The 140,107-nt window shown below is 44.7% G+C and overlaps 15 protein-coding genes across 23 annotated transcripts; 10 read left to right on the top strand and 5 right to left on the bottom strand.

The window, feature by feature from the left end:
- Positions 1-54,295: 54,295 nt before the first annotated feature.
- On the bottom strand, positions 54,296-57,216 carry LOC131264184 (cilia- and flagella-associated protein 91-like). The gene is made up of 3 exons (XM_058266471.1): positions 56,120-57,216; positions 55,893-56,049; positions 54,296-55,543 (listed from the first exon to the last, which is right to left on the bottom strand). The coding sequence occupies exons 1-3, from the start codon at positions 57,214-57,216 to the stop codon at positions 54,296-54,298; spliced, it is 2,502 nt and encodes an 833-aa protein (XP_058122454.1).
- Positions 57,217-58,527: 1,311 nt separating this feature from the next.
- LOC131264183 (uncharacterized) lies at positions 58,528-62,428 on the top strand. The gene is made up of 3 exons (XM_058266470.1): positions 58,528-58,588; positions 61,715-62,214; positions 62,309-62,428. Exons 2-3 carry the CDS (start codon positions 61,738-61,740, stop codon positions 62,426-62,428), a joined length of 597 nt encoding a protein of 198 aa, XP_058122453.1. The 5' UTR covers positions 58,528-58,588; positions 61,715-61,737.
- Positions 58,624-60,389, top strand: LOC131262907 (ninjurin-B-like). 2 transcript variants are annotated; one of them, XM_058265000.1, is made up of 3 exons: positions 58,624-58,973; positions 59,077-59,537; positions 60,251-60,389. In XM_058265000.1, the coding sequence occupies exons 2-3, from the start codon at positions 59,106-59,108 to the stop codon at positions 60,371-60,373; spliced, it is 555 nt and encodes a 184-aa protein (XP_058120983.1). In that variant the 5' UTR covers positions 58,624-58,973; positions 59,077-59,105; the 3' UTR covers positions 60,374-60,389. The 2 variants fall into 2 exon arrangements, with proteins under 2 accessions (XP_058120983.1, XP_058120984.1); XM_058265001.1 differs by having other exon boundaries at positions 58,624-58,992.
- Positions 60,381-61,394, top strand: LOC131262908 (uncharacterized). 2 transcript variants are annotated; one of them, XM_058265003.1, is made up of 2 exons: positions 60,381-61,080; positions 61,165-61,394. In XM_058265003.1, the coding sequence occupies exons 1-2, from the start codon at positions 60,727-60,729 to the stop codon at positions 61,327-61,329; spliced, it is 519 nt and encodes a 172-aa protein (XP_058120986.1). In that variant the 5' UTR covers positions 60,381-60,726; the 3' UTR covers positions 61,330-61,394. The 2 variants fall into 2 exon arrangements, with proteins under 2 accessions (XP_058120986.1, XP_058120987.1); XM_058265004.1 differs by having other exon boundaries at positions 60,382-61,080; positions 61,168-61,394.
- A 722-nt stretch (positions 62,429-63,150) lies between the features above and the next one.
- Positions 63,151-64,140, top strand: LOC131262906 (uncharacterized). Its single transcript, XM_058264999.1, has 3 exons — positions 63,151-63,190; positions 63,287-63,867; positions 63,934-64,140. Exons 1-3 carry the CDS (start codon positions 63,151-63,153, stop codon positions 64,138-64,140), a joined length of 828 nt encoding a protein of 275 aa, XP_058120982.1.
- Positions 64,141-64,687: 547 nt separating this feature from the next.
- On the top strand, positions 64,688-68,164 carry LOC131267581 (elongation factor Ts, mitochondrial). 2 transcript variants are annotated; one of them, XM_058270489.1, is made up of 3 exons: positions 64,688-64,782; positions 67,070-67,654; positions 67,726-68,164. In XM_058270489.1, exons 2-3 carry the CDS (start codon positions 67,093-67,095, stop codon positions 68,106-68,108), a joined length of 945 nt encoding a protein of 314 aa, XP_058126472.1. In that variant the 5' UTR covers positions 64,688-64,782; positions 67,070-67,092; the 3' UTR covers positions 68,109-68,164. The 2 variants fall into 2 exon arrangements, with proteins under 2 accessions (XP_058126472.1, XP_058126473.1); XM_058270490.1 differs by lacking the exons at positions 67,070-67,654; positions 67,726-68,164 and adding an exon at positions 65,067-66,968 and having other exon boundaries at positions 64,706-64,782.
- Positions 68,165-70,930: 2,766 nt separating this feature from the next.
- On the top strand, positions 70,931-86,431 carry LOC131267810 (villin-like protein quail). The gene is made up of 5 exons (XM_058270774.1): positions 70,931-71,564; positions 83,431-83,640; positions 83,721-83,929; positions 83,999-85,841; positions 85,915-86,431. The coding sequence occupies exons 1-5, from the start codon at positions 71,544-71,546 to the stop codon at positions 86,248-86,250; spliced, it is 2,619 nt and encodes an 872-aa protein (XP_058126757.1). The 5' UTR covers positions 70,931-71,543; the 3' UTR covers positions 86,251-86,431.
- A 117-nt stretch (positions 86,432-86,548) lies between these two features.
- LOC131262081 (engulfment and cell motility protein 1) lies at positions 86,549-89,659 on the bottom strand. The gene has a single exon (XM_058264001.1). The coding sequence runs from the start codon at positions 89,457-89,459 to the stop codon at positions 87,300-87,302; it is 2,160 nt and encodes a 719-aa protein (XP_058119984.1). The 5' UTR covers positions 89,460-89,659; the 3' UTR covers positions 86,549-87,299.
- Positions 89,660-90,425: 766 nt separating this feature from the next.
- On the top strand, positions 90,426-92,912 carry LOC131262209 (carnitine O-acetyltransferase). The gene has a single exon (XM_058264160.1). It carries the CDS (start codon positions 90,814-90,816, stop codon positions 92,731-92,733), a length of 1,920 nt encoding a protein of 639 aa, XP_058120143.1. The 5' UTR covers positions 90,426-90,813; the 3' UTR covers positions 92,734-92,912.
- A 304-nt stretch (positions 92,913-93,216) lies between these two features.
- On the bottom strand, positions 93,217-97,911 carry LOC131263238 (ATP-dependent RNA helicase WM6). Its single transcript, XM_058265403.1, has 7 exons — positions 97,862-97,911; positions 97,215-97,452; positions 96,583-96,987; positions 96,260-96,378; positions 94,426-94,557; positions 93,934-94,336; positions 93,217-93,863 (listed from the first exon to the last, which is right to left on the bottom strand). The coding sequence occupies exons 2-7, from the start codon at positions 97,411-97,413 to the stop codon at positions 93,850-93,852; spliced, it is 1,272 nt and encodes a 423-aa protein (XP_058121386.1). The 5' UTR covers positions 97,414-97,452; positions 97,862-97,911; the 3' UTR covers positions 93,217-93,849.
- A 1,762-nt stretch (positions 97,912-99,673) lies between these two features.
- Positions 99,674-107,281, top strand: LOC131263307 (E3 ubiquitin-protein ligase Su(dx)). The gene is made up of 6 exons (XM_058265484.1): positions 99,674-99,803; positions 102,270-102,462; positions 102,587-103,068; positions 104,116-106,082; positions 106,169-106,367; positions 106,434-107,281. Exons 2-6 carry the CDS (start codon positions 102,426-102,428, stop codon positions 106,701-106,703), a joined length of 2,955 nt encoding a protein of 984 aa, XP_058121467.1. The 5' UTR covers positions 99,674-99,803; positions 102,270-102,425; the 3' UTR covers positions 106,704-107,281.
- A 2,314-nt stretch (positions 107,282-109,595) lies between these two features.
- LOC131267402 (uncharacterized) lies at positions 109,596-113,170 on the bottom strand. Its single transcript, XM_058270271.1, has 5 exons — positions 112,409-113,170; positions 111,941-112,128; positions 111,751-111,868; positions 111,351-111,678; positions 109,596-111,279 (listed from the first exon to the last, which is right to left on the bottom strand). Exons 1-5 carry the CDS (start codon positions 112,468-112,470, stop codon positions 111,010-111,012), a joined length of 966 nt encoding a protein of 321 aa, XP_058126254.1. The 5' UTR covers positions 112,471-113,170; the 3' UTR covers positions 109,596-111,009.
- A 231-nt stretch (positions 113,171-113,401) lies between these two features.
- Positions 113,402-114,223, bottom strand: LOC131263818 (NADH dehydrogenase [ubiquinone] iron-sulfur protein 6, mitochondrial). The gene is made up of 3 exons (XM_058266078.1): positions 114,033-114,223; positions 113,765-113,944; positions 113,402-113,681 (listed from the first exon to the last, which is right to left on the bottom strand). The coding sequence occupies exons 1-3, from the start codon at positions 114,159-114,161 to the stop codon at positions 113,613-113,615; spliced, it is 378 nt and encodes a 125-aa protein (XP_058122061.1). The 5' UTR covers positions 114,162-114,223; the 3' UTR covers positions 113,402-113,612.
- Positions 114,224-114,509: 286 nt separating this feature from the next.
- Positions 114,510-118,123, top strand: LOC131262153 (uncharacterized protein DDB_G0283357-like). 5 transcript variants are annotated; one of them, XM_058264086.1, is made up of 5 exons: positions 114,968-115,025; positions 115,145-115,241; positions 115,979-116,248; positions 116,338-116,979; positions 117,057-118,123. In XM_058264086.1, exons 3-5 carry the CDS (start codon positions 116,011-116,013, stop codon positions 117,710-117,712), a joined length of 1,536 nt encoding a protein of 511 aa, XP_058120069.1. In that variant the 5' UTR covers positions 114,968-115,025; positions 115,145-115,241; positions 115,979-116,010; the 3' UTR covers positions 117,713-118,123. The 5 variants fall into 5 exon arrangements, with proteins under 5 accessions (XP_058120066.1, XP_058120070.1, XP_058120065.1 ...); XM_058264083.1 differs by lacking the exons at positions 114,968-115,025; positions 115,145-115,241 and adding an exon at positions 114,510-114,740; XM_058264087.1 differs by lacking the exons at positions 114,968-115,025; positions 115,145-115,241 and adding an exon at positions 114,510-114,750 and having other exon boundaries at positions 116,338-116,808.
- Positions 118,124-119,661: 1,538 nt separating this feature from the next.
- Positions 119,662-127,043, top strand: LOC131262051 (sodium-coupled monocarboxylate transporter 1). 2 transcript variants are annotated; one of them, XM_058263963.1, is made up of 8 exons: positions 119,662-119,748; positions 123,319-123,870; positions 123,999-124,050; positions 124,120-124,187; positions 124,277-124,431; positions 124,987-125,127; positions 125,192-126,167; positions 126,241-127,043. In XM_058263963.1, exons 2-8 carry the CDS (start codon positions 123,319-123,321, stop codon positions 126,256-126,258), a joined length of 1,962 nt encoding a protein of 653 aa, XP_058119946.1. In that variant the 5' UTR covers positions 119,662-119,748; the 3' UTR covers positions 126,259-127,043. The 2 variants fall into 2 exon arrangements, with proteins under 2 accessions (XP_058119946.1, XP_058119947.1); XM_058263964.1 differs by lacking the exon at positions 119,662-119,748 and adding an exon at positions 120,137-120,478.
- Positions 127,044-140,107: the final 13,064 nt, after the last annotated feature.

Here is a 140,107-nt window from a genome sequence, read left to right as displayed (position 1 = left end):
ACGAACGTTAAACGAGTGCCAAATCGGACTTCTTGCCAAACGAATCAATGGAGTTGGGATTTTATTGAATGGGTAGTGGAATCGTGCCGCCGAACAAACGGGCACATTTGCAAGAGAAAGACCATAAGAACCACTTACGTTTTACGACTGAAACATATTTTGGTTCGATAACCTCGTAAGGATTTGATTCGACTGCGAAAACCTGAATGAAATCTAGATAAAATTTTATGAGCTACAAAAACAAACCAAAAACTACTTTGAACAAAAATGAACGCAGCACAAAACCGCTTTTAACTTCATTGTTGCTGGCTGATGGCTAACAAAGTATAATTTTCTAATAACCTTATTCTTTTGATTCCATTCATCGTTGTCCTAATTTCCGCATGAAAAAGGAAGAGAATTCACACAAAGGAAAACTAGTTTAAAGAACAGTGAAGAAGCTGCCCACTCACTTTCGATATCTTTCGTTCGATGGTGGTGGAATCCTTTTATCGATCGAAATCGTAAGCCACAATTTCACCACGTTGCCAGACGATGGTAGCCAACGTGCTCTCAAATACGCTAGAATAAATAAAGCACGATGCAAGTGGGTGATTCCATTAGGGTGCGCAGCAAATCGAGATAAGAGTTATCGACCAGTTTGCAGACAGCGGTCGATGTTGTTCGCTCGGATGCGCCCCCGGGATGCTGCTGGCTTCGATGCCTCGGCGTGTCCGGGTCGAGATAAAAGTAAACAGGGACGAAATAAATAAATAAATAACGTAACGAAACTCACCCCCGGGGTTTTCCTACCGCTCGGCACATCAGAAGCAAAAACAAAATTGTCAAGGGAAAAGAACGACGTACGAAATGAACACACATGCCGTCGTGAGGATTACGTCCCACCGTTGCTCAAGTGCTTGAATATGTGTGAGTGTGTGCGTAGGAAATGCAGGGCATCGTCTTTTTTCTTCCGACCTGTTTTCTTTTTAACACCCACCAAGGGGCATGTTGACTTATCATTTGTTTGGCAGTTGTTTGCCTCCCGGATAAAACGATGCCACGTGGTAGGCGGGGGCAGGTTTTTGAATCAATCTTTCTCGTGTAAGCCTTCCTTTTTTACAGTTTCCCTTCTATTCCCCCCCAGGGAGGGAGAACTGGGTCGATTGGGTTTTTGCAAAATAGGCACACAATGTGAGGGTTGGTGATGGTTGAGGAGAGATCCCTTGAGGCTGTAGAATTCAAAAAGTTATTGTGAAAACAGTGCCTCCGATGTTTATCGTGAACAGTTTTGATAATAATTCAAATGTTAATTTAATTTAATTTTAGTTTATAGCCATAAGACTATGTTTGGTGATCTATTGGCTGCAGGGCCAAAAATGATGTCCAACTTAATTTTATGCTCCCATTTGGTTTCCTGCTTATTCAGTTTGTGATAAAATGTTTATTATGTTTTTATTTGACATTATCAAGAAAAAAAAATTATTTTTGTAATTTTACTTTGATGAGTTAGCTCCATTCATCTAATGAATGTAGTTATTTGAATGTGAGTCTTCACATCCAATTGCTAAATGTTTACTTTCAATAAACAATCGAAGATCAAAGGTTGTTAGATATACAGGCAAGCCGCGGTATGACAGAAAATATGAACATGTACTAATAAACGACTTGCTGCAGGTTTCCCGCTTAAGACAATTGCAGCACTGGAATCTAAGGAAGTAAATAGGATTATAAAACGATTGATGGCCATCGATTTGATAGCAAAACTCACAAACTTTGTTTTTGTTTGAAAAACATCATCATATCTACCGATGAAAATTCAGATGAAATGAATGTACATAAGTATCGCTAGTTCTGTGTGTGTTAAGTCTTCAGTAGGTATTATAAACGTAAGAAAATGGAAATTCGCGGTGACAGAAACCGGGGCCGTCAGATGCAAGAAAGTTAGTCGAATCTTTCCTAAAGTTTCACAATCAAGTACCATCATTAAATTTGATACCTTTACTGTATTTTCCATCCCTTTAAGACTGTTATCGGTTCATCAAATTTTGTACATCAGTCAATGTTATTGCCGAAAGCTGTGTACGTTTTCGCAGCATCCAAACGCGTGTCCATTCCAAAACAAGGACGTGAGTTGAAAAGATCATTAGACAAACAAGGCCCGTAATAGTATCCGTGCGCCGTAAGGCCTTTGTTTGGTTGTTTAACAAGGCTGTGTCTGAAGCAGACGCTGTTCTCCCACTTTCACTTTCATCGGATCGGGAGTAAATGTGTAATTCGAACTCGCAGCGGTCAGTGAAACCGATCGTTAGGCATAGTTGGCATCTTTGTTTCCTCAAGTGCTACTCATAATGGCACGTGCCAGGGCGTCAAATGTTCCAGAATGCCGGAAGTAAGCAAACGGCTGCAAATATCCTTAAGCCTTTCACGCTTGCCCACATCTGGCCATCCTGAAGGATCCGCTCGTTTTCTTCCCGCTGGACGAGTCAACGAAAATTGTAGCCCTTTTTTCTCGCTCCAGTGCTTTCTTCGCTGGCTCGACGAAGGACACGGCAGTAACTGTATCCTTGTGGATGTGTGCGAGCCGCTTTCCTTCCGCTTTTGTACTTGGGAGCGGAAGATCAACGCGAGATCGCACAGGAACGTCCGATGTATCCTTGTCGAATCTCCATAGTCAAAGGCTGCTTGAGAGGATGCGTGACATTTCGTCCACGGTCGTGTGTATGTGTGTCTATAAGCATGGATCTGACAGGGGTGCAAGGAATCGAATGGCCAACGCGAAGAATAGAGGGGATGGTAAACCAAAACGGACTTCTTCATGTGAGAAAGTGAGAAAGTACTTCTAATAAACAAAAGAGAGAGACTGTTAAATTTAGATCCTTTCGCAAGCTACCGAAGCGAGAGGATATGGTTAGATGAGCAAAACAAAACCCAGGATAGTTATATCGCTAGAGTGAAAGAGCAAGAACGACCGGGCTGGGGTAAAAAGGGAACAGCAAAAGTAGAACGAGACACGCTCCGGGGGGTTGCGAGCAGCGTGCCGGGACGACGGCGAGCCTGAAGACCTACGCCAAACGCAAAACAACCGTCATAAGGTTGTGTACCCCGTCGGACGAAACATCGGTGCCGCCGTCCAGGGTAGTTGTTCCCCCGTCGAGTAGTTGTGTCGTGTGCGTGTTGCGCTAGCACCGGTTTGACAGTTCGGTTGAGGTTAGGGTTCGAGCGAGAGTGTAATTTTTATTTTCTTGCATCAGCAATTAGAAATCGTCCAAGTTATTGAAATTTCGAGGTGAGACCGTGGCATAAAGGCAGAAAGACGAGCGAATTATCTGGTGTGAAGGTGTAGAGACATAAGGTTGTTAAGAATTATCGCCAACAACCTCTTAATTACATCGAAACTTTCACTCTAATTCGAGGTGAACTAAGTAATATTCCCACTCCACGGCATAAGTTAGTCATCCAAGCACTCGCTGGCGAAAAGTGTGATATTCGTGCAATGAACTTGAACCCAAAAACCCTGCCCAACAGTGGAAGTTTAAAGTAGAAATGTTCGTTTACCGTTTTTGCGGCGTTCGAGCGGCCTATTTCGTGTGGTCCGGTGCCAAGTACCGATGACGAATACGCGGCGACGGCAAGAACGGGGATAATCGACCAAGCGAGCACGTGCTGGTGAATTTGTTTGGTTCGTTGTTTTTCCGCCCGCCTCGCAAAGCCACCCTTCTCGTGGCACACACACACACATAGCTGCATGCAAACAGGCAAGCTCCAGTCGCCATCGATTGAAACCTTTGAGCCACCGGTCGGCGTTGGAGGAGCCTTCCTGAGGTTTCGTCGTTAGCGGCGAGTTTGACGATGGTAGCAAAACGAACGTAACGTGGTGGATTATCTGAAGGAAGCGTAAAGCTGAAATCCTCTGCAGCGACAGTAACGCAGGTTAGTTGAGTGCAACGAATACCCTTTAACAATTCTTTGTCATACCAATAAAACCCAGGGTAAATGTTAATTCAATCGGTAAATGGGTTCAATCTATGGAATATGTAGTTGTTTGCCTTGGTTGCTTGGAAAGGTTATAAAATTGAAATGGCCCAAATTGATCTTGCACAGATAATAAAGACACAACTATAGAAACTGTAGCAGGATGGAATTTTGTAAGGACTTTTAATTACTGTTCCTACTAAAGAAAAAAGAATCGATAATCATCATACTTTATAAGTAAATGCTCAGTTCCATAAGAAACAAATCCAATGGTAATTGCTACCAAAACGATTGTTTGAAAAAGTGTACAACCCTTGATTAAATTCCCCGTTAGAACCCCACATCGATCCATGCACAACACATCCAAACATCGTACCGTGTATTCAACACGACAGCAACGACATGCCTTTTAAATTTTTAATTCAATTTTACAACCGTCAAATCCTCCAGATTCCATTTTGATTGATGCCCGTAGCGACGCGCGGATTCGCGGAAACCCTCATCAAACAATTTCAATTTCATCAAATTAAAAGTAAATCCTTCAACGTTTCTCGTCCGTTCGCCCAAAAGTCCCTGCTCCCTCCCGGGGCCAACCGTTGCCAATGCGAATGTGCTCTTCCTTTTCCCTATCCCTCTCCACCCTGACTATCAATCATAACGGATGGGGGATTTAGACTTGTACTAAAAAAAAAGGATCGAACCGAATGTGTCCTATGTACACCGTGGTGTAACCGATGATCCGACTTTCTGGCGCATCCCTGCACGGATTAAACCTCCGGAGACAATACGCGAGGATGAGGATTCTTGTTCGCTTTGATGTGTTCGTCCCCTTGGGAAATAGCTATAAAAAATGTACATCCTATATAAGTTGCACATTTACACACACACGAGCATTCGCGGGAGGGGAATGCAATGCTAAGCCGTAGGGCAGCCGGTTCCGAAAAAGGTGATCCGGAGGGAAAAGGGGATAAAATTGCCCAAGGGTAGGAAGGGTCAGAATCTACGGATGTTAAGCGCCGACGATATGCTACAAAAAGAAATCACACGATAAAAAAAATGTGAACATAATTTGTACCCATTGCATTGCCAATCCGTCTGGGTATGTGAATGTGTGTGTGTGTGTGTGTGTATGTGACAGAACCCTCTTGTCCAAGGTCGGCGCACGAATAAAAGGGACACGGGAAAGGGATGCATGGAAGCGATGGCAGCTGCTACCGAAGCGCTCGGTTGCAACTATAAACGATGCATTATTCTGCAAGAGATTCGATTCAATGGAAAGGGAGAATTAAAGTTCACACACACACACTCACACACGCAAGCAAGCATTGGACCAAGCCGCGCGCCTGGACATCACGGGAAATCCCCGTTCCCGCGGGGATGCTTTCGGGTTTTCTTCCCAAACTTTTTCCCTTCGCATTTCGTCCTATTTAGGTTACACATTGCGATTCGTTCTCACTTTCGATCCGGATTCCCTGTTTACCTTCCCCCGTCTATCGGGGACGCAATTCGATGCCGCACGGATTTCTAGGGAGCAGCAGGGAGAACGGGCTTCAACCGGGGTGGAAAAGGAGGGCCCTTGGCGGTAGAAGTCTCGGCCCGCAGCATATCGTGCATATTTTCTTTGTGCCGCAGGGCAGATGTGCATGCTATGGGCAAGGGTGGAAAAAGGTGGCTGTGATTGTGTGTGAAAACTGCATCCAACTGTGTGTGAAGCGTTCAGCCAAGCGCGCAAGTTTGATTTAATTTCGTTCCATTTTTTTCATTACATCAATTCATGATCCATTCTTTTTCCATTGCTTGACATATAGACTGACGTTCTCACATACACACACACACATACACAATCTTCCTAGCTTATCGGACCAGGCCGGCTGGCTTTTGCAACAAAGATACTTGCTTAGAAATAAAGGCTTTCAACACTGGTCGCGAAAGGAACGATGTGATGAAAAGGAGGGAAAGGCTGAAATTTGGGCTGGTTCTAATGAAGGAAATTACAATGTTTCACTGGAATAAATTATGCCATATAAAAGTGGAACTAAGGGGTTCTTTAAACTAAGAGCGAAGAGAGTTGATGAACGCCCTACACAGAGCTCAACGAAGGTACAACAGAAGGGATTAGTGAATAGAAAGAGCATAGATGTTTTTGAAACAATATTATTTAGAAAGTAAAAACAGATGTATAGAACATTTTTTGTTTTATTTTGGAGAATGATCGTAAATAGATGGAATATAAAAGTTAGTTTTTTAAAAGGAGAGATGTGTTGGGATTGGTTTTTATTGGAGTCTAATCCACTCCTTTCTATTTGTTTCTGTTCTTCGCGATAAAAACAATCCATCATATATGCAGATTGAGACGCCAGAAGAAGGTCCTTAAGCGGGTAAGAAGCAGTACAACATTAACCGTAACTGTCTCGTCAATGCGTACAGAGGCCGTTCCGCTGGATGGTGACGAACTGCTGCTCCCGATCTTGCAACCCGTCCTGGTGAAAAGCCGGGTCAGACTTGGCGCACTGTGGCGCATAAATTTGTTTGTTTAATCGATGCGCCCCCTCTAAGCGTACATATGTGCGAGCCTGGTGGCCACTGAGTGTGCTGTAAGAAAAGTGGCAGAGTGGCAAAACTGAAGGAAGACTGGGAAAATAACAAATAAGGATCAGAGAAGAAACCCAAAACGGGCCGACTGAAATTGAGCGCTCCGGGAATGCTTCCGAATTGCGGAAAGGGCGGTAGGCCGGGCGCCGGTTCCATCGAAAACCTCGTAAAACAGTAATCGGTACACAAAGCACCCGACCTGTGCCGCTGCTCCTGCGTTTCCCCACTCCTCCGAGGCCCATAAAAGGTAGCCGACCATTGCAACCGGCTGGAAGTAAGTCCCCCGCCTCCGCTAAAGACAACTATCGCACTATCCTTTGCGAGCTCTGCGATGTGTCTGCCAGGGAGCAGAGGTTCGCCGAGCACGGGGAAAGTCTAATCTCAACCGCTAGCTGGCACTTGGGGCGTCGCATGCCAAGCGAAGTGGAACGCACTGTCGTACCGAGGAAAGCCTAAGCACGTGGAGGGCGAGAAGTTCTAGCCCTTCGACCTGCGCCGCCACCGACTACTGAAAAGCGAAACATCGGGGATACGGCGACACACAGATACTCTACGGGGTATAACTAACCCCCGGGGAAACCATGGAAAACTGGCCGTACGAGCCTGGATGGAAACGCGAGGGTGGGAAAATAAGTGACTGCAAGTAACCACGCGACTTCCACCTTCACGATGGGGTTTTGGTAGTTTTGTTCGAGGGCTTACTTGTTATAGGGTAGCGATTCTCCAAGCGGTTGTTTTTACTCGCTTCTCATTTGCCATTTTTGTCCCAGTTTTCTTTCGACCGGTTTTTCGACTTTTTCCAGGATTACCTCCCGTCGCGCCCTGGTGTTGTGCCAGGAGCTATTTCTGCGTTCTCTCACGTTCGTTGTTGATTCGATAGATTTATTGGCTTCCTTTTGTGCGCTTTGTGATGGTGATTTTACTTCACTGTCACAGTTTATCGCTCAACAGTGACCATAGCCGATAGAGTGTGTAGCCACGAGATATTGACTGTAAAGATGGTAACTTTGGAAATTTTCCAGATTAGCAACAATTATTTTTGTAATATTTGGAACATTTTAACACCCATATGATAAACCTCTGAACTTCCATGGTACGTATGGATTACCCCACATGGGTTTCTTTTTAGGTCAACACATTTCACAACCATCTCTCGGCCAGCACCAGTTTAGTTTCAACAACTAAAAGCGCACCGTTCCGGTCACATCCATATCGGTCCTTCCCATGCCACCGGAGGTCTGGGTCACGTGGATTCTCCAGCTTACGCCGCCTTACGAAAGCGCCCGCCCAACTATCGAGCACTGTTTTCGAGCAGTGTTCGCACGTTTTTCTCCTGGTGTTCACTGTAGGCCTGTATGTTCTGTTACGGATTTCATAAGGCACGCGGTGAATGCCAAGAGCGGACGAACCACATCAGGGGAAGGGGAAGGAACTAATGGGGTTCAGTGCGGGGTATGATGGGGTCAGATAGATTTTCAAGTGCAATAAAGTGACGAAAAGAGGAACTCACATAAAACTAGTGTACAACAAAACTTACAGATCAGAGGACGGCGTGTAGATCTGCTCCTTCAAACGCATTGATGTTTAAAAGAATTAGAAAAGAACCTTTTGGAAAAGCTTTTTGATTTATAAGACCAACATGATATTGAACAAAGTGATCTCAAAACATAGACAAATATTTCAGTCTTAGTTGTAAATTAAACTTACTGGCAAAAGAATATATTTAAAAATAAAATTATAGTGTTATGTATGATGGAACGTGGACACATTAAATCCGAAACAAACTCAATTTTTCGCTCACGAAAATAATGCAAAAATACTTAACAAGTTATATTTGCCCCAGCTAGAGAATCTGATTGCAATTGGCGTACCATGAAAGAAAGCGAAACCATTTTCCGCTTCCTTAGCCGACTGTTAATCTCGTAATGGCCGCATGCCATCCAATTCCGTCATCCGGTTTTATCGCGCCCATTTCGAGGCGGCCCGGAATGGAAAAGAACAATACGATGAATGTATGCCCATTTCCAATCCAATTTAGAGCACGTCGAGGACACCATTTGCACGGAGATTATCCGATCGTGTTCGCCGGAGTCTGCGCCACAGACTCGGACGCCCGTTTTCTCGCCCGGGAAAATGAGCGTAAGAGTGTGGTCGGATGGAAATGAAATCAGAGTAAGCCGATCCGGACGACCTCACAATAGCAACAACAAAAACAATGGCACTACCCTAGAAGACAGTGACGGTTGCATTCTATTTATTTGTATGTGTGTATTCTTGCTGACGGAAGCGAGCAGGGCTGATAATGGAAAGAAGAGAACAAAGTAGGCAATGGATCTCGGGTAGCATCGAAAGATTGCAATGTAATCTAATGACTCGATTAAGGTGAATGGTGAAAGCATTCCTTCTTTGTCCTCTTCACTTCATTTATTCTATGGTATTATGATGCTAAAGAAGCTGGCTTTGCTTTGTTCCGGGCATTTCCAAATGATGCGCATTCATTGTAGGCAGCATGGGGTCAACAGAATAAATGTCAGCAATGGTGCTGTCTCGTTTGAAATACGAATATAAAGAACCAGGAAGATCGTAAAATTAAATAATGAACTCGATAAAGATGGCGTAAGAATCTATTTGAATCAAATAATGTGGAAGTTGGCATGTTTGTACAAGAAAATTAACTGTCATATAATAGCAATGGTTTTCATAAATAGTCTTTAATTGCGATGAATATTTAGATGGAGCATTATTTTATATGTTTGTGAATATTAAAATGAGTATTAAACTGAATTTTATTCTAACATAATATATCACATGTTAAGAAAAATTAATCAAAGTTATATAAATAAAGGTACAATTTTATCCATTCAATGCAAATCAATTCGAAAAATGATTACGTATTATTATTATCGAGCTAAAAGAACACGGAGATGCTGTGTACCCCAATTTTAACAATCAGAATAAACTCTTCAAATACGTTAAAAAACAACATACAAACTTTTTGATATGAAATAAGATTCTAGTGAACAATATTCATTCATTCCTATAACATCAACATTCATCTATTCCGACTATTCAAATGAGAAACGCTACACGCCGATTGGATTTCAATGCGTTCGCATTCGTCGTTTAAAAGTCGTTAAGTTTTCGCTGAAAATTAGATTTTCATTGCGTTTGTATTTTCGTATGCACCAAGCGATACCAAGCGATATTTGAAATGCCAGCAGGGAAAACTAATTGGCAGAATTGCACTGAAACGAGTGAAGTGGAAAATTAGATTAGAATTTTCCAAAGAACGCAGAGTTCTAACATCAATCAGCAAACCGGACCAATAAGTCATTCACATCGAATGGAAAAAGGCAGCTGTCCCCTCAACGGAGCAAAACTCATCCGAATACAATGAAATGTTTCACCGACAGCGGGAATTCTGTGCCAGCCTCCAGGCCATGACATCTCCGGTCCCGAAAGAGTGGATAAAAAACCTCCGCAAAGTATTCGAGTTCGTGTCCGTGGGGTTGATTTGGGAAAACGGAAAAATGGACATTCGTTTGGTCGGTCCTGTTATTAAACTATTCGATGCTGGGCTAGGAATCGTAAAAAAAAAGTACTTCATTGCCTACCGACAGGATGAAAAATGAACCGATTCCACCGGAACAACTCCGACCGTTAGGCTGGGAACTGGTTTGTGCTGTTCGCACTCTTCTTTCCGTCAATTTTCCTTCGCGCATTTCCGGACCCACGAGCTCGAGTGTGGAAGGCTCGCCTTCCTTTAGGTGGATATTTTTAGAAGTGCTAATAAATCCTACCAATTATTGATATTGCAATCACGTCGCTCGGCACCGGTTTCAGTTCGGCCTGGGGTTGTCCTCCGTGTATAACCATTAGCTTGTCCATTTCTCATACAATTTGGGACGTCACTTTTTTCAGCCTTTTTTCCTTCTGCCTCTCGGATGCTGCTTGTGCTGTGTATATATGCGCAGCCTTTCGGAAAACCCCGGAACAAGGAAAGGCTGCAATGTCTCGGCTCCAGTCGCAATCGAATCGGGCACGCTGTTGAAACGATGCTCATGCCAAGTGTCAACGCCTGTGACAACTGATAATGTTACGCCAGCCTACGGACGATGGTGGAATAATAAATCATCCGACTGTCCTTCGCACACTGGCGCAGAAGCATCCCGGAGCAGTGCGGATATCTTGGTCAGTACTTTTAGTTTTACGTTAGCTGCTATTTTTAAGCTACCGAGTTTGCAACACAGCTCTTCTCAGTGCTTTAACCAATGTTATGCATTTTTAAACTCGCTAAGAACAATTCGTTGTTTTTAAGAAAAATTAAAATAAAAAATGCAGGACATAAATCAGCAGGAACAGAAATATAAATGTAAGCATAGCATATGTAATTATTAGTGTTTAAGTTACACAATAATAAGAAACACAAAATCAGTGAAGCTCATCTTAAGCCCTCATGAAGTCAATATTTCTGAACAAATATGTCAATCAATGCAATATTCATCAAAAGTTGCGGTAAAAGGCGTCCTTTCGACCATGCTGGAAAAACGATTCTTTGCCGTGCTTTCATTTGTCGGATGCTTTCCATCGCCAAATCCGCAATCGACAGAATGAGGAAGAACCTTTTCGATCGTTCCACTTCAGTAAATCTTCTGAAGAGAAAATGGTCGAACATCGAACGCAGCTTCAATTAGATTGAAGTGTGAACGGAAAATATACGATCCAAATAAACACAAACACAATGACTTGCGTTCGAAACCACAACTCAAACACAAAGAACCTGGCGGCCATGAGGCCGGAAAAGCCCAACGGTATGTAACGGCGGAAGCCGGTAATAATCGTTATCCTTGTCTTCATCAGCATAATCGACGACGACGGTGGCAGCAGCAGCAGCAGCAGTCATTATCTTCAGCCGTCTCATTAGAAGGAAGCCGACAGCCACCCACCGCAACGCACAAGAGCACGGCGAGAATAAGAAGCAGGCGAGAAGCGCCCGTTATCGTGCGGGCGTGGCAGAAATCGGTGATACCGGGACCGACGTCGTGAGATGTGGTGTTTGCTGCCGGTGGTTCGGCTTGCGGCCGAGAGATCTCCCCGGATCGGATCAGCGTCATTTTCGGATCGTAACAATTTGTCGCACACGGACACCCTCGGGTTTCCCGGACGTGAAGCGTGGCTTCGTGGCCAGCGAGGCAGTAATTACTTACGATCAAATTACCAATTACCAATTGTAAGCCAGACATGAATAAAGATAAGCCCCGATGCTTGCTCCGGGCGGGCGGCTTCGTTAGCATTAGTGGCGGTGAGCGCCATTTTGATGAAATGAGCAAAAGGTTAGCAGCCGCTCGGATGCCCACCGGCCAGCGGATGAGAAGGTCAAAAGGATAACGAGCCCGCCGAGAACGCACCGATTGGACACTTTGATCCACTGGCCATGAAATTTGTGCAAACCGCTTCAGCGCGGGCGTGCGTCACCATTTTCTTCGCCCTTTCACACGCGGATCTCGAAACGGCGTGGATTTGATGGCACTTGCTGAAATTTCCTCGGGATAGGAATATCATTAAGGATTAAGTAGCTCTCAACAGGCGCGTGTGTAGGATGGTAAACAGATTGATTGAAATTCCTCGTGACAACGTCAAATACACTCTAGACATCCTTTCGGACAAGTACTGTTATAATAAGTAGTTTTTCAAACTTCACCGGTGTCATTGCTTGACAATTTAGAGTAGTTTACACAAGAAAAATTGCATTTAACCAAACAAATGTAAAATGTTCATCTTTCTGTTATGATTACCACGTGGAGAATTTTAATGATGTGTTACCAATTTTCCCTACTTGATGTCAGAGGCTATTTTCAGTGTGCCGATGAGCGGTCATAATACACACTGAGGTAACACCACCACTCGCTAAACCACAATAGAACCCGTCGGAGACTATAAAGATCATCCTATAGTAGTGCTCATCAATGAACAAACCACTATAATTCACAACTTACCGATATAACGCAGAACAGAACTATTTTTCAAAGATGCAAACTCCTTTAGACGTGCGTTCGTAATTTTCCCTTCAAATTTTAGTCCGTTTTTCCTCTTCAAGATGATAAAAATTCCCCGCAGAGATACATTACGTAGGACCCCAAACACATGATGGTTAGCACTATTTATTTTTTTCGTTTACCGAACTACAGGGTCTGCGTTTGATTGAAGTATGATCTTTAAACTACTACTTTCTGATATTATACTTTCTGATTTACACTAGGTGGATTTGTATACGGATTTGTTTAATTTTAGCGATGGCTAAAAATAAACGATAGATAATTTTGTTAATTATCATTTATCGAAATTAGCCTGGATTACTAACGATCGTTTGTTCTGATTTTCAGATCATTTATTTCGACGAAAACAAATGCATCCGATACATTGAAATCGAACGCCAGACGGCAAATAAAATGATCTTTATGCGATTTCACTTACTGTTAGTTTTGATCAGAAACGATAAATATAAGCTTATTTAATTCTATACATAAAATAAAACAATAGCCGGCCGGCAAATTGTGTTGCATCTTACAGAGGATTGAGTATATAAGGCGCTTGCAGCGAATTAGACTCATCAGCCTTCGGTGAGTATCATTAGATTAGATAAAGCAGCTCGTCAAATCTCCTTAGGTAAACTTTAAAAACTTGAGTAGCCAAATAATGTTCTTATTGTTACCTTTTTGTTGGTGGTAGATATGTTAACATCTTTATTTTGTTTTGTACACAACTGCTCGAAAGCAATCGATTGATAGATTGATATTATATAACAAGCTGGTTATAGCGCAAACAGTTAGCAATTAGAGCTTAATGCTCTTGATTTTGTGTAAGATATGTTTTAAAGGAAACTAATGTTATACACTATGACCTACAAACCTTATGTCATGGTTTATACATAACGTGTAACAGTGATAAAAAAAATCAATTTGGTTTTGGTTAAGTCGTTAAACATATTATTTGTGATTGTTTGCGAGCAACTATTCGCCCTGCAAGAAATGTTGTTTTTTTCGGGTAATAGCTCCCAGGTTTTGCATATGCCCATGGAGCGATCAAAGAAATGGCGAGTATGCGAGCATTAAAATTGGAAAAAGTATAAAAACTCAAACACCCGGCCAGTGTTTCCAACGGAACGCAATTTTGTGCCCGCGCGTTGTTTCTGGTCAGATGAGGGCACAGCGGCCTCCGGGAAAATAATATTCGCAACTGAATAATCAACAGAACAGAACGCAACCAGCAAACACAAAAAAACCTCAAAAAAGAATTGGATATTTTTACTGAATTACTCGCCTCGAGCTTCATATGGAAAATGGACCAGCAAGCGATCGCAGTCTCCTGCCTGTCCCGCTCAACACCGAGGTCCGGGCGTGCCCAAAAGCCATACGGCTTGTATTTCTCTTTGAAGTTGAATTTAATTAAATCATAAAAATTATATCAGAAAATAAAAAAAGGCTACCGGCGAGGGTTTGCTTACTGCCAGCACCGCACTCCACTCCACTCCGCGGGCGTGCAAGCGTGTGGAGCGGTCTGCTTTTTGTTTGATAAATTGAAATTAAACCCCCTCCGGGCGTGGTGGAACGTACGCAGCCAGTTGCGAAACCGTGTCAGCCACCAGGCGTCTCCATTTGCACGGAACGGAATCGAATTCTCGGAAAATTCATCACACGCTGTTGACATCGCCGAGTGCACAGGTAAAATATACATTTTGTTGCCTAAAACAATCTCCTTCAATCCATTAGCGGGCACCGGGGCCAAACATCCGAACGAATAAAACGAACGTTCGTAGTCGACAATCCAGCCCTTCGATGGCCTTAGGGAGCTTTCCGAGTGTTTTCCAGTTCGGAATCCTTGATATCGTGCAGCGAACCCTAATGGTTATTGCCTGTTGGATCTGTTTGTATGGGGAATATACGTTTGTATGTATGTGTATATGTGTGTGTATGAGCTGTGAACCCGACGTAGTTTTCCAGCAACATTATTCTACATAATCCAGCACGTCTATCACGTTGAGTAAACCAATTTCTATGATAATTTCAAGGTAATGACGTGCTTTTTGATCTGACGATCCCATCTGGCTCATCTGTGCCGGTATTTTCCTACCCATCCTGAATGTGCCGGGAGCGATGTTGTGTTTCTGCGATATTTCTCTTCCACATCCAGTTCAGTATCCTTTCGTTCGTTCACATTCGATTTAGCATAAAACTCGTGCTTCGCAACAAACACACATTCGAACACTCACAGACCCTCGCTTTTGCCCACGGACAGATAGCACAGTTTCTATAAAAAAAGTTAATGTTTGTTGCTGTTATGAATATTTGTAAATATTTAAACAGTCATATCATGAAATTCCATCGGAACGTACTAGCGGACTATTTTTTCGAAATATTGAAATCAAAAGCCTTTCAGTGCAAATCTTTTGCAAACATGCCAAATAGAGCTTTTTAAGAGCTTAAGAAGGGAATCATTGCATATTGAATAAACATTCTTTCATGTAGAAATCACCGTTTATCTCAATATCCGTTTTTGATTTCTTTTCATCTAGCTGCAAAGCTTGCAATTTTCCGCTTAAAACAAAGAAACCAAATGTTATATTATAAATATCACATTTGTTGCGATTGGCGAACAGGTTTTCATTTTCATTGATTTAGTTAGCCAATAGGAAAGTTAGTTCAACAATTCAACTTCATCCATCTCAAAATCATCCTGTCCCAGCACAAAGATGCTTCGTTTTTTGAGGATCCCTTTCGATGATTCTTTTTTTTGTTTTTAAACATATTTTTCACCCACTGACAAACAATAGACAATCGACTGTTTGCACTCAGTTTGCTGGCAGCGCCCGGGCGGGAAAATATTCGCTCTGAAAATATCCGCTTTCCGCCTTTTCTCGGAAGGACCGAGTGCGTTCTGCAGTGATTGAGTCATGTTCCAGGTGAGCGGAGGGAAAGAAAGAAAAGTGAAAAGCATCTAAAAAGATAGAAACACACCGCTCATTACCTTTTCCCGGTGGAAAAACACCCTCAAAGCGTGAAACAACAGCCGAACACGACACGTACGTTGGTGGAAGGGCGGGAAACGTTTTGTGCGCAAACAAAGAAAGGGCTTGATGAACCAGATTTTCCCAGCGAGCGCAGTGTTTTCCGACTGATTTTTGTTCTTTTCCGGTTTGTAGTTTTTTTTTCTTTTTTGTCTGCAAAATATCCCCCCGTGGAGCTTTTGAAGCAGCTTTCGAGCACGAGTCTTACGCACGTAGATGAATGATGGAAGATGAGAACACGCCGTCGGCAGAGCTACACCTTTTCGGTAACCGTCCCTCACCTCGAGGTAATTTTCTTCACCGAAGGTTCTACTGCAGGACAAGACAGCGTTACGCACCGTTGGCTAAGGGAGGGTATATTTTATTTATCTACTTTCTTACCCGTGTTCCCTCAGCTAAATATAGTGAGGCTTCCGATGAGCTTCCGACGAAGGACGGCTTAAACGGCAAGGTAAAGCACAGACACGGGCACACATACAAAAGACCCGAAGATACATCCCATTCCTCACCCCTCCCACACACGTGACTATGCCAAGTAGCATTAGCAAGAATCTGGCGCTTTGTAAACTTGTCCACAAAAGCGAAAGGTTCGCGCAGCGGCGTGGAAAGCAGTTACACCTGGCTCATTAGGCTCGTGCGGGTCCTGTAATCTCTTTCCTGCAGGCACCACCAAGTGTTTGGGCCAACGTACCGTCGTGGACCAATCCATCGAGGCAGGTTCCGAGATGGGGTACCACGGTGACGCTTGGTTTGGGGCGTGTCGTACGCTGGATACAAGATTAATAGGCTCATTGCGTAACGCCTCGAGACGAGATCGCCGAGGACATCTTTGGCAGAAGGGACAAAGCGTAGGCTTTACGCTTGACGTGTATGAATAACGTCTAAATCCTGCCGGATGTTGGAGGAAAAGGAATTGAACTTAGAGATATATGACAAACAACTGGTGCTGTACAACAAATACACTCGATGGTTCCTAATCAAATTTGGAATAAACATAAAGTGAGAGAGACATATAGGGATACAACGGATACAACGGATCTCATTGTTGGCAACATTATTTCTTTTTGAAGAAAAGACAGACTTGATTCTACAAGGTAAAAAAGGTTATGAACATGAGAAAAAACTCCCTGGGACTGCAAGGGCAATTAACAGGAATTGCAAATCCAGAAAAATGGCTTCAAATAAAGTTGAACCTTCAGCGAATGACGGTTGGAAGATTAAACATACAAAAAGAAGAAAGGTAGCAACACCTCATAAAGGGCAAAACTTAAAAGTTCGTCTAAAGTCCTTTCCCTAAATGTTGTACAGCTAATACGTCCTTGTGACGGAATCAAAAAGAAGAAAAAACAAATATCTAACAACCAAAGCAAAGTTAGCTGAAAACGTAATCCTCTAACAATTACCCATCCTGCCCCATCCACCCATTGTTTGGCCTCCCTCTGGTCCGTTTTCCTATTACAATACTTGCAACAATTCAAAATGAAAATAAAATCTCCCTTTTAAGCCTAATGAATGCCCTGAATCTGGGAGATGTTTTGAAGTTTTTCTCTCTTTGCTCGAGATTCAGCCGGGAAGTGTGAAACTTTCCGATGGAAAGTGTTACAAGAAACACTCAAGCAGTCGTTTCGGTTGCGGAACGGGCAGGGTGGGACAGGGAAAGGAGGAAAACCAGATACAGAGATAAGCGTGGGAACGGAATGGAATTGTGCTGTCCCTCTCGCGTTGGAATGAGGGAATCTAAAAAAAATGGGGTCATTTAAGAATGAAGCTGCTCAAAGCGGCCCGTAGTGGAAAAAAGACAGGCGGCCGAACTTAGGAACGTGGATGCAAATGCTTTGGAGAAGCCATGATGTTGGCCGGGGCGGCAAAAAGTCTTCCGTTGCATAAAAGCGGCTTATAAAAGGGAGAGATGTGGAATCGTTAAGATGTACGAACGAACGAACGGACGTTTACAAGCGCAAAACGAGAGAGCGTCAGCCAGAACGAGTAAAAAGTATCATCCAGATTAAGGCTTAATTTTTGGAAAATTTATGATAATGGCCTCGCGAGATCCATTTGCCTCGCAAAAAAGGAGCAAGTCACCTGTCAATAACGCGTCCCCCGCTGCGCTTTCACGCTAATGATGATGATGGCGAGGCGGCGAAACGGGATGCAGCAGAAAGGGGGAAGATGACGTGCTGATGATGGCTGACGGATGTCGGATCGATCGGTTCGAAACCCGAGCAACAGCAGCAGCGTGGCGTACTGAAATTAGCGTGCCGTACGACGAACGGATGCGCAACGGAGCGTACACGTTTTAACGCCCAACTTGGATCGATTGGCAGGAATGGTGTAGAAAGGGAGGTGAAGAGGCAAAAAAAACGCGGCCCAAACGGCAACACTGAAACTAAAAGATTTATGGCTCAATATAACATTACACGCTTATTAATGGGCACCGAAGCGGGATCATAAATCGACGCTTCACTTTGGGAACGTTTTATAATATTTTTTGGTTATGCCATTCCGTCACAACACCGTCATCAGCGATGGACGTTTTGCATGGTTCATTTTGTTGGATACTTAAATTTAGTTAAACTTATTCCTTTTTCTGGTTTGCTCCTCGAAAACTGAAATGTTGACTTCAATCTAAAATATGTCACGTGTAGTTGAATAAGCTAATTGAAAGAATAAACAGTCGGCTTTACCTTTTATCGATTTATTGATCTAACGAACAAAGCAAAGCTTTACAAAAGACAGCAAAAACCTATAACTAATTGCAATATAAGATTTCAAAGTTTTGCTTTGCTCAATCTATTAAGTATTGAAAGTATTGTAGAATGTTTATTTAGTATTAGTTTGCTATTGGAATTTTGGGTGGGCAAAACTCGTTCGCATCCTTGCCGTGGAATTTTCTTACCTCATCACGCCATCTGGAAATTATTCAGGTGGTTTTTTCTTGTGCTAAAGAGTTCAATCTATTCGATCTGTATGAGGTTTTATCTGGTTATGGACCTAGTATCGTTTTACACTCCTGGTTTTTTTCTACTCAAATGAATGCAGTATGAATACTAATAGAAAGATAAAAACTTTAGCTTCCTTTTATCTGAAGTAACTATTTTGTTTTGTATTAACTATTTTTGTTTATTTTTTTATTTTTTTTATTTTCTTTAATGGATATTTGTGGCATATATTTTTTTAAAGGGTTGATGTTTTGCCACATAAAAATGTATTCGGTTGTGGGTCTCCTTCATAAACCACCAGAAATTGCGAGATATGGTATACAATACCCATTTGTTGATGAAAACGAACGAACAGTCAATTTTAGAAGTCTATTAGGGGGATTTGGAAGCTCTTTAGAGCTGTTGGATAATTTTTAATGAAAAATATCCTTAAAGTTCAAGGAAGTCTTTACAAAATTACATAACATTACAAAGTACACTTGCACTTAATTACTTTAAATGACACTCAGCTCTTCTGAATGTTTAACTTATTTAATTATTACTAATTTAATTATTAAATACTAATTTAATTATTTGCATTAGCCTTGTCGCTTAAGCTTAAAAAAATATCAAAGGTGACCCAAAACTAGACCAGATTCCCAACCGGAGACACTCTCTTATAAATGTTCTGCTACGGAGTCAACAGTTTAAATTATGTTCATTGACCGAAGTTAATTTGTCTTCCGAAAATGGTAACAGGAATCATAAAGAAAAACAGTAACAACAGCCCACGTAATGGCGTAAAGAAATTGACAAATTTGGTACTCTCCTTTTTGGTTCCGGTAATAGATTGACGTACCAGATTGTTAGTCGTACTAAACAACTTGCGAACACGTTGACAAATACAAATCAAACTAACTGTTATTAAGTAACAATCCACGTTTCATTCACTTGCTGCGCATTTAATTGTATCGTCTAACCGTAACTTTGTCGGTTGTAATCCAAATCGCATCCCGTTCAAGACAATACATTCAATCATCGCTCGTAATCACGGCCGCTTGTAAGGTCGCCGGGAACAGACCGACCGCACCGTTCTCCGACTGTTGGTCCACCTTCATCGTTTCCTTGCACCGTCTCATGCTTTAATGGTCGCAATCACTTCATTAGTAATCCCGATGCAGCTTTGCCGGCAGACCTTAAGACGCACACGGTAACCAATCACGGTTTAATGGTGGTCTCCTCTTTGAGTTTGCGCTCCCCTTGCCACTTCCGTTGCGCCCGAGGGCAACTGTTCGAAGTGTAGCGGAGCACGGGGTGGAATTCAAACATTACCCTGCGGTGAACGCATTAGATTACGGATGCAATCGTCAAATGGACGCCGAATGTTGCATCGCTGTGTTGTTGTGTGCGTGTGTGCCTGTGTGTTATCCTTCAGCAGGGATCGCCATCATACTCCGTTTCGGTTACCGGAGGTTGGTGGAGGGTCACCGGGTGGAGAGATCCTAACCACCATACACGCAATTATCGGACCGAACATAAATCGATTTATGACCTCCCAGACCCGACGCTGTCCGACGATGCATCTATCTGCCAACCCAAAATCCCTTCCCCGCTCCCTCGGGGGCAAAGGGTTTGCTCTAGCATACATACGGCCGCATTTAATGAGCAATCTTCTTCTCACACGCAAACCAAAACCCCCCTTCCGTCCGGTCGACCAAAACCGGGGTTTTCAAAAAGGGATGAGCATCGCTTTTCATCATCCCACACGGCGTGTGCGTGTGCGTGTATGCGTGCTCGTATGAAACAAGACAACAAGCATCACGTGCATGCGAGAAGGTCAGGCTCCGGCAATGAATTGATGAATTCATAATAGCGGGTTCGATGGCGGTATTTTCTTTGCCTTCTTGGCGAAGGAGAAGTTTTCCCAACCGTTCCCGTTTATTTGCTCACGTCATCATGCCATGCCGAGGTCGTAGGTATAGATAAGAACTTTTCGTGTGCGATGATCGGGCCGCGATGGAAAATAATCATAAGAATTCCACCGGGGACGAGCGCGTCTCCCGAGGAACCTCGACCGGAAGATCATCAAGCATTATTTATTGACGGATTCGCACGAAAGGTTGCCCCAGTCCGCGTGCTGTGCTACATTCGCCCGTCCAGAATGATTCCTTTTTCATCGGGAAAAACCCTTGCGCCTTGTGTAATGTGTGTGTTCGGAGTAATTCCCGGCGGGTGCTTTTCTTCTGCCCGGAAAAGTACCGGACAGGAAAACATCAGCGCTGCCGCAAGCGGTACTCATTTCCATTGATGAGCAATCTCTGTTATGGGGACGGGGAGTGGCGGTGGATGGACCAATGGACGACATGAAACAGAACAGACGTGGAGGTTCCGTTAGAGTTACAAGGAACGAAAAACAACAACACAGTCCTCTTGCTGTGTGAAGTTGATAAACATCGATCCCGAGTTGTCCCGAAGTACCCGGAATGGAAGGGCGAATGACATCCCGGAATTCATTTACGGGCCGGAGATGGGGCGGAGAAGGAGCAAGTGGTTCCGGTTGCGTCTGATCTGATGGATCGGTTCGATCAATTGAGCCCATCCCAGCGTCGGCTCGGAATGAAGCGGAAGCGGTTGGATTCGTTCGGTTCGATGCCGGCACTACAATGTCGGGATGTGTCGGGGGGGAAACTCGTTCTTTATCGTTATCTTGCTCCCTGCTGCATAACGATGACCCTTTCGCTTCGGTCGCACTATCAGTCAAATTGAATTTTGCATGGATTTTTCCTAACCGGAATACATTAAAATGAATTGTCGAACGGGTTCGATCTAATAAAAATAATTCCAGCACCAGCAATGATTCCTGCTAACGGCGTGGATGAGGCGGGAGGAAAAGGAGACCCCACCGACGTGTGCATGAGCGAGAAAGGAAAACGGCTATCAACGGCCCGGGGGACGGAGAAAGAGATCGAGTCGAATTCCAGGGTTTTCCGCCACAAATTTCAACACAAATTCCAGGGTATTGCGTTTTTTTCTGTTATAACGTTTTGTTGCGACTACGATGATGTTGAAGATGATGGTGTTCACCGGACGAGTTTCAATGATGATGACGCTCGGGTTACCACTGCCTTATGTAAACGCGAGAGCGACATGCGTCACCACTACACAGCACTAAAAGAGCTTGAAAAACCGTACCCAGTGCGAGGGAAACGAACGGGGGAGTGAAAATTCGCCCGAACAATGGGTTGAATTTTACGAATGGCCACACTGTATCCAATTGTGCATTCATCGACGGTCCCCCAGGGGGAGGGAGAGGGGGAATGGCTTCTCTCCCCGTCTCTCTCGCTCAGTTGGTGTGACCGATTTTTCATATGTGTGATGAATTTTCTTACCGAAGCAATTGGAAACCGAGTTTCAGTTGCCCGTACGTGTCGCTTGTTATTTTTCCAGGGGTCCTTATCCGCACGCAAAGGTCGTTTGCGAAGTGTGCGTGAGATCCCGAGCATAACCCCGCACTTGTATTCGTTGTCACGTGTCCCTCGCGTGGACTTTCTCGTGTTTGTGTGTGTGTGTGTCTCAGTACGTGCCGGGATGCTGTACGCCGGAAAAAGATTTCCATTTTCGAGCGCCTGAAACTACTCGAATACGGTGTGGTAAGGTTTGTTAACGGTGTGCGTGAGCATTTTCCTCCGAGAGAAAACACGGGCTCCACGCGATGCTGTGCGGGAAGGGAAATGGGAGCAAAACGCGACGAATGATACATACCCGAAGCAGCAGCAGCAGCAGAAAACCCTGGCAAAATCGATCCATTTTCCAGGCCAACTGTGCGAAGAGTAGACGCTTGCCCCGGATCGGTTCGTTCGTTGCTATGTGTTACGAAGCGTACGCTATTTACTAGCGAACGGAAAGAGACAGCGTCGAGAGGGCCCTTGTGCTGGGATATGCCACCGCCAAGCCGCCGGTCCGGATGCTGGCAAAAAACCCCCGCGTTGGCTAGAGGGTAGCTGGTTGCTTGCTTTACCATCACCGCTCGAACGGAAACTCGCAGTCGCCATGGGGTGTAGTGGTAGTGGTGTTGTCTTATGCGGTCCACCTTCGCGCACGGAAAAGACTGCTGTTACAGTTTCCCAAACTGTGTTCATTATTTTTTGGCCAAGGAACAACTCCTAACGCTTGTACAATACGCTACAGTTAGCGGATTGTAGAGAACCGAAAGCGAGTTAGTTTCTAACTCGGAAGTGAAATACTTCCTCCTTAAGGCCGCTCTGTGTAGCGTAAAACTTTCGTTTAGTTCATACTATAAATTGAAGCCTGAGTCATATGAAAAGCATAAGCAATGAGATTGATTAAGTTAAAGTTTTTATTTACGACTGAAAATTAAAATAAATTAAACTAGCACTGTCTGGTCCAATAATATTTTCCCAAAGTAATCATCATCTAAGTCCAAGCGCTTTACCAAAGGTTATCCAGTGTAAGCGAAAATCTAACTTCTAAAAATAAAACATTTTCTCTCACTCTGCCGGGCAGGGAAATGAGATGAACGAAAGCCGATATTACGGAAGCGGCGACAGCAATCCCGCCGGGAGCAAACAATCCCTTAATCTGGCTAATCTTAAGTCGTCGGTCTGCTGTTTTTCTTCTTTGGACAACTTTTTGCCCCACTGGTCTCTACCAGCCGCACCATCGGGCAGGAAGGTTGCTTTTAGGACCGTAAACGAGTCGGACTAAAAATGACCAAACACAACACCAAGACGGGTGAGCTTCTCCATTCCGTCTCACAACAAAGAGGGGTGGGGGGGGGGGGGGGGGGGGAATGCTTAAAAACTAATGGGACGATTCATTAAACCTGCCATTACGGGAGAAAAGTTTAATGTGTCACCTTGGTAGCGCGATGGCACGTGAAACTTTCATCTCACCCTCGCTGCTCACCAAAGGGGAAATCCTTCTCAAACATTTGTTGGCCGGAGAAAATTACTTCAAGAATTCCTGCCAAAGTATTTAACCGTTTACCAGAAATGTTTACAAAATGTGTGCAGGCATGTGGCAGCGGGCCTTCTGGTTTTGTTCAAAGGCCAACATGAACAACCAAAAACGCCTCCATGCCATTATAAGCACTACCGCATGCCGTAAAGCGCATAATGGACACTCGGGTGGTGGATTTTTAATTTTACACAAACTAACGGCTCGGTTCAGCAGCCGGAACGGGTTGCTTTCAAAAAATTAAATTAAAATGTACTACACGCTACCCGTAAACTGCTGGGGTCGTCCTTCGCACCGGAATGTGAGCTGCTTTTTATAGATATTCTAAATAATGGTAGTTCTCGTTATTTTTAGTTTTTCATATGCGACCAAACATACGCTTGCGCTACCTCGGTTTGTTGAGGATGCTGATGTACTGATGATGATGATGATGATGATGATGGTGATACTGATGCGAGAAAATTCTCCACCAGTGAAGTTGCGCAAGTTGTTACTTAGTATCACACATTCTAAAAGTGATACTCTGAATACCGGCTCCGACGATACGGGCGCTTTTTGCGTTATGAAAAAGGCGCTTTTAAGCTTCGGTTAGTTTTTGCCCCTCTCCACCACTTTTTCGTACTCGCTACATTGTTTTTAATATACTTTAACGCCCGGTTCAATGAATGCGGTAGATGTTGCATCTTGTGCCGTCACTCTGATACAGCTTCGCTGTAGTTATTAACTTTTCTATGGAGAAAAAACTACGGCTGGGTAAGAGAAGGGTGATCGTGTAGCTCGGCCCGAAGTCACTAATTGAGTTACGATGGCGCAGAGCTTCCGAAACAACTATCGTTTTTGGGGGCTGTACACAAAATTAACGTATGAATCCACACGGAATGCTAAGTAAATAAGAAATGAGATGAGTTACGTCAGAACGTAATCATGTTTGCGATGATGCCACGTATTACAGTGTAATATTGAAATGCAGCACACTTGAGCCTACAAGTCAAGTCATGTTGATAATAAAAGTAAGTTAAGCAGTTGCTTACATTCTGGAGTTTAGGAATGCAACGGAAAAAAGGATTAACGAAAAAGGAATTAGGAACTAAGTCAAATGAATTGTTAGATCAGCCAAATGAAATAATATAACATATAAATAAAAACAGTAGCAAACTGAAGCTCGAGGTGTAAGATTTCCTTACTATACAAAAACCATCCGAAAATTTCTACACACATTTTATCAAAAAAATTTAAAATTGACAAAACGTGATTATACAAGACAAAACGATTATATACAGTTTTAGCACGAAACAAAACAAACCCATAATCAGTGCAAGCTATTCATAATAATCCCAGCTATTCTCGGTTCTGAATGGAAACTGTTATTCGCGTTTCATTAATGTCAACGCCTTTTGGCGCGTTATCTCCCGTGTCCCAACACTCAGGCTTTCCTTTCACAATTTTTCCTTTTCATCGCGCTTTTCTTGCGCGCATTCGGGTGCAAAAATTCGCCTCCACCGAACCTCAACCGCCTTCCGCCTCACCAGATCTGTTTCGCTCGGGATGTCCGTCTATGCAATGCCACAAATCGCCTTATCGTTCGCGTAAATCTCTATTATATCCAGCAGCACAAAAGCCCTGGTCCTTCCCTTACCCTCTCCGCTGGACGTCGCGATACGATGGCTTTAACATGGCGAAGAATGCTTTCCATTTCCAGCACTAGATAGCGCGTTTGGGAATGGGTTTTCTTCTTTTTCAATATTAGATAAAAAGATTCGACGTTGTTTGAAGGAGGATTCAAAGGGACTTGATGTACAGCATCCATTTAGCACACTACCTTTGTTAAATAACATTTGCCATCGGAAAATGGATACACCTTGGCCTTTGGATAGGCAGAATCCAACTAGGGGTCAGGCAAAGAAAAATTTCCTTTCATTCTCAAAAAAGAGCAAAACAAAAACTATAAAATCTGTATACCGAGGACAAAGACCAATACCGAGTTGATAGCTTAAAAAAAGTGTACACATCATCAAAGTTGACACCGTCAGGGAGAATTGTTTAAAACCTAAACCCACAGTCATTCGCACATTAAATTGATGTTTGCTAGAAATTTTGTTTTTAATGGAATGATAACAAATGGATGCCGCATTGTTCAATAGTAGGTGAGGAAAAGATCACGAGCCAAATTTATACTAAAAATAGTTCGCGAATCAAATCGGTTCATTTTATTTGTCGGCACTGCGTCGATCTGGTCAAATGGCGGAAAAAACAAAACAATCACACACATACAATGCAAACGTGGAAATGAACGAGTTGTAGCGGTTTGTGGTATTCCAACCCCCAATTCCTTCCTACGAACTTACTCTTCAAATGATTCTAGCCCCATCCCGAGGTTGAGTTTACTTTTCCGTTTAAACAATTTTCCACAAACCACCAAAACCGACCGACGAATCAACCACCCTATCGGCCCTAAATAAACCCCCCTCCTCCACCCACACACACACACATACGGACACACCCAATCAAGGCGAAAAGGTGCGCGTTTGGAGGCCAGCTTGGCCAACAACAAAATGGCCGATTCAGTTTAGTTGCAGAAAAAAAAATGAGATAAAACAGAGAAAATAATTTCACCGATTATTGCCCAAAACGGCACATGTTGGACGATCCAATTATCCCCGCCTCCACTGACGCGAGCTCGATCCGCCATTTTCTATCCATTTTGACACAAACCCCTCGAGGTTGCGGTTCATGAAAAACCGATATGGATTTGCCGATATTTCGGTAAATTTTCTGCTAAAAAATATGGCAACGGGTGCCTTTTAATTCTACGTGGCTCATACGAGGCATTAGTTGAAAAGGGAGTGTTAATATTTCCAACTGTTAACCAAACGAGCGAAACAATGGGCACTATATGTTCCGTGATAGGAAAATTCGGGTGCTATCCGAAAAATTCCGACTCGGGTAAGTTCGCTGCAGAAAAATTATTAACTGTAAGCGTTTTGTGCCAAAATTGATTCGACGGTTGGTGTTTGCACGGAGTGTTTGGTTATGTTTGCCTATGGAAGCTAGCTGGTTGCAAAAAATTATAACAACAATATTTAAGCTAGCACGGGCGTCATGGTGTTTTGTTCGCAGTTCAACTACCCCGTTGTGTTCGGGCTGCATCTGGGAGCGTCTCTTGGACCCATGTCATCCGTCCAGCGCAGCTCCCAATACGGCCAGGGTGCCTGGGCACGATGCGTGCAAATAGACGCGTCCAAAATCAACAATACCCTTCACTGGGAAAACGGTTTCAGTGGCGGTGATTTTCATCTCCCAACCTGCACGCAATCTCCCGCTGTGGCGCTGGCAGCTGAAAAAAAAAACTTCTGGGTACACTAGTAGAGGAGTAGCAAAACAACGCCTTCGTTTGCTACATTTTTCCACCAAAAGCTTTAATGTCCGTGTTTTAGGGTCCATTCGAGATCTGTTTTACCTATTTTTGACGTTCGCTCCAATCAAACGTGTGTCTAAAGGTACGTGGGTTTATTTGCAGATAAACATTTAAGGTAAAATGAATCAGTACGCATCGGTGGGGCGAAAATCACGTCTATAATTTTGACTTAAATTTTGTTATTTAAAAATTTATTAAATCAAAAACCTTATGTACTGAAGTGTTCCGTACATCGAGCGTGTATTGTGTTACCATATATTTTGACGAATTTATAGAAATTATCCATCAAAATTAAGCTGTCGTAAACACTGATTTGCTAAAATTGTTTTAACCACTCGGCAATTGATGAATGGTGAGTTGAATAATTGAAGTATAAATCGTGCATATTGTCACACCTTACCCTATAATTTCAGGTAAAAGTACAATCCATACATTTTGGAAAGGAAAAGTGCCTTAGGCTGCGGCAAATCAACCGCAACCGAACATATTCCGTTGGTACAGGCATAACAGATGCACGCATGTTTGCGTTTCCGTTCGTCATCACGTCGGGTGTGAATGGATAGGTCTTTTTTGCTGGCACAGTATTCTTTTTCTTTCGCTTTTTTTCTTTTATGTTTGGAAGGATTAGAATATCATATTGAAGGTAGCATCGCACCTCATTGGTGATGTTTTAGTTGTTATGGCAAATGTTTTGACACAAACTACGTTTTCAAATTGCTCTGTTCGAGAAATCCAGCTCATTCGTCAAACCGTTTTTAGAATTTGAAACTTTTGGACAACAAAGTAGAAGCATTTACGAGGGAAGGATCATCAACATAAATTTACAAAACATTGACACGACAATTTGAGACACCGAGCGATTTATGAACTGCAATGGGATATGGGAGAATCAAAGGAGTAGAGCATAGAAAGACAAGTTCAGCAGCCATTGAAATCTACGAACAAGCACAGTTCTCCCAATCCAAGTAACCTACCATACCACCGACAGTATCTACTAGAACAATTTTCCCACAATCGGACGAGTTTTCTCACCACCGTTTTACTACACAGATGCGCTCCCCTCTCGCCAAGCCCATAATCGTCCTTCATCCTTTGTGGAGCCTTTTTGTTCGGTCCTTTACCTCCGCCGACTGCTAACGAACAGCGCTGTTACTGACATCAATAACTTCTGCCGCCGGGTTCTGCTGGTTTCGCTGTGTGAAGGCTTATTCATGGTGAAAACGTTCCCATACAACCGTCACGTTGTTTGACGGCCATCAGAACCAGCATCACCCGCGGTCCTGACACCACCCCGCCCGACATTCTTCGTATTTTCCACACTCCTCAAAGGCTTACTGTTCCGTCACGCGGAGGTGAAATGAAAGATACGGAGAAAGAAAAAAAGAGACTCCCATCCGGAATGACGACCCCTGAAGTTCTGAGACCGGGCGGTTCTACCCGTGGTGGTGGGCTAGATACGACGATCTTTCGATGAGCCAAGACCTGGCCGTCAAAAAGAAAACCAGCCATCGGATGAAACCTTCTGCAACCGAAGGCGCACGACGGAGTGCTCGGATAGGCAGCGAAGGAGTGGCAAAAACAGAAAGGCAAAAGAAAAACTTCCCTCCCGTCTCCATCTGGTGGTGCCAGTTTTAATTTTTCTTTGTCCCCCAACCCCACCAGCACCACTACCAGCGTGTGTCGAAGCGAGGACATTATGCTAAAGTACGCCGGCCGGCGCTGGTAGGCGTTACGATGTGCGCTCGGAAGGACTCCCGCGGGACCGGCCCGATGTCGTCCGTCGAGTTCTTCGCGCAACGGAACCGGCATCCGCTCGATGCGGGATGAAAGATTTTTTAAAACACAAAAAAGGAAATTCCCTCCTTCCAGAGCCGGTTTCCTCCGGTACTAAAGATGATGCAAAGTGGAACGTGGGTGGAAAAGTGAGCCTGAACAGGAAGGCGGTGGGGTAAGATGAAGCGGACGAACTGCGGTAGAAAAGACCGGCCGGTCACAGGACACACCGTGGCCGGCTTTCACTATCGATCCCGGACACCCGGAGTGTGTTTGTTTGTCTTTTTTTCCCGCTGCAGTCGAGGGAGTTTCTTCAGCGCCAGCGATTTTATCATACACCGAAGGTCACCTTTGCATCGATCGACAAAGACGCTATTTGCGGTTTTTATACCGAAGCGAAACATCCTTTAATAGAATATTGAAACGTGTTGTTGTTACTTGACAATAATAATTTCCTTACCTAATTTCGATATAGACGTTATGGTTTTTGCGTAAGTCTTTGTAAAAAACTAAATGATATTTATTAGGAAAACCCTTTTTTGTTATTATACAGGATTTTCACCGTTAACTGTCTTTCACAACTTTTTTTAAGGGAAACTATATTTTATAAACCTGATTTAGCGCACAAAACACAGCTTACTGATGTAGTTTTCTTCTATTTCGTGTTTACTCTTCTATGTTTTACTAAGTGAATTAAAATTTGCTTCATTACAAAAGAAATAGATTAGCACAGTCAACATACTGTTACTTTCCAAATCACTGAACAATTTTATCTAATTGAAAGCGATTTACTACGTCGACCGATGGGTAGACAATTATTTGTAAACTAGTTTACTCCTCCCCGTGCGGTCATGCCCGAGCCGGAAGTTTATTAACGAATGTGCCCCCGGTGCACGATCGGTTGTTATTAATGGATAGAGCATGATCAATTATTGAACAGCATTGTTCGCTTCAGTTTATTGCGCGTTGCTACTCGAAACTCGGGATCGGGTTCGGTTTTCCATTTCCCAGCCAGCTGCAGTGCGAATGCGTAACGCAATGGGAACAAATTCGAGGCCGGCAAAATGGAATAAATGCTCGTTTAGAAAGCTTTTCTGCTCCCACCACAGTTCCGCCGGTTATCGGTTCAAGTTGGGTTATTTTCCCGGGCTCGGATCTCCACCGCTCCCCCGCTTTCGGAAGACTTGCAGCGATGTAACGCAGCCAGTACCGGAAAGATCCGGAACCGGAGCCAGTAATCATCGATCGACACACTTCGCCACAGGCCCCGGGTGGTGGGCTTCTCTGTCGGTATGAGTGCGCCGGGGAGTTTTTCAAACTTACATCTGTGTAACAGCTTCCCCGATGGTTGCTCTTGCATGTGATTGTTACAACCAAGCGCTAGGCATCGTCGTGAATTTGAGCTGGCAGGGGTGGAATGGGTTGGGAGGAAAGGGGAGGGTTCGAAAAATCGATATATTTTTCCCTTTTTGTTGCCAAATGCTTCCCCGGGAGCTCGACTGCAAACCGGGATTCGCTCGTTGCTAGCTCGTTACAATTCACCAGTCTCTTTATTTACGATTACTGCCGAAAAGCTTTTCAGTATTCCCAAGTTCCCCGCTCTTCGATCCCGCCCCTCTCGATTCTCATCTCAACAAAGTCCTTTTCAGGGCTTGACCCTTGAGCTTCCGGGAGGTTTTTTTTTCACATTCCGACAAAAAGGATGTTATAAAACTGTCGATTCCTCTAACTACCAAGGTGAGTAGTCGTACGAATTCAAATCAAATCGGCATGAAATGGTAAACGAGCAGATAGGGCAAAAAGGGTCATCCTGTTTGAAAGAGGGCTCTTCCGGACAACTGCTAAGCGAAACACACGCAATCCAGGGGGAGAACGGGAAACTTGTCGTCTCGCTGGTAACGCCGGCGTGGGATGAATGGGAGAAAAATATAATAAAACCCATTCCACGCCAGCAACGGAAATATAAATGCATGCATAAAAAGGATTGAAATATAGGCCGGTTTCCGTTCCGGGGCTTTCCGCAGCCGTCAGCAGCATCAGCGCTGGTGAAGGACACAACACTCGATGGCACCAAGCGCCGGCGAAAGGCTAATCGAAAATATGCAAATTCTTTAATTAAAACTAAAAGTACCGTCTGAAACCGGTCGGAGTCGGCGTTCCGGCGATTCCGGAAAGCGCACGATATTGGGCGGCGGCGTTCGCGGCCTACCGATGGACCTGAAAGGAACACTGTGAAGCAAATGCAAAATGGGCCGGGTAATTTCGTTTGCGAATGACAATTGTATGAGCTCCGGTTAAAATATAACGATAATTAGCTTGCTTCCGCCCGCGCGGCAAAAGGATTCGCGTGGTTGGCGCAGTTTTTCGGAGGCAGCTTCCTTGAATCATCGAATGGAAAGCTCTTTTGTACTCGTACTAATGGATATTTTATCTGGTCAGTCTGTTGAAATAAGACAAACGTTAATTACTGGTTGTTGGGGAAAATTTAACAATATGCAAATGAAACAATGCTGTTGGTTTAAGACTTATTGATTGAATCTGAACATATTTTTCAATTTGATGTTTAATTTGATACTCAACGTTCATTAACACCCTTGTAAGTTCTCATGTGAGAGTTCTTAAATGAATGATTTCTTCGTATAATACGTAATTCAATTCATCAACAAAGATTCATACATGTTTCGGTAAAGGGAGGAATTACACATACATTGTGTTTTTATCATTGTGTTATGGATATTAACAGCATTGCTGCAATTAATTAAAATGAAGTTATCTACAGTGCTACGGAAATTCTTTGATCTGATGTTGATCTTTCAAGTCAATTTGCAGTTATGCACCCCTAATTTTATTCTATTGTAAACTATGTAACTTATTCAAAAGTATCATGTTAAATGTTTAGTACTAGGCAAACAAAAATTAAAGCAAAATATCAACATAATTTACAACCATCTAGAATCTCATTCTTCATTGAAACAGTAAACTTAAAATGAGATGTTATACACGCGGGAATGTGGTGCACATACAATTAAAAATGTTTAATTGAGGAATATCTTTCAATTATAACTTATCGTAATTAAATCTACACTCTTGTAACTTTTCAATCTGGAGGGTATGTTGTAAACCTCACATCAGTAGTTGTATAGCAACATTGAAGGATGATACGGAAGCAGATAGCTGATCGGAACAATCTGATAAAAGTGTTCTGATGAACTGATGCTTGATCATACGACTCATTTCTCTAACTCACCGATCATTCCAATCGAAACGACTCCAAAGTGCCACTTTAACGTTTATCATGAAATTCCGACCAACCCTAGACGTAGGTAAATACATCCCAGGCCAGGTCTTGTATTGTACCGTTCCCCCAACAGAAACTAGGTCTGTTGCATGATTCTGAAAGTGCCTGGACCGAATCCCAGACGTATCTTGTACTACATTCTGGTCGACGAGATTAGAACCGGCCGATCCATTAACCGAAACCTTCACCCGAGGGCCCGGAATCACCGTTTTCCGGCCATATTTCCTTCCCCAAGGAGTGAGTCCAACAGGAGAGATTCCGATGCCGAGGCACTACAAGTACAAGACCTCACATTCCTGCAGCTTCTTCGCCTCCGTGTACGGCACACATAAACACACACACACGCACACAGACGTTGCTTGTGCTTGGGAAAAAGACCAACTTCTCGCCGGCCTAAATACGGAACAGTTCCTCCAGGGGGGCCGGTTTCTCAATGTCGGGTTGGTTTTGGTTTGATTTTAATATTTGATGCGCTCCGGATACTTGAGTTTCCCTGGTCTAGGTTTAGTTCGTTCGAGCGGGGCCGAAAGGAAAAGCTGATGGTCGATAAAAGCTGCCGGCCTGGAGGAACCGGGGGCAAGAAACGGGGCAAGTCCTACAAGTCCGCCGTTCGTTGTACCGGTGGGCTTTGCGGTTCGTCGGGCAATGTAATGCCCCCGGACGAAGTGGTTTTCCATGCAAAACCTAATCCTCCCAGGAATGTTGGACGGATGTGGCTAACCGGTACTTGTGTGTGCGTGTGTGTGGAACGATTCGCTACGGTAGAAGCTCATCATCATCATCGTTCGCAGCCGAACATGAGAAACGTTGTCCAACGGTAACGGATTGTGGACATTAAACTCTCCATGGGCATGGGTTCCTATGTGTGTAGGCCTCCATGGAGCTAATGCCTTTGTTTTGCCAGACGAAATGTGGCAATTGGTAGAAATGCTAGATTAGTACAATCGTGACAAATCTCGGTAACGCAAGGACGACTCGTTCAGGACCCGGACAGGCGGGAGGAGTTGCACATTGTTGGCCGAGAATAATCGTCCTCTCGATCAATCGGGCATTTGATGCAGCCGACGGCAACCGGCATCAAAAAGCCATCAAACCGAAATCGATGAAACACAAGCGCCGATCAAAAGATGAGCGAATACAGCAGGAGTGTGATGGTTGTATTGCATAAAATCTTTATCTGCCGTTAAACGCAACGTTAAACGCCAACAAAACGCCAAACGACTCCACGGTTTGAAAAGCCACGATCCATCAGGGGAGGGAATGATAAAAATGCACAACATTTTTCCGAAAAGTTCTAGAAAACGGCGACATCGAACCGACCGGCTGCGTTTTATTCGGCTCGCCTAGCATTTCCATTGCCGTCCCACTTTGTGAAAGCCCATTGTGGGCAGGCATTCGGGCGGAACCGGGTAATACAATTCGAAATGGATTTCGCTTTCCTTTTGCGTTCCGTCGATCCCAATCCGGCCCTTCCCCAGCCTTCGGTCGACTTTCCCATCGAAGGGCACACACGCGCGCGTGCACGGAACGATCATAAAAAAATTACGTCTGTGTGGACGACGTTTCCCGACACTTTTCCACCACCCCGCCGCGTGGGTGGACGGTGAAGACGATGATGAAGTCGTACCCATAGCCCACTGCCTGCGCTCGTCCGTTGCTCGATGTCGAACGGATGCTGGCACGATGATGGGAAAATGTATTTCGCCCGCTCGAGCGTGAAAAGTAGTTCGCTCAAAAGGAACAAACCAGCGTGCAGTAGCGAGCGATTGTAAAACTACATTTTATTCAGCCCGCCAGGCTCATGGCAAGCATCCACAGCAGGGCGAGCAATAAGCTCTCTTCAAGGATCCACTTTCGTTCGCCATCGTCGAGGCCATCGTCCCTTCGGCGAAACTATTGCGTCGTGACCGCGCTGCGAATATCATCAACATGCGCCGAGGAACGTCTTGCATCATCGCACGGCCCTTGCCACCCACGAAAAACCCGAACCAAAGCCCACCCCTTTTCACCACATTCTTTCCTGGTGGTTCCTCCCATTGCCTTCCCCCCGCTCAGCAAGGCCACTTCAACCCACGGCTCGCCCACTCTCCGTACAGTCTCATCGCAAACGCTGTGTGACTCTAATCCTCTTTGTGCAATCATCCCTTTTACTTCCCTTCGAACTGATTCCCATCCCCTCCATCTCCGCTGGTTGCCCCCTCTGACCGTTCGCGTACCCTCCCCCTCGGGACGTTGCATCCTTCGCGTCACCAAGGCACGTTTCTATCTTTAGGCACCAACACGAACGCAGCGAGCGAACGGCCAAAATTATTCCGCACGAATACTCCCACAGTTTCCGCAGCGCTAGGTTGAATTCCGCCGGCACAATCACACAAAAGTGACTGCCGCGCACGCCTCCCCCTTCCGGGGCCTGTTTGTGGACCACGTTCCATCCACCCTTTGCCTCTCCGTGTACAATCACCCGAAGGATTGATAAGCGATTGTAGAACTTAAGTTGACGACTTTAACAATAAGAAAGTGTGTCATTTCCATGCATTTTGTTACTTTTTACACTATACTCAAGAAGTCTCAAGTTACCAATAGTCGTTTTCAAGATTCATAAAATTCATGACCACACCTGCAAGATTGTTCGATTTATTTCAACTCATAGGGTGGAACAATTGGTTTTCAGATCAAATATACTAATTGTACTTTTTTTAAATGTCCATTCGGGTAATCTGCTTTGGATAATTTTATGTTCCGTCACGCACACCACTACTGGTAACTATAACACGCTGATTCTTAGCTTACTGAAATGATATTTGCGGAACATGTTAAAAGATTGATTCCTGACTTAAAACTTCCAAAACTTTACTCTTGCAAACGGAGTGGTCCAAGGCTTATCCATTGAGTCAGGTCATATGTAAAAACATTTTATGTGGTAGAGGTTTAAAATAGGCCTGCCATATTAGTACATGCGTCCTTAAGATTCTAAAATGTGCAACAGTCACGAACAGATTTTCCAAAACATTGCACATCCTTACATTACCAAGTTAACCATTTAAAAGTTATGTTGTTGTTTGATTGTTTGCATAATTATAATTGGTTTAATCATCAACAGTTGCCAGAAATGTCAAAAGATTTTGTTTTCTTTACCTTCTCTTGTATTTCTTATTTTACTAAATGAAACAAGCAAACCCCAATATAATTTTACATATTCTAAAGTACACTAGTAAATGCACCATTAAACTGGTCTATTTAAAATGCTTGACTAATGAAACATTACTTAGGATATGGTGTTAAAGTATTTTAAGCAACTTCTATAGTCTGCGGTAAATGAAGTACCAACGATATTTAGCTACTTGAAGTGAATTTTCACCTACTCCATAAAACCATGTTTTTTTCTACGTTAAAAAAAGTTGTTAAGTAACTCCCTACAACCTTATCAATTCATTATACACATTGCAATGTATTGGTGTTATCCTTGAGTATGTGTAGCGCCATCTATCGTCGGCCCAGTATCACTTCGCCATACTTTCAACCTTTCAATAGTTGCAAGAGAAAGAGAAAGAAATATATGTTCAGCTGGAAAGAAGGATGCTGTACGTAAAGGAAGGATCCTTTGCGCCTTTCCTTCACCCTCACCCAGTCGTCCGAGGCACATGAAAAGCGCATAAATACATCAGACGTCAGATTATTTTTGCCAGCCCTCTCATTCTATCCCCCGCGCAATCGTATGCCAATTTTCCCACTCCCTCTCGCTCCCGTCGACGTCCATCCACAGCATCCATTTTGGCAAGACTAAATAACTGTTGCCATGGAAATGGGAGCTCGAGCTAGCAGTCGAGAGTATCGTAAGTCGACGCTTCGTTCGTTGGATCTTCGTTTGTTCGCAAACCAGGAGCACGTTCTTCATCTTTCCGCCAGCGCCAATACCACCCTACCGCCATTGTGGGGGGTTTGTGTCGTGCAAGGGCTGCTTAATAAAGGCCCGGTTGACTGGTTGGCAGGGCATCAGGCCAGAAACTGGAGCCGCAACCGATCCAAACTGCTTGGTCCAGGCGAATGACGAGGTCGTCCGTCGTCCCCTTCCCTCTTTACGTTCCATGCTTTTCGACATGCGTTTGGTATGCTGTTAAAATTAGCTTCCCCCGCGACTTAGCGCTCGGGGCTCGGCCCCGGGAATCCACCCGCCCCGGGAAGGGACAGAACCGGTACATGCTTTCGCCAGCCTTGCTTTGGAGCTTGTTTTTGCTCTTGTTCGACTGGCTTATGATTACCTGTCTGCCTTTAATGAGCTTTGCAGGCGGTTTATTTTATTTCGTTTCATTTTCCGTTTTTCTCCGACTTTTTTTTTCTTTTATCCCTTTGCCTGTAATCCTCTTATTCCTGGTGCGATGTTTTTATTTTATTTTTATTTTACTTTGCAACCCCTCAAGACGAATGCGATTCGAAGCCGCTCTAAGAATTTATTAGCTTACTTTTATTCTCACTTTTCGCTGCAACACTGCCTGTAGGATAAAGTTGTTGAAATTTATTACAAATTTTCCTTCCAATACGACATTGCTCGTCATTCCTGAAATGATTAACAAGTATAGAAAACACACGTCGGACGTTGGCGATGCGGATACAACATAACGCCAGCCTTTTTGCTCTAATATCTCTAGGAAAATATTACGAAAAATGTATCTGCTCATGTGTTTGTGAAAGTGTTTACTTCAACAGCCAGAGTTCATTTTGCACATAATAAAATATAACGCTTTAGATTTTACGATTACTTTTACATAACCGTTTATAAAATAAAATAAACAAGAATAACTTTCATTTGTTAACAGGTAATCTATACAAGATCATTGTTAGGATTTTAAAACATTAACCGACATCATGCAATTTGACATGCAATAAGCATAACAATGCTTGTATAGAACTACACTACTTCCTCTGCCTAACGGTTTTAAAATCCTGCGGGGATTTCATTTGAAATAAATGAATGAAATAGTGGAATTTGAAATCAATAATTTATTTAAGTTACGCCAGTAGACTCTAACATGGCTGATGAATATAATCAATTCTTAATCGAACTCCTCCCAAAACCACCTTACTTCAATGCTGGGCGAGCACTGTAATTTGCTGACTTTCTTCAAAGAAATAAACCTCTACCGGCTCGTTGCATATTTCATCGTCGTGTGATGATTGATTTCCTGTACCCCCGAAACCGGGATGCTTCTGCCTTTAATCAATCCTGTGGTCACTCGGATGGCCACTCCGTGCCTTCCGCCAGCAGCAGCTCGACGGTACGCTCATGCAGATCTGCTCCTGTTCGTCCCGTTCCGGTCCGAGACGTGGACACGAAGTGCGCCTGAAAGGGTGTATCCATATTTTAAAGCTATCAAATATTTATTACCCGTATCGTTTCGTGATCGCATTTTCCTATCATCGGGCGAACCGACGGCCATAAGTGATCCATGGGGTAATGTTTTGCATGTCCGCTGGGTTTTTTTTTAATTTTTTCCGTCCGTCCGACGCTCTCGGGAAGGTCCGGGATGATGAATTTCGTGGGGGCGTAATTTCATGGTTGCCCGAGCTGAATGCACGCCCGTTCAAAACCTTCCTTCCCGCGGCACCAGTTGCAGCTAATAACTCATTCAAAAACCCAATCAACCGTAGAGGCCGAACCCGTAGATCCCTTTTTCTAGGAAAAACGTCCCGCCTCATTCTACCCCGCCGCTCTTACCGTGGGGGTTTCGGAATCGATCCGCCAGGAATGAGATCAGCAGACCAGCCTTTGCTGCTGCTTTGCATGTTTGAAGGGCTGATTCTCTTATTTTTGCATCCGTTCGATTCCTGGGGAATGGGTGGTGGCGTGCATATGTGTTGGTGAGACCGGGCCCGGTTGGTTGGCCAACTGAAATTTTCGCCCAGCCCTTGACCGGTCGGCGAAAACACGCAAAAAAGGGAAAAAAGCGCATGCACAGCTTCTCGGTCGAATGGATACGAAAAACTAGCGTTGCATTTTCCAAACTTCAGCTCCACCCAACCCACCGACAACAATTCCGAGCGGTTCTGTCTGCCTTTTTATGCTTGTTTTTGTTGCCACTCCGCGGTTTTTGGTTTCGTACGGTGCATGATTCGACCACGCGAAACCATTCACCAGCCATGCCGCCCGGGGTTTTTCATCACCAGCGTCACACCACGCTACGCCACGTGCAATAATTTTCATTCAGATATTGATCTGTAACTCCCACTCCCACCCAACCGAAGGCGAAGAGTGGAAAAAGGAGTCCCGTCACTCCTCGTCAGCATCCCGTGCAGCATCCCGATGTCCTTAGCTTTTCCACAACCACCATCACTGAGCACACATCACACATCTACAGCGAAACAACGGGCGATGTCATCGCAGGAACACACGAACACATCCATCCGTTCGCACACTTTGACTGTTTGCATGTTTGCACACACTCCTACGCAGGTTTGTTTGTTCGCTCCTTCGCCTCGGATGTGAGCGAATCGAAAGGAATCTGGATTCGCGGGGACGGCGAGGCAAACCAGACCATTTTATTGCTGCCGGGCCTCCGGCCATGTTCCCCTCAACCGAAGCACCCATACTCCCCAAGCCTTCCCCTCCCCGCCAACGGTCCGATCGATCCCACCCCGGGTCCCCGGTGTGCCCTTCAAATGCTCCGTAAATGGTCGGCTTTGGTATTCCGCTTCCATTATGTTGTTTTTCCTTCCACAGCATCCTTCCACCCGCCCCTTTCAGATGGGAAAACTTTTCGGTGTCAGAAAAACCGTGTATGCCAGAGGAGTGAAGCATAGATAGATTTGGGGGGGGAAATCTCGCATTCCACCGGTCTCTCCTTCAAACTCACACAATCGCGATACGGCACACATTAACACACCAGCCCGGTTCAACCATTGGAAGTGCGGGACGCAAGTAGACATCACCCTTCCTTCCCATCCACCTTACTCCACTTCCCACTCCCCGACAATGAAAATCGCCCGCAAGAAGTTTTCGACTTTTCGACGAAAATTGTTACCAGTGCGAGAATGTCGGAATTTATGTGCCGTTTGTTTTCCATCTTTACTTCCGGCGCGTTTTATTTCAGTTTTGTTGTCGTTGTTTCGTTTTTTTTTTCTTTTAAGACCTTCCCGTAAGCTGAAGCTATTTTCTGTCGCTGGCCGGGAGGGGGTGAGTGACCGGAACTTATCCGGTTATGAAAATGGAAAACTTAGTACAAACTTTACTCCGATTGGGCTGCTTACTGCCGGAGGGAAGTTAGTCGGAGGTCTTTTATATTATTCTTTTCAATTGTTTTACTCCCCGCTGCTGTCGGAAGTTTGATTATGTGGCTTGCATTTATTGCACCTGCCATTAAAGTTGTGCTTAAGCGTTGCAACGCTCGGAGAATGGGTTTGCGTCGGACGATTTCTGTCGCTTGAGGGTCTCGCACTATAAGGCCCCTTCAGAGGAGCATAGCTGTACTGATTCCAGTTTCATTTTTCAACACTTATGGGTTGTTTCAACAGGCTGAAACTGGCATGCAAGGTTGGCTAAACTTCACTACGAGGATATTTCTGGCACGAACGCATTTCCCACTTAACTGATCCTAATGAGAGATTTTCCAATGTTTCGAGTATCATCGATCAAATAGCAACGTTAAATAAAATAAAAACCTTTACCTGAAGTACCCACTCACTGGAAGCTGGGCGTGAGTTGCACTAAGTACCAGTGCTGTTACCCTTTTCCCCCCTCCGCTTTCCCGTGCCATACACCAGCTGGTAGTTGCTGGAATGCCATCTAATTCCGTGTCGGCCATCGTCAGTCGATGGATTGGAATAATTTTCACTTAACCATTTCAATGCCGGTAAGTACGAACGGGAAGGGTATTGCTATTTCAGGTTGCCTCGTGTCGCAGAAGGTGCAAAAGAGAAACAGCGAGTTGCAGAGTCGGTAATAAAGAGTACTCTGATACATTCTGGTATTTCCTGAATCCGGACACCGACGCTGCGCTGCAGCCTCAAACCACCGGTAGTGCATTTTCCATCGGCCGGAAAAACTTCCCCACCGTCGAGCCTTGATGACTCTTCAGCCGATAATCGCCAGCTTCGGGCAGCGCGTGGGCTCTGATGATTATTTATGTGGCTGCCACCGTCCACCGTTCCATGCTGGAGTGTATATTTTATTGATTTATAATCATGGTCCCCCCCTCCCTTGGCCCGGGGCGAGGCTAGGGGAAAGCTTGCCCCACGTCCTAGCAGCACTCTGTGCGTATAAATGAGTAATGTGAGCTCATATATAAATACATGCGGCACATGTTGCACGGCTGCAAAGGCACACCCTGAAAAGCAGAGCGTGCGAGAACGAGAAGCTGAACCTGCTTCCGGATCCGGCCTTTGCTACATCGGCACACCGAAACCTTGTCCATGTGGCGTGAGCTTGAAACTGAAACCACGGAAAACCACATCTGAAACGGTCCGTCCGAGTGTCCTGCCCTCGTTACCATCCGTCGGCACGGCATCTCGCTACACTGGTCCTGTCCCGGCTTTCCGGTGAGTTTGCCGTGCTGTGAATGGTTAGCAGAAGCACTCCCCAACGTGTTGGCAAGTTTCCCAAGGTCCGTTTGTCGAACCTGAAATCCATTCAAAATGTGTTCACCAAGAACATTCTTCCACCAGCTTCCCATTCGCACCGGAAATGGAAGCTCGAATGGTGGCGGGAGATATAAAGTTTTTCCTCTCCATCTTGCTCAACCCGCACCGCACCCCTTCCAACGTTTTGATTCCGCCCGAAAGGAGAGCCCCGACTTTGATCGTTCGCTGTTTTTGAGCGTTGTTATCGGAAAAGTCGAAAGGTTAGCCCTGCACGTTATCCATTTTCGTTTTCGTGCACGAAATCACGAAAAGTCTTCCTGTTTGCCAAACCATCGAAAAGTGAAAGAAAACATCACCGAGGGAAGCGGGTTTCATTGAAAGCGCCATATTGAAGCGGGTGTCGTGGTGGGAAGGGAAAGACGATGGCAACGCAAGAGAGCGCGGTTCGATCAAAGGGCGAACAACAAAGGCCAGCTAAATTCGGTCGGTTGGGTTGCTTTAGGAAAGATTTAAATATTTCTCTTTGATAGCGGTACACCTGAATCCCCTTTTTCGGCATTCGTAACCGATTGCGAGCAACTTTTGGCTGTCTGATTGGGAAGGTTTCCTTCTAAGACAGTTTGAGAAATATTCATCAATGTTTTCTCAATGCAACATAAATATTTTAATTCTAGATATGAATAGAAAACTCGATGGTATAATTCCCAATTTTCCTTTTCTCTTGTGGATGTGGTGGACTCTTTCGCAACACCGCCGTGATCACGTGTGTAGAGCACCTCGTCAAATGTCTAATTATTCTTGATCCACTGCACAAAAGTGCATCACGTGACGGTGCAACCAGTAACATGCTTGGTTTGATAAATTATTTAATGAACAACCGCATCATCATGGTCCAATGAATGTACGCGGGCTGGCAGCAAAACCGCGAACGAATGAAAAATAACCTACTTGACCAACTCGACCAACAAACTACGGGAAACTGACCCATCAGGATAAAAACACCATTACCCAACAACCCTTTGTCCCTTTTTTCACCTCTCGGGACCGGTTTGTTCAACGATCCGTCAGAAATCACGTGGTGAAAGCCAGCATCAAACGGGCACCGTTCCAAAATGCAGAAATATTTCACCATAAATCGGTTAGCAAAATTGTTGAAAATAATAAAAAAAAACCACACTGGTGTAACTTGGTATAATGGATAAAAAAGCGAACGGCAAAGGGAAGGGAAGCAATGAAAAAATAACTTTAATTTTCCACCTTGCCCCGAGGGCTTTTGGACTACGCTGAAACCCGGTAGGGGCGTGTGGGCGATCGTAAATATTTTCGTTAGTATCATCATAACTTTGTCCATCGTGTGTAATGAGATAGGCGAGGGTAGATAAAACTGGCCAACACCGCTGGTACAGCAAGTGTGCACGTTGAATCAAAACAGCAGCATCATCATCATCATCATCATGGCCATCGTCATCATCGACATGTTTGCCATCGTCAAATGGGCGCAACTTGTGACGAGCGGAATGAGGGATAAAAACCTCGACCATTTTGTGCCCACCAGCAATCACCTTCGCTCACGTCCCTCCCCTTGCGTTGGTGGGAGTTTTCGGTAGCAATCTGTACTATTTTGCCGATGGAGACGCCTAGTCACCCGAAGCGAACCGAAAAAAAGTTTGCAAATGGAGGCGCCTGGTAGTTCATAACATGCTGACGGCTAGCGGTACCGTCATACACGAAAGTCCACGCAAGTTAGGGGCATTTCAGCAGACCAAACCTCCCGACCGCTTCATGCACCCAACGAATGGAAGTTCGATGGAAAGTTATTCTTGCAGCATCAGCTTGATGAAACTAAATTTATGAATGTTTTTCTTTACCGTTTGCATCGCCGAGAGCAGGTGCCAGTGTTCTATCATTTTTCTTTGGGCCCCAAAAGCAACATACCTACAGTGCCAAACCAGGTCGGGCTGCACCGGCCGGGTCCCAAACCGGCGTTTCGTTCGTCTTTCGCACAGCGACGACCGTTGAACGGGGACGGCTTTGGCGCATTGTCTAAAAACTCGCCGATGAAACTTTCCGAGAATGCTCCATGTGTTTTATGAGTTCGACAAATAATGTCGATGGAAATACCTGAAAGCATTCGGCTCGTATCATACCACCGAGCTGGTAGTTGTTCGTGGGGCCTACGCTTATGAGTAGGCTGCACCTCTGTTCGCCTCGGAACGTCCAACTGATTTAATGGATAGGGAGAGGGGGCATGAAAAGCCAGGTGGAGGTCGTTTTGTGAGAGTATGCCGTGCACGGGAAGGCTGGCAGGAATTTGGGTCACACATTTCCCGCAAGGAAACCGGTGCGCGCAGGTCAATTGCTGAAATTGCGAGCGACGTGACAGTATTCGTGGACTTTGCAGCGCATATCTCACCCCCGGGATGATGGGTATTTCACGGTTTTTTATTGAAACGCATCGCGGTGATATGAATGTGAAGTTATAGATCTATAGAAACTGATCAATGAATTTATTTAAGGATCTTTTAAAATCTCATCTACTCTAGATTTTGCATTTTTTTTATGTGTCATCATTTAATGAACCACAATTTACACAAACTAATAGTGTGTGGGGATGCCCATGGCGCAGCGGTAGCGCGAGGAAACACCACACCACAGGTGTGGGATCGAATCTCGAGTCTGGCATCATCCGGTATTACGAACGGCTGACCACCGATCTATAATATACCGTCTTTCGGTCACACAAACTCTCTTCGGAGAGAGGCCTTGTTCCACTAGGGGATGTCGTGCTAAATAATTAAATTAACCAAGAAATTTAATTTTTATAGAACCTTGTTTCCCTACAAAATCAACTAAATATATTTTTTTAAATTGGAAATGTTTAAGAAACAATGAAAGTTTGCAAAACTGGACGAACGTGATACAATAAGCATATATGTAAACGTCTATTTCCCAACAGTTCCCCCGAAAACCTGTGGTTTATTAAAAATTTATATTAATATAAATTTAGATTACTTTTTTGTTGGTAAATAATATGGTACTGGGAAGATGTTCAAATATAGATTAGCATGTTTAGATTTCAATTTTTTGTTATTTTCGCTTAGGCAAAGGATATTACCCAAACCCTTCCCCTATTTATTATAAATGTTCTATTTCGCATTTAGCACCACGCAACGTGATTGCATGGCACAGCATCAACCTTCACTTAGATCACTCACATCAGTTCCACTTTTGGCAATTCCAAATCATCACCATGCACGAGCAGACACACTCGGTTGAAGATTCGGTTTTTGTGCAACCGAGTCACTTAGGTACCTCTACCCGTTGGTTTTGTTTATTTATATTTATATTGATCTTTCATGGTGCTTTCCATCCTTTTGTCGAACGGAACAGAGACCGAAAGTTCGCGGAAGTTATTTTCCAAAATCTCTGTGACGAAGCGCCCGGAAAGCGATGCTGGATATAGCCGGGCAACAGCACAAGAACGAAACGAGCTGCGCTGGAAAACTGACGCGGACCACGTTTGGTCGTGTTTATATTGCCGTGCGTGGTGGTTGCGATATGCAAAATGCCACTTTTAAGAACCGCTCCAAGGCGAGCGAACATGGCGAAGGAACAGAACGGAAGGATCCGGACGCGGGCTGATGAGGGAAAAAGTTAAAAGATAAAGTACATCCGGATGGATTTGCATTTCATTTTTCGGAGTTCAACGGGAAAAGCTTGCACACTTGGATTATTCATGATTTATTTGGCGGGTACCGGGAAAAACAGTTACCAGGCAGTGTTGCCAGTGTGGGATTTTATGCTCCACGTTCCGGGATGCCAGTGCATGCAGATCGCTCAAACGGGTACGAAAACTGAAACTTTTTTCATCCTATAATATATACACAGGTTTAACCGATCGCAGCACCTTGTTGACGCTGGCAAATGCAAAAAGAATGATTTGGTGTTACCTCCCAACTAAAGCACTCTCTAGCATGCTTCTGCTAACCACAGCAGCAAACCACCATCACGCAAGTTCGCATAGTTTATTCAGTGCTTCAAGTGAAAATCTTTCGATCTCTTGAAAGTGAAAAAAACGCAAGCAACCAAAAAACAAAAGCATTAACCTCGCACATTGACGTGGGTGCAGAAACTGGCGGGTGTTGCATGCTCCTGTCAGTTTCGCACTTTTATTGTTTCGTGGGAAGCGCGAACGTGACTTGGTTTGGCAAAGTTTCCACCGCGTAGCAAAACCAACGTTCAACTACCGTAAACAAATTCAGCATTATCATTGGCGGCTCGTGCTTACGGAAACTTTTTCCTGCTGTATATGTACCTCGAATAAGAAATTCGTACAAAAACAATGCAATTTGTGCATACTTTTCGTCGAACACGGAAAGAAATTGTATGTAGCGAAAAAATTTGAACAATTCTATATTCCAAGTGAATCGTTAGAAAAAAAGTTTTCACATTGGTTTCAGCTGTATTGAATCAACATTTAATTTCAATTATAATACAAAACATATATTATAGAATTGAAGGGTTTGGCCATTCGAGAGGCCCCACTTAGCAGAAGAAATTAATACATTTCCACCACACAACTCACCCCCAAACTATCATGGGACGTTCGGAAATAAATTTCTCAATTCAGCGCCAGCATAAAATATACTGTTTAACATCTGTTTTCTCCCCATCCACGTGAAGAGGAAAATTGCTCGGAAGGATGAGAGAAAAGCAAGACTCCGGGTGGTACGGAACGCTTCAGGTCTGTTGCGAGTGAACCGTAGATTAAAACGCTGGCAGCCGGTTAAGAGCCGTGGAATCAAAAATGAAATACAGATGGAAAAGCACTATAGTGCTGCCGGGTGAATTGGAAAATGGTGCAAAGATATTGAAACAACCACCCACAGCTGCGCTGGGAGAATCGGGACCTTGCCCTGGCAAGACAAAAGCAAACGAAAAGGCTCATATATAATGGGAAAAAATGAAAGGCTTCTTCGAGCTCCGGGAAGTATGACACAGGGCTCCCTTCCCAAACCCTCAAGTGAGATGGATTGGGAAAGTGGTTTTATTTTCTGGCAGCCGTATTTTCCATCGTTCTCTCACGGTAAGGCCAATGGAACCGAAGCGCCAAGTGGTGAAGATGAAGCAGAAGAGTAAAGTTAAATTGCTTTTCTTTGCCCGGCTTTCGTCCCGGTGCTCCACGGCCCGGACGGAACGCCATTTGCCACGTTCCCGGAGGTGCCAGCGTTTTTTTGCCAACAAGGCCATACAGCCTCAGCGGTTGGGAAGCGTGCAGATGAACTTTGTGCCGACTGATACTGCGGGAAGAAAAGCGACAAAAACCCAAGAGCCGAATCCCAAAAACGAAGGCCAAAGCATGGAGAAATAAACGACCTAAAAATTGTTGAAACGAAACAGCAAACGAACAACGATGCAACACCACATTTCTCGCAATTCTCGACGGTTCCGTTTTCTTTCGAATCGAACTCCTACCAAAGCCTTTTTTGTCCCGCTGCCGGATTTTTCCACCCGCTAGAGGTGAGGGGAGGTAGCAAAGGTCACACCCACAACTCGTTTCAGCGTTTGTTTGGTGGGAGTCAGCCATTTTTTGCCTCGGATTTTCCAAGCTTTCCTAAAAAATTCTCCCTCGTAGGAGCTCCCGTAGCTTGAGGCCACTTTAAAGTACCACGCATTTCTACCATCCCTCTACAAGATAAGCGTTGGTTCATCGTTGGTCGTAAGTTTCTGTCGACCAGCAGATAGTTCCTCGTGGGAAAGCACACCACTCCACTTCTCTTCTTGGTGGAAGTGCATCGAATTAACCCTACGCGCCCTTTAAAAGAAAACGGAAACGAAAAAACTAGGGATTGAATTTATATCTCGGTTCACTCCACCATTCGCTTTGGCCACATTTTTCTTCCATTTTGCATTCGTTTTGCTCCTACGAGAAAGGTCGTTGGATTTGGGAAACGGGGGAAGCCAAGGTGGAAGAAGTTAAGAGCACGGGTTTAACAGATGCATAGCAGAGTGTCCTCTTTTTGGTGCAAATAGATTTGGTGGATGAAAGGAAAGATAAATTCCGCAGAAAAACGAGAAGAACACCTTCCAATCTATCTTTGGTGAAAAGAATAGGATTTTCTTTTTTTTAGACGTCATACGCCATAGTGTTGTACCTTTTTTCACTGAATTCTTTCATCGATTTTCTCACATGGGGGAAAAAATTGTTATGGGTTTTCGCAAAACAGATAGGATCCATTCCTAAAAGGTGTCCGATTGTTAAGCCAAACTTATCGCCACGCCAAACTAAGCGAAAGCTTGATGCCACTCGACTCGAAGCCCAGCTTTTCGGCTTCACTCGGAAGCTCTCACTGAGTGCACATTTATTTCCTTCCGTAAGCTCCCATTAGATCCATCCTATCCTGCAATTCATCAAGCGCCGGTCGGGGTGAAACAATAGAAAACAGAATGCAATCCATTAAAGAAGCGAGCTCGAGTTTTCGGGGCGCATCCCAAGACTACCTGCGAAGCAAGTTGAGCGAGAAAAATGGTGGTGCTCGCATACAGAGGAAAATTTATTTCTATTAGTGTCTGCCTCGAAACCGGAGCTGCACGCTCGTTTGGGTGCGTGCCGGTGCATTGTGCATGCGCCGTGTTGTAATCATCTTCAGTTCACTTAACTTTAAAGCCAGAGTTTACCGCCCGGGTGAAGGTAGCACACATTACTGAACTGCAATGGCAAGGTAAATGGGTGTGTCCAAGATAAAGACTGACATTTTAATAGCGTTAGCTATTCCATTATTTTCAGTTTGAACTGTATAACTCATTACGTTTGCTGAACTCGTAAATTATGTTATTCATGGTCTGTAAATAAATGTGGTTAATTACATTTTAAAGCAGTGTCATACAATAATACCTGCCAAACCCAAGCATTACTGATGCTTTCATCAAAAAGTTAAAAATAAATTTAAAAGAATATTATATTGAAAACTGTTTTATTATTTACAAAAATTAACCCTAGTATCGCTCAACAACTAACTTCACAACAAATGTCAAAATAAATTTTCACACTACGTCCCGGCTTACTGAATTCTGAATACATTTAGCACAATCGTTGGTAACCAATTTCAACCTAAAAGGTAAATGTTTACTGCTGAATAACAATAAAGTAGAGAGTAAAAGTTCAAACTGCATGAAAGATAGCGGAAGTGAGGGCTGGAAAAGTTGAAATTAAATTGAAATGTCCATTAGTAAAATGAGATAATAATTGCACCTGGACCAAAACCGAAACTGCCCAACTGTTGGTGAAGAAAATATTAAAGCTGTCACCAGAAGCGATTGGTCCAAAAATGTTGCATGACCGTTCTTTGTCGAAGCATCATACAACCTGGACGGAAAACAACGCAGGCTCATGCAATTATAATTTGCTGTTGAACCGGCACGCAAAAAGAATCCCGACCCAAATAAAAAAAAGAAAACAAATAAATCCCCCCAAGCGTGTTGCAAAACCCCGGTCCGCAAATATGCAGAACTGCATTCATTCACGCATCGCTTCCTTGCACGCGCGCACACATGAATAATGGGGTCCATCATTTATCATTCAAACAAGTCCACCCGAGCGGGCACGAATAGCTGGTGGGACGGGGAGGGATGTGCGTGTCCACCGAAAAATACGATGCGTGTGCGTGAGCATTTTACAAATTCCGAAACCATGTACTCGTCCCCTCCCTCTGCGTGGAAACCTCCGTCGAGGAGTGGTAAAAGAAATAAATTTTCCATCTCCGATGACATGTCCAGTAATTCTGCGTACATTTGCATCCTTGCTTTGACCACTCTCCTGACCACCACCCATTTTCATCGCACAAAGTTTGCCGGCCTGTTCAGGGCTACACCACCTCCAACCCTCTCCCCGTTGCTCCCCCTCCACCATTCGGGCCCTTCCGGGACGTGAATGCGCAATAAAATATGCTCAACAAACAATCCCGCACAAAATCCCGCCTTATTGCCCGGGATGCGATGATTTAAATTGGCAAGCAAAGGAAGTCCTTCGGACGGACCGCCAACATGGGCCCGATGGTCCGTGTTTTCCCGGAAGAAACTTGAAGTGGAAAAGTTGAAGCGAAAACGCTTAGTCCTAAATCTAATTTCGTCCTTTGGGAACGAACCTTCGTCGGGAGGGTTGCCCACACCCGGAACACATCAAGACGATGTCGGAGGACAAACGCAAACATTCGCCCGCCCGTCGCGAATATTTCCCGCCGCTTCGAGTGAACGCAAACACTGGTCAATCTCGCTCTTCCCGTAAACAATTTGTGGGATTTTTGCCTTCGTTGTGGTACGTATTTATGCGATTCCGTTGTGCACGCGCACGAACAAAACGCAAAATCGGCGCGAATGCAAAATTGAAACGAAAAACCAAAATCGTAAAAAAAAATACACTTCCCGAAACGTAGATTTCGGTAGTGTCTGTATTTTTTAAGCGTAAAGCGAACATTCTTCGGGGAACGCGCAGCAACGGACGAACGCCAGCCAAGCAACTGGTGGAGGAACATAAACGAAAACCGACGGACACACGTTCGAGCAGTTCAGCTTTTTAGAACTGTTTTCCCATCACCGGACGGAAAGGGACACACGTTGGAAAAGCAGAAGCATTGTAAACCACCTCGGCACAGATCGTGCAAACTCATCACTTTTCCGAGCAATTCCGAGCGAAAAAATGGGTTTTTCTGCATACTAAGCGGACAAAGAAAATTCAGATTGCCAGCTCGAGTATGATCGTTGGCATAATAGACAGACGACTACTCCCTACTCCCATCGGTTTGCATCACGCAAAAAGCAAAGTGTGTCCATGTTTTGCCACCATTTTATTCCTTCTATCGATGAAAGCATTCCTCTTGTTCGCGCGAACGGGATTCCTCACCTGAACGAAACCATGAAATCGCCACCCTGTCATGCAAGCATTCAGCGCGAGCTTTAAGTGAAGCATGAGCAGCAACGCAGGGACACCCACTCGGACGGTGACCACCTGGGTGGAAAAACAAAGTCGAACATTCGAGATGGCATACCCGACGAGCAGTACCCTTTCCGATGCAATCGTCCTGATGGCCTCCATTGCATTGCTAGAAGAAACCGCAGCACAACTTTGGATGGATGATCATTTGACAGTTTTCTGATGGAGGTTTATTTGCACCATAAGACATCGGTCTATGTGCTTCTGATGAAATCATTTCATAGACTTGCAACGTTTCGTGAAGTTAACATTTTCAAACAATGTTCGATTGTGCTATGCTCATTCTTTCGCTTATAAGACATAACCCAAGAATCTCTTAGCATTAAAGAGCAATAGAAAAAAGGGGAAAAGAAAATAAAATACAGATATTGAAGAACTAAACAAAATCTACTTATTACTTGTATACTGCATTGTTTATAAAAAAATAATAGAATATTTTGGCAAAGTATTTTACATTTACTAAACACTAGTCTATGAATCTGACTACTTAAGTGAATTGTTTTAAACTCCCCGATTTTGCATTTGATTTAAAACTGTTATAGAAATAACTAGAGTTTTCAAACATTTTCTTTGAGAACTAGGTTTAATACCTATGACATAAAAACGTACGCAAGAGAAACTTTTCAATGAACCCTCAATGAATCTGCTGCAAAAAAAAGAGTAGTGGGTTAATAGCTGGTCTATTTTATGTATAAAATCTATACTCTGTTTTGCAGTTCAACTATTTTAAATATTGCGGATCTATGCTAAGTTCAAACTTGGTATGTTCGTAGACTTCCACATACAATCCTGATAGATGCAGGAGCATGAAAAACGATAAGGTTAAGTTTAGAGAACTCACAACCTTTTGCAATCGTCATGTGTGTATAATTTCAAGAAATTTTATTATCTTCTTGTGCATACAATTTTATAAACATAAAGAATCCAGCAGCCTTTCAACATGGTATGTTTCGGGAGCCCATAAGAACCGTAAGGATTGTTTTTAATGCATTTCGGATGCTCGTCTTCAAGCCACAGTGGCGATCTGACGGAGCAGCAGAACGACAGACGACAGCAATTTATGCTCCAGTGCTCGAACACCGCAGATGGACACAACAGCTGAACGAAACCCTTTCTGCTAGGCAAGTCCCTCTGAGGGCTTGCCGGAGTCAACTGGACAGTTGTTACCCTATCGTTCGGTAGCTCTCGGATACTTCCGGTCCGTCGCCATTTTGCATCCGGTTTTGGGAAGGAAGACACCAGCTTCTGGCACCAGTCCTCAGCCGGGCCAATCCCGGTGAGGATTATTCGATTTCTCGTGTAGGACGATGCACCGCGACATTGGTTCCCTTTGTGTCCCCTCCCCCTCCATCCATCCCCGTTCCTTCTTTCGGTTCCTTCGTCGAACGGGAGATGCTGTCATTCAACACACCAAAGAGCGATTTATGATACACCGGCCCAGTTGGAGAAGAGACAAAGGCGCATTCGAAGGAACTGCCGAACGGAAAGGGAAGAAAACAGACAACTGGAAAACTTGCAGAACGCTTTTGCAGCGCCATCGGACATTGCCTTGGAATGGGGCTTGTGCTTGTGCAATCTGCTGCAATTGTACAGCCCGGCGCAATCCTCGGCAGGCCATGGATGTTGCTGTTGGATTTTTCTGCCTCGAAACCCACAATTCTCTTCATTCGCTTAGCCCGGACTTTCTACCATCCATCATCGTCCGGTTGCATATCCCCTGGAGGGTCTGGACTGGTGGGGGGTAAAAATGGGCGGGCGGAAAAAAGGGAAAACTATTTCTGAATCTGATTGTATGTAAATTTTCCTTCGCTGAAACCGACCGAAACTTCTTCGCATCGCACTTCCCCACCAGCGCCTGGTACCTTACGGGACGCAGCCAGGGACTCCCGGGGACTTCCTTTGGCGTCGAGGAGCAAGAGCTTGAGAGAAGTTGAATGATTTTATGTCTGATTGCAGAATGCTCAAGTTTGATATTTCCATTCCGATGAGCCTGTGACTGATTGTGCAAGCTGTCACACGATGATTTTGACAGCAAAGTCAGGGCGTAGAAAAGAAGGGGGTTGCACTAGCGGCGAAAGATATGCATGTACTGTACGAACGATGGCAGACTGGTAGTAAGATCGCGGCAACTCGAACCGGGAGTGCACAGAGACCCGCATCTGCATCGACAGAAGTTTCCTCGAGATGGGGACGAGAAGGTTCGCCCGATTCTTTTATTATACTTTCATTGCAATCAAATGAAGTTTGACGAAGTTTTGATAACTTGCGAAGGAAGCAAAGAGAAAAGGGCAAAGGGCAGTGAATTATTTAATGAAACGATTTGATTTTTCCCTCCCAACTAGCTATATTCCGTGCTGGGAAATGGGCAACGAATGTGTGGGTTAAAAAAAGGATTTGAAGAAAAACGACTCTATCCGTAATGAATCTCAAGAACTTGAACATAAAGTTAAGCGATGTGCCCTCGACTCAGTCGCGTTCTGCCGTTCTTCATTCTTCGCTGTTGCTCACCGTCAACTGCAAACAACTTCATCAGCTGCAACTGCAATTTCCACGACAAACATCCCATCTAATCACCGGCAGATATGATTAAATCCTCGCTTGATTGCACGACTAGAAAACTTGCCCTTTCGGGTGCTGGCACAGTTGGCGTGAAGGCATCACGAGTGTCGCGTTTTTCCCAACCACCAGAAACCCTCTCCCGGCCGGAAGCACCAGCTTTGGTCGATTTTAAAACCAGAAAATCCACCACACACGATCGGAAAACGGATCCCACCCGGAGAGTGGAATGCAACAGTGTGCGCTCGGTGAGCCGGTCCCCGGGCAAACAATTAGATTTCAGCACATGGGCAAACTTTGGGCTACCGGTTGCCAGCATGGCGGCAAATCTGCTGCCTGTTGGCATTACGATCATTTCCGTGCTATGCCATGCCTCACCTTGCGCCTCCGTGATATTTGGTAGTCTTCTGTATCCGCACGTAAAGCCATCGCTTTCCAACCGACATCGTGCCGGTTTTGGGCTTAATTCGATAATCAAACTTCCATTCATTTACGACGGATGGCTGTAAATCTGCGGCGAAATCGTTTCTATCCCTCGGGCTGCCGCCAGTGATTCAGCTTTCAAATTCACCGGTGTTCCATCTTGCCCCTCGCCCCCTACGAACGGGTTCGGGCTGTGCAACACGTCGCTCAAGTAATCCCCGTAAGCCCAGCCGTCTGGAATCTCGGAGAGAAAGAGAGAGAGAGAGAGTGGGATGGCAATGGGCACCGATAATCCTTACGGCGGAGACCCGCTAGCTAACCGCCCAAATCACTGCAGGCGTGCAAGCAACATTGGCCATTGGATGTGCATAATTTGGTAGCAAATGAGATGTAACGGGGCCGGAGCGGGCGGTTGGCCGATGGCGCTGGTTTATGGTAATGGCTGCATAATTGGGCATGGGCGCAGTCAAATGAAAATGAAACATTTCTAATGTGGCATCGTTATGCATTAGAATAGACAGGGACATTAAAAACCATAAAAAATTATATCGAAAAATTATCGAAACCGATGAGCGTACCCCAAACTCATTCTCTGCTCAGCTTTTTTCATTTTCAATGATGGGATGCAAGAATCATTTATGTTTTAAACAAATCAAATCGACATTTGAGGGTATTATGATCCAGTTCCGCGTTATTGCTCGAAAGTTTCCGCATATTTGCTCGAATAGCAACCTGGGTATTTATACAAGTATTTCAAGGTATATAAATATATAGTTTTTTAACAAGTTTCGAGCACTTTGATTTTTAATCAATTTTCAAAACGATCGAGTTATTGGTGTGTTTTATACTATGGCTAAATGGCTAAATAAATCAAAGTGACTTGTCTAAACACAACGTTGATATGAAAAGTGCATCCTGAATTATCATGTTCTTGGTAAATACCAAGATCCATAGAACCCACATATGCTTCGGACACATACGGTCTATAGAGATCCATCGACCAGGAGGTGCTTGAAACTGCTCGACGATAACGACGCGCGTCGTTTCGTATCCGCGCATCGTCTCGACACGCAGGTGGCGTCGTTTTGGATCGTCGAGACGCCCAGCCATTTTTTCGCTTTTTTCAAAGTGTTGTTTACCTTTTGTATGGGCCAGCGTCGAGAAGTTTATCGTTTCCGCGCTCCCAATCATAATACCCTCAATTGTTTGAAAATAGCTCGTTAATTATGCTTTTCGCAAAAAGAAACATCTTTTCCAGGCAAAAAAAATGAAAATGAGCTTTCTATGCAGTATGAATTGAAAATGCTGTCAGTTTAGCGTTCTACGCGTCTATGCTACTTTACAGAGTTTACAGATAAAGGTAAAAAATTTAACAAACATGATTCCAATTTCAACATAAATTACCCCTTTACAACTTAATTCTTTTTATTTACGTTATTTCTCAAACCTTTGTGAATACTCTTCGCCACAACAACTTTAATTCAAAATTGCTGCTGCCATTATGAAATCGACCTGTGAAACACTGTAAAATAGCCGTGGCACAATCGAAGCTCAACTGACAGCATGTACGTACGTTTAAATTGACGGTTGCTTATGAAATTTAATTAAAGCATACAGAGAGTCATTTTTTAGTAGCTTTATTGTTAAAAACATGGATTCGATACGATGGAAATGTTAGTGAGATTTATGTGTCATAGTTTTGATTTTTTTAAAATAGTTCTGAATTACCTACATGACATGAAAATCGCATTTTTGCTGATTTTTCTCATTGCACAGCAGCATTGTCCTCTTCGGAGACATCCAGCACCTGACTTAGAATGTCCTCGATCAGATCGTTCGCCATACGACCGATTTCCTCTTCCTCTTCCTGTTCATCAGCTTCCACCTCCGCACCTTCAAAGTGTAACCCGTAGAAGTCACTACCGCCCATTTCTTCTTCGTCTTCGGGAAGCTCTTCCACTTCATTCTCCGAGTAGGCCGACTCTGCCGTCGCAGCCGGTGGAAGCTGCACCGCTCGGTCGATGATACCATCGAGCAATCCGTCCACAACTCGCCTGTCTTCCGGTTGCTTTTGATCGGTCGTGGCCGCTTTTTGCACATTTGAGCCATCGGTAGACACTCGTGTTTCTTCGTCTTCTTGCCGATTGTAGAGTATCTCGTGAACGTTCGCCAGGTGCGGCTGTTGTTTGAATTTGATTCTTTCCCGAACGGTCCGACGGAATAGATCCGGCAAAATCATTTCATCCGCCAACGAACCAGCAATCGAGACGAGCTCCTCTCGCCCACCAACCGTGCCGAGACCCGGTCCACATGCGCTCAGCAGCGACGTCCCATCACTGCGTCGGTCCGCTTCCTCGTCAAACTTGCGCACCAACTGATGTATCTTTTCACGCATCTCATCCACATTTTCCGCCTGCTCGAGCAGCGCATTTTCCAGATAGATCGCCATCTCATCCTGCATTACTTGCGATTTCCGGTCAACCGGCGGTGCAAAGGCGGAAGAGCTCTCGAACATGGACGACGATTCCCGGCAATAGCGTTCCTGTTCGGCAAGCAGATAGAACGCCTGGGTGTTCCGCTCATGTTGCAGCCGCGTCAGTTCCCGCTCGAGCGTATTCATCAGCGAACTCATCTGCGCGTGCGAGCTACCCTCGATGAACGCGTCCAACAGCTGCTCGTTCTTGAGGATGTGCAGATAACGTTCGCGCACACTTCCGCCGGCCACCGTGGACAACCCTTCGGCCGGGAAGAACTCTTCCACCACCGGAAGCCGATGGGAAGCGATAAGATCCTCCATCAGATCATGCTCGCTGGCGTAGTCGCGATGGATCATCAGCTGGGTGGCGCGACCCCGGATTAACTTTTGCAGCAGAACTGCCTGCTGATAGAGGGAATCGTTTTCCCTTTCCGGTGACATTGCGACGGGCGACACGACGAGACTTTCCGTCGGCGAAGACACCACTATCAAACATTGGGGGGCTGCACGTTCGCTGTCTTTTCGATTGCGGAATTGCTAAAAGTAAAAGTGGAAGTTTGTTCAAGAAATTGAGTGATAGGTTTAAAAAATATATAAATAAAAAACTTGTTTGATTTAATGCTTGTGCAAATTGCACAAAATCCCCAATCGTAAGATTAAATGACCAATACCATAAAAAAACGCATTTTACAAATGAAAAAACATACAGAAAAAAAAGAAACAACGCTGACATTTTTTAAATTTCCCAGTAAAACTGATGCATGCATTGAATTTGACCATCGCAAAGCTAAAATTAGACCTTAGATCAAGTGCTACTTTTACTAAATACTTTTTAAATTTTTAAATTTTTTTACGTAAATTTAAAAACTGTTTACCAAACTATTACCTTCAGTGATTCATACAGCTTGCGCAAGAAATTATCGGACCAGAAACCCTTCTGGAACTCACGACAAACTTCCTTTGGCTTCCATAGCTCTGGACGCTGATCTCGGGGGTTTACAAACTTGTGTGCGACGGCCGTTTTTTTCTCCAATTTCGCCAGTCTGAATGTATGTAATGTGGATAATTTTGATTATTTGGAAAAATTAAGTTAACGATGAATCACAAACTTACCCCACTTCGATGAGATTGGGATCGTAGTCATATGACTGCTTGGTGTACTTCTTTCTTCCTCCGGAGAATGCCTCCAACGCCAACGAGCTACCGGTGCCACCCATTCCCCGCCATTCCTTTGCACCATGGCGTACACTCTGCTCGTGACGCTTCCGTTCGAGTTTGCGCAAATTTCGCTCGAACGTTGCCTCCAGCTTCTGCATGGCCTGGTTCCGGGCCTCGTTGATGCGTCGCTTTGTATTCTCCATCTTACCCTCGGTCGCCTGGTGAGTGTCCCGTTCGCGTTTCTCCATTATCTTGGCCACCAGCTGCAGCCGCAGCATCTGATACCGATCGATCTGGCGCTCCCGGGCGACCCATTCCTCCCACTCGAAGATCTGCAGCACGAGTTTCTGCTGGCGCCACTCGTCCACCGAATCGCAAGCCCCTAGCGCGTACTCCCAGGTGCGTTTGCGGCGCGCTCGCTCCACAATCTCCACCTCGTTCACGCCGGGAAAGCGCGTATGCTGCAGCATCTCCGCCACGTACACGATCTCGGCCGCCGGCATTACGTTCTCCTTCAACACGGCCGTCGGCATCCATGGTTGCGTCTGAGCGGACGACTCCCGAAAGACGGTTTGCGAAGCAACCTCACGGAACCGTGGCTGTCCGGTGTCGCCGGTCGACTCATCGTAGTCACATCCGCAGTACTCCGTCTCCCGTTCATCCCCTCCGTGGTGTTCCGGAGCGTACCGCACGTTACATCCCGTTTCGCCGGCGTTTGGGTGGCAGAAAAACTTGGCCCGCTCGGAACCGAGTACCCGGGAAGAGTCTGGCGTTTGCGCCGGGTAACCGGTACCGTACGTCCTCAGCGAAGTCACCTGCACCTCCGGATGGTACGGCAGCGGATTCCGGTGCATCACGTAGTGATTCCGTGTCAGTCGGGGCAGTTCACTAAACATCGACTGGTACACGGGAAATATGCCGATCGGGGCCGATTTCGCCAACGCCGCGTGATTCGCCCGACACACGTCCTTCTGGTCCGAGGCCACGTACAGCGGATCGTAGATATGGTCAAAGGCCCGCGACGGTCCCACATTATGGCTTCGGTACGTCATTTTTCACCACTTCCTGGAGCAAGTTTAATTAAAAATTCCTTCACTACGCACCACTGATAGCTTCCAGTGAGGTTTTCCTTCGGCGAGAAATTCCGATAGACACAGGTGACCGACCCGGGCGCACGGTGACGACGACTGGTGTTGTTCTAATTTTTCCGGTCGCGACGCGTTCACTCCCCGGCGCGATTTGATCGATAAATAAACAAACGCGTAACATGATGCGTTGCCAAGGTAACGAAGACTTCATGGAACAAATTGCTAGATGGAGGCGTGCTCAGCAACACGTTGCTTCGATGCAACAGGTGTTGGACCCAGTTACACGGTGTATTTTGCCAAAGCAAAAATACTTCAACAGGATACAGGATCACAGGATCGTAGAAAACACGCAGCAAGGTTGTCTCAACGACATGCTGAACGAGGGGAATTCCTTCCTGTCTCAACTAGTCAATTGAACACTTTTTTCTAGCTATGAGTCATATACTAGACGAAGACATTTTCCTTCTTCAGAATCGGTAAGTAATGAGTAACATCGATTGAATTTATTTTACCTCATGTAATTTAGCTTATTAATTTCCTGAATGTTTTAAGAGTAAAAAATAGCATTTGGACATCCCCCCAAAAACCCCACTGCTCGAACATTTATTTTTCAAAGCATCATAAATCAAAACATAACATAAAATATGCGGGTCAAAAAATCCCCTGCATCTCCTCCATTCACTTTCAACTTAGTTCATTAACATCAACATTTACATCACGTCATTGTATCGTGCAACAGTGACGTCAGATGTGGGGGCCCTTTAGCATAACGCTTCTATTCCGGCTACGATAAAAACTCCGCGCAATCATTCATCCCAGACGACCGAAAAATACCCCACCCTCAGCCACATTGTTGTGATCGTCTGGCGAGAAGAGTTTCCCGCGTCTTACTGCACGCCGAAGTTCTGTACGATGCGTTACGAGTTTGAATCATACCATGCAATACGGTTTCTCCACGTCTTAACTGAACCAGTTCGCGTGTGTGAATGTTTTCTTCGCATGTTCATCACTTGCCGGTTGTTCATCTTTCCACGTTCCTGCAAGCCGGTGGAATAGGAATTATTCTCCCGATGACGATCAGTCGTTGCTTGATACTGTGCGCGTTAGGAGTATATAGTCTTATATGTTAGAAGAGATCATTTGCTTGGACGAACAAGCATCATCTCATCATCATCATCATCATCATCACCATCATCATCATCATCATCATCATCATCGTCATCATCGGGACCGCAAACTGATACCATCTACACTTCATCTACACACTGCAGCAACCGCTGAGGAGCAGTACTATTTTTATTTTTCATTAGAAGAAAGCAATGTTCTACGATCGAGAGTATGCGATTAAAAAATATGCTACTCCACCGTAAACACAATGCATCACTGCGTTGCTGATAGCGATAGTGCTGATAATAGAATCGACGAATGGGCAAGAAAACCGTTTGCTAGAAGCAGACAGAAAACATGTAACTTCGTCACTACACGATCCGGTCGTACGATCGCTCCAGTTGTAAATTCCACGCTAGTTGGAACAGTCGGTGGACAGTTTTACTTTCGATCAGTCGCAGAGTCGAGTGCTTCCGAGTCGCATGTGCAAGTAGTGTGTGCTGAAAAGTGAAAAGTGCATTGAGACATTGATAATCGGAGCAAAAAATTCACTGTGCTATTTAAAGGTCGGCCAACCCAAGCACGATCTCTTGGAACACGACAGGGAGTGAGAAGTGCGTAGAATGTTTTAATGTAATTACCACGACCGTGGAAGTGACCGAACCGGTGAATCATCGCTTTGAGTAGTCACTACAACCACAACCGTTACTATTACAGACCGATTTTAAGTAACTTAAGGCTTAAAAATGACACAAAACAATCGCCCAAACTCTTCGTCACCGACAACGGAACAGCCTCCGACGGGCAACAACGTGGACGACACGTTCATCGAGATGCAACCGATCGAGGCTGCGCTCGACGGAGCGCCGGGGTCTGACTTCCTGGAGCGCATAGAGGAAGAACCGCTCAAGATGAGCAACGTAGAGGATCTGTCGAGCAGCATGTCGGAGGTGGATGGGAAAAAACGGTCGCGATCGAACCAGACGCACACCTACGACATTCACAAGGGCATCGCAGAAAGTGCAATGGATATATCGCTCCTAACGGCCAACGCAAACCAACTCCGGCTGCTTGTGACGTACAACGAGAGCTCCAGCACGTACGTGGCGTGCATAGCGCTGGTCATAAGCTCGCTCATACTCCAAGTGTTGGTAGCTAGCGCCGTTATTATAGTAAAGGTAACTTACCGAAATTAATTATGAAATTAACAAATTTGTTTCCTAACATATTGAAAGTCTTCTTCTTCTTGGCGTAACGACCTCTTGGTCATGCCTGGCCGTTAAGGGCTTACAAGACTTGTTTCCCTGTTGTACGTGGATAGTCAGTCCTCTCGTACAGGGCCTCCCCTCCGGTTTCGGTTGGGATTCGAACCCCGCTCATGGGCCGATTTTCTAACCGGCGCTACCGCTCGACTGTCGCAGAACCCCGCGGACTAAACTGAAAGTCTATCACACTTGAATCCTCTGAAAAGTAGAGTTGGTACAAGCTGATCGTTTGACTGAACCAAAGCTTTAATATGTATTTTTTTTAATTATCAATCTAAAAGTGGAACAAAAGAGGCAAGAATCAATTCGTCAGCAAAGCCTAAAACTTAAAAGCCCCAATTGAAGTGTGAATGTGATTGATTTCAAACGAATAGTCGGCAAACCATGATTGCTCACTGAGTTACACGTTTTATAGCTTACCAACGGCAATAAACATTTTAGTTAATTAAATATACATCACACTAGAGTTTAAATTTTTTGTGATGTACTTTAAACATTGAAGAAATATTGACAATAGATCTACAGCTCGCTGATTAGTTTTATTTTGCAAATGCACCTAGAGAATATGTTGCATTCATGAATCTAACGCAAATATAATTAACAAAAGCTTAATTTGTGTTTTTTAGAGTCATCCCAGGTCAAAGCCAAGTCAGCGCATACATCAGTTAAAAGTTGCGTCATCTATACTGGTCTCCATCATCACGGTGATCAACATATTAGTGGCATCGCTCGTCATAACGAATAAGTAGTTGATAGTAGTCTAAGCCACGCTTAGGCTAACATATTGATGGATTTTATCCATAAACACCAAGTAGCTCTAACCATTGTAAGAAGAAGCAACACCACTACCAGTTACTTAACGTGGTAAAACATTAGTCTTAAGGTCACTTCCGATCGATAATTGCAACCGCTCACGAATGGGATACGGAACAGAAGTTAAAAAACAGCAACAACACCCCTACCTTATCCTCGAACCAGTTGTACCACGACGGCTTGCGGATGGTTGTAGCTGCGGTTGGTTCATTCCACTGATAGGTTCCCATCCGCTAGGCAGCAAAACTTGCGGTCACCGCAACATACGACAACAACGACAATTCCCACAATGACGAGTCCCACAGTGTACAGGGTAAAGCAGAGCGATAGTGCAGTTCCCGTAAGTCATCTCGGTGGCATCGTTCCGACTGGCAATGAAATACCACCAAGTGGCTTGGAAGACTCTACCACCTACGATAGTGCCGAATCAGAGTACTATCTGGCACTGAGCAGCAATGGGTTCGATTGCTTCCGCAGCATAGTGGAGATAGCGCTCAGTGTGTCCTTTCTGGCCGCCAACAGCAACCTCTTGCGGCTGCTGGTAAGCTTCAAGGAGACGGAAACATTTATCGCCAGCGAGGCACTGGTGACGGTGTCCATCGTTCTGCAGATCCTGGTAGCCATCTGTATCATCACAATAACGGTAATGGCGTTGGATGACGTTAGCTAGAGAGCAAAATGGGACGGAAATTGATTAAAACAAAACTTCTTTTCTTCCCTCGTTCAGCAGGTGAACGATCCTAGCCGGTACGTGAAGATGAAGGCATGCGCAGTGACCGGAGCGATTCTCATCTCCCTGGTAAACTTGCTGATCCCGTTCATCATCAATGTGGAGCACTCTAGAATCGATTTTCGGGAATTATATCGTACCTACGGGGAACAGGACAATTAAAGAGAATCTAGAATGATAGGTTTTAAAAACGATGTCTCTCAATAAATTAAAGCTTTATTGTGATTTCGCACAATTACTTACGCCAAATGATGTGTTCTTTCGTGTACGTTTGCTCCAATTTATTTCTGATATTGCAAGGCATAAACTACCTCGCGGAATTAGTGTTTGCTTTCGCACGCATGGGTGACCGAGGCTCGGAACATCTCGCTGCTTGAAGCATCCAACCTTCACATCGGTTCAATGTAGCGCTAGCCAACGGGTCTAGCCAGGCGTCCATGCCCTTGACTTGCACACTATAATAGCCCTTTGCTCGAATGGAATAATTTTCAGACATTCCGCAACCATCGTATCAGTAACACGCGTTCGGCGCACCAATTCAATCCAGTGCGATAATAACCACCATTCGGAATGACTCGTCCGGAGCGATCAAGTCGAAGTGCCTCCCGGGAACGGGTATCTCGATTCGACCAACCGCATCATCACGTCGAGCACTTGGGAACCCGTGGGGTGCGCATATTCACCGGCAACGAGAAGCAACCGAAGGTGTTCTGCAATCCGGTTATCTTCAACCAGGACGCCACGCGCAATCAACCGTACCAGGAGAACGATTGGGATAACAACGAGCGTACGCCAAACCGTGCGGCGGATCGTGTCGCCAATCCGGACGAATATCGCACCGGAAATGGTGGCTACGATGTGCGCCGGTCCCTGCTGGAGAACGCACTTACGATCGCGTTCCTGGCGGCCAACTCGAACCAGCTGCGGATGCTGACGAGCAGTAACAGCGATCGCCAGGATACGATCACCTATCGCGCCTGTCTGGCCCTGATCATACTGTCACTGATACTGCAAATTCTAAACGGTGTCGCCATGCTGCTAATGTCGGTTAGTATGTGGATCGCATTCAATGAACGATTGCAATTTTAGATCCATGTTGCGACGACGCCTCACCTCCCTCCGTTTGTATTTTCCTTTGCAGACGCACACCAGCCAGCGTTGGCCCCTGCTACGGACCTTGGCCTGCATCGCTGCCACCACGATCGCCCTGCTTAATCTTGGCGTGGTGACCATGCTGAATGTACTTCTCGAGTCATCCTGAGGGCACTGAAATTCTTACGAAATTTAAAAGAAAATCAACTAGTTTCCCCTTGTCAACACGTTCACTTGATAATTGTCAATGCCCTGCCTTGTCTTTGGTTTGCTGTTTGTAACGTGGCACAAAATATGTTTATAACTTCACATTTAATGATAATTCCCATACTGAAAATAAAATCTATAATTTGAAACTTTAAAGGTTGTGTGTTTAATTTTCGTAAAAATACCTAGTACAATAAGTTTCGGCACATTCAGGCTGTTGAATTTTAAAATTTTCAAGTATAAAAGTTGCGAAAATGTGTATCCATGCTTTAGAAGCAATGGAAGATCGATATCACAAATTCTTCAAAAGGAAATTCACAGCGAGTATTTTTCCACACTTGCAAATTTTGTATACAATAATTTCGGCGATTGATTTAATTATACACATCACAATTGAGGCTCAATGTTACACAAATCAATAAAACGATTCATAAATCTTAAAGAAACATCCAACTCGTTGCTTATCACTAGACCATTTAACCTTCGCTACACCTGAATGAGCATCTTCCGCATTCTAGCATATCCCTACCATAAATGTAACGTCGATACACCATCTATAAGATCGGTCAGAAGGTGATGTTAAGGTGCTGGGAACTTGCACAAAACAGTACAAACTGAAGCAGCACGCAGAACGGACCAATTGTACTTTGATTTGCGGATTACAGTGTACGTTATCTAGCATATATGGAAGTTAAACTCAGCTCCTTCTTTTGGTTAACCAACGGTACCTCAAACTTGGCCAACACAAGTGACCAGCATTGAAAAGAGTATGTCGTTTAAATCTGTCCCCCAAATGTACCGGTCAAATTTTCATCCGCAGGGTACAGTCTCGGTACGATCCCATTTCTGATCGGTGCAATGAGCTATCGTGAAATAGAGCAACCCGTCGATCTTCCGGTTGTGTATCGTCACAATGCCACATCATCCTCTGGAACGAGCGATGGAAACTATCGGAACAACCTGTCGCGCACTAATCCGTCGTTGGGGAAAAGCAAGAGCGACCTCGACCTGACTAGCAGCAAGTTCGAATACAACCCATCCGGAGACCCCGAGACCTACACGACCATGTCGTCCACTTTGGCCACCCGTCCGGAGCGAAGCTCCTCGACTGTAGTCCCACCAACCCCTCCCCCTTTGCCACCAAAACCACCCATAGCCGTTACAGGGATCTATCAGACCGGCAGTGGGCGCCGGGTTTCCACCATAACGCCCTCGTACGACATTTCGAAGAGTATCGCCGAAAGTGCAATGGACATTTCACTGCTAACGGCCAACGCAAACCAACTGAGACTACTCATTACCTACAACCAGGGCTCGAAAACGTACGTCGCCTGTATTACGTTCGTTATCATGTCACTGGTGCTGCAGATGATGGTCGCGATCACGATGATCATCGTTTCGGTGAGTAGCAAAGTTAACTTATATTTGCTAACCCGACTTTAATGTATGCTCATTCCTTCAATTTAGCTCACAAAGCCACAACGAGACGATCCAAAGAGGCATAAAGTTAAGATCGTTACATCGATCGGTGTAGCTATCATAACGATGATCAATATCCTTGTAGCATCGCTGGTTGTTGCGGAACAACCTCCCAATGCTATAGTAGCTTCTTCCGGTGGTGTTATTGGTCTGCTAACCAATATTAATGTGTCTGATGCGATTGGTGGAACATAAAACGAAGCAAACAATGAAATAAAGGTTGTTTAATCAAAACCATCCTGAAAAATTATTCTTAAATAAAGGCAGATATTAAACTTTATTTTATTTCTACACTCTTCTTACCAAACATTTTCAAACTTACATTTGAAATATTGGTGATAATTGGCCCACACTTTTCTCTGCTATATTTTTTCTTTTTTTAACTTTTTCACGTTTCCAATTCGTTAGTTAACGAATTAAGTTAATTTTTTGTTTGATATTGCGTTCAACAAGGTTGTTTCAACATAGATGTGCTTCATGCAAATCAACGTCCGTGCAGAAGATGAGGTACATTTATATTCAGTGTGAAAATTTTTAGCGTTTCAATCGAGTCGCTATACTATTTTGGGAAAGAGTTTGGCAGCAATCACGGTTTAAATTTCATTTTTCTACTACCATCAATCGTTCTAATGTAGATGATTCGAAAAAAATCAAAGTCAGAAACAAAATCATGTTTGACAATCAGTTGTGACAACAAGCTGTCAAACGTGTTTGTCAAGTATGGCGTTAAAATTGACTAGTCCTTGCTTCTGCATAAGTTAGCTGCTGCGATAGAACTTCGAGATTCTAAACACGCTAAAAGTTGCACTTCAAATCGTTCAACAAATTTACAGAAAGGTAAGCAAAATCACGAGCTATAGTTAAGTTAAAGCAGCTGATTGACCTTGAAGTGCAAAACTATCAACTCACAAGAAACATCTAGTGAAGCGCCGAACGAACGAATGTTTTGCATGATGTAACATGCGTATACACACCAACCTTCCGGCAAACGATAGCAGAAAAGGCAGATTTTCGTACAATACCCGTGGCAGTTGTCGGTTTGCGCGATGTGGTGCAAGAAACGCAGCAGCGTAAATAAGCATACGTGCGAAATCACTAATCCCCGGTCCGGTCTGTTTCAGATTGCCTGGACAGATGTGCTTGATTGATTGAGCACGGAACTGAATGTAAACAGGCGCCACAAGGATATTCTGGCGTCAAAAGCATGTACGAACCAGTGGTGTTGATACTATCGCTAGACGAGACCGTCAAGCCGGGAACGATCGTGGAAAAGATTCGTAAGCAGCCGAACGATCAGAATCAAGTTAAACGAGACAGCGTACCGATATCGATCGATTACCCGTATCAGATTCAAGCGAAATGCTGCGATGTGATCAACCTGGTCCCACACGATTCCGCTGAGCTGGACTCGATTCGCGATAGAATTCTGGGATGGCCAGATGGAATAGTGATTTATTTCGACGCTAAAAATCGTTCGATTCTAGAGGTGCTTCCAAACTATCGGCAGTTTGTTGAAATTGACCAGAAATCCACTTTTAATATCCTACTTTGTAACACTCTGATGAAATCCAGCGAAGATGGTGTAACCTTTGACGAAGTGAAAAAGCTCTGTCCCACATTCAACGTGATCGAGCTCGAACCAGACGATGCTTACAATGCATCAAAATCATGGCGGACGCCTATCGAGAAAGAAGAAATGCAGGAACTTATACAGGCGATGCAAAATCACGTCTGGACCAAGCCAACCGTAAACCAGTCTAAGCCCGGTGATAAATCACCAACATCAACAACACAACCACCACCACCACGAATTGCCGCGAATCCAACCAACGATGACAATGGTCAGTTCGCGGAGGAAGATATACGAATGATGGAAACCAAGCTAATGATGCCGGAACACGCGTCGCCAGGATATTCTGACGACAAAAGCATTAGTGAACCAGTAGTGTTGATCATCTCGCTAGATGACACCATCAAGCCGGAATCGATCGTGGAAAAGATTCGCAAACAACCGAACGATCAGAATCAGGTCAGACTAGTCAAGTTAAGCGAAACGGTTGGCTATCCATATCACATTCACACGAAATACTACACCGCCGATGTGGTCCTGGTCGCACACGGGTCATCTGCGCTGGGCTCGATTCCCAACGCGTTACTAAAGCGGATAGAAGGAATTCTTATCTATTTCAACGCAAAAGATCGCTCATTTCTCGAAGTGCTACCCGATTATCGGCGATTTGTGAATAAAGAAGACATCGAATTTGGTGTCCTACTTTGCAACACCCTGGCAGAATCCAGTGCGGACGGTGTTACCTATGGCGAAGTGAAAAAAATTTGCCCCGTCTTGGATGTGATCGAGCTTGAACCAAGCGCAGAGGATGTTGCTAATGCCGCCACGGCGGGAGAAGCAATTGGCGTGGAAGAATTGATACAGGAAATTCACGCGCACGTCTGGTCCAATCCAATTATGCATCGGGGAACCACGCAGGTTGGACCGAGTAAAGAGCCTTCCGCGTCAACGGCACCACCACCACCCATTGCCGTGAATGCAACCAATGATGACGATGGTCCGGTCACGGAGGAAGAAGAAAAAATGATTGAAGCCGAACTGAACGGGTTCGAGCGACTGCTGACGGAAGTGATGGATTTTCAACCCAACACCAGCTCGTGGAGCAGGAACGAGCGGCTCATGTACGCGCAGGAGCTTGCGGAAATGTTCGATGACATGGTCGAAGAGGACGATTGAATCGGACAAATTTCTTTCGGTTATTTTAATGCTTTCTTGAAGCTCTCATTCCGCGAAGGTTAGATCCTAGGACATTAAAAGAAAGAGGAAAAAATGCATCTTAACTTTTCTTCAATTCAGTTTCAAATTGTTTTGGAATCTTCCGTTTCTTGGTTTCTAAGCGCTTTCCAAGTTGGTACTCCCTAACGTCTGTGTTACTGTTGAGAAGATATATTTACGAACTGAATCTGTAACGAAATGAAACGAAACAGAATAATTTATAAAGAGATGTAACCAACATATTAGTATTGATTGATACTTATTCCCGAAGAAACCGTTGGTCTTCGCCTTTCACTAAACCCTATCCCGATGTGCACGATATCGTTTCTCTTCTTTCAGCCCCTCCCTGTGCCGCAGCGAAGATGTTGTTGAGAAACTTTACACGCCTCTTCCACACCACCGGAATCGGGTTTTACGCAGCCGCCGAAAAGAGTGCCCTCGCGACACTACGCAAAAAGACCGGCTACACCTTTGCCAACTGCAAGAAAGCACTCGAATTGCACAACAATGATCTCCCGAAGGCCGAACAGTGGCTGCGCGAACAGGCTCAAACGTTGGGCTGGTCGAAGGCAACGAAGCTCGAGGGTCGCAACACTACACAGGGTCTGATCGGGGTGTTGGTTCAGCGGAATGCGGGCGCTATGGTGGAGGTTAACTGCGAGACAGATTTTGTCGCGCGGAATGCCAGCTTTCAGCGGTTCGTACAGGTCGCATCGGCGGCCTGCGTGCGGCACCTGGAGAAGGTGGAAGCGGACGCAAACCTGACCAAGGTGGGACTGAACAGTGAAGCCCTGAAGCAGATTGTGCTGGAGGATGGAAAATCGTTGGGCGATCATTTGGCGCTGATGATCGGAACGGTGGGCGAAAATGCGTCGCTCAATCGGGCAATCTGCTACAAAGTACCGGACAGCATTCAGCTTACAGGTGAGTTGATTTATATAAGCTTCCCGATACGACTTCCTTCAAATCAACACTGTTTTCTTACATTATTCCAGGGTACGTTCACCCAGCGCCGAGCGAAGAAGTCTCACTGGACGTTCCGATGATTGGAAAGTACGGTAGCTTGGTGGCATTTAAGGCAGATCATTCCACAGCACGCGAGGAGGAAGGCGGGGAGAGTATTGCACAGGTCGCCCGAAAAGTGTGCCAGCATATCGTTGGCATGAAACCGGAGCGCATTGGGGTGGCAGGTAAAGATGAACCGACCGCCGATAAGGACGACGAAACGTGTCTGATTCACCAGGAGTATCTGGTGGATCCGAGCTTTACCGTCGGGGAAGTGTTGGAAGCGAACCGATTACAGATTGTTGACTTCCAACGGTTCGAGTGTGGTGAAAAAAACAAATCGGAGGAGGAAACCGCACGTGCGGCCAACTAGAGGCGTGTAAATAGTACGGCGAAATGAGGACAGGGCACCTAGTCGCGAATAAAATCGAATGCGATTTATGTTAATTCTGGTCTGTTTCTAAACCATTTCACTTCACATCTGTTTCTCATTAGCACTGACCGTTACTGTCTGATATGAAATCAATCTAAGCAAGCTTGGAAATTTTAATTGCTCGAAAATACATCGAACCGAAAAAGAACCATGCATCTATATATTTGAACAACCACTGTGAAGAAAATTTGCGCTACTCTTACTTGTGTTTTGTTGTCTTTCGCTATTATTTTCGTTCTTGTTCTATTCAAAGAACCTTGCCTGTTGCGCATTTGGTCGTGATTTGCATCCTCAGTTAAAATGAATGTCCAAATGGATGCACGCTGGTGCTAAAAGCCTTTGGGGTAATGACCGTCCTTGCAGTTGCAGGCTACTGCTTTGCTGAACCGTTGCTAACCACATGTTATTTTTTCTATCTAAATGGTTAACAAAATCAACAAATGGTTTAGCATGTTCGCAATTGTCTAGTTTTTATGCGTCTATGATGAATGGTAGAAACTTTTTGTGATCCTCAAATTGGATGGGCGAAAAAAATCTCTACCCTCATCAAATGGTCGAACATGAGGGAGTCACGCTTTTTTTCTCACATCGAGCGCGATTAGAAGGCATAAAAAATACACCACCAATCCAACACGGCAATTCTGCGGATCCACTTGTGGTCAGCAAGCATAACCCTAACACGTTCGCAACAACTGAATTTCACAAGTGCAAGGGTGACCACATCATCGCAGCGCACCGGCTATCTGAGGAAAATCTGTCCCTAGTGAAATCCCACCCAATCCGCACCGTGGGGCTTTGAATGAAGCATTAAAAATTACCACTGATGCGATGCAAAACGGGGCTACGGGGACTCGCAGATATGCACCGGCGTACGCAAATAAAACCGGAGCCATGGTCCGTTGGGCACACTGACGACGGCTGACACCCCCGGGCGGGACGGCCTTCCGATGGATGGGTATCGGAAAAATGCCCGCGATTGCTACGCAAGCGGCAGGAATGTGGCAGAAATGTGTGAACCAGTGAAAGAGCCCACCACCTGGCACCGATCGGGCGGCAACGGAATTGTTGTGCATATTGACGAGCATTAGAGCACCTCGGGGGAAAGAGAATGATAGCAAAAACTATGTCTAAAATGTACCGATACACTGTTTTCAGGGCCAATTCGTCGGCATCAAGCTGTTTTTTGTTGGTAGTAGGCAGTCAATTGCACGCGCACGGTTTTTGTTTGGCATCGTTAGGAAACACTTTGGGCTTGTTAAGTTTAACTTTGCCATTATCGGTCGCAACATTGACGCGACAACAACGCGACCTTTTCTCGTCGCGTCAATGTTGCTACCGATAATGGCAAAGTTAAACTTAACAAGCCCAAAGTGTTTCCTAACGATGCCAAACAAAAACCGTGCACGTGCAATTGACTGCCTACTACCAACAAAGAGCAGCTTGATGCCGACGAATTGGCCCTGAAAACAGTGTAAGGGCGTTTAGCCGAGCGTTTAGCCCGAGGAAGTGAAAAAGAACCATCGAGGCGCGTAAATGCTTCGGGTGAAACATAATGGCCATGCACATTGACCACATACTGTGCGAGGGGGCGCAGTGGAGTGGTGTGCTTCTCTGCCTCACAAACACCACCATCGAACAATGGCCCGCGCCGAGGATCGGTATCGTTGCAGGCTCCAATCCTGCTAATCATTTTATCGTGCCTTCAGTAACGAGCAAAGAATCGTCTATACCGTGCGGGTTTTGTCCATTCCCAACGATCGTTGGATGGCAACCATTCGGTTCCAGTTTGGCCAGTTTTAGTTTCATATCTTCTTCGATTCTTCTAGCAAATTTATTTGCATATCGTCAAACCGATGGAGTCAATTGTCACGCGTTGATCGCTAATCGATGATCGATCCGATTCGGCTCGATGGACGGTGAGAATCGTGATGTTCAGTGAATACAAGTTACGTTCAGTATATTTTCCAAGTGAAAAAGTTGAAAAAACCTCATATAAGTGGTGAAAGCGCACTAAGGCCCAGGAATGAGAAAAGTATCCTGAAACACTGTTATAAGTAAAACTGAAATGAAAGTGATAATACGGAAAATCGACATCGTTCTAAAAAAAATAAGCAACGTTCTTTGCAACCATGTTACTTTCCAAAGGTCATAAAGTTGTTTGTGTAAATGTTGTTTGTAAAGTTATTTGTGTAAATGCATTTCATTTCTAATCTGCGGGCTTATTATTTGCCCCAAAATTATTCCAAAATTTCTCTTGAACCGTAAATATATGTACTGATTACAGTAAATCATTACCAGTAATGATCATTTGCAAATAATATGTAGAAAAATAAAATAACTTAGCTTTTGCTTGTACAAAAGTCATTAATTTATTAACAAGCACTTAGTAGCTTCCGAAAAAGCAAAAAAGGTAAACCGTGTCCGTTCCAAAATGTCAAGTAACCGGAAAAATCACGCTTAGTGCAATCCAGCAAAACTAATCACAGTCGATCGGTCGGATGTGCGTTTTTACGAACCTTCCATGGCCCAGCATCCATTGTATGCGGGTAGCCCGTCGTCTACTAACCAGGGTTTACTAACCAACTGGGGCCTTCTATGCTACTCTTGCTACCATGACCGTTGTATCGGCCCGCTCACGCCACCCGGGTCTGCCCAAGAGAGTGCCAAGCCCTGTTGGGTTCGGGTTCGGAAAATAAAGAACCATCTCCTGGCTGCCTGTGACTTCTGGCTCTACGAGTTGTCAACAAACAATGGGAGCCCTAGAGGCCGTAAAAGGGAAAAAGGGGGAACAAATACGAAAAAAAAAGTCAGGGAGCCCGACCCCGGGGGAGACCAATTTGTGTCTGGTGGAGCCCGCCAGCAAACTGTTGAACCGTACGTTTGGATCGACTAGAACTCCTCCGTGCGTTGGACAAACGGTTAGTGCGCTTTGTGACAGACAGTCGATCGGCAGCCAGTTTTCCGACGTGGACGACCGGTCGGCGATCGTGCGTGGATCGTACGTGACAGTTATTTGGTGAGTTTAGTTGAAAGTGAAATACGTTCCCCGACGGTCGACTGTTGGCTGCGACGTTTGCTGGGAGCGCAAAATAAAAACGACCAAACGAACCGAAACTGATCGCTTGTTTTACGATAGTGGCTACTACTATTCACCTTGCAGCGAGCTTATATCCTTTAAAAAAAGATTTTTTGGGTAAACAGTTGAGCGTTTGTGCCACTGTTATAAAGTTAAGTTGTCACCGATAAACATAAGTGTGTGTGAAAATTGTGTTATATGATAACATTACGGACAATTGTTTTTATTAAAACAAATATGAAGGCCTTTGCATAGTGTTATGAGTTTCAAAAGCGTCATCAGTGTACACAAAACTGAAAATGATGAAAACTCAATCACCAGTAAGTATTATATTTTTCTATTTTTAGTTTTTACCACTACCATAATTTGACACAAGTTAATGCGGACTTACAACAAAACAATTCAAATTTCATAATAATCAGCTGGCCTGCATCGTGGAGATACACACCCCTGTCATTAACATTTCAACATACCTCCCCCCGACTAAAGCCACAGCTGAAATTCCGATCCAGCACGTAATATTTTCACAAACTTGTCCGTCGGTACCTCAACCATAAATTTCCATTATTTGCCGGCTATTCATCAGCCCAGCGCCTATCTACTTGAGTGCCCGGTTTCCGGTGACATCGTTCTACTTCCTCCCATGAGGTTGAACGAACAAAAAAAAAACGTTCCATTCCATTGTGCTGCCGTTGTGGGGGCCAGCGCCATGTGGTTTGGGAATGGCTCTCGATCGTTGGGAAACTGAAAATTCTTTACCTACCCGCAGCATGCAACTACAGCATAGCGCCGGGAGTAAGCATCCCCATCGTCGTCATTTGCATTCCCGTCGCCGTTTTTGGATCGAGAAGGAATGAAAGTAGAAGAGAAGAACGACAACCTCTACACACGTAGGAAAGGTTTAATATAACTTTTTAGACTGTTTGCGCTTTAAAAACAAAACAGAAATATTTTAATTATCGTATGTTGTTTGTCTAGCTTCTAACTCTAATACACTTGTTTCGCTCTAAACAACTTTTTTCCTATAAATTGTTCTAATATAAAAAAATGTGCGTTTTTTACGCTAAGGAACTTAACGTCCATGATTGATGATTTATATGTTTATTTTTTATAATTTTCATTAAACACAACTACTAGTTTTTATTATATTTACACAAAGTGCAAGGCAATCTCATTCATCATTGAAGATTCGATCCCTCATCATCTTCGCAATTCTAATGTATCGTTTCGACCTACGCGTTCACGTTGAATGTCAAATGTGATGAAACAATGCCCAACCTAATGGGGAAAAATAGGGAAAAACACGATTTCTCAGTTGTGTTTTCATCATCATCATGCCGTGTGCCATCGCCCGCAAAACTTCTTCATCGACGATCGATGATCTTTTTTGTGCCGAAGAAGGAAAAAAACCACTCACAAGACATGATCATCGATTACCTAGGCTGTGTTTAACGATTTGCCAAATGACGGTCGGTGGAGGGGAGAAAACCTTCCACCGTTGGAATTCTCTCGGCGACGGAAAACTCTCCCTCAATGGAAACAACAACCCGTGAGTTTGATTACAGATCGTGGTTCGGCTGCATTGCATCGTAGCCAGCATGACGCCCCCCTCCCCCCCTTTCTGGTGCCTGTTGAGTTTATCGTACCACAGGCAAAGGCAACAACACACGGCTGCAAAAATACGCAACGCCAACAAAAACTGCAGCCCAAGCCCCCAGGAAATACCGGCGTGAGAATGGAAAACCGCAGGTCGCAAACGTGGTGCCAGGCTGGCTCGCTGGGCTTGGGCCGTGTTGCACAAACAAACCCCGGCGCAGAAAGGTCAAAGCCGCTCCAATGCCGCACGCTTTCCGTCGTGGCAGAGCAGAAAAAAGATCGCTCGCTGCCGCGGAGGAAAATATTTCCTTTGCAAAATCAACCGCCTCGTCGCGTCGAACGTGTAAAAGGTGATGAGCCGTGAAACTCGCACCCGGTCATAAGACACTTCGAAAATCCATCTTCCAACGCCAAACGAGGTGTCGACAGGTGCCTTCAAAACGCATCACAAACGATGTTTATACGTTTGCTTCTTTTGGTAGTTTTCATTCGATTTGGAAAATACAGGTACCGTACTGTGGAACGAAAGACTTCAACGATGGGAACGGCGACAAACCTTTTGAGATTTTAATTTCGAGCCAGTGTGCCCTAGGATTCTTGGGTTTAAATACACCCTCTACACAGGGTGGACAACAAACGGCGGGGCGGCGGTGTGACGATAACAAATTATCCAAAAACCAAAAAAAAAAATAAACCGGTGGATAATTTAAACACGGCCTTTGACGGCAGCCCGATTCACCGCCCACGGTTGGCCGAAGAGTATAGTTTTCTTCACGCTCGCGCTTTCCCAGAAACGGACTCCCGATTCGTCACACAATAATCGGAGATTGTTTTCAAGGCCTAGAAGGTTGGCTTTTCCAGGCCATTGCCACGGCTCGCTTGCCATTTAATGATACGGTTCGAAGGTTTGTTTTTGGGAAGTTTACTGCTGAGAAATTTCGTAAGTTTTCTCTGCGGTACAACCTGAAACGCATGATAATGGTAAGCGCCGTGACTAATGCTAGTAATTGATGCCAGCTGGAGATGTTCAGAACCAAACACCGGAGAATGTTTAATTTCTTTCCCACTTATCTGCATTTACTAAACTCGTCAAGACGTTGGATTACTTTTTTGGTTGATGCAAAATAAAAGAAAGGTGAGGGCTTCTTTAAGCTTTCAAGAAATTCATCACAAAATGTGTCGATTGACGTGAATGATAGGATGCACAAGAAAAAGAGGATGTTGGGGTGTGGAACTTTCCACAATCTTTATATCAAAGGATTAAAATTCAAATAAGAAGTAATTGCGAAACATACAAGTGGTTTCTCATGTAAATCAATTTTAGATTTCTATAACAAAGACTGATGTAATGTAAACGTGTAGGTAACGAATTATAGATTGAGTCGCTGCTTAGATAATTTTATAATACACTCTAGTGTGCGCTTGGTCGGTGAATTCCTATGCTCTTTTCCCTTTTCGCGATTTCCTGCTCGCTTGCCTTTTCTTTGCAATCATCTGTGCAATTATCTTTTGTTCGCCGTTTTCTGTTTTTACTTACCTATCGCAAGACTTTTCTTCCATCGAACCGTGGCTAGCAAATGGCCAATGTAAACATAAAATCGCTTCGCCCAGTCGTGTAAGCATAACAAAATTTGCTCTTCTTTTGTCACATTCGACACACAGCGACAACAGGCAGGCTTGCAAGCCGTGCCCCGATTTAACTGCGATTCCCGTTACGATGATTTCCCTACGGCGACTTTTGAAATGGGACGAATTATTGTACGCCGGAGCTGGTACCTTTACCATTTTGAACGCTTTTTCTTGCGCGCCGTGTACAGGCCAAAGGTGAACGAAAGACACGCACTCGTGCCGCTCAGCCAACCGCGCACGCCTGGCACGATCGGAAAATTGCCGGGAAATTAATGTTCTTCACCAAACGATGTCAACACGCGCGCGTGCGCGCTGCAATGAGCTGAAAAAAGAAGTGCATTCTAGAGGTTTGTTGTTTTGTTTTACTTCCTTTCGAGTTGCTCGTGTCGTTCAATTTACCAGTTCAATGGCCACGAAGAATGATCGACTTGAGGTGCCATTGTTTTCCTGCGATTTCACAATGATCCCCCGTGTGGGGCGCTTCGAAATTGTGTTCTTAAACGTCTATCTTCTGGGCGAATTCGCTTTCCTCCTTTTCTTCTGATTTTATATCGTACGTACAGTTTGTTTATTGTATTTTTTATAGGTGCACATCTTAACATCTCAAGACGTTTGGATTTTACGTGTTCTTTCTTTCATTTAGTGTCTTAAGACACCATGCACCCGGCTTCATTCTTTTTTCGTCCGATTTACGTGCTCGCGATCGTGACTTTTAAATACCGCGCCTCAGCACTGTCTTTCCCTAAGAGTCAGCGAACCAGAGCAATCAAATCGAATTATTCACGGTTCATTACTCAATCAATTTTCACAGAGGTTCGAACGGAATCGAAAAGGATTGATTCAAAAGGGCAAAAGACAATAGAACGACACCTCTAGCAAATGGAAAAAAAGGTGGAGGAAAAGTCGCAAAGAAATCGCTCCTGCTTGAACGAAGCAAACAGAACCGGAACTTAATCGGCTTGTTTTCTGTTCAACATAATTTCTCCTCGGCCCGTCAATCGTGCCGATCGTCAAAGATTCAGTGAAAAAGTTCGTTGCTATGATCTTATTTGTTTTGCTCCATTGCTTTGGTCCGAAAACCAGAGCCCTTCTTTGCGTATCGACAATTCGTGAAGCTGGCATTGTGTGCGGTAATCGGATTGAAATGTTGCCGACCAAAGAGAACTTCCTTTCGCGGGAGTTTTGAAATATGTAGATATTCTGCTAAAAGCCGGTATATTAGAGAAGCAGTTTGGTTCGTTCATTCAATAGTTTTGTAATCTTTGAACAGTTTTTATATGTAAACTTAGACAACAATAACAAATGTGCCAATAAACTATATGTTTGGGACTCTCTAATGGTTCGTTTGGTGTATGTTAATTATCACAATATGATACCAATTATTCGACATCCCCATGATTTCCCTTTCCGATCAATAAATCAATTCAATCATTCGCCACCTCCAGGGGTAAAGAGAAATTCGCAATTGCAGTTTGCATTAATGCGAATAGTAGAGGAAAAATAAAAAAATGCTTAAGGAAAATCTACTGCAATTACCAACCCTTTCGAGGAAGGAAAGAGAAACACTGAGGGCACCCTATCTCCAGCGGGCTAAACATATCCCGCTTCCCCACGGACGGGGAGTAGACACTGCCGAAGGCGGCCAAAAATATTCATTCAAGCGTACGGTGAAGCATCGAAAACCCCTTCATTATCATCACGGGCCGCACATTACTGAATTACCACCCAGTCCCCTTGGGATATCGGTCTCTACCGCCCTCCGATGGTTGTTTCGATCATCGACATCATTATGACATGCTTTTCCGAAACCACGCAGGATCTTCGGTGTATCGATCGCCGTTTCCGAACGGATGCTCGGTTCATAGAGGAGGAAAACCGAGCCACCCGGTTGACCGCGAGCCCGGAAATCTGCGGTCACAATAGTGCAGTTGCATGCACAAGAAGACACAATCCCCACAAGGCGCCAGAAGTCGAACGAACAAAACGAACCCTTCTGGTCTGATGGGCCGTTCCGCGCCCTCCTCCCACATTGGAGAGAAAAGCGCCTCCAAAAGAGCGATGGAGAGGGAAAGCACACGGAACCTTGCCCCGGAACGGAGCCAACAGTTGAGCGATGGTTTTGCGCTCATTCCGGTGTCGTCGCTTGATGCGAAACGTTCGTCGCTTGGCACGGCGCGCAAGTCGTTCGTAAATTTCACTTCGCGTTGCTTCCATTATTAGTCATTTCCGTTGCATTTTGCGTTGCAATTACACCTAATCGGTTTGTGTCGTGTTTAGAGAGCCGTTTTTCTTTGTCCTCGTCCACCTTTCCAAGCAGTTTGGAGCAAAAGTAGTGCATCATGAAAACTGTTCTCCCACGGAAAGGCGGTCGTCTTTTACCTTCGAACTAAGTGAAATCAATACAATAGGGGAAGAAATACCTCCCGTGAGCGGTGTGACTGTGACCGGAAAGATTAGAAGTAATTGTTCTTGGGTGTCTCCTAGTGTTTGCTCTCGGGAGACTTTCCATTTTCTTCGGAAAATCAGAGAAGGACCCACTTGTGAACGTCTTTGCGGTGGAAACTCGTCAACTTGTTTCGTGATAATTTTAGAGTTTAAAAAAAGCAACCATTGCGTTGTGTTGCTCGGTGTCAAGGGCAGTTTAGGATAAGTGTGTTGTGATTGTTTGTTTTAAGGAGAAGGAAAGCTTCCGGCAAAATGCAGATATTGGACATCAATCAGAAGGACTACGTATGTATATTTAGTGGGTTAGTTTAAAAATTAATGTAAAGTTTCATTTCGACTCAGATTATTGTGTTCTACATTACTTTTCAGTTTCCAATGGTTCCAAACCAATACCTACTACGATTGATACCATGTTACGTAAAATGATGGAAGGAAAGTGGAATGTGACGTAAAAGTACCAAAAAGACTATGAAAAACATAACAAAAGCCATTAAATTTAATTAAAATGAAATCACGTTTGAAAATCGTTTCCCATGAAAATCGCTACAACACAGATGTTGGTTAATGAAAAGTGGCCAAACAAATACCTTGCACGTTTTCCGTATACACATTAATGTTTTTTAACATTCGAACTGTTTCTAGTTCGTACGTAAAATGCCGACATCAACACTATGCTCACCGTCTAATGGTGGACGCTTTTGAGCAAGTGCATCATCCGTGGCACGTCGGTGTGGTTTTTGTTTTGCCTCCGGTTCACCACCTGCAAGCATCCACTCCCCACCTCCTCCGGAGTTACTAAAGCAAGGGAAAACGTTAATGCTCCTGGCCACGCTTTCATGTGGTTCTGGACTTTTATGATTATTTTTGCCTCCCTTCTCCGTCCATTTTATGGTGGGCCGTTACTGTTTGCGCCGTATTCCGAGCCGCTGCCGCCACCGCCGCCATTAGATATCGTGTAATGAGCCGTTTGCCCTTACCTTTTCACTTCCTTCGGTCATTTCGTTGGACGGAAGCGAGTGGTACCGCTTGGTGGAGGGCCTTCTTCCTTCTTTCTAATTTTACCACCCCCAACCTTTCTCCCGCCAGATCGGAACCATACATCCCCGCCAAGCACCACTTAGTATTTGGAAGGAAATCATAAAAGTTGATTTTAAAGATCTCCTAATGCCAACGAACTGAGGTTTTTACTCCTTCAGTGTGCGGTTCGATCGTACCCGAACAAGCTTTATCACCCAAAAACTGTTGCTAACGTTTATGATAATCTATTGTGTTTGGGAGAATTTTATGCGGCATTCATTTTCGGTTTAAATTCAAACAATTCCACTAAGAAAATGAATTGTTTCCATTGTTTTTGTTTAATTGATAGGTCATCAGTTTGCTTAGATTTTTAATTGTTTGGAGAAAAATAAAGTGTAAATGGACGTGTGAAAGAAACATTTTATGAGGACGTTGTAGACACTTGAATTCTTATGATATGTAATTTCATTGCACCGGAAGCTTGTTAGTGCAAAACTATGTCAAGATCACATAAACATTCTGAGGGTGAAAGTCATCACGAAAAACAGAAACTTGCTGATCGATTGGTTTTACAAGATAATATGTGTGTCCCTGTTTTATCACTCTCTGAAACTCGCGAGACGACAAACAAAGTTATGCAAAATTATGGCGGCATTGGGATCAAAAAGAAACCCCCGTTATTTACCCCCTTCCCAATCAAGTTGTTGTACTTCGGCTAACTGGACTAAAATATGCAAACCTTTCAATTACCTTTCCGCGCCAAGACGTGCTGGACGGTTTGCATATTTATTTTCTACTTATTTTTATTCGCACAACCAAACCAACGGTTCCTTTCATCAACGGGCGGCATCATCGCCATTGGGCTTTTCCTTTATCCCGCGGGCGCGGACGTCTTTGGCTGTGGATAATTTAATCTGGCAAAAAAATGGCACAGAAAATGAAACATCAAGCAGATTGACGATCGAGATCGGGAAGCTGCGTCTTTTTGCTGCTGGCTGAATGTTATGCTAAGACTAGCACGTGCACGTCCCCTTTTTCCCTCCACCCCAGGAAAGTAAAGGAAACGGAAGATGTTGTTTCACTTTTTAACGATCTTTCTCCCTCGCTTTCCTCTGGTTGCTGGCAAATTTATCCGGCCTTCGACTACGAATGCTCGAGATGATCTCGTAAATCTCTACCTTATTTGAATGTTCGCTAGGGAAACAGTTTCTTTCTCTCTGTCTTGTCCACCGCCTTGGGATGGGTGATTTGGTTGTGATTTACTGTGCGTAGCATAGCTTTTCTCCAGTTTTCATCCGGTACATTTCCACCCGAAGGAAAAAAAAAGCCGTATCCCAAAGGGAAAATGCTTGGAAAGTATCCCACCCTGCGGGGTTCGACTAAATGGTTTCCAGCACCAAATAAATCAAATTAAATCTCAAAAACTAACCGAAGCTGCACCGGCACGGCGAAATTCCGGCCGCCCGATCCGATTCCCAATCGCGCGCTCGGTTTTAATTAATGGCATCTTTTCCTCCTTTCCCCAGGGGATAGGGGAGTCTCTCTTGCGTCGTCGATTACGACTTCCGAAAAATTAAACATTGATTTCGGAACTGCAGCCAAACCCAAACGAGAAGGAAAACCAAAGTTGTTTGCACAGGCAGCGATTAGCGAGCAAAGCTGCTGCCGGAAACGTAATGGAACGTTTGTTGGTGGGACGTGTTTGGCCACTGCGGTCCCATTGCCGTTTTTTTCTCCCTTCATTTTCCATCGAATTGCCTAATCACCTACAAATCAGCCACCTAACCGGCCGGCTGATCCATGATGATGATCTTCGTGCCAAGCCATCAAATCGGACCGGCGCTGACGTGATACGCCCGTTACACCCGTTTCCCTTTCGGCGCGAATCAGTTTTTCCTCCGGTAGTAGTTTCGCGCTGAATTTTCACGGATTCGCAACGATCGTGCGGTGGAACAAAACTGCAAAACCCGTTTCACGATCGATCATAATTTAAGCACTACATTAACGCAGGTTTCCAGGCTCGTTAGTGGATTCGCGTGCACTCGGGGGCACGCGTGATTTCCGCCACCTCGGGACTGCCGCTGAAGGGAACGATGTTCCGTCGCACGGAACAAGCTCGTAAAATTGGCTTCAGTAAAGCTCGCCTCGCGATGACAAGACGCATCGTTTCGCAGGTGCAACTCGGAACGTCCCGAGTGTGGCCTTGGCTTCGGATAAGAAAATCAGATAAGACGGACACCTGTTCGAATCGTTCGCACCTCGTCGATTTGATTATCGCGTGTTCGTTGAAGAAATTACCAACGACTAACGCTAGCTGTGCATCAGTGTTTTGCGTTTCCAATTAGAAAAACTAGTTTCACAGACTGTAAACTATTTCAAATCCGTTTTTTTTATGTCACTTCTTTTTTCTACTCCACCTATTTATGTTAATTTTCATAATTGATTAAACGATCCAGTTCAATTGAAAATATATTTTCCGTGTCGAAGAAATGTTGAGTGTTTAATAAATGTGACCTTGTGTTTATGCCGTTCGAAACCTGTTTTAATTAATTCCTCAAATTGAGGTGATCTCAGCACTTTCCGCTTGGGTTATTGAACTTTCTACAAATAAACGATCACTGGTACCGACCCTGTCGGGCATAAAATTGCACTAAAACGGTATGTTTATGCACCTGACGGGCTCAATAAAAGTTGCAAGCTGCATTAGTCACAGTCGTAACCGAGTTTGGATTTCATGTGATGAGAAATCAGCCATTTTCTCTCCGTCTCGTATCCGGAAGAGGATGCTTGGAAAAACCTCTCGCCCTAAGTCTCCAGCAGGCTCGAGCGAACCGTGCATTGTCTTGGCGAACTAACGCTGCGGTGCATCAATATTCAAATATGGCCATGCGTGGTGTTTGATCATGGCCGCTCGAGGGAATCAGATCTCGCACGAGCAACAACGAACCCGGTCGATGGTTGCCGAACCATTTATGATACCGTTTTACATTGTGCTACATGCAATGTCTAGGGGAATATGCATACACATGTACCAGGTCCTGTTTTCGATTGACGACTCTATAACGGTTAGCCCGGGGTCGGGAAAATAGCGACTGCAAACAAAAGCACAAACCGCACCGTGGGACGTACATCATCATCGTCGAAGCAATAAATGTATACCCGGTTTGCGGTGTGCTACCGTGATTCCCGATGCGCACAAACGTGCAGATTCCAGAGGCCAAAGTGACAATCTTCCCCACCGTTTTCGCACTCGGCAAAGATTTCCCACCCAGAGACGAAACGAACAAACCGAAAGACAACGGTAACGGCATCGAGATGCACCGGAAAGCGTGTGTTGTCTTGTCTGTTTGCATACGCATGGAATGGCCCGCTTTTTTCAAATTCCATCCCGCCTTTCTACACGGTGTTCCGTTGGGAAAGGAAAATTGCTGATGTGCACAGGTGTAAATGATGCATAATTACCAACTGTGTGAAGGTCATTAAATCGCAAACGGGGTACGTTCAGTACACTTAGCTTTTGCGCGTGGCCAAACACCGAACGGAGGGGTTATCTACTAAAAGCTTAATGGGTGGGTTTGTTTTAATGAAACTCGGAGTAAAGTAAAGCCATGTTTTGTTAGTTATTAATCACCCTACAATTTACGCGCGTTTAATTGATTGGCAATTTCTAACCAACCGCTCCGCTTGCGGTTTGAGCAAGTTTTAACCGAAACGTAATCAAATTATAAAAGACTCCCTAGTGAAGCGAAAGGAAAGTGCACGATTTACATAAAATTAGTGCGCTCAGCTCTTTCAACTCTCGCCGGCCCAAGCGATCTATTAACAAAACAGCCCCATAAAATGGTGGGTATTAATTATAGGCAATAGGCTTTAAGGAGATCTCCAAATCATGGTTGGGAAGTTTAAACGATGCAGTTCGTTGTCGTGTAGACAAGACGATGTGCCTAAATTCAGGGTTCGTTTGAGTGAATTATAGTAAAGGAGAGTTAATTGATTGGATTGGGCTAATTTACGCTACATAATAAGCGCTCTTTGGATGGAGTGAAGTTGATTTAGGTGCACTAATGATGAGATATTAGGAAGTTGGGGATTCATTGGGCAGCGATTTCCCAATTGAGAATGCGTTCACTGCAAAGATGCACTTTCTAATGATTACTTAATTGATCAATTTTAATGGTTATTCTCATTCAATTTATAATATTTTTATGTTAAGAGTAATCTCTAGAGTAATAAATTTTTATTGTTTAGTTCCATACAAAAACTATAAAATAGCCATTGTTTCAGTTTGTAATCAAACCAAAATGCATCCAACGGAGTTCCTTATGTTCCCACTTATTCAAAACCAATGGTTCACTAAATTCCCTATCGACCTACTTTACATACGGAACGCAATGACGAACCCCTCAGACACTCCCAGGATTCCATCTACTAATACCAAATTCAAAAGCAACCGATCAAACTAGAACAATAGGATGGTTAGGTTGGGAACGCACGATATTAAATAAACAATCCCCGATCCCACACACGTCACATTAAAGTTGGGACCAGTTTTACCACAACCTTCGATTGGGAGGCTATAGAAAAATTGGGTCCGGTCGCCTTTTCTAGAATCCCAAAGCGTCAGCGGATACCACGCCTTGGACGCAGCACACGCAACTCCATTATGTACGTGCGCATCGAATGCAATCCGACACGTGTGGCCAGGTGTTGGATGCCAGCAGATGAACTGCTCTAGTTATGGTATTTGGTAGCTTGCCTCTGTAGTTGATCCGGTAGTTATGTAGCAATTTCCGACGCTATGGGAACAATTCCACCGAAGGCCAATTCAACCCTTTAACCGAAGTTGGTAGAAGAAAATGTGTTATAGTTCCAAAAATTAAACAGAATAACATATATTTCATATGACAAGCTCTCCATTCGTAAGTCTTTCTTCCCTGGATTCCCGCTCTGACGATTTGATTGATGGATTGATTGTCTATGTGGCTTTTGGAGGGTAATGGCATAAGGCAACAAATCATCTACGGTGCCACGGAATGTTAGAACCTAGTGGTGGCCAGATATTTGGTGGACTTCTGCCTGTTGCCCGTTGCAAGGTCTCTTTCCATCGATTTTCCTCTCCACCGAAGCGTAACACCATCGCTGATGATGATGATGATGTTGCTGATGAGACACAACCTTGCCATACACGACGCAGTATGTGAACAATCGCAGGAAAAGAACTACATTTAACGAAGTAGGCAGACATGCGGTGTTGGTAACGGTGGTAACGGGAGCGTTTATCTTACACAACGGCCGGCACGAATGGGAATTACCGCCATTCGTGCCATTTCGAACGGCCGGAACAGAAAGGTGTGACGTGTAATTTGTCTCTTTTTCCTAGCGATTATATCACGGCATTTGTTTCCTTGCTTTATGCGCGTTGCGATTGCCTAAACTCTTATTTTCCACTTTTCGCATCGTCGTGCTAACGCCAAGTATTTGTATTTTTTCCACTTCCAGGATCAGAAACGTCCCGTGTATGAGGACATCAAGATCGACACGGCGTTCCGTAAGATCAGTCCCCGATCGATCGGATTTCACATCTGGCGTATTCAGAACGATCACGTGGAAACGCTACCGAAGGACCAGTACGGTACGTTCTACGATGAGTGCACGTACGTCATCTATGCGGCCTCGCTGGCAGGGACCAACTGTGACAAGAGCACGATCGTAAGTAACGCATGTACTAAACATGCAGCCGTGGAATATGCCGTGACAAGAAGACTTTCTTTCATTTCGTTCTTTCCCAGAGTCGGGAAATAAAAACGCCCGGTGCCGTTATCGAGCGGAACATCCATTTCTGGCTCGGGTCAAACATAACGCCGGAACGTTCCAAGTCCGCCGCGTACAAGATCATCGAGCTGGACCTACATCTGGACCACAAGACGACACAGTTTCGCGAATCGCAGGGCCATGAGGGCATCCGCTTTCTCTCTTACTTCAAGGAGGAAGGAATTCTGTAAGTAGAGACACTGACCAGCGTGCAGGATTCTGGATTGTTTGTAATGTTATTCCACCCTCTCCGTAGTGTACATACCGGGTGTGATGCCTCGTCGACTCCGGTGGAACCACGGCTTTACCAAATCACCGGTACTGCCCCGCAACGGTGCGTCCAGCAGAAAACCATCAGCTGGCAATGCTTCAACAGTGGTCAGGTGATGATCCTGCAGACGGGCACCATTCTGTACGTCTGGATCGGTCGCTCGACTGGCTCGACCGAGCGCATCTTCGGTCTGAAGGTCGGCAAACGACTGAAAGAGCTGCACGCTATCGCCGAGCTGGCCATCGTCGATGATGGCTACGAGCAGTCGATGACGGCCGCCCGGAAGGAGGTCTGGAATGGGTACCTGAACCTTTCGAAACGATTCGTCAAACCGATGCCACTAACACCGACCGTCAGCGATCAGCTGCTAAAGCTCTACCAGTGCGACACGGTCGATGGGGTGTTTCGGGTGGAGCTGGTCAAGACGGGCCCGCTGGAGCAGGCGGACCTGTACGGGCGCGATAGTATCTACATCGTCGACTACTTCCCGAGCGCCATTTGGATCTGGATTGGGCGCAGTTCGCATAAGCAAAACCGTGCCGAAGCGATGCGCCACGTGCGTGGGTACGTGATCAAGAAGGGCTACCCGGCCAGTACGCCGGTGGCTCGCGTTATCGATGGGCTCGAGCCGGCCGAGTTCGTGAGCCTCTTCCCCGCGTGGACCAGCCCCGACATCAACGGGAACACGGTGAAAGGAATATCGGAGAAGTTTGATGCACTTACGCTGATCCAGCGACCCCGCCTTGCAGCTCGCATTCAACTGATGGACGATGGATCGGGCGATGCGACGGTATACCAGATCGGTGTGGATGAGGTGAAGGAGATTCCCACGAAGTACGCGAAGACGTTCTACTCTGGGAACTGCTACGCCGTGCACTATCAGGTCGCTTGCAGCACGGAACACGCGAACGGGTCGCTTCCGAACTCGATCCGCAACATTGTCTATCTGTGGTGTGGGCTAAACGCACCGCATGAACATCGTACCCTCGGGGAAGCGTTCCTCGCTGAGTTGTGTGACCATCTGAAGAAGAATGTGGTTCAGATTCGCATCAGCGAGGGTATGGAGCCGCCTCATTTCCTGCAGATATTCAAGGGTGCACTGATCGTGCTGAACGCGCAGGATCCTAGCCTCGAGCAGGCGGGTGTGGTGGTCAACATACGTAACTACCCGACCAGCTTCGTCCTAAAAGTCGTCGGAAACACCACGTACAGCTGCAAGGCGGTGCAGGTGTCGAGCAAGACACTCTACTATCCCGAGGATTGCTACATCCTGAAAGCGCCGGACAACGAGGTGTGGATCTGGTGCGGCCAATACTCGACGGGGGACTCGCGGGAAATGGCCAAATCGATCGCGGGCCACCTGGGCGAGTACAGTCTCGTGATGGAGGGCAACGAGACGGATGAGTTCTTTAGCTCGGTCGGAGAAAAGTTCCTGAAGCAGCTGAAGAAAACGACCACGGCGGGTAACGTGATCGCTCCGGTGCCGATGAACGTGGCACAAACGTGGGACCATGCGGCGATAGCGCTCTACCGGTGCCAGCTCCCGGAAGAAGGCAAGCCGACGTTACGTCAGATATTTGGCTTCTCCCAGCAGGACCTCCGACCGGACGGTGTGTTTCTGCTGGACGCCGGGAACATCGTGTACGTATGGATCGGAGATCATACGCTGCCGGAAGAGCACGGTCAGTGTTGGGAGTTGGCCAAGCAACTTATCGCGAGCCACCCGGTACAGCGCGACACTTCGATGCCGATAGCGACTGTACGTCAGGGTGAGGAACCGATCACGTTCGTTGGATTCTTTGACACGTGGGACAAAAAGTACTACGAGGTAGGTTGGTGAACTTGTATTTGAGAGAAAAATTCCCCCACAATCTTCTTATGACCTTCCTCTTTTGTTCCAGACATGTGTTCTCTATGAAAACCTTCGGGCGGAAATCGACTACCCCAACGGGGTCGGTGCTGGTGGACGACTCCCCGGGGCGCCCATTCCCATTCCACGCTCCTCGGTGCGGAGTGACGATGGCAGCAGCGATGACTTTGACCGGTACCAAAAGTACCCGCTCGATATGCTGCGCGGTGACCCGGCCAATCTGCCGGCCAGTATTAATCCGACGCGGAAGGAGGTACACCTGACGCACGACGATTTTGTCACCGTGTTTAACATGACCTACCACGAGTTCGAGGAGCTGCCCAAGTGGAAGCAGGTGGAGTTGAAAAAGCTCCGGAAATTGTTTTGATTCGAGGGAGGGGAATACCTAACTAGAAAAGTACTAACGATACGGTCCTACCCCGGACCACGTTTTTAACCCATTTTGTTATGTTTCTATTTTACTGAAGAACTTTTATGCAGAAACTAATAAATATCAACGCTACTTTGGAACTAAAAACGGATGGCAGTAAAACGGCCATTAAGATATTGATATGAACATCCGAATAATTCTTACAAGTAAACTAGCGTAAAACATGTATATTTCGGAGTAACCGAAACCGAGTTTTTTTACCGAATAAAATACTCTTCCGCTATTATCATACGATATAAAAAAATGGTTTGCGCATATAGGTTTTATTTTTATATATCCGTACAGTTTTTCCATCTTCTTACTTATGCTCATATTTATGCTAAAGAAAGCACGTATCCTCAATATTACGATACAATTCCACAAAAAAACTACGCTACTTAATTGGCTTGCAATTTTGCAAATGTTGGCCAGCTCGCCTCGAGAATGTAAGGAAGAGGAAAAACATTAGGAATTGGGATACTACATACTGAGGCTGTAGATAATACGGCAGCACAATTTATCGGAAAGCGGTTAACGAGATACTGGGCACATTGAACACTGTAAAAATAAAATGCTGAAGTATTACATTGCAAACACACAGTGCGTGGAATATTTGGTTTCCTATCAACTTATGCATACCAACTTAAATTGCTTTTTTCGCTTTTGTGCATGCAACGCTTCGGTACGTTTTTTTTCGGTTTGTTGTCTACATCAACTTATGTTCCAAAACAATTGCTCCCTTTATCATATTGTTTATGAATTTTAAAAAAATCTATTAAATTCCCTAAGTATTGCTCGTGAGAATGACGATTTAAAGATACAAAAATAAACATTACTTCCCTCATTAACTTTTGGAGACTCGAAATGTAAAAGGATAAACTTTTTTTGACTAAGGCTTAAAATGCCCGATTCTTTTACGCTTCCTCTCGATGATAACTTTGGTTTAAATGTCGTAAATAAAATGTCGTGAGTTATTGTTCATCGTTTTGGCCATTCCCTCGTGCCGTTTAGCTGTCGAAACAAAAGTCGTAATTTTCCGGTTCCGGTGGTATCGCCGGGGGGTCCTTCGAAATGTCCACTCCCTCGGTGTCGAGCAGTCGCAGCTTAATCTCCATCGAAAGTAGCGTCTCGAAGTCCTCCTCCTGCTGCTTGCTCGCCATCGGCTGACCGAGCAGTGCGTTGATCCCGTCCGTCCAGTAGTTAAACGTTGCCTCATCCGGTGCGATAAAGTCGAGCGTCGTTTGCTCGCTGCTCTCGGGCACCAGAGAAAACCCGAGCGGCGTGGAGGCCTTCTTCGAGCGCATTTCCTTCATGTGCGGACACTCCTTGCCGACCAGCATCTGGCGGATGTCGATCACGGCCAACTTGTTCGACAGTTCCTCCAACGTCGGGACCGTCTTTTCGTCACAGTCCCCATAGTGGATCACTTTGTGGTTCGGCGATAGGCGCACGTACCAATACTTATCCCGCTCGCGCTTCCCACCCGAGTACTTGCAGAAGCGCGTACCGACGATCAAATACCCAAGCCGTTGCTCCTTGATGAGCGCTCGGATTTCCGGCGTTATCTTCTCCTTCAGGCTCACGATGGCCGACGCTGTCGATTCGCATTCTTCGCGCGACGTCCGTTCCTGTTGTCGTAGCGACGTGATCGTGTTGTACGTGAAGGTATGAATTTTCGACTTAAAATCCTCCAGGCTTGCCGGCCTACCAACGATACTGCGTACGATCTGTTCCCGCACGACCGAGAAGACCTTCACAAAGTCCTCGGTGGTAGCACGCATATCCTTCCACGTTTTGTTCAGCACCACGATGCAGATGCAGAAGAACTCCTCGAATGGATGATCGTGGGTGAAGAACATGGGGTAAAACTCCTGCCCCTGCTCCGACGGTGACTCGCCGATGCGGAAGATGTCACACAGAACCTTCACCAGCTCGATGCTGGTGCGCCCGAACGGGCACTCGTGTTCGTCCGCCCGGCAGCTGTTCTCGTGCACCACCTTTGTGTAGTTTTGGGTATAATTTCGCGCGAAGTAGATCATACAGTCGAGCGCTAGAGTTCCCGGCGGAGTTTCGAAAAAATCTTGTGCCGGATTGATGTCACACTTGAAGCCCAACTTCTTGTAGTGGCTCGAGTAGGACGAACCATGTTGACGGCGAGCCGTCACGTCCGGATCGATACCGTCCGCTTCGAAAGCAATCCGTCGCAATTCCTTGATCTTGTCCTGCGCATCCTGATCCTGCACGTCCATCGGGGTCTTCATACGTTGCTCGAGCAAGCCCAGCGTGAGCGTTTGCAGCACATACAGCTGGTGCGCCATTTCAGCGCCCATCGTGGGCGTGATGACACTGTTGATGACACTACGGTATTGCTTCGAACCGAGCGTCGTTGCTAGAACACGACGCTTCACATCGTCTGCTTTGATGAACAGCGCATTCAGCAGTGCAATTGCGTTCTGCTGCACCTGCGTCCGGGCAGCGTCGCGCAAGAGCTTCAGAAGCGTTTCCAAGGTGATTTCCTTCTCAACCAGTGCGTACTTGTTGCTGCTTTGCACAATGTTTTCCAATATAGATAGTGCAGATTGGATGATTTCCGGCTTCGACGACCCGGTGATGAACGCCACGTTGTGCATGATGAACGAATGCTCCAAAATATCCCACGAAATTGTTCCGTGCTCCATCAGCTGTACGAAAGAGCACAGGGCGTACTCCAGGAGGCGATCCTCACTCTTCGACTCCTCAATCAGATCGATGATCAAACTCAAACCCTGCTCCTTGATGAACTCGAGCGCAAAGGTATTGTCCGCACTTAGCACTTGCAGCTCCTTCAGTACCGCCACCTTCTCGTCGTGTGTGCCGCGTTTCAGCTTGTCCAAAATATCGTTGGTCGTTTTCGAGGGCGAAAAGCGTAACTTCAGCACCGTCCCGTTCTTCACCTCGTGCCGGTTCTTCTCCGTGACGTAGGTAATGCCATCGAACTGCAGGGCGTAGTTCTCCGCGTCCAGGATGCCCCAGGTACTGCACAGGTTCTGAATGATTGCGCTCAGTGGTTGCCGCTGGTCGAACTCGATCAGCTGCGGATACATCTGCGTATCGTTCACGAACTCGACCGCAATCTTCACGATATGGCTATCCTTTATCGCTGGCATTTTGCTGTGTTTCGGCAACATCTATGCTGCTGCACTGTGCTGAGTTATCTTCAAGCTACACCCCGTTTCCGGGCTCTCCTTCAATGGATTCTAAGAATTTTACGCGTTCCCACAACGACTCGGCTTATCTCTGACTCATCACCGAGGCGTTGTCCTCAGAAGTGCACAAAAAACGACCACAAAACCGCACAGAACGAACGTAAAAGTTGTTTGCGAAGGAAGAATGCTACCGTACTAAAGTGAAAATAGATTCTGACGATTAATCGCCTGTGCTGTCACTTTTCAAACTAAAGCGCCTTGTCCACTGTGCGACAACTGAACCGAATCACTTTGGCAACTAAAACCATAATAAATAAATACGGTGCTTTGAGATTAACACAGGTTCTAAAAAGTTTAACGTTCATCCAAAACCAAAATGGCTATGAAATAATAATTTCAAAAATTTTCCTGCTTCAGTGGATAGACTGCTTAAGAATAATCAAAACAGTCGAAAACAATAGGAAGGGGAGGTCAATGCACCAGCACAATCGGTTTGACATCCGACACGAACAGAAATTTGATTACTTTCGAACGACGCGAACAAGCGTTAGGTTTTGTATTTACAAAATAAAATTCGATTTTTTTACTTTTCCTTCTGATTAAATTATTTTGTATTATTTAGAAGTAATATGAACTGATGTAGATTCTGATTTTTAATATTTGTGTGAAAAACTGGTTTTAGAAAAACTCTGCTTCGTAGCAAATTCAATGTAACACATTTAATCCACATTGTTTTGAGCTCCCTTCTCCTTACATCACTTTTATAAAAATAGTTTAGAGCCTTTTCTTCTACCGAATCAATAAATAATAAGATTGTGTCGGTTTTTGGGAGAAAGGTTTCACGATTTCAACCAAAACAAGCTTCTTATTGAGGTTGCCCTCTTATCAGCTGTTGCATTCTAGGTGCTCCAATTACGCCTGTTGTGCCATTGCTCGTTCGAGATATCTCGACTCCCGCATCTACACTACTCCTGAGCGGCTCCTGGAAGTTTACTTTCACTTTCGTGTGTTCCTTCGACTTTTAACTGAATCGGCGGACTGGTTTTAGAGGCTCGCTCTGTCTGGTTTGGAACACGGAAACAGACGGATCGATTGTGTTGCGTGCATTATTATTCGCCCGCTGCTTACGTGGTGCAGACGGGGCAGTGTTTTTTCCGTGCCTCCGGTGAAGAGTGTTCGATAGAATTTGCCTCGTAATTATTTGCCTACGCTGTTGAACCTTGCACGGGTTTTTATCGGTTGATTTTGTACAATCTTCACTGCCATCCCGTGTCATTGGTTTGTCCCGAAAAGTTCAAGTCCAAAGTTCAACTACCTGCTCGCATCTCGCATCCAAATGAACATGACTCGAATAATTCAACAACGAACCACAGCATCACCACTCGGGAGAGTGTTAGCGTCGTCCGCCGGTGTGTCCGTAAGTAAAATGTTAACCGCACAACTGGCAACTGCGGCTTCGGGCCCACCAGCCCTGCAACGCCAGCCCGTACCGAAGCTGTCCGACACGATGCAGAAGCTGGTCCGATCCATTGAACCGCATGTGGACGCGGACACCCTCGCCGGAACGAAACGAGCCACCGAGCAGTTTGCCCAACCCGGAGCGATCGGTCAGAAGCTGCAGGAGTTACTCGAACAGCGGGCTGCGAAGAAGGATAACTGGCTAGCCGATTGGTGGCTTCGTAGTGCGTACATGGAGTATCGCGATCCGGTTATCGTCTACTCTAGCCCGGGACTCGTATTTCCCCGGGCTGCCTACCGTTCGCTGGACGAACAGTTGGCGTACGCGGCAAAGATCGTTTCCGCTGCCCTGGCGTACAAAATGCTCATCGATGGGGGCAAAATCAAACCGGAAGCGATGGGCAAGATACCGCTCGATATGTCGCAGTATGAGAAGATTTTCGGCACATGTCGTATCCCGGGCCGGGAGCGGGATTCGGTACAGTTTAATCCACGCTCGAAGCACATCGTCGTGGCGTGCAATAATCGATACTATCAGCTAAACGTGTTTGGCCCGTCCGGTGGCCTTGCGAGTGAAGCCCAAATCCTTGCCGAACTGAAGAAGATTGCCGGTAAAGAAAATGCCAGGCAGCGCCTGGAACCGATCGGAATTCTCACCGCAAACCATCGAGACAGTTGGGCCAAAGCGTACGAAGTGCTTGTGGCTGATCCGACCAACCGTAGCTCGGTGGAGACGATCCAAAAGGCACTGTTTGTCCTCTCGATCGATCGCGAGATCCCGCAGAAGGCGGGCAATGATGATATCGTCACGGCCAGCGATCTTCTGATCCACGGAGGCGGATCCGCGGTTAACGGAGGTAACCGATGGTACGATAAAACGATTCAGCTGGTCGTAGCCCCGAACGGTATCAATGGCCTTACGTACGAACACTCTCCGGCCGAGGGGCAACCGATCGCGGTAATGACGGACTTTCTGATCGAGTACGTTAACGGAGGTAAACATCTGAATGCCGTCGATCAACCGGAGTTGAAGGCAGCTTCGGTGGAGCTTCCGTTCAACGTGACCCCGGAAGTACGCAGCGCCGTTGATGAAGCATCCGGTTTCGTGGATAAACTTGCCGCCGACATCCAGATGGACTACCTACATTTCACCGACTACGGAAAGGGATTCATCAAGACGCAACGCATGAGCCCGGACAGCTACATCCAGATGGCGATCCAGTACGCGTTCTATCGGCTGCACCGTGTCCCCGGAGCGCACTATGAATCGGCCCAAACGCGCATGTATCTACACGGGCGTACGGAAACTATCCGCTCGTGCTCCGTTGAATCGATCGCATTCGCCCGGGCGATGCTGGAGGCGGGTCGGGATGGACGTGCGAAGGTGGAAGCGATGAAGGCAGCCATCAACGCCCACAAGGCGTACGTTTCAATGGCCATCCAGGGTCAGGGAGTCGATCGTCATCTACTGGGACTTAAATTGATCGCGAAAGAGAACGGAATTCAGCTGCCGGAACTGTACTCGGATAAGGGATTGCAGCGTAGTGCACACATGCGGTTGTCCACCAGCCAGGTGGCCTCACGGTACGATGCGTTCATGTGCTACGGACCGCTGACGCAGGACGGGTATGGATGCTGCTACAACCCGAAGGAGGACGATATGTGGTTCGGACTTTCGGCATTCCGGTCGAACCCGGAGACGGATGTCGCGAGGTTCCGCGTGAGCCTACGGGAGGCTCTGAAGGAAATGTACGAGGTGCTCGTACACTTTGGCGAAAAACCGAAGGGCAAGCTTTAAACAAAACTACGCAGACAGATGGTATACCTTGTTCGGACACTTATATCAAAATGCGATTTACAGTCGTTTTCAGTTGAGTTTTTGTTTGATTTCATTGTAACGAAAAAAAAAGATTTTTAAAGAAAATATGACATAAAAATGGCAAAAGTTAGGAAAAAATACAGGGAAGAAAATTGTAACCCGGAACAGGACTGATTTTAGATAAAAATAAAAAATTATTTGGTGGTGGGTTTTTGACAGAAAACATTATGTAGTTTCTACCGATTTATCGAAAGAACTGGTACTCAGTGAAGGGAGTTGGTGTCATGTAATATTTAAACTTATAATTTACAGTCGGGACACATCATAAGAATGTAGTTTCGTAACAATAACAAAAAAACCTTACATTTGTAACTAACTCTTTTTGTTAATAAGACCCCTTATTACCCCTTGTTTCTTTGCAATAATCGAGTACGTGTTTGATGAAAAACGCAATAGCAAACGTTATTGGCGGGCTCTTAATACATTATAAGTTTTATTTACTTGTGTTTGTTTATTCAAAATTACATAGTTATTTCTTACTAAAATATTTGTTATCTTCCTTACTCAATTGCTATTGAACATCAATAGAATTTTGGTGGCTGTGTCTCCTTTTTCACCTAACTTACGATTGAGCACGCAACAGGTGCGTGCGATCGGAGAGAAGTTCTTCTACCTTTTCCGCATTTACGGACGAGCAAATCATATTCAAACTCTCTTGTGAAGCTACACGTACGTGATAAAGGTTTAATTGCGCTGTTTTTATAATCGCAATTATAAGCAACTCCCAATACACTACAACTTATTGAATACACTGTTTTTAAAAGAAAAGAGCAAAAGACGCAGCAGATTATTCATGTTGCTTGTGGCCACCGTACTAAATGCAACAGTAGTAGAAACAATATTCCATTGAATTAGGCTTTGAACATACACAGGAAGAAGGGAGAGGTTGATACATTTCCAAGACTTTATGGAATGGAGAAGTACTCTCAAAAGAAAATCTAAACTTCTATTTGAAAAACACTTACTGCATCGCACCGATTAATTGCTTACAAAAAATGATGTGGACTTTCACACAGTATGAAGATATTACCCTTCTTATCGTCCTTCGACTGGAAAGAGTAAAGGAAAAATCTCAAATTATTATCTTTCGCAAAGATGCGTTATTTTCTCATTACTTACTGTAAGAGGAGAGATCGATTTCGTCAGGTAGCTCGTTGATGTTCACATCGAACCGGTCCTGCACGTCATTCAGAATCTTGGCATCCGCCTCGTCCGAGATGAAAGTGATGGCCAGACCCTTGGTACCGAAACGACCGGCACGAGCCACACGGTGCAGATAGGTATCAGAATCTTCGGGCATATCGTAGTTGAACACGATGTTCACACGCTCAATGTCCATGCCTCGTCCGAACAGGTTGGTGGCGACGAGGATACGTTTCTGGAAATCCTTGAACTGCTGGTACCGCGAGAGGCGCTCCTCCTGGACCATGCCACGGTGGATACCGATGGCCGGGAAATTTTGCTCGGTTAGAAGCTGCGCAAGGGCCATACAGCGTTGGACAGACTTCACGAAAATGACAACCTTATCGAACGGAAAAGAAAGAGCGTAACATTTCGATGAAACACACTGCAATAGTATTAGCGGTGGGCTCTTCAGAAGAGACAATTTACCTGGTTGAACTCGAGCACATCAAGCAACTCGAACAGCTTCTTGTTCTTTTCGTTTTCCTTCAGTTTCACGTAATGCTGCTGAAGACCGTGTAGCGTAAGTTTGGTTTCGTCGTCAACGTACACTTCCATTGGCTATAGTTTTGTGATTGAGAAATGGAAAGAAAAGAAAAATGATGGATGCAATTTTGGGTTAGGATAATTCGCACATCTGCCACTATTTCTTATTACAGCACAAATGTCGCCTCTAGTGAAAGAACATTAGTTCTTTGTTCCGTGTAGAAAGTTCTGTGTCAGCGAAAAACGATTTTGTGATTTAAGACACATGCTTGTTTTAAAATTCAAAATTAAAATACCAGATCAAAGAAGTAGCAGATTGGAATTTGGTATGGAACTGTGTCTAAATCACAAAAGGGCGTTTACTTGTTTGCTAGCTGCACGGATTTCGGTAAAGTTTTAACGTATATCGTGGGGAAAGTTTAGCCAAAGCGAGCTGAAACATGTTCAAGTTTGCGTGAGATTTCCCGTCTACCAGATCAAGATGCCATAGGTTTCACCAGGTTTCACAAATGAAGAGAGACGTTCCCAGCGAATAAAACCGGCCTGAGAACGTTCCACTATTTCCGTTGGAAAAGAAGATGACACACTTCACTCCAAAGCCATGGTATTTTTCCTACGACTGAAACGATATGAATTGCTTATGGTATTAGGTAATTACTACAGGTATTGCTACATACGGCTCCTCCTCAGGGTTCTCGGTTGGATGGAAGAAGCATCGGAACTGCTCTCCGCCAAAATCATCTATGTCTGGCTGGCGTGGCGCCCACAACGGCGGCATCATCCTCATATCGCTCAGTGCCATCGGAACGGAACAACGGTGATTATTTCGATTTGCTTTTCCCGCTTGCTTAAGGTTCACGCCGGCGTGAAGAAGCTGCCCAGTGTTGGTAACGATTTCTGTCAGCTTTTGCATTTTTTCTATTACGTTTCAGACAGCTTATCTATGGCTCATTTTAGCGATCAAGCCATATGTAAATAGACGAGCTCGAGCATAAGCACACCCCCTCTTCTTCTTGATGTGTCAATGACGAGGGATGGCACTGTTTCAGATTTATCTGTCTCCCTCAACCGAAGATATTCCAGGAACTGGCGAAGGCAGGAATAACCCGTGCGCACAAGTTGCTTTGATGTCGGTTTTATAAGTTATTTTGTTCATGTTTGCTCGGGTAGTTTGGATTTAGCAAAGGAAAATTGGAACTTGATATTATGCGGGTTGTTTGAGTTTTACAGGGTTTCGATTTTAAACACCATTGCAGCAGGCGACGTCGATTTCCTCCATTCAAACGGGGGATGAAACAAATCCGTTTTCAACCAGGAACTCCAGCATTATCCGCGGTCCAACGTAAAGGAGTCATTCTCGTTCGCTTACCAGGTTCTCCTTCTTGTCAACGTTGTTTTAACGCGGTCGCGTGGTTTGGTTTCCCACGCGAGGATGAAACCGCCTATCAGCGGTCAAGGGCACGAAGTTCAGAGAGAACTCTGAATTCTCCTTTTAGTTCAAATAGCGTTTTGTTCGGGTTGGCTTTTAAGTTGCCGCGGTTGGCCAAAGAGAGTGCAGAGATTTATCGGTTGGTTTGTGGTTTATCGGATTCAGTGCGGCTGTCCACCGGATCCATGCGTCTGGCGGAGCGGTCGTCAGCGGCGGTAATGGCGCCGACCGTAACTGACAACATTTCGGCAAACTTTTCCCATCGACACAGTAACTTTCCGTTCGCTTATTAACATGACTAGTAGTGGTAGTAGAGGAAGTAGAAGTAGAACTAGTGGAGGTATTTACATCTTGCATAAACTTTTTGCACACGGGGCGAATTTCTTTGCTCAGTGTGGCGGAGAACATCATCACTTGCTTTCCGTGGGGTGTGTTACGGAAAATCTCCTGGACATCGCGACGCATATCTGTAATGAGAATGAAAACAAAGTGCTATAGATATTTGTGCTCTGCAGTTAAAATGGTTTGTTTGTCCTTTAAACTTCAGTTTGTGATATTATATCGCTCACTAGCCATGACTCGGATGTCCCTATCTACTTAAATGGATCTGTTTCATCATAATTGATAGGTTTACTACGTTCTGCACTGTTCAATTGATATTTTCAACTTACCCAACTGCTCGAGCATTTTGTCGCACTCGTCCAGAATGAAATGCTTCAAGTTCTTCAGGTTTAGCTTCTTGTTGCGGATCAACGCCAGCACACGTCCGGGTGTTCCAACGATGATGTGGGGAGTAGTTGATTTTAGCACCTCCTCATCCTTCTGGATCGGCAGCCCACCGAAGAACACGGCCACCTTGATCGTTGGCATGTACTTGCAGAACCGCTCGTACTCCTTGCTGATCTGGAAGGCGAGCTCGCGCGTGTGACACATCACCAACACGTACGGGACGTTCTCGGTCGGCTCTAGCTGCTGCAGGGTCGCCAGCACAAACACTGCCGTCTTTCCCATACCGGACTTGGCCTGGCACAGAATGTCCATGCCAAGCACGGCCTGCGGAATACATTCGTGTTGTACTGAAATAAAGAAGAGGCAGGGCAAATAATTATTTACATGATCGTACTGGATGGTTTTCAACCACACGGCGAATGCTATGTTTGGCTTTGTCAGTTCTCATGAGCACATATCAATCATACATTTGTATCAGATGTCCCTATCTACTAAATAATGACGTGCATTTCATCACAAAGAATAATTAAATAAAAACCTGAAAAAAGTCACTATTTACTATCGGGTAACTTACCTTCTGAAGGATGCTCAAAACCACAGTCAACAATGGCGCGCAAAATTTCGGGCTTCAGCAGGAAATCACGGAAACCGGAGCTGTGAATCGATACGTAGGTACCCTTCACATCCTTCTTCGGCTGTTCCGTAGTTTCTGCCACAACCTGCTCGGTCTGGTCCTCCTCCTCGTAATCTAAAAGGTCTTCGTTATCAGCCATTTTAATGGGTTTAGTAGAACGACAATCGCTTTGGAGCAGCTGCAAAAACGAAAAGAAAAAGAAGAAACGCGTAAGTGACTTCCGGAAGCACAGATATTGTAAAATTAGGGACTATATGTGAATTAACAACCATTTATACTTAGCAATCTACAGTTAATCAAGCAATAAAATAAAATTGTAGATTAATTAACGTTTCTATCTACACGTTAACTCAATTTATAAATTTTCATTATCGCTGTTCCACAACGAAGCTAGCCGGCGTTGGCTTCCGCCATTTTGAAAAGCATGCGGTGCGGAGCGCCACTATGCATTTTTCATTTAACGTTTTCGAGGATTACAACACCTTGATTCATAGCCAAAACACAACAAACCGTTAGCAATCGCTTATGTGCACAAATGTAATTGAAAATTATACTGAAAAGGAATACATTTTTAACAAATTTCCTACCTAAAGAGAGAACAATTACGCGTCGTTCTACACTGATTCACCGCCTGGACAGAAATGGCACATTGCAAATGGCGGCTCGCTAGTGTTGGCAGAATCGGGATTCGGAAGATTCAAAGACTCGAACCCTTGACGGATTCTGAGGGATTGGATTCCATTTGAAGGATTCAAATAAGAATTAATTCATTTGGGATTTAAGTCAGATTAGGTTCGTTTGGATAGCTTGTTTTCTTAAAAACATACAATTTATTGCAAAATGATAGAAATAGTTTTCTTATACGACGTGCATCTTTAGTTTAACGGATTGAGATTCGGATTTAGAGATTCGAACATCAGACTGGATTGGAATCGAATGATTTGAATCCCATTTGTGATTTTTTTCTCACCACTACCTCGAGAGTGATTTATCTTTCTTGAATTTCGAACGTATTGAAAAATTGGGTTAATACTAAAAATTTCTTCAAGTTACAGGGTAGGTGGTCAACAGGTGAACTAACAAATATTCAAAAATAAATGATTATTTTTTAATTTATTGCTACTCTAGCCTATGTTCATAATGAAAACATTTCGTTTACGTTGATGCCATTGAAAAATTATGAATACGACTGTGGTAATTCTAAAAATCAGTTTCAAAAATAGGAACAAGTATCCTTCGTTCGTTTTGTTTCATTAAGTTAATGTTTTCAAAAACTTTTATAATATGCACACGAAACCTTTTAGTAAGCTCAGAACTAAATTCCAATTGGATAATAAAAGTTTTCCAATCGAAAGTCGCAAACGGAAGGACTTAAAATTAAATTTAATGCCGTCAAGTTGGTAGCTCTGCAACAAATCAAGGATACTGGAACTAAGCAGCTTGCTTCAAGTAACCTTGATGACGACGTGAAATGTTTCATTTGCCCTGTCCCAGCAAATACCGTTTATTTATTTATTTATTTCATTATTTTAAAACCCCTTCTGAATAATTGTTTCCTGTTCTCTGCCTTCTCTTGACTGCCGTTATTCCCAATCGAACCGAAGTTTGTAATATTGCATTTTCCAACGGATAATATCTTAGATTTAGTAACCGTGGCTCGTTGTCAGCTTCGTTCCTAGTGGTGGGTAAATCGAATCCCCAAATCCGATTCCCAAGCCAAGAAACAGTCGCGACATCGAGATGATCAATGTCGATCTGGGAATTGTTTATCCTAGTCTGAATCCCCATCAAATCACAACATAACACTGTTTTTGTACACAACACTGTCTTAAGCTGGATTTAAACGTTACATATTAATCTGTGCAGATCTTTGACGTCTACAGATTTCCTTTGTTCTCTCGTACCCATCGTCTGTCAAACATCCCTCCAGATATCCCGAATATCTCGAGGGATGTTGGAAAGAGCTAAGGAAAAGCTGTAGACGTCAAACATCTGCACAGATTAATATGTAACGTTTAAATCCAGCTTTAAGAAGATTATCAATTTTGAGTGATAGCTTTATTCAGAATCCGGTAAAAATGTTCTGGTCCTGGTTTGAACCATTGTCACTCCGTTGGCTTAATGGGTTTGGTTGGGTAGAACAACTCGGATAATCGAAATTTTACTGTATTTCTTTGTATGTCCATTAAACCATTCTACCCAGCGTTCGATATGAGTCGATTCAAATAGTTTAGGATCAAGTCAGAATCGAATCTAATCAAGTCCCAAACAAATCAAATCTGATTCGAATCCTAACGAATCAAATCTTTAGAATCCGTCAAATGGGATTCGAATCTTTGGAATCCGTCTAGGGATCGAGTCTTCGAATCTTCCGAATCCCGATTCTGCCAACACTAGATTAGACACAGATTGCAAGTCGTAGAATCAACTTCATTCGCGTATTGCAAACATTTCCGAGAAATAAAGCCTGCATCATGCCTATCATCTGGCTGCCGTGTGGTAGATGAATCGAAACAACGTGGTGTAAAGGTGCGTAATTGCAGTGTTTTTGTATTTGCAAGGGAATTTTCTAAAAAGCATCGAAAAAGGGATAGAAGTATCAGGTCGTAAGTGTGTGCAAAAACCACCAGCGATGAGTGATAGAAATGTTCCGTTCGTGAGTACAGCTAATCTCTAGTTCGCTGCTGGTTGGAAAAAAAAACTCAAAGTGTACTGATTTTCCTATCATTTTGTCAATCACGGAGCGAGGTTTCGGTGCGCCATCACGCGATCATATGTGCGAGGTACGGAACGAAGTAAACAGTGTCCCGTGATTGGCTGGCGATGGAATGATTTCCACCAGGAATGTTTTAATGTCGTCAGCAAGTGTATGTGTTTTTTTTTGTGTCGATGCTAAACAGAATCTCACATCCTGTGCCGGGTAATGCCATCAATTGCGAAAAATAAAATAATGGTCCCGATAACGAGGAAACTTACGCTGATAATGGCCTGGCGATGAGTCAATCCATCGTAAAGATTTGTTTGATAATCGCGCGTGTGGTGGGGACCATATTTCGTGGCGTGTCGGTTGGTACGATGACGGGGAATTCGTTAGAGAAAGTCCACCCGTCTCGTCAAATGGCGAGTCCCCAGACAAATGCTCTTATATAAGCTGCCGTGTCCGAAAGCAGTATTCATCGTCAGCGCACTATCCTTTACCCACCCCCCCATATGGTCCCAGTGTGCAGATGATTTATCGTAGAAAATTACACGTTTCCCAGACCGCTCTATGTGCCACTACTTGTTTGCCTCCCTGCGGGATGTTCTTAGTTACTTAACGGCCCCGGGAACAACGGTTTCTTGATTGGTGTACATGCTCAACAGGAATGGGTTTGCCATTGAACGACCGATGAAGCTCCCAGATCCGCTGTCTGGAACGGTGCCTCACAAGGAATATGAAATGATTGGCAGGAAACAATCATATTTCGCCAACACTCGGGCGCCCGAGAAAGTGACCACCAACACGAAACGCGAAAATGAAATCGAAACCCGGCAAACAATTATCATTGCGCGGGCCACCATTTATTTGGTTACAATGACCCGCCAACCACACTCAACAACAATGGTGTGTTATTATAATTCCGAGAAAGCGAAGAAGCCTTCGCTGTGCACGGAGACACATCACGGTAGAAAAGTTTTGATCGTACCAACAGCGCAACAACAGAGAAAGCACCCCAAATTGTATCCAAATTCACATAATGGTGCAGTGTTTGGGCGTACTGGAACGGCGTCCACCACACCGCATATTGGCATTCGTCAGCTGGCAGGGAAAAGAAACAACCGTTGGACAAACAAGGCCAGGGCGAATGAAACGGGCATCCTTCGTCATCTTGGCTGCTCTATCGAAACAATCAGCCTTTCTTAGCGTACCGCCTTAGAAAAAAATATTTATCATCATGTCAAGAAAACAAAGTAAATGACAGATAAAACATGTTATCAAACACAGGGAAGTACTTTGCTTAATAAAAAAATGTATCTTGCAAGAAAAGTAAGCCTATACACTCTGATAACGGTATGCTAAGGTTCGCTTTCGATAACGAGTCGTCCACTAGAAGCTTCTTCCATCTCGAGACGCTTGATGGTGTCCACACAGTTGTCTTTGTTTTTATGTATGTGCTGACAGATAACGATAATAATTTCGTCTAGGAGCGAAATGGGTCTTCAGGAACCCACCCTTACAGTTACCGCTGCACTCCATCTACTCATTAGTTTCAGGCATATAATGGGTTTACGGACAACAGGCGTTGACTTATAGTATAGTCCTTGTCGCGTTTATTATATAACGGCTTAACCTGTAGCAAGCTTTATTAATCTTAACTCCTTATCAGGTTGTGCTCATATGTGAGACAAGATACTGTTGAAACGCAACCAAACAGAGCAAACTAACTACAATTTGCTGTTTTTTTAAAATTCCTGAATCAAGGGAATATCTTTTTTTTATTTTGTATTCTCCATTAGACTTAAATGCAAAAGGAACTGTATAATGCTGCCATTATTTAGTGAGTGAAGCGTCAAGTTAAAGAACTCCTTCAACACTGGTTGTGCCCTAATGAAAAGCTTTGCCGTTAATGTCCACTGTGTCGGAATATTCGTCCCAAATAGATTGAAATTGCTTCACCCGGTAAACACGAACATGCATACCCAGTACCGTAGGGATTTGAACAACGTTTCCCGTGAAAAACGTAAACGGACGTTAGGCCAAAGACGGCTATGTACGGCTCAGCTGAAAGGGAAATTAAATTTTCTTGTGTAGCAACGTGCCAAGCACATAGCAGGCGTGTATGTGGCGGAAAAAAAAACATGTCGGAAGTGCCCTAGTGTTGACCACGAAGGTGAAAAACGGAAATCGTAGCGTGCGTGTTTACCCCCGAGACCGTCTTATCTTTCACCCGCATTTTTATGTTGCGACCTGCAGGAAAAGTGCTTCACTTAATTTATTCTATTATTTAATTTCAGCGCAAGGAGTCGTCGGAGGTTTACAAAACTCACCGGTGAATTTAAATCGGTGTAGAAACATTAAAGCGTAGGGTGCGGGATATAAAGGAGCCCCCGAAGGGTATTTCGTATCCCACCGCGCACGACATCGGCTTGTCCGTGTCAATCTGATAACAGATGGAAGACGGTACCATCCATCAGCTGATTGTGCTAAGTAAGTCCTTGACACGGAATCCAACTCCGGCCTGTAGCGATGGCCAGTTGCGATATGAACTTGACGAATTTTCTTGTCAATATCCTTTGCGTCATGTTAAAATGTTTTCTTTCGTTTCCCAAAGTCGAGCATGCCACCTTCCGTAGCAATGGGTTCCTCAAGCCGAACCCGTACGTGGAGTTCTCGATCGATGGCAAGAGCTCACGCAAGACGGACTTCATCAAGAACACCAACACACCGAAATGGAACGAACGGTTCGCCATCTTCGTGTCACCCGGCTCGCTGCTGCAGTTCCGCGTCCTCGACCATTCCAGCTTCCGCAAAGACTCGCTGCTCGGCCAGCAGACGGTCGAGCTGGCGGGCATCCTGCGGCACTATAACGGTGTGCTGGAGCTGCTCGAGCTCAGCATGGACCTACTGGTGGACCCGTCCGGCTCCTCTAAGACCAACGAACCCCGCCAGCCGGTGAAAGCCGGCGAGCTCGTGGTCGTACTCGACGGGCTGAAGATCGATATGCGAAACGTCCTCGGTGGTAGCGGTGGAAGCGGTGGAGCCATGCGAGGCAGCGGTGTCGGCAGTGAATCCAACATGGTCAATGGCAATGGGGTAAGTGACCTTGGGCAGCGGGCGCGCGGTGATGAGGAAGGAGAAAATTCCACCGAGGGATTATGAGTGTTTTAAATGCGCGAAACATGGACAGCACGTACCCGTGCGGAGTGGGGTGGTCTTATTTGCTTCCCTCGTAATTGGGAAGCATGGTAAACGTGACTTGTACAGGACATCGTCATTTTTGGCTTCTTTTAACGACGTGTTGCGGATTCACTAGTGCTATTTTATGTTTAGAGCCGTATGATCATTTGACGTGTAGGTCGAATAGGTTGAGTATATCATGATTTTAAAATTTATTAGGCAACCATTTGTTCACTTTAACATGAAATAGAATACATTGTTTTGGAATCTTGCCCAAATGCTTTTTAGTAGTTTATTCTGACCGCGAAGTTTTTTCGACCTCGTTTTTAGTATATTTATCGACTACCCTTTGGCATTTTTGGTGCTTTGATGCTAGCTCTGCATGTTTTAAGAGTAGTTTCGGGCATGTTCAATTTTGTTCTCGGTACTGGTAAAACAAAAAAATTCGATTTTTTTTCAATGAAGTTTGGACAGGCCCTTCTTATTGAAGATATATTTAGCCGGTTTATGAGATATTAAAAATGTTCAAACTATGTTCAAAACAATAAATTATCGTCTGAAGTATGTTTGCTGCTGTTTCGGCGAAACATATTTTTTAAAGCATGAAAACCATAATCCTTCGGAATGTAGCGAATTGGAAAGAGGTTGACCGTTTTTAGTGTCTCCCAATGTCATCGAGTATCGATTTTTCAAAAGTGGCTTCTTCATAAAGTCATGTCGTGGCATTAGTTTCCATAAATATCGATTTTCTTACCCGCTAGAGTTCCTGCACTCGTTCCACCCTTTCTCACCCCTTGAGCCCAGCAACACAAGAGCTGTGCTAGTAATGAGAAAATAATGCATAATTTATCCTCACATACCATATCGCTTCGTTTTTTTCTTTTTTACTCCCTTTGTTATGCCTGTGCTTCCTGTCTCATCATCGTCCCCTTATCAACTCTCGGGAATCTTTGCTCGACTCAGCAGCTGTCGACCAGCATGGATTTGGCACAGAACGGAAGTCACTTTCATACGCTTCGGAGCAGCATACTGAACGGTGGAATACGGGCGCGAATGCGTTTACGTGGCACCGGTGCCTCCCAGTCCCTGCCACCCGGTGCCGGACCGAGCATGAATCAGCTCGCACTGGTTCCCACGTCATCGTCATCGGCGTCATCATCGCAGCACTCGCCCGCGTCACACGCTAGCCAAAGCAATAATACTTCTGGCGCTACGGTGGCCGAGAACGATCAGTTCAGTATACACCAGTCGGCGAGTACGGCGTATGGTGGAGCAATGGGCAATGGTGCAGCGTCCGGAACATCTCCGAATTCCGGGGCAGTTTCTTCCTCGTCCACCGGAGCGATCCGTCGCAGTGGCATCAATTGGGATCAGCAAAACGTGTCGCCGGTACCGTCCGTGACGGGTTCGCACGCCCGTTTAGGCCCGGTGTACTCCAACTCGTCGCAGGAGGGAATCATCAATGGTGTCCCGGCGGGTGCTATGGTGCCACCGGTGGGAGTTCCAGGTGGTAGCCCCGGTGGCATGAACGGTGTCGGTGGTCCCATTCCGATGCCCATGGGTGGAAGTCTAACCGATCAGCAGTTGATTCTACAACATCAGCAACAGCAGCAGCAACGGGATCAGAACCCGATCGACGACGAACCGCTGCCGGCCGGGTGGGAAATGCGGGTGGACAAGTACGGCCGCCGTTACTACGTGGATCACAATACGCGCTCGACGTACTGGGAAAAGCCGCAGCCCTTACCGGCCGGCTGGGAGCAGCGAAGGGATCCGCGTGGACGCGTGTATTACGTCGATCATAATACGCGCACCACCACCTGGCAGCGACCGAACAGCGAGCGGCTGATGCACTTCCAGCACTGGCAGGGTCAACGGCAGCACATCATTTCGCAGGGCAACCAGCGATTTCTGTACCCGCAGCACGCGCAACAATCGAACTCGATCTCGGTGGCAAACGAGGAGGACGACGGGCTGGGCCCGCTTCCGGATGGATGGGAGAAGCGCGTCCAGCCGGACAACCGGGTGTACTTCGTGAACCACAAAAACCGCACCACCCAGTGGGAGGATCCGCGGACGCAGGGTCAAGAGGTGAGCATGCTGGCCGAGGGCCCACTACCACCCGGCTGGGAGATTCGCTACACGGCCAACATGGAGCGGTTCTTCGTCGATCACAACAATCGCAAGACGACCTTCGAGGACCCCCGCCCGGGTGCACCGAAGGGCGCGAAGGGTGTGTACGGGGTGCCGAAAGCATACGAGCGATCGTTCCGCTGGAAGCTCAGCCAGTTCCGGTACCTGTGCCAGAGCAACGCGCTTGCGTCACACATCAAAATCACGCTCACGCGGCAAACGCTGTTCGAGGATTCGTACCATCAGATCATGCGCCTGCCGGCCTACGAACTGCGGCGCCGGCTGTACATAATTTTCCGTGGCGAGGAAGGTCTCGACTATGGTGGCGTTTCCCGCGAATGGTTCTTCCTGCTATCGCACGAGGTGCTCAACCCGATGTACTGTCTGTTCGAGTACGCGAACAAGAACAACTACAGCCTACAGATCAACCCGGCGAGCTACGTCAACCCGGACCACCTGCAGTACTTCAAGTTCATTGGCCGATTCATCGCGATGGCCCTGTACCATGGGCGGTTCATCTACTCCGGGTTCACGATGCCGTTCTACAAGCGCATGCTGAACAAGAAGCTAACGACCAAAGACATCGAATCGATCGATCCGGAGTTCTACAACTCGCTCATTTGGGTGCGCGACAACAATATCGACGAGTGTGGGCTGGAGCTGTGGTTCAGCGTGGACTTTGAGGTGCTTGGGCAGATCATCCACCACGAGCTGAAGGAGGAGGGCGATAAAGAACGTGTGACGGAGGAGAACAAGGAAGAATACATTTCGCTTATGACCGAGTGGCGCATGACGAGGTACGGGGAGGGAGTGGTTGAATATGATGGAGAACTTGGAAGGGGGAAACCATCTGATCGATTGTTTGTTTTCATGTCCGTTCTAGGGGTATCGAAGAGCAGACGAAAACGTTCCTGGAGGGTTTTAACGAGGTAGTGCCACTGGAGTGGTTAAAGTACTTTGACGAGCGCGAACTGGAACTGATGCTCTGCGGAATGCAGGAGATTGACGTGGACGACTGGCAGCGTAATTCGATCTATCGTCACTACAACCGAAGCAGCAAGCAGGTCGTCTGGTTCTGGCAGGTAAGTGGAAGGTGAAACCGTACCAACCAAATACCGGATAGTAATTAAATTACATCCTTCCTCTAGTTTGTGCGTGAAACGGATAATGAAAAGCGTGCCCGCTTGCTGCAGTTCGTGACCGGTACGTGCCGCGTCCCGGTCGGTGGGTTCGCCGAGCTGATGGGCTCGAACGGTCCGCAGCGGTTCTGCATCGAAAAGGTCGGAAAGGACACCTGGCTGCCGCGATCGCACACGTGCTTCAATCGGTTGGATCTGCCACCGTACAAGAGCTACGATCAGCTGGTAGAAAAACTGAACTACGCGATCGAAGAAACTGAAGGTTTCGGGCAGGAGTAAGGGAGCTAAAGGATCCCTTTTTACTTGCACGATCGGTGCACATAAAGCAAAAAAAAAAGTAAACAAATGTGATCATTTTAGGGCCGCATGGGGATTGGAGGAAGCGGTTGCGGTGTGGGAGATGGGATTCCGGAAAAAATAACTTTTGATAATGTAAAATGTATGTGTATACGTTAGTTGCAAAGGTGCATGTTTATGTTGTACAGGTTGAGACGAGGTAGAGGTAGTCGAACTTTGATAGCGTCCTGAAAAAATCAGGCCAGTAACGCAAGGTTCGTCCAAAACGTGCGTGAGCCTATAGATACTATTTTCTTTACTGAATGCGGAATTGGGCTAGAGAACGTGATAGCGGGTGCACATTATAAACAATAGTTTGTTGTTAAAAGGGCCCAGGTCCGGGGGTCGACCATGCACATCACTTTTGTACATACCAGATATATGGGAAGAGGGAGAAAAGGTCGTTTTATCTTCGGCATCGTCTTTCAGTTACGATAAATGTGTGGCGTTTCGTACAGTGCATTGGTAGCAAAATATATGGATATTAGATTATTGTTTTTTTTTTAAACTCTATTACACTATTTCATTGTTCTGTTGTTTTTCAAGGTGCAAAATAATAAACCGTGGGCGTGTGACCTAGTGAGGGGATAAACTGAATCGAACTGAAAATTACTTCAATGCAAACGGCTGGCCTAATCTGGAAACTATAAACTGCATCTGCAAGATTTACTTCGTTCCTCCTTTGTTACCTTCTGTGGGCTAACGATTAATTATTTATTTTTAAGCAAGTGATTTTTTTTCTTTTCATAATAAGATGCAGTGAACGGAAAGAGCTGCGTAGGAAAAATCGACATAAACAATAAATGTAATGCAATACACAGACACACAAATAAAAAGTTGTGAATAACAAGGAAGGTAAACGGTTTGCGCCGTTTGCAGTGAAGCATCGTTAAACAATAGGAAGAAAATTACTAGTGGGGCCATTTGGATGCTGGTACACGTGCAAATAGAGAATTATAATAGAACGTAACGATTTTGCTGCACAATCTACACCAAACGAAAGATTGCAGCATACTGACAAGTTGGTCTGGTGAAATACATACATACATACATATAAAACAGAACATTTCACTGGAGGAGCTACCGATCGTGAACCCAAAGCCTGCTTTGTATCAAAAAGTTTTGTAAAATAGCGATGCACCATGTATGAATAGTGGAAATGTTTTAATCAATTGAGGGCGGAGAGAAACAACAGATACTGTAAAACTACGTGTTGGCACACAAACACTATATCACGATGAACGATGAATTTAAACTAGACAATTTCTGAACATAGGAAAACTCTATACGAGGAAAGAAAGTGAAAAGAAAGCTACCCAGTGGTTTGGTCTGCAACGTCCCATGGATAGTAGAAGAACAGAAACCCCTTTTGCGAATCAGCAAACAACATGCATGCTGGCCCCAACTAACAGCAATTCAATTCGCGTGTTGCCGAAGCTTTACGCGCGGGTGGCCGGTGTACAAGAAGTCTGCTTTCACGATCCTTGCAATAGTCACACTAATTCCTTCCCTACAAACACACCATATAAAGATATAGCTAAATCATTAATAGAACCGTGTCAAAACGAAACGTTTACACCTCATGTTGTAGTAGCTGCTGTACAATAGACGGTGCTTTATTACGAATATAGACTATGTGTGTATATTGTTTTTGCTTAACCGAGGGTACTGTTCGGTTGTTTGTGAGGTTTATTTTTCTCCAAAGTAAAACTGTATCGGAAGCATCTTTGTAAAATCCCCAATCATTGATAAATAATAATGTACTCTTCATTATTTAACAAAAGAAGAATTAGTATAAGTTGCGGAAATTTTGCACTCCTCGCAAAAATGGACATCCGATATGTCCCTAATTTAATGGTTATTCATCAACGGTTCAAATGATCAATATCCTTACGAGAGATAACAATGTTTAGGTATACTTGTTTTCGTTTTTTTTACTATTGTAACACTTATCATACCGATCATTGCTTTATCTTTGTGTAGCTGTAAATTATGTTGATTTTGTTTGGTGCCGATGACGAATGCGCGAAAAATAAAGCCGTAACAAACTTTAAGAAAATGGACTCGGGTACTGCAACGACAAGAAAGAATACGATAAAGTATTTTATTCAATCCAATAAGTTATTTTCTCAACATCTGCTGCAAAGTTTTAAAGCACGATAGTATCTGCAGTTTAAGTTGGTTTATTAGTTTCTCAAATAACGCTAGTTGCCGATGAAGAAAGGGTAGTACACACTATAACTATTACAGGTATTATTCTGGGTAAATGTCTTTACTGTTCTGCCACTCGCAGCAGCTTGAAATGGGATTGCTTGGCTGTCCTCTAAATGTTGGTTATGTTTAAGCATAAACGCATTAGAGCGGGAATAGAGTAGGAGATGGGGATGAAGTTGTGTAAAGGTGTTAGGAAAGAAGGTGATCCAGCTTCTCTGGTTGAGGATAAAATCTTGCCGAGCTTTGTATACGTAATATGTTAGGGTAAATGGTTTCGAAAAACGGCAAGGAAAAGGGTACACATTGTAAAATTGTCGTTTGAAAGCGGCACCGTACCACCCTCCCCGCACTGATTCAATGCGTAGAAGAAAATAGACCGGAAGTTTTGCTGTAGGTTTGCCATTTGGTTTGTATCCTTTTGGTATGGGTAGAGTTCCCTTCAGTTGTACATCGGGCAGTTTCACCGGATGCCACGTTAAGTTCAAAGATTCGCAAACCGAATAATTAAAAAAAGGGATACTTAAAACACTTATTGCACACATGCACACACGCACACATACACACACGCTCATCCAACTTTTTTATCGCCTGTTTGCACACAATTTCTCCTCTTAGACCCTCTTTCCTGCCCGTTCGGTTAATGTTTGCACTTTACTCTTCTCGACAAATGATCAGTACTTGGAAATTCATCCTACAATCGTGTATCAATTTGTTAAAAATGTCCTTTCCTATAAAAAAATAAAATAAAATACACATACTATCTAAAATATATATACCCACACAAACGCGCAATGGACGCGGACTGACGAAACCTTCATATGCCGGCTAACATCTTCTCGCTAGGAGCACCATGTCAAGCGATTACGAAAACCTATTGCATCTCCACGCTATTGTGCCCATTCCCTGTCTACTCGTCCTATCCGACACACTTTGTAAAACATATATCCTTTACCGATGGAATCCTAACACCAGTGGTTTTCTCTCGGTGCCGGAATGCATTCAGTCACCATCAGCTGCAGAACTTAGCGTATACCTTAACAAACTTAGCATAATCATTGCCGGTAATGATACTAGAAATAGCAATAATCATAATGACAATCGTTGCGGCAATAATAATCACAATCGTAGTAGACGTTTTACAGTGGCTATTTTCGTCACTGTCCTCCTCTTCCTCTGTGTGTCTCTGTAGCCTCCTCTGTGGCGTTGCGTGTCGGTTGCTGTTGCTACGTATGCAAGTAAAATAATATCACAAACTCATCCCGATTGTTGCTCCCAATCGAAGAATGAAGTCACAGTGCGGCACCCTTGGCGGATGCTTTGGCAAGTGCCTTCATAAGTCGTTGCTGGCGCACGCTATAGCGTGGGAAGCTTGTTCCCAACAACCGGTTGAAAGGATTGGAAACATAATACTACACCGGCGGATTACGGAGAAAAAATTGCTGGTCTCGCGAGCACCACGTGACATTTTGCCATTCCACTGACAACGCCAGAGAAAGAGGAGACAGATAGAGGATGTGAAGAGTAACAGTTGTTTGAGGAAATAAATTAAATAACTTATACCAACTGAAGTAACGTTGATGTAAGAAAGCAGCTCCAGATGAAACCGATACCGGCAGGGCGAGAGAGGGAAGTTTGGTACGGTTCCAGCGACCGATGGAAAAAGCGGGATCGGGAGGATCAAAGAGAGATCGGTGCAACATCGGTGGCTACTGCAGTACTGGATACTGTAGTGATAAGTGTGGGTGGCTTTTAAAGTAATGCCACTAACGCTACTATAGCTGAGTTGGCTACATCTACTATTCCTATTACTATGGCAACGGCTAATATGGTTGCACTTTCTACTACACACAGAATTGGGATAAATGTGTTGTCTGCTGCTGGAAACGAGCCTGCTAGATTGGCTCAGACTTTCGCTGACGTTCCGAGCACAACAACGACATCGACGATACCGACGACGATCGTGGTTGCGAAGGAACCTTCGATCAGCGCCTGCTAACGCATCATCATCGTTACGGTCGGTTTGCAATGCGTGAAGTCACCAGAGGTTCTTCGGGAGCACGTAGCCATTGTTGTTGAGCATGAACTTGCTGTCCAGTGCCAGCAGAGCACCGGTAGATCCCTCCGCATGTATACCTTTTTTCATACCCAGGTAAGGACGAGCCGGTGGAAGACCGCCCTCTCCTTCGACCGCCCTACCATCATCGTACGTGGTGACCGTTTCCTTGCGGCCGTCCTTAGTGGCGAGAGTGACAGTTGTTTTGCTGTTTCCCTCCGAGTCGCGCACGGTGCGACGTGTTTCGTATGACTGAAAACACGGTAACCACAAATATTACGTGTAGGAACAATATTGTACAAATTGAAATGAAAAAACCTTACCCCATCCGGGCGCCGAATCGTTTGCGAAATAATACTCTGACCAAACATTCGCGGCCCTTGGAATGCACCCTCGAAGATCCCTCCCTCGTGGAAACGTTGCTGCAATCCACCGCGTTTTGGTTTGGAAACTGGGCCAGCCGACGGCTGACGATGTTCCTTGATACCGTGAATCAAATTCATGACCTTTTCGTCGTCGGTAAGCTTACGACGCCCAGTGTCGGAAGAATCGATCTCCGATGCCCCGATGTCGTTGCGCTTTTTCGGAATCAGCTCTTTCAGTTCCGGCGATATGCGCTGCAGCAGCGTATGCAGCTGATCGGGATAAATTCTGTAAGACAACAAAAAATCATTATGTTATTTTAACATCTTTGTTTCAAACATGCCAAGTTTGTCCACATACTCTCCATCCAGATCAGTATCCTGCGGTTTTATCTGCTTTCCAATATCACGAACTGCTTCCTCGAAGCCGGGTTTCAAAAAGTCTTGCTTCAAGTCATGGTCGAACATTTTCGCATTTTCTGGAGAAAGCATAAACATAAACGAACGGTGATTTGATTTGAGATCAACATTTTCGATCCTCAGGTGCCTACCGTCGTATTCCTCAAGGGATTTCCACATCTCCTGCAGCTGATGCTCGAAGTGTTTTTGCATCTCGAGCGGATTGGTGAAAATTTGCACACCGTAGATTTTCTGATTATCGAACAGCTCGTCGTCGCTGTCGTCCTCTTCAACCCAGATCGGCTTGCGAAACTCGTCCTTGAGTGTCGTTTTTTTCTTCCTAAGAAAATGAAGGAGAAAAACAATCGAACAAAAGGCATTTCTGAGAGCTGACGAGAGTGTAAATATTGCGAAATGAACGATGCAAAATTTAAAAAAAATCTTTCATAATCCCGGACCGGCGCATACGAGTGCCCGGCTTGAATTGAAGAGGGGAGATTAGCCGGGCAAGGGGAGAAAAAAGGGGTGGTATGTGTGCATGAAGAGGCCTGGCTCAATCAACAAACCAAACCGATGCACCGCTTCTTCCTGCTGCTCTTCCTCTTCGTCACACAACTTACCGATTGTCGTCGTCGTCGTCCTTTCTGCCGTCTAGGCCCATGAATTTTTTTAAAAGGTCCATCTTTACGACGCAAATTTTGACGATTTTTAAAGAACCCGGGACGAAACGAAAAACACTCTCACACCTACAAGAGCCTTTTTGCTTTGAGTAGGAATTGACAAGGGGTAATGCCGTTTCAGGTAATTAGGCACACACAATTTTCTTCTTTAAATCAATTTAATTTTGTTTGCAGCGCAGGATTTGTTTTGTTTGGCACACCGATTTAATGAGTGCTTGATGCAGCGATAGCAGATTGGACAGTGCGGTGTACCAGCGGAGGACTCCGGGGGCGGTGCAAGGATCCGGTTGTTTTTGCGAAAAGTCACGTAGGTCACCTTTTAGCCTACCAAGTGCCGTCACCTGATGATTTTTGGATCGTGTACCGGAGCAGGCGGTCGAATTGTGGAATGTTTTTCAAGTTTTTACCAGCGTCAAAAGGATTATGCTTGGTGTATGAAACGGCCTCTGTATGATTGGACAAGGAGACTAGAGAATCGAAACGGAAGACGATCGAAGAAAATGAAGCATTTAAGTAGGAAATGTCCACCTAATGCTATAACACTCGCAAAGACTCCTTGAAGATATCGGACAGAAAGAGGATGGATTACAAAAGAAACAAATTTTATCGCGATCCCTGCCGCAGGATGCCGTTTGATATAAAGATTCTAGAAAAGTTCGACCAATTCCGACCGAAGGCGAAAATCTTTTTCAGCTGTCAAACCACTACTGAACACTAGATCAAAGGTTCGCGACGTACAAGCAGCAAACAGCAACTGAGGCATGCGCAGACAGCAACAAGCGCATCAATCGATGCACCGTCCATGACAGATAAAAGAAACAGAAAGCATTGAAAGAGATGGACGATTAACATAGAAAAACAGGTGGATAGGGATGCAAACAATTTTCCTGAAGGGACAGATACGTTTGTTGGAACCGTAGGATTTTAATTGTATTTCGCTAATTACAAAATAATTACGACATTTAAATGTTATTCCGATGGACACTCATTATTCGTCGGAAGCGAAGATTGTAACAACAGATAGTCACATGCTATGCATGACATAGTGGCTCTCGATTTGGTTATTTTTGCGGAAAATGTGCCATTTTTCCTTCGTTTATTTGACTAACGGTGAATTTCACAAACAGTTTTCAACGACCCATTCCTAGTGATGATGATCAATCTTTTCAAATCGTAGTCCGCAATATCCACAAGCATGGGCGCCCGGTTTATCCTGTAAACAATAATGATCATTAGGCCAATAGATACAGGAACTACACTTCCTGCTAGTTGCGAAAATAGTTACAATTTACATACCAAGTTAATGTACACCTTCGGATGACCGAGGGCTGGATCGGTGCCACCGTCACAGCATACTACACGCTCCTTTGACTTGATGATCGGGGCTTCGTCGATCATTTTTATGGCCCAATTGGGATTCACTACTTTGGTGGCGTTCACGAAACGTGCATTTCGGTAGTCGTTCGCTTCGTAGTACTGGAAAAGAGGGATCATTTATCGCTGTACTTAAGGCAAACCAGCGGCCGTACACTTGCGTAATCGTGTCAACCAGCACCGTACTCACCTGGCCAGTGTGTGTGATTTCATCCTTAATGGTGGCCCACTGGGAACCGAACACCTGTGTGCTGATGGACCGAGATCCAATCACGTTGGCCAGCCGGCGTGCGGGCGACAAAACCATCCGAGAGGCCATTCCGGCTAGGGAATTGTTTCTATTTTGTTTTTGTCCGACTGTGCGACCGATGGAGGATTCTGTTCTGGGACGTTTGACACAAGTGACAGGTGAACCTGTTTGTTTCCCTTTGACAACCAGATGAGCAGATGATCGGTAGCAAGTCGATTGGATTAAAAAATGTTATTATATTTTAAATAGGGAAAAATCGGAATAATTTTTAGTAGCTGAAATTTGTGGACAAACTACTTTTTTTTAGTAACTAACAAACTCGACGAAAACTGAACGAAACATTCTTCTATCCGCCATTGCTGTCACTTTTGACGGCGACGAAAATATTTTGACATAACCCGAGGCCACTTCGGAAAGTGCCGAATTTGGTCGGTCTAGTGGTGAAATTAGAGGAAAACACAAACAACTGCCCATTTTTGCTTTAAAAAGTATTCATAATAATGTTTTAACAAGTTTACCGCCAGCAATGGTGTTCTAAATCGTATTGGAAAATGCGTGCACACGTATCCTGACGGAATAAAGTTGTACAGTAACCGTGAATCCAAAAAGCAGCTGCAGGTACCCGGTTCCCGGAAAAGGGGGGCATAGGTGAAAAAGTGTAATTTTGTTCTTATTTTGTTTACTTTTCTTTGCTGCATTCTTCGTCTTGATTGCCATCAATGGCACGCATTACCTCCACCCATTCCCCACAAGCAGGTAGTGGCGCTTAGCCGGCTAACAAGTGCTGGAATTTACGGTGCTTACGACTGACACGAACTGGGTGTTCGGACGTGTGCGTGCCTGCCAGAAGACCCATTGGAGGGGGAATAAAATCAGTGCAAAATTCGCGTAGACATCTTTCAGCATATTGTGAATAGGTTTGGCTCGGAAAAGGTGCACAGATCCGTATATTTCATTTCCTCTTGCATGTTCCGATGGACAAAGTTTGGCATTGTCCTACGTTGCATTTCCGTTTAGTGGGAAATGAAGTGTTTTCCTTCGTAACAATCTAGTATCGAGTGTGTACAGAGTGATAGCAAAAAAAGAGTAACGTACGAGATATCAGGCGGATTATTCTTGTTCAGAAGTGCATTCCATGCGAACAACCAGGTGAATTATTTAATTGGTTGATTGACTTTACTCAACGTTTTATCCAACGTACTGTTAGATGGTCTTATGTCACCGATAGGCAAGAAAATCGGATAACGGTGTTTACATTGGGGTTCTATTATCTTCTACCGTTTCACTGCGCGTGAAAGTTTGCATTGGAACCTGCAGTCAATGATTCACGATGGCCGTGCCTGCACCGTTAACTCGGCGACGCATTTAGAAATCGTAAAGTGGTGGCCCGTCTGGCCTGCTTGGGACGGGCGTTGTTTTGTTCGTTACGTGCACCACGCCAAACGCGCACGGTCATGAGAAAGTGTCCAATACGTTGCCACGATCGAAGTAGGCCAGCTGGATGGTTTCTCTCGGAAAACCGTACCAAATCCGATCTTAGTTGCCACGATGCTACGCTAATATGCCCAGAATAAGAAAAGCGGTCTATTGTTCCAAAATAAAACAAAAATAGCCTCCTAGACAGATAGCTAACACCTGTTCGGAAGTTCTTCTTCGGTATTTGGCCAAGATTTCCGTTTTTGAATCACAACTTAATTAGGTGCTTCAAGACCATCGTTCGATCGGGATAAAAGAAGAAACATCGCGGAAAATGGGAGACGGAAGACAAATTATCCATTCCCTCGCATGCTTCATCGAATGTCTTAAGTTTTTTCTGTCCACGCTTTTTTTTATGGAAGACTTTACCGGCAAAAACGTTACACATCCGTTTCTTCTTGGTTTCACAGTCATTTTTGTCAGTAAACCGAACCACGCAAGCATGACGTCCGTGCAGAGCCAGGAAGATCTAGAGGCCCGCATTGCCCGGATCAAGAAACGGAATGAGGAAATAGAGCAAAAGTACCGTGAAGCGGAGGAAGATCGTCTTCGGGCAATGAAGGAAAATGCAATGGTTGAGATAAAACCGCCCAAGGACGACGACTGGCCACGGGAGCACAAGTACGACAAAATAGACTTCAACTACGACCTCGATCCGGAGACGTTGGCGCAGTTGGAAGGTAAACATGATAAATGTTTTCTGCCGGCGGGCAAGAGATAGGGAAAGTTATTCTAGCTCGGTGTAAATCGTTCTGGCTTTGTTTTACAGAAAAGAAAAAGGAAAAGGATGCCTTTATCCAGAAGATAGCTAAAGATTACAAGGTGTTTGCGGAAGGCGAAGGACCTCCACCGGATCCCGCGTACAGCTTTCTGGCTGACGTTGAACGTGACGGTGAGAAGGCTGCCGCTGCTGCAGCGGCAAACAATGGCAATAATGGTATCAACGGCAATAATTCGACGCAACTGGCGAGCCCCAACGGAAGAAGCCCTACCGCCAGCAAGGGTGGTGATAATTTCGATCGCCGAAACCCGAACAATAGAAGTGGCCATCGGCAAGGACCACGGGATCCTGGGGGGCCGCAACAGGGCGGAAGGCCTCGTGTAGGCTCGGGAAAATCGTCCCATCATCATGGGCACCACAGTCACCATCACCATGGGGGACCGAATATTCAACGATCGTTTTCGACAAACGAGCACGATGGTTGGCGGTCTGCTTCGGGGGAGCAACAGCGAAGAAACGGTAAGATTGGTACCGCCGGCATGCACGAAGGTGCGGGCCTGTGGAGGCGGGAGCAGTACGATGGCTCCGAGGGTAAAAGCAAGGACGATAGCAGCTTGCAATCGTCGGCGAAGCTGGAACCGAATCTTACAGTCTCGGTTTCACGAGACGGAGAATTTAAAAGCGTGAAAGGTACTGGCATCCTTTCTCCTCCTGTAGCCATTCCACGCCTGAAGCATTAAATATCTTTGTTCTTTACTTTTTCGTAGTGACCACTCCTCCGATTATCGGTAGTGGAAGAGTTGGGCCTCGCCAGGCAGCGAAGCCACAGTTTCAATTTCACACCGGTCCAGGTGAGCACAATCATCATAACCAACATAACCACCATTCGGGTGGCGGCCATCAACATTCGCATGGCCATGGTCATCATCCCTTGCCGCTTACGGTCGGCGGACGTAAGGAGATGCAACAAGGAAGCCGGGATTCCACTGGAACGCATTCGGTCGATCATTTCAATCGTAACGTAACGGGACGAAAATCGGACCGTGGTGGAGAGAGTGCCAAAAAGCACACCGGCGGCGGTAAGGGGCCTTTCTCCGGCTCGTCGTTGCAAAATGGAAAAGGTGGCAGTACAGCTGGCGGTGGTGCGGGAAGCAGTGTGCAGGATCGGCTGAACCGCAATCGTTTAGTGGCCAGCAGTGACAGAAACGAAAACATCACCAAAACGAGAGGTGATTCTTCTGCACAGCCTGTTGTATCCGGAGCAGCAAAGGCAACGCTTAAAACTATTTCAAAAATCATCGAAAAGAATGCAGAAATTGACGTGCAGCTGGCACGTGAGATGGCCCGAGAGAATGAGAAGCTGTCTTCAAAAGTTAAAGAACTGCGTTTGCAACAACAGCAGCAGCAGCAGCAGCAACAGTAGTGGTGGCATATGGCACTCAAGATGTATGGCATTGATTGAGATAAAACATCTTTTAGAAGGGTTTTTTGTAATGATCGTTCAGCTTACAAAGGTCCTATCTGAATTAGATTAGAAGGCACCGCCTCAAAACAGGATATACAGGAAGCAATATGAGCAATTTATATCCGTCATTCGACAATGGACATACGAGATTTACGTCCGATCAATTGCGATTAGGGGCATCAACTCACTTGGTGTAGAATCGCGCACGCAAAGCTAGGCTTTACTTATGTTTTATTTAACGCAAGTTTTATTGTTTTTTTAGCTTTCTTCTTGGCGCAACGACCGTTTTCGGTCATGCCTGCAGCATGAAGTGCTTACTTCACTTTTTCCCTTTGTGTACGTGGATAGTCTCTCGTACAGGGCAGGGTTCGCTCTCGGTTGGGATTTCAGTTTAGTATAACTGAATTGATGGTTTTGTTCCTGTTGACATTTACGTTAACAAGTTCGACTCTTTGTCCGTCCGTAGTTCTCAACCAAATTTCAATCCAATCTGATCTTTTTTTTCCTTTACACCAAAACCGCTAGCCACGGAGGTGTGTATGAAATAAAGGTAAAAACTGAAAACTGAACTAAAGTGCAACTTTCCATTCAACGAAATAAGAGCGTTTTGCAAATGCCCGTTGAAGCACAATCAAAGTTCTGGGTGCAATATAAGGTTTTTTGTTCTTTGAAGAAAAGATTTCGTGTTGTGTAAAAAAATATGTATTTGTTAAATGATAAAATCTTTTACGCCAGGTCATTCCGACGTCATGTGGCAGTGTTGAAAAAGCTTGCACTACAGTTCTGACATCATTAATTACACAGAACTTTTTTTCTTGGACATAACTACCATTTTCGACCAAACCTAGCTGGCTTAGTAGACTTGTCCTTTTGCTTACCGTGGATAGTCGCCTAAAGTGCATACAACTATGCCAAGTTACACAGTCACAAACATATGGCTGTACAAGTGAGTTTAGATACGGACACAATGCAATAAAAAAGCAAAATTAATTGCCCAATAGTTTTGCACGAAATTGATGCAGCTTTCGATGAAAAATCTTTACTTTTTCGTCAGGTAAACATTTATTGTGATTTCATGATTTTTTTTAAAACTATTATCATGTGTTTTGGACATGTAGATGCGCTGGATTATTTGATTACATTTTACTAAGGGAAAGATCCAGTTCAGACCGTATGAGTGATGAACCATGTGGAAGCCCATTTCATCATCCGGTTACATCCTATTACGCATAATACTAAGCATTTAATTTGCAGTTCTGCTTAGCGTGTTTCTTCGAATGCGCGCACATTTATTTATTGTTAACCCTTTACTTAGAATTGTTTTAACGAGTTTGAGGCAAATTATATTCTTATTGTTCTCTCTTTGATTTTATCTCACTTTTAATATCCAATTTTACTTGAAATCCATTTAAAAACTGGTTAACCGTGATTGTATAATAAATATTTGCAAATATATGTAAACGCATGCTTCGATAGATTGATTTGTGAAAGATCAAAAATGGTTTGATGACATGCCTTCGCCTTTTTTTACAGTTTCCACATTTTTCATATAAATTCTAGCCATTACCTCGCAAAGCTTTATTAGTTAGTGACACGTGCCGTACTATTTTGTTTATTCCCAGTCGAAACGCAGCATAATGTTTTGAGGAGGAGTTTGCACGTGACGTTCGAAACCCCCCCTCCTTTCATCCACCATATGATGTTGACGTATCGATAGTACCAACATCAACATCACCACCACTATTACAAGCAGCGACCACTTCGATTAGCGCCGTGTTTAGTGGCCCGCATTAGTACTCCCTTTTGCAACTGGGATAGTTGAGTGTCCACACCGAAAGGTAAACAAAATAATTTGTGTTCAGCACTTTGTGGGGTCGGAATCGCGTCGATCTTGCTGTTGGGGTCATCTCGAGATACTTGTGTCCTTTTTTTCGTGACTGTTTTGAAAGTGACGTGAACTGTACGGGCGTGCGACGAATAGCTTCGGCGAGAAGGTATGTGAAGTGAGTTGTTTACATTTTCCTTTCGTTCGCAAATCAAACGGGATTCGGCCCCGGTCCATTCTATTCGTGTCGTGAAACAGAATAAGTAGGAATGTAGGTGGTTTGCTGAGTATTTTAGGCTGGTGAATTTCAAGATGAATTTCTTATTTTACATTGCATAACAACGCGTTTGACAAGTGATGACGTCGTGAAAAGCGCCAGGCCCACTGTACAACAGTGCCGCTGGAAAGCAGGAGGTTTCCGACCAATTGTTGGCGTCAGCTGATTTTTGGTTGGTATTCACTTTCGCTGGCGTCGCATTTAATCAAGCCAATGGTTGTCGGAGAACAAACTGGAGCATGGCGAACGAAGGCGCGGGCTACGATGGCCCGCAGAAGTAATTGCGCTCCATACAACGTGTTGTGCAAACAACCCGTGCCTCCATGTGGCACCACGTATACACGGGCAGTACCGCGACCACACCGCGAGGTTCCGGCACCATTACCAACCGCCCGGCGGGCACGAGAAAAAGCAGCTGTTTGTGTAAAGCCGCGAAACGCATCTTGCGCGCGCGACACACTCCCCGTCATCCGCGGAACCGCGAACGGTTTAGTGGCGATTGTAACGCCGAACCAGTAGCTTGTGCCGGCACGAGCAGTGACAGAAACGGTTCCGAACGAAAGGAAAACGAGGCTCGACACAACCCCGCGAAAGGTTAATCTTTTTTGTTCCAACGCTCAAGGTAGTGTAGCCAGTGTGTTGTTGTGTTTAAAGTAATCCTCAAGCGTAAAGGGGAAGGTTTGGTCTTATCTGACCGGGAGTTCGAAAACGAACGGTTAGCCGGTGTCCTTGAGCAATGTGTAGCAACTTTACTTTTAAGGAGAGGCGAAACAGGATCGCTTGAAAACCGGCTACGCAGTCCACACAAATATTCTGTATCGATCAGCACTCGTGAAGTGGACAAAGAATTTGTAAAGACTATTTCAATGGCTTTATGAACTCCTTCTTCAACCTCGTGACATTAATTTGATTAGTCTCACCTGTAGAATGTGCGTATTTCCCTACACGAGCCAGGGAAATAAAATGCACCAACTCATCGGCGTTATCCAGTGAAAAGGCTTCTACGCCTTATTGCTCGTGCACCTGTAGTTGATACTGGCGTACGTCATAACCTTCCGTGGCTTGCTTCGATAGGGATATGGTATCGTAAATTACCAGTCCGAAAACGATGAGTCTCGCCCTCTTTGATCGTCGTTATCGTCCAGACGAACCGCGTGCGTTATTGAATGCTGTACTGTATCTTTCGATATTTATCATTTTATCTTCTAATCCAACAACGTCTCTTTTTGCCTCCTTTTCCCCAACAGGGAGAGCGCGTTGGGGGTTTACAGGAATGTTACTTCACCTGTGCGTCATCGATGGACATTGACCTGTGTAGCACGTAGTTTGTGTGCTCCCGGACATTTTTATGAAACCATTTTTCGCTCATCTGAACTTTTTTCTCAGGCGGACGTATTGACTTGGTATCGTTTCGTATTGCACCGTCCTAGTGACATCAACACTGTTGCTGTGATGGGTTGACATTCCCATCCCGCTAGCCCTATACAAAGTGGTTACTGTTAGATGCATACAGCCTCTCTTGAATGCGCTTGTGCAACGAACGGATCGAATGTACGATCGCGATCATTCGCATTCCTTACAGTGTGATATTGTTAGGTGAAGGCATCCTCTCGACGGCGATTTAGCTTTTCGGCATTGTTCTAATGCACCTTATAAATACATCATGAGTTAGTTGCGTAATGACGAATGTGCAGTTGCACAGACACAGCAATGACAGCGTAGAATAGTATCTTAATTGTTCTACATGTTAATTGTTATAGACAAAAAAGAAATAATGTCCAAACACTAGTCAACTATAAGGGCTTAAGTTGGTGGAAAATGTTTTGAAGCAAAAATGCAACAGCGATGTTATGCCTCAGTAACCTTCACTTCATTAATGCGAACGACCCTCGGACTGAGCTGCATAAGTTACCCTAGTAAACGGGCAAATCGACCGGTTGAACGAAGACCATCATTACCCCCAAAAGAAATTCAAAACAGAGGGCTGAATTGATCTATAAAACTTAATGCTGAAACTTGATGTTCACTGACAATCGGTTTTAGTAATATATTTTACATCGGAAACGATCGTGTTTCATACTCGAATCCTTTTTCATATTCGTCGTGCATAGACTGAGAAAAATATCTCGTAGAAAAAATTGACAACATGTTTCGTAACTGCAACCTTAAAAGCCATTATTTACACATTATTAGTAGCCAACAAAATATCAAACCATATTTGGTAGCGAGTTCGATTGTCGGTTCATAGCATCGTGGACTTTTTTGTAGAGTAAATAGAAATCTAATGTCACTACAGGGCACGTTCAATATCAACATACGCGCACAATGATCGCCGATCGCGCCTTCGTTTGGAGTTGGTGGGCAAACAACAAAACGATGCGCGGTCAAAGTCCAGCTCGACTCGATGGCAGGTTTTGTTGCGCGTGTACGCCAAACCCCCGGACCGGGCTACAAACACTCGCACATTAGTGACCGAGTTCAGAGTGACCATCGGTCACCGACGCGGGGGCATTCGGTCCGTGTTTATTAGCACTTTTAAATGCTACGGTTTTGGTCCGTTTGGGAGTAGATTAGATTTCGGTTGGGTTCATAACTACACTTGTAATTAATGGGTGCTTGCTTTGCTGGCACTACAATTGGAAAATGATTGGCACGATTCAGGAAACTTCAATTCCTCAATAAATCCCTCTTCACTGTCATCAATCAAGATGCTTCTGGAAAGGCTTACAGTGCATAAATTATCACCAGGTTTAACGCGTGTAAATAACCGTGTTCAAGCCTCCACCACCGCTCTCACAGCCTTGATATGGACACGTTGTTGTATGCCAGTAATTGCGGCTACTTTTGCTAATTGCCGTCTGCTTTTCACCGACGGGTAATTAGCGCAGTATTTACACGCCGCCGTATGACTTACTTTCAATTGTAATGAAGCCTCCTTCCCGGTGGAAGATATGACCGTCGGTTTGTGGTGATGGCGGTGGTGCTGATAGAATATCTCATTCTGAAATACCGGTTCTCCAGGAAGATTTCTTCCACAATTCGTCCAGTCATCGCGGTAACCGCCTTGATGATGCCTTTATCTATCTCAATGGGGTGTTTTTTTATTACACCTTTACGGCCCCCTAGCTTTTATCGCTCTGCGACAGGGTTCAAAGTCCGACATTCGAAGGAGCTGGGGTGTAAACAGTATATTCTCCACAATTCGTTTATATTCGCGGTCGGACCGAAGCGGAAAGCGGGCAAATAGTCGTTTTCAATTGTCACTTGACTCGCGATCGTTTCGCGATAAGACGCCTCGTGTCGTTGTTTTCGGGCGCCATTTAAAGCCCGCCTTCGTGATAGTGTTTTTGGGGTCCGTGGTTGGGGGTGGAGGGCCATATCTCTATCTACCATATTAGTCATCACTGTCTTTGGCTGCTGCTACTTATCTTGTCCCTCGATTTCCTGCTTTTACCCTTCCAGATGGCCACCGGTAGAAGTACCCTGGCCGAAAGCCTGCGGGAGCTGTACCAGTTCAGCGTGGTCGACTACTGTATGTTCGGCTTAATGCTACTCCTTTCGGCGGCCTGTGGCATTTACTTTGGCTTCTTCAAAAGGTCCACCGGTTCCGGCGACACCGGTACGCCGGAGAGCAGCAGTAGCGATGATGAGTCGCCGGGCCCTCGGCGATCTTCTGGGGCCCCCGCCGGAAAGAAGGCGACCACGTTCGGGTCGTCGACAATGGACGAGTATCTGCTTGGCTCGCGGAAGCTAAAGGCGTTCCCGGTGGCGATGAGTCTCGTCGCGGGCTACATTTCCGGCGTCACCATCCTCGGTACACCGTCGGAGATCTATAACTTTGGCACACAGTACTGGCTGATCGTGGTGCCGATCCTGCTGATGGGCTACGCCGTATGCACCGTCTATCTGCCGGTGTTTTGCTCGCTCAAGTTGAACTCTTCGTACGAGTATCTGGAATTGCGGTTCAATACGCATGTCCGCTCGATCGCCTCCGTCATGTTCGTTATCGATGAGGTACGGCATTTGCTTGCCAGATATATAGAATCTTACGAAGTTTCGTGGCTTCCTCAACGTAAAGTCAGAAACGTGCATACATTTACGCAAATCAATAACCAGTTTATTTTTCTACTCAATCGCAACAGTTACTTTTCCTCCCGATGATCATCTACGTGCCAGCGTTGGCCTTCAACCAAGGTTAGTCACTGTGCAGTTGTAAGGCGGAAACTCCAACTACAATAAAACATATTTTTCCCATACCTGCAGTAACTGGATTCAACCTTTACGTGATCGGTGCGATCGTGTGCGTCGTTTGCATATTCTACACCCTGCTGGTAAGCGTATTGATCTCGGGGGTTCTCGTACACATCTGGGGGTCCATCATGCAGATTATTACAATTTCCATTAATTAATCTACTTGCAGGGTGGCATTAAGGCGGTCGTGTTTACCGATGCGTGGCAGGTGGTGGTAATGTTCATCTCGGTCGTTGTCGTCGTGATCATCGGTACGATCGCGATCGGAGGACCGGATGTCATCTGGGATCGTTCGGTAGAGGGTGGACGTATTGACTTTTTCAAGTAAGGATTTCATTAACGCATTTATTACTTTGAACTTTTGGTTCGAAGGACCTTATCTGTAGTTTTTATAATTCAGGATCATAAACAATGGCTTATGAAATGCACTTCTTCCAGTAGAAGTGTGCCTAATCAAGTGGAAGCTTGTAAAGATTAAGTGTTATAAGGTTCATATAAGGCAAGGTACTTTTGGCTGTATGATAAGGGAAGACGCAACTAGTTTATCGCAAGACTTTGACCAATATTCTTGACCTATTGCTTTGTATGAGATTATCTGAGGGAATAGACATAGTAAAAACGGAAGCCACACATGTTCAAATAATATGTTAGATATTTACTATTGATCTATTTACAATTCAAACGAGAACTCATTTGGTAATTTTTATGAGTCAAGGCCTCAGGGGGATTATTTTATGGAGGGCTGCGAAGCGATAGGAGTTGTTGGTAGTGATTTGAAGTTTATGACATAGGGAATGATTGATCGATTACCTTTTCAATTCTCACTTGTAAGGCACCCTAGCAAAACCTCTACAGCATTTTTCTGTATTTTTATTCCAGTATGAATCCCTCAATGTATGAACGACAAACCTTCTGGGCTGTGCTGATTGGAGGGTTTTTCTATTGGACCTCGTTCAATTCCGTCAACCAGACGATGGTGCAGCGCTACATGTCGCTACCGAATCTGAAGAAAGCGAGGCTGTAAGTTTGCCTCCCACGTTGTATCTTATCGTATTGCTAACTTCTGTTTTTCTCACCCATACAGCTCTATCGCGATGTTCACCGTTGGAATGGGTGTGTTTGTTTCGGTTTGCTGCTACGCCGGGCTGCTGCTGTACGGTAAATACTACGAGTGTGATCCGGCCACGATCGGGCTGGTTACGACGGACGATCAACTGTTTCCGCACTACGTGATGGAGGCGGTCGGGAAGCTGAAGGGAATACCGGGACTGTTCATTGCCGGTGTGTTCGGGGCCGCGCTGAGCTCACTGTCAGTCGTGTTGAACTCCACCTCAGCTGTTCTGCTTGAGGATATCCTGAAAGGTCTGTTTCGGGTGAATCCAACCCCGTTCGTGGCGAATATTTTTGTCCGTGGAAGTGTTATTGTACTGGGGTTGGCCGCGATGGGCTGTCTGTTTATCATCGAGAGGTTGGGCGGTATTCTGAGCGTAGCCTCTTCGCTGTCCGCCATTGCTGCCGGTACGACATGCGGAATCTTCACACTGGGAATGTTGATCCCTTGGAGTAACACAAAGGGAGCCCTGTTTGGAGGCGTTTCGGGAGCGCTTCTGTCCGGATGGGTTTCGCTAGGAAGTCAGTTTGCCGGAGCGTCCGGTGAGCTTGTGCCACACAAGTTGCCCGTCTCGGTCGACGGTTGCATCGAAGATCTGCTTACGAACGTCACTATGGTGCGTCCTGCCTACCCGGATGAGTCCGGTGTGTTTCCTCTCTACCGGCTGTCGTACCACTGGATCACCCCGATCGGTGTGCTGACGGTGCTGATCGTTGGTACGATCGTTTCGTTCATAACGGGCCCGCGTGATCTCCGGTACATCGATCCTGAGTTGATTTCGCCTGTCATCCATCGGTTTCTACCACAAGAATCGTTTGGTCACTACGGTACCGCCAGCAAGACCACAGGCGTAGTGGTTTTTGCCGAAGAAATGAAACCACAGACCAGCATGCCTGCAGTCACTGGTGACAGCTTGCCTTACGGTACGACAACGGATCAAAACTTACAAGTAAGTAGAAGCATTCACAAACCAAATGTAAATGAAATGTTCCATATAACTATTTCGATGGTATCTTTTCCAGGCGACGAAATCTCGATGATAAACCAAGTACTCTTCTTCGGGCCAGAACTTGCCAGAGTTCGTGCAATCAACACAATCGATAGCCTCCAACGGAGTGCACTCCTTCCTGGGGGATTCCATCCGGAAACCGTACTGAAATGATACTACTTCCCGGATGTGTCCTCCGCAAGAATGAATCTGACCAATCTTCGATGACTGTTGCACCGAAGGTGAGACGGGCAGAATGTAGAGCAAAACAAACCAAGAATGGATGGCAGCAATGGTGCCAATGGAGTGTGTCCATTTTAAGGTGTGTTTCCTTTTTTTTACCAAGACTGTGTACAAATAAGATCAGTTGTTTACCTATGCCAGGAAGCGGAGTGGTTTGAGTGCGTTTTTTGTATCACTAGCAGTGTAAGACACTTTATTATACACGATTTAGATATTGTTTTCGGTACCAATCTACCTACAGGCACGAGTTTTGGATTTTTAATGTGACAAATTTGTATACTTAATCTATACATCGATCAGATCCCCAGCTTCCTACCCCATACAACGTTACACAATCTGTGATAGACTATGGTGCAAAACGCAACGGAGTATCGTACGATCGGTTTTTGTTGTTCGAATCAAGACTAGTTAGGTTTTCCGTTGCGGATTGGTTAAAGTTTGATGTTACGCGTTGCGAAAGACGATCAAGTGTTAACGAAGGGGTTGGCACTGTTCTTACCGGAATTTAGCCATTTAAAGAGCGTAGGAATATTATTGAATAGGTTTAAACTGTTTGTGTATCAGATATCAATAAAGATGAAATCGATTTACGATAAAAAAAATGTACATGAAATCATTTCAAAAGCACCGCTGAGTGGCTATGGGTGGAAAAATCCTTAGCATAAATGCGATATTTTTTTGAACGCATGTGTTGATGTTAGTATACCTTTAGTTATCTCGTATTCAATTGGAAATAGTGGAAAATAAAACAGTAATTATGAGAAAATTACTCACAGCATAAGCCAACACGAAGCTCCACCAACCCTCGAAGAAGTCGTACGATCGACTATCTTCCGGGTGAAGCCAATCTATTGCACTCTGACGGTATTGTGTTTCGAAAATATCTAAAAACTCTAAAACTACATAATAAGCGGTAAACGGATAACTTTTTTTGACGAAAAATTTCTCCTAAAGGGTTTTTAAGCAGATTTTAGTACCTTTTCCAGCCCACACTCAACGCACTTTTCTGGTGGCAGGTTGGAAACGATATGGTTGATGAAAAACTATCTTGGAACCGGTCGGAAAATAGTTTAAGCATAATAAAATAAAACTTTTCTACTTCCGTTGCTACCTCCCGGGAGTTTTGGAAGCACACAATAAAGTACCGAAAAGCGTACGAGCTCGCACACAAAAAGAGACCCTTGTACGCTATCGTGTCGCATGGCTTCCGGTGCTGTAGGTGTTGGCGCTTACATCCTGAACGAAGCAAGTTCGCTCGATTGCTTTTTCTACGAGAAACGATAATTCATCTATTATGCTACGTTACGGAAATGTGCTTTGCTAGGGAGAAATGGTGTGGCGTTAATTTTACGGTAGTAGCGTTGTGTAGCTTTTGGACATCATGCTATTTATATGATTACAAAATGGTTTGAATACCTTAGCTAAATTACTCTCCAATTAAAATTTAAACAGTATACGAAGTTAAAGCAAACGTTTCTAATAATAGAAAACAATGTATTTTTTAACTCGTTCTGTTCATCGCCGCTCGTTGCAATAACCGTACTGAGCATAAATAATACTTGTTAATGAAAAGAATGGGTACAAACGAAATATTTATGTTGGAAAGTGTATGTTCCCCGGCATGCTTTGACCTTCCGAGGAATGTTTTAGTTCCTTAAAAAAAAGGTAAAATCAACTTCCGTCGTCCAAAATTTACACATCCCGGCTAGCGTACCGACGAACGAAACCTTTCGCTACGAAACCCCTCCCGAGCTCCGCCAAAGCAAAGGTGGGGCATATCTTTTCGAAAATTTTAAAATAAAGGAGAAATAAAATGAGTACAATTTATTTCAACATAATGATATGCAAATATGTGCTCGAAATCTCATTCATTTCACCTGCTCCCGGTCCGTGCCGTGGTCAGCGGTGGATAAGTGGATTCGCGCGAAAGATTTTCCAACCGGAAAATTGCACCCTCATGTGTGCTCTAGAGGTTTGGGCTTCTGTGCTTCCGGGTGCACAAAAGAATGCTACCACACCGGGACCCGGGCCGTGGATGTGAGTGATGTTTTATTTTTTGGACATAAAATAAAAGACGCTTCCGAATGGCAAACGTTTTGGCAAGGGGTTAGGTAGACAAAAAAATGAATAAATGAAATAACACACACACACCGAGGGCGGGCGCGGGAAAAAGGGTTAAATATTTAATTAAACGCTACACATGTGCGTCGAGCACGGTCCGAAGGGAGTTTTCGCCGATTTATCTTTGACCTTCTCTGTTTGACCGAAAAGGCGGAAGCTTGTAAGTTTGTCCGTGTCTTCCGGAGATCGGGCAGTATGGTTATTTTTTTTGCCATGCCATTGGTTATCCCAAATATTAACTTACCCTCAGTTAGTATTTTGCTACCGCTTTACCAAAAAGGTTCAAAGGATTCCACTTCCTCTCGTACGGCCAGTTTTGGGGGGTTTAAGTAAACGGACCCTTCCGAGAGCGACGGTGTGGGAATAAAATAAATTTTAAACACGAAATTATTTACACTCGCCATTAACCATTCCGCGTCCGTTTCATGTGCGTAATGAGGATGAAATGAGTACGAATCCGTCCCTTGAAGGTAGCGTTAGGTTGAGATTTTTGATAGCATAAAAAACGTACTATTCTTTAAGCGACTCATTCTAACAAATGCATAAACAATTAATGGTGGTATATTTACCTATCAGACTTTTATTTTCCATCTGTTGGTCGTTGGCCAAATGGTTGTTTTTTCGCAAATCTTACATTACATTTCACTCAGTAAGTGCTTCCAATTTGAATAAATTGAACAGTTAAAGTAAATCGTGCTTTTAATTTCAGCTTCGTTAAAACAAAGCAAATCATCTTACACTTCCGCTTTCTCCAATCGTCTTTTAATTGGCTTTACCTTTTCATCAAATCTGAATTAATTCCATGTTTATAATACAACGAGCGAGTTTGGTATTGATAGAACTAACTGACAATCATCTTAACTTTCCATTTCGGTCGGAAAAACCCTGGGTAACAGCCCTTAGAACTCATTCCGTACTAAATTCCGTGCTTTACAGAGTCTTTTATTTATTGTAAATGATTTCGAAAGCTACCCTTCACGTGAAGGGCGTACTTTTGCTAAAAGCTAAAGCAGGAGCAGCATTAAAACGATGAAAAGCCACAATCACGGCATGACGAACTATCGAAAAGATTTTATTCTCTGCACAATTTGCACACGAATGTAGCTTTGAATGCGGCTGACAAGTGGGACTTTGTATCTTCGAAGATTCGCGCAAAGCCGTTCTATTCAGAGCGACGCTCCTATAGTTTCTGGCTGGGCGCATATGCTTTTGAACAAATTATGCCGCTCCAGGTCTGGCGGAAACGCTTGTAATCGGACTATGGTGCGCTGATAAAAAGTGCCCGAAAACGAAAAACGATGGTGGCTTACTGGCATACGTGAGGAATTTCCGAGCCACGTTAAACATGAATGGCGTGGTTCCTAATTACGGCTTGTATTCACGTGAAGTCGTAAGGCTTCAATCTCCAAGCTTACGCCAGATAAAGGATATACTTATGTCGTGCGTTTGGATTGATACGTTCTGAAGAATGCAAAATGTTTTCCAGATGAAAAACAAACTCTCTGGATTTATTTAATTATTTTACCATTTAAAACAGAGCCCATCCTGTAGTTTAAGTTAAGTTTATGTTTAAGTTCTGATAAGTTTAATTAAACACATTCATGAATTAATGCGAAATGGAACCTATTCCAGAATATTATCAATCCACATTAGTAACACTGCAATCGAACGTACCGTTCTGCTTTTAACGGTGGTGGTTTTTCCTCTTTGCGATGTTGCGTGTGCGAAGATAAATAATTTAAAACTAGAAAAATCCAAATCACGAACATCAAAACCACCTTGCCTTTCTTCCGGAATTTCACCAGCCAAGTTGTCCTTCCGGTCGGCACACACCGTCAACACGTTGCTCTTCCTCCGCAGTCTCGCGTTGTTTATTCAGGAGCAGCATTTGATCCTCATTAAGACTATCTGTCTCGTACGGAAATAATCCTTTTCACAAAACCACCCACCAAACAACCCCATCGGCTTGGCATAGTGTAGGCATAGCATACATGTCCGGGTTTTTGTGGCTAAGTTTTGGATCCTTTGGAAAAACTAAGCGGAAAAGCGCGATCTGTTTCCCTCCCTCCTACCGACACGTGCTTGGAAGCAGTAAGCATCATCCTTTATTCTTGCCATGTGGGATGGCAAACCGCCTCCTGTTTCCTCCGTAAAGCTACCACTTCCGTTCGGCCCACGCACGAAAAAACACATCATTAATGTTGATTTAGTTTTCGGAAAAATCACTCTATCAAATTTTCACCTGATGCTGCGAAACTAGATCCCTAGCTGGCGTACCGAGGTAATGTATCCTGCGGTGAGTTGGTTTTCGCCATCGAAAGGTTTCCCCGTGCTTGATTTTCTTACCCTCGAAAACCTCTGTCGAATGATGAAGCGTCGGAGTGGATGCTCTGAAGTGATTTTTTTTTTCTAAATTTGTTTCTCCACCTCTCGTTAGAGGATTCCCGTAAAACGTTAAATAAACGTGCAGCTTGGTAGTGAGTTGACTTTGCAAGTGGTAGTGGCTGGAGGAAACTATCGCATGATCCGTTTCGGCTTTCTATTTTTCAATGCTCCTCCCCTTAAGCTTTCGCACTAAGCACCTGCGTCTGGGAAAATCCACTTAGTATAACCCGTGCATCCAGAAACGTACACCGTCATACAGTCTTTCGACGGAAAAACCCGTGAACTATTGCTCCGAAACCTGAATTTCCACACATCAACACACGCTTCACTTTCGCTCAAACAACTTCCACCGGTGGAATAATCACAAGTGCTCGGATGCAAATGCAGAACATTTCCACTTGACTTCGTTTGCTATCGTCTTGTGTTGGTGAACGCAAACCGACGATTTGGGACGGATTTTCTTTCATGTGAAATTTGGGTTTTAATTTTCCACCTAATGTTTGCTTCAACTCTTCAAGGGTATTTTTATTTTTCTCTCTTTTTCTTTTGCATGTTGGGTAAATATGGAAATCAATTGACGTTGCAACAGGGGTCGCTTTTCAAAGGATCGCTTTGTGATTTTTTTTACCAACTTTGTTCAAGTTTACTTTTCCGTGTAAAGTAATATTCTCATTCCTAAATTTAAGACGTTATTTGACAAGTGTCAGCAATAGCTTTTTTATCGCTCGACAACCGTTAGGGAGATTGAAAAAGCTTTCCCGGGGAAACTTTGATCAGGAGGTTGACCTGAAAATGTCCTTTGCGAAAAATTGAAGCCGACACCCCTGAGATGCCATTCATCAAAGGATTCGGTGCAAAATTAGCGCCGTCTGCAGTGCGTCAAATTATCCGCAGGTGGGAGGGTGGCAAATGGTGGTCAGTGCCATTCACCCGTCTCTTCACTCTACCTCAACTAACTAGGGGCTTTCATGTGGGATGTGAGCAAATAGTGTCGCTGGCCATTCGCTTCCCGTTCTATCGTAAAACACACGTTGTCCTACTGAATCCTGGATTTTGTGCATAGTTCACTTCCGCTTTTTTTTATAATGTATGTTGAGTGGCCCTGGGTTTCCAGTAACTAAGAAATAGCAAATAATATAAAATAAAAATGAAAATTTTGAAAGATTGTTTCCCGTAGGACAATAAAACCTTTCCCGTAAGGTTTTAAAATATTTTATAAATTTTAAAACATTATTTACAAAAAATGATTTCTGTCAATAAAAAAACTTTTTTTTATCAAACAACACAACTCCTCAAACCGATTTTTTCCCATTTTTTGCGATTTTTTTAACAAACAGCAAACGAAATTTTCACCTTACCGTAGCTCAGAAAAGGAATTTAAAAAATACCCTGATCCCCCTGCGTATGAAAACAATCACCGGCGTTTGGTTTGCTTCGGTTCAAATGTGGTTAATGTGAAAATGTGTAGCTTGTGGTGGCTTCTGTGAAACCGATCACATAAATAACGCGCGAAAAAGCCAAGCGGATTTTTGCGCTACGTTATTTTAACCGGGTACAAGAGCCCGCGCACAAAATGTGTATGAGAAAAGCGTCCGATTATTTTTCCCTCGAGCTTCTTCGGCGCTGGTCTGGTGGTGCGATTGTTTTTCCATCTTTCCAACGGGTGCGCGAAAAATGTTCACTAAATAATTCCCATTATGTTATTTACTGGTCCGCGGCGCCATACTGCGGGAGGGTGTTTATTTTTTCAATGAAAAAAAAACGATCCCATTTCTAGAGGGATGTCTTTCCGTAGCGTGTGCCACCTTCGAATAACTTCGAATTTTGCAACAGTCCAAAGAGAATGGAGGTTTCGACCGTTAAAACACATTCCAGGGATGTTTATTTTTTCGGAATAATTTAAACCAACTGCAAATATTTGGGGTTGCCCTTTTTTTGGAATTTTGAGCGAAAAACATTTCTCCATTTCAAATTTAACAAAACGATGCCATGTGGTCGAGTGTGATATTTGCATATGCTCGTGTGGATTGTTGGCTTTTGGAGGTTGAATGTGTGGGAAGAAAATGTGTTTATTCAAGAAAGCATGCAAGTGTACTTGAAAATTATGCAATAGTTATTTTGTGTTGTTTTGAATCGTTTTTTGTTTAACTTCATTGAATTTAAAACAAAACGTTAAAAACAACATCAAAAAAGATCATTCACTCTTACTACTTTTTAACGCTACGTGGAATACGGCTCTGAAAATTCTTAGCCAAATACAAAAGATCACACAACAACATTTTCTTTTGATCATTCTTAACGTGACAGGTAGGGTATTTGAGGATGTCGTTACACATAAAGAATATCGAGTTATTTTTAACAAACACAGCGCACAAAGTTCTTTTTTAATGCCCCATGATTATTTTCTTTTTGCGAACGAAATAAATTTCTAATGTTTTTTTCCATTTTCCCAGCGGTGCTCGATGGTTTGATTGGTGCAATAATAAATCCAAATTGATACCTTCTGATTCCATCCGCAGCGCTGTACGGTTTGATGAGGTTGAAAGCAAATACGATACGACTGAAAAGGCATTGAAAAGACACTCCGGAGTGTGCCGGATGTCCGGTAGCAATAGGACATTTTATTTGCCCTTCATTTCCAAACGTCTGACGGACAAAAGCGCCCGGTACGTTATCGCATTAAGTTTCGCCGATTGATGTTTGCTCCGCGCGTGGACACCGTTTGCCCTCGGGAGCATTTGGTCGGTTTTGTTTTCTAAAATATCTGCCCCATATTGAATATCAATCGAAACCGGCGTCCGCCATCGAGCAAAGCCATCGTAATCATCTTATCGTTCGTCATCGTCAGGAGCTGCCGGTTGCGCTGGAAACCGTTGGCGTTATGTTTGCTGCGATAATATGAATTTAATGTGGTTTGAAAATAAAAAGCCCGCCACGTGGACAAGTACGGACCAAATTTTCCCTTGTACGAACGGTGGAAAATCAGTGAGGGGAAAAGGGAAGTGCACCTGGCGAATGACATTTAATTGACCGGTAATGAGTGATGTCCAAAGTGATGCCACTCGTCAACTCCACCCTTCGACATGCTGGCTTCCTTCATCATGCTCATAAACTCCACGGCAAACAAGCGATAAATCGCTGGAAAAACAACATCCTGCCCGCACACGCGGACCGCTGTATAAACTGGTCGACCGACCGGACGAACAGTGCGAGTAAATTTTGGGCCCATAAGCCACAGATAATCTTCTGTTTTAATCCGACCGGAAAACCCCCCCATCCAACGTTCCTCGTATTCAAATGAGGACTAAATGCGCATAAGTACTTCTGGCGCGGAAGCAACCTACAGGGTCGACGGGCACTTTCACATGAAGGGTAAATGTGCGGTGACCGCCGGTGATGCTGCTGTGTCGGGAAAACTCTCACTGGCCCTCTGGTGTCGGTGTATGTGTGTGTGTGTGTGTACTTTCATGCGTGACCGCGAGTTCCGAGTATGCGGAATATATTTTAGCGACTTAACGCCAAAAGTATCCTGCCAATAAAGTCCTATCGTTGTTGTCCGCGGGTGTGAGAGATGTGATCGACATAACGTACGAGCGAGAGGTCCGGCAAAAGGATTTGCTGGTAAAATATTTAAGCTCGCGACAGAAAGCCGCGAAAATGGTCACACCGCCAACACCGTTCGGTAACTAAACAATGCGCGTCGTTCCGGAATAATAAGCCGGCGTCCGGTGGCCGGACAGATTTTACGTTTTTAATTATCATCCCTCCAATGGGTACGCATTCGTTGTGTTGTTTGGTTTTCAAATAATGGTGAAAAAATAGAGACATCTCTATTCCGTCTGTTTCACTCGGAATTGGCCGGTAGCTGTTTGTGGTTTTATGGCGATTGAATTTCCGACCACCCGCTCGATGGTAAGACGGAAATTGTGCCAAAAATCAACGCGCCCGTCGGAAGTGACACTTTACCCAAGTGGAGCGACATGGTGCGAGTTTTAGCCGGTGGTTTGCGATACGACAAGCAGTGTTGCTCAATTTTGGGCTTGTCTGCCAATTTGATGGGCTCATAAGAAATGCATGAGAATCAAACAATAGTTTTTTTGCTTATGGTGGTCGCCATCTTTATGAAGGGGGTAATTTTCACAAATACAAGTACATTTAGCATAGACTACTTATTTCATAGGTTAGTAATAGCCAACCTATTTCAGGTTTCTGGCAAAACCGTTTTTTTTGTAGGTTTTTTATACTACAAAAACATTAATGAATTTATCGTCGAACACTTTCTCCATTTAGAATTTTCAAATTTATAGTTTTGAAATTTCTTCAGAAAGCTTTTTACACATTTTTCAACACATTTGAGAAATTGTTTTGTTATTTTCCTAATATTATACTTGTATTCGGCCATATCGAATACATTTGACAAAAACCACATGAGCACCAAAAGCCCACCATTTATACAACAAACCAAGTAGTCGTCACACATTCCTTTTTTGGTTAACTTCATAAAAAGCAACTTTTTGGCAAAAGAATTGTACCAATTTGACCACATAAAAATAATGCCCCACACAATATTCGACCTCTAAAATAACTCTATTTTACTTGACCTCCTGGCTAAATATTTGAAAGCGGGAAAACATTATGTACTATTTTTCCTACATTTGTTCCTTGTCTGGTTTTTAAAGACAGTCTATTTTATCCTGTAAGAAAAACTAAATCTATCTATCTTTATCTTTTCAATACAAAATTTAGAACATCAAATACAATTTGAAATGACACGTGAACTGCATTCATCCGCCAGTCATGTAGGGATATAAAAAAAAACAACTAAATAAAACATTTCGGACATGATTTGAGGTACATTTCGCACGCAAATCAGGTGTTAGTCGCGAACCGTCGTAGAATTCGCCAACCAGCCCGTCCCGCAGTGAAACAAGCAACGCAGGCTGCCGATTGAATAAATCATATTAATGGATTTTCGGGTTATGGATGCATGTATGCATTCCGCGGATCCACGATCAAACACACAGATAACACACAACTGTATACACATATACCGCAGGTATGCAATAAATGTCCACCAAAAACTGCATAACCCTCCGCCTTCGTTGGTATGGGAACGTATTGCATTGGCATGGTAAAATTTGTGGCCCACGTTCAGCCAAAGGGTTGCTATAAAATAGTAAGTAAAATGTGATACGACGTGCATCGGAAAATCGGGCAACGTGGGAAGTGATTGGTTTCGTTCAAATCGCGTCCGACTCGCGGCAGGATAACGACTGGCAGGTTGAGCCTCGTTTGATTCGTTGCACGAACTAATTCGGGTTGGGAAGCGAGTGTGAGATGCCGTTTTCTATTACGTTCGCATGTCCTTGTGGTCGGTCCAGGCCGACCGGCCTCCCAATGTTAGCATTTGGGAGGGACAAAAAGGACGCCACAAATATTCCAAAGGCATCGCGAAGGCTCGCAAGACTGAAACAAATAGTGATAAAAAAATGCGTCTGGCTGGATAGTGATAAAGGTGTAGTTTGAATAAAATATCAATCTTCGTCCGTTGCATTCATCACAGAAGAAATACCGAACAGGGTTCAAAACCGGTGTTGGTTTTTTGTAAATTTATATTGTCAGTATTAAATTGTAAAAAAAAATTGATTCTTGTATTGATTTATTGTTGATTTCTTTTGTTCCGTTAATTTTTTGAAAACTTTACTTACAACAATGTATCATTGAATATCTCCTCCACGTGGATATCGGCGTAAGAGTCTGAAGCATCCCATTGAAGGTGTTCATTCTTTTACTGCTTCCTGCAGAAGCCACGATGCAACCCGATCAACCCCGGGTGCATTTTTATTTAAACTGCCCGCCAACTTTTTCCACATCATTTCACGTGCACTCTCGTCGCGAACCGCCATTTATGCATTCGGGTGCATCCGTGGCGCAATCGCATGCATCGTGTGGAATAGTTCCGGAGGAAAAGGGAATGAATCGTCTAACCTTTTTTTCCGGCAGGTCAGCAAGGGCAAATTTGCCACCGTTTCGAATCTGGCCAAATTGGACACCAGTTTTATTCGCGACACTGCACCGAGCGACTGTTCCTAATCGTCCTGACATTGAAAACAAGCAAAACAAAAAATCACTGATGCAACTGCAACCGCTCAACGTATGCAACCGTTCTCAGGAGCTATCCTTTTTGGTATGTCCTTTCGGTAGGGCAGAAAGGGTTTTTTTGAGAATAAGGGGTTTTTTTACTACCTATGTCCACATAAAGTGAGGAAACATATTCCATCGGACCGTTGCTTTTATTTTCCCCAAAACTGTCCCATCATTTCCTGACCAAACTGTTAGCCGAGCGCAGTGTCGTCTGTGATTTTCCTGCCCCGTCCGAACGGTAGTGCGTTTGCGAATGTGTTTGCCTTAGCAAACCGATGTTAGTTAAGGGACAAAAATTTGGCATTAAATATTTGAACAGCACTAGCGACCGGACAAGACTGTACGTTTGTGAACGTCGCTGCTCTCCGGTATTTTTGCAATGAACCCAAATTAAAGCAAGTGAGACAAATTTTAAAATAGTTTAACAAATATGTTTCGTTCGTTGATATTTAAAAATATAGTTGAAAGCTTTGATCGTACGAATGTCTGTTGCTAACTTTATTTGTAATAATAGGACTGTTTGAAAAACAAGATAAGCTAATGATTTTCTCATTTAAACTCGCATCAATATCCGGAACTAAACTAGGATAATTAAAGGTACCCAAACGTACCTTTAGTGGTGCATAAACGTACGATTAGTGGTGAATGAAGCCAGAAATGGTTTCATGATACACCGATTCAATTTGCTCTTGAAATGGAAAAATAAACTAACATAAATCCGGTTTTTGTATAGAGGTCCCAACAAAATTAAAATGAATGCTTACTCCTATTTCTTAAATTAAAAATCCTTGATAATTCATTATAATTTTTTTAAATTATTCAATCGAAAAACAATGCCTCAGGAAGTGTCGATTTTCTAATATCTCATACCGTAGAAAAAATGGAATGAGAGAATTTGTAGCTGCACGAAAACATAATTTATGTGTAAATATTGTATCAAGCGCACGAAGGATGTGGATACTATAACAAACAAGCGAATGAGATTTTAATGAACGTTTTTGTTAAAGGATCAATGGATGGTATGGAGGCAAGTAAATTTTTGCAAACATCATAGTCTTAAAGCAGGAATTTAATGGAAGATGATAGTGTGGTGATTAAATACGTAAACGTATTCTACGGTGACAGCTTGTCGCGCGTTGAAGAAGACCCTGCTGTCTGCTAGTTTTTGTCTTAACAAAGGTGAGCCACCTAAATCCTAACAAAATGCAAAGAGGATGCTATCCTGGCACCCAAAACCTGGGCAGCGATAAAAACACAGAAAAACATCGCTTCCTGCTTCAGCAGGACACAGGAGTTTCCCAGCGACACTGCACGTCCCGTTTTGGTAAGGGAGTTAATTTCATTTACACTTTACCTTCGTCCCATCGTCACCAGCCCCAGAGTCCCACGCAGGTTGTGTTGTGCGAGGATAATCCTGGTAGGTCTTTTTTCCCCCCATCCGTGCGTCCCTTCGTTTTTCTTTTTTGCATCACGATCACGCTGTTCCGCGGCGGGAAAATATGCGGGCGGGTCAGTTCATAATGTGCAGATGGAAAGCCTAGCTCGCAGCTAGGACGTGGCCCGCCCGGTGATCCGTTTGCAGAAATATGAGCGGTTTGTGGTGGCAAATACGTCGGTGCAGTCTTCTTTGCATCCTTGCGGCGGTTGCAAACGTGGTCGGCATCGGACAACCGAACCCGGCCGGAAGTGCTGCCTACCACGCGGCGAAAAAAGTGCGGGGAAAAAAATATGCACACACATACCGAACCGCAAGGAGACAGCTCCCACCAAACCGAGCCCCGGTCAGCGAGTTCACATCGTTGTGCGGTCAGTTTTTGGCATTTAAGGACTGCCTCCGGTTGGGCACGGGAAACTTTTCATCATGCACCATGAGCTGCAGCTGCGGAAATGGCCGGTTGAATGTGTGATTGTTTTAAATGGTTGTAAACAGCGCCAACCGACCGACCGACCGACCAACGGAGGCCGGCTCACGGATGGCGGTCCACGAGGCGACCGCGACGTTAAGCGCATTAACTCGCTGCTGGCGTAGTTGGAGTTTACGTACCGAGAATTCGTTCACTTTTACAAAAGCGGGAAGCACCTGAATGCTGCTACTGGGGGAGAGAAAATAAATCTGTGCAAAAATAAGCAACTTTTTGTTCTAAAAACTCCAAAGCGAGGAAGCTGATTTTATTTATGGTGCTACTTTCCACCGATCCGTGGTCATCATTATGCGGCGTGTAATGAACGGGGTTTCGCTTAAGCACTAATTGTAACTGGAAGTGTAATTGGCGGTCACAATGCTTTTATGGCTGCACGCTTCATTGTTCTGTAAATTTGATGAAACTAATATCTGCACATTATCAAATAGTAATTTTTTAATCATTTACTGCACAATATTTAAAGCAAATTTTTCGATTCAAACAATTTATGCTCGGAAAAATAGTTTCATATGCTTCATCTTTTCTAAAATGTAATATTTTTCTAGTAACAGAAAGGGGCATTTTTTTTCAAAATAATACCCTTTCTGTCTGGTGGCAGTAACACGCTGGTGTTAAGAAGAAAATGTTCATACCGATCGTTTGGGTTAAATTGAATTAAATTTACCCTCGCTGTTGCGGACGGACTTGTTTCCATGTTTACTATCACTGGGTATTGAATTGGCTCCTTGGATGATGTATACATTACTAGGGTCGAATGCATCCAGTTTTCCGTTGCTAGGATGCAGTAACCATGTGTGCTTTTTTCCATTTTCTCATGCTCTAAATTGCACGGCAGTCACATCCTAATCATACGTCGATTGCCGTGAGGGGAGAAGATTCGTTTTGCAGTTTTATTTCGTTTTTCTTTGCTGAAACACACGTCAAAGGGAAGAACATTTATGTCCCTTTCGCCCAAGGAATGTATCATCACGATCGCATCAATGATGCATCGGAAAGGACCCATTGAAGCGTGGAAAATTTCACTTGTTGGCTACCGTTTTCCATCTGCACCCTAAGAAACTGCTGCCGGCTTGCAGTGGGAAATAA

This window comes from Anopheles coustani, chromosome 2, assembly GCF_943734705.1.
Source record: "Anopheles coustani chromosome 2, idAnoCousDA_361_x.2, whole genome shotgun sequence".
NCBI classification, from domain to species: domain Eukaryota; kingdom Metazoa; phylum Arthropoda; class Insecta; order Diptera; family Culicidae; genus Anopheles; species Anopheles coustani.
The sequence above is the reverse complement of the archived record's forward strand: the minus strand, read 5'-3'. Positions and strand labels throughout refer to the sequence as shown.

Coding starts and splice junctions, on each gene's coding strand:
- LOC131264184 (XM_058266471.1), bottom strand. CDS start 57,216: ATGACGTACCGAAGCCATAATGTGGGACCGTCGCGGGCCTTTGACCAT. Junction 56,050..56,119: donor CCCAATCTCATCGAAGTGGG/GTAAGTTTGTGA, acceptor ACATACATTCAG/ACTGGCGAAATTGGAGAAAA. Junction 55,544..55,892: donor AGCTGTATGAATCACTGAAG/GTAATAGTTTGG, acceptor TTTTACTTTTAG/CAATTCCGCAATCGAAAAGA.
- LOC131262907 (XM_058265000.1), top strand. CDS start 59,106: ATGACACAAAACAATCGCCCAAACTCTTCGTCACCGACAACGGAACAG. Junction 59,538..60,250: donor GCGCCGTTATTATAGTAAAG/GTAACTTACCGA, acceptor TGTGTTTTTTAG/AGTCATCCCAGGTCAAAGCC.
- LOC131262908 (XM_058265003.1), top strand. CDS start 60,727: ATGACGAGTCCCACAGTGTACAGGGTAAAGCAGAGCGATAGTGCAGTT. Junction 61,081..61,164: donor TCTGTATCATCACAATAACG/GTAATGGCGTTG, acceptor TCCCTCGTTCAG/CAGGTGAACGATCCTAGCCG.
- LOC131264183 (XM_058266470.1), top strand. CDS start 61,738: ATGACTCGTCCGGAGCGATCAAGTCGAAGTGCCTCCCGGGAACGGGTA. Junction 62,215..62,308: donor TCGCCATGCTGCTAATGTCG/GTTAGTATGTGG, acceptor TTTCCTTTGCAG/ACGCACACCAGCCAGCGTTG.
- LOC131262906 (XM_058264999.1), top strand. CDS start 63,151: ATGGAAGTTAAACTCAGCTCCTTCTTTTGGTTAACCAACG. Junction 63,191..63,286: donor CTTCTTTTGGTTAACCAACG/GTACCTCAAACT, acceptor TTTCATCCGCAG/GGTACAGTCTCGGTACGATC. Junction 63,868..63,933: donor TCACGATGATCATCGTTTCG/GTGAGTAGCAAA, acceptor CCTTCAATTTAG/CTCACAAAGCCACAACGAGA.
- LOC131267581 (XM_058270490.1), top strand. CDS start 65,150: ATGTACGAACCAGTGGTGTTGATACTATCGCTAGACGAGACCGTCAAG.
- LOC131267810 (XM_058270774.1), top strand. CDS start 71,544: ATGATGAAAACTCAATCACCA. Junction 71,565..83,430: donor TGATGAAAACTCAATCACCA/GTAAGTATTATA, acceptor TTCCACTTCCAG/GATCAGAAACGTCCCGTGTA. Junction 83,641..83,720: donor ACTGTGACAAGAGCACGATC/GTAAGTAACGCA, acceptor GTTCTTTCCCAG/AGTCGGGAAATAAAAACGCC.
- LOC131262081 (XM_058264001.1), bottom strand. CDS start 89,459: ATGTTGCCGAAACACAGCAAAATGCCAGCGATAAAGGATAGCCATATC.
- LOC131262209 (XM_058264160.1), top strand. CDS start 90,814: ATGAACATGACTCGAATAATTCAACAACGAACCACAGCATCACCACTC.
- LOC131263238 (XM_058265403.1), bottom strand. CDS start 97,413: ATGGCTGATAACGAAGACCTTTTAGATTACGAGGAGGAGGACCAGACC. Junction 96,988..97,214: donor TTTTGAGCATCCTTCAGAAG/GTAAGTTACCCG, acceptor TCTTTATTTCAG/TACAACACGAATGTATTCCG. Junction 94,337..94,425: donor ATGTGCTCGAGTTCAACCAG/GTAAATTGTCTC, acceptor CCGTTCGATAAG/GTTGTCATTTTCGTGAAGTC.
- LOC131263307 (XM_058265484.1), top strand. CDS start 102,426: ATGGAAGACGGTACCATCCATCAGCTGATTGTGCTAA. Junction 102,463..102,586: donor CCATCAGCTGATTGTGCTAA/GTAAGTCCTTGA, acceptor CGTTTCCCAAAG/TCGAGCATGCCACCTTCCGT. Junction 106,083..106,168: donor ACCGAGTGGCGCATGACGAG/GTACGGGGAGGG, acceptor TGTCCGTTCTAG/GGGTATCGAAGAGCAGACGA.
- LOC131267402 (XM_058270271.1), bottom strand. CDS start 112,470: ATGGACCTTTTAAAAAAATTCATGGGCCTAGACGGCAGAAAGGACGAC. Junction 112,129..112,408: donor GACGACGACGACGACAATCG/GTAAGTTGTGTG, acceptor TCATTTTCTTAG/GAAGAAAAAAACGACACTCA. Junction 111,869..111,940: donor ATCCCTTGAGGAATACGACG/GTAGGCACCTGA, acceptor TGCTTTCTCCAG/AAAATGCGAAAATGTTCGAC.
- LOC131263818 (XM_058266078.1), bottom strand. CDS start 114,161: ATGGCCTCTCGGATGGTTTTGTCGCCCGCACGCCGGCTGGCCAACGTG. Junction 113,945..114,032: donor AAATCACACACACTGGCCAG/GTGAGTACGGTG, acceptor CCTCTTTTCCAG/TACTACGAAGCGAACGACTA. Junction 113,682..113,764: donor CGAAGGTGTACATTAACTTG/GTATGTAAATTG, acceptor TATTGTTTACAG/GATAAACCGGGCGCCCATGC.
- LOC131262153 (XM_058264083.1), top strand. CDS start 116,011: ATGACGTCCGTGCAGAGCCAGGAAGATCTAGAGGCCCGCATTGCCCGG. Junction 116,249..116,337: donor GACGTTGGCGCAGTTGGAAG/GTAAACATGATA, acceptor TTTGTTTTACAG/AAAAGAAAAAGGAAAAGGAT. Junction 116,980..117,056: donor AGAATTTAAAAGCGTGAAAG/GTACTGGCATCC, acceptor ACTTTTTCGTAG/TGACCACTCCTCCGATTATC.
- LOC131262051 (XM_058263963.1), top strand. CDS start 123,319: ATGGCCACCGGTAGAAGTACCCTGGCCGAAAGCCTGCGGGAGCTGTAC. Junction 124,432..124,986: donor GGACGTATTGACTTTTTCAA/GTAAGGATTTCA, acceptor TTTTTATTCCAG/TATGAATCCCTCAATGTATG. Junction 125,128..125,191: donor AATCTGAAGAAAGCGAGGCT/GTAAGTTTGCCT, acceptor TCACCCATACAG/CTCTATCGCGATGTTCACCG.